We start from the raw sequence: 144,179 nt of genomic DNA, 5'->3' as shown, positions 1-144,179 counted from the left end.
ATGGGAAAGGTAATTTTAGGAATTTTAAATATGGCATGGTTGTTGGTGCAAGACGGGCCAGTCTGAGTATTTCACAATCTGCTCAGTTACTGGGATTTTCACGCACAACCATTTCTAAGGTTTACAAAGAATGGTGTGAAAAGGGAAAAACATCCAGTATGCGGCAGTCCTGTGGGTGAAAATGCCTTGTTGATGCTAGAGGTCAGAGGAGAATGGGCCGACTGATTCAAGCTGATAGAAGAGCAACTTTGACTGAAATAACCACTCGTTACAACCGAGATATGCAGCAAAGCATTTGTGAAGCCACAACATGCACAATTGATGTGGGTCTGGCTTGTCAGGCTAATGGTGAGGAGCAGCCAGTGATGATTTTAGCATGAGAAGTGAACTCACCATACACCTGACTAAGAACTGGCACTTTCCACTGAGAGGCCTAATCCACCATCATGGAGAGTGACATGAAAGCTGGTGTGGGGTTGAATTGACGGATGGGGAGGCTCCTCATTGCAAAAGCCATCCATGTTGAGCCTGATTGCACTGGATGAAAGAACCTGCAGCACTGCACTTCATCAATTGGGCCAACATGTCTCCAAAAGCACAACCAGCCCAGACACCTTTCTTGTAAGCAGACAGTCGATCTCACAACAGATCCCCACCGGTGTGATGCTGCAGGCCTTTAAAAGCAGGAATTAAAGTGAGAAATAGCAGCAGAGAGACTTTATTAGCTGTACCTCAGTGAGACAGTGTGCATTTAATGCTTTGATGACATCATACATCATATTATAGGGTTACGCTAGGGTTGCGATTAAGTCCAAATATACCACAGTGGCCACATTAAATTGTACATAAAGATATTTTAGTTGGCCGAACTGTAGCCAGAGACATTTGGGTAAATGTAGCCCTGAGCTTAAATATAGGCATGGAATGAATTAAGGCACTATCTGTGTTTGCAATACTTTCTACGCTTTAATTCAGTTTGATTAAAGCAGATGGATTTAATGAGCTCAACTTAAATTAATTTATAATATAATTTAATCAGCTGTTGTTTTTCAAATATCTGATTAAAACCGATTTAGCTAGAGCCCTTATTGGTTACATCCTGGAACAAGGATAAAGTGTAACGTCAGAATTGTTATAAATCAGAAAACATGAAATAATAGGACATTACCAATAATATTATACATGAAGGTCATATTAAAACAGCCTTGGAGATTCTTATATATTCTATATATATATATATATATATATATATATATATATATATATATATATATATATATATATATATATATATATATATATATATACTCACCTAAAGGATTATTAGGAACACCATACTAATACTGTGTCTGACCCCCTTTCGACTTCAGAACTGCCTTAATTCTACGTGGCATTGATTCAACAAGGTGCTGAAAGCATTCTTTAGAAATGTTGGCCCATATTGATAGGATAGCATCTTGCAGTTGATGGAGATTTGTGGGATGCACATCCAGAGCATGGAACTCCCGTTCCACCACATCCCAAAGATGCTCTATTGGGTTGAGATCTGGTGACTGTGGGGGACATTTTAGTACATGAACTCATTGTCATGTTCAAGAAACCAATTTGAAATTATTAAAGCTTTATGACATGGTGCATTATTCTGCTGGAAGTAGCTATCAGAGGATGGGTACATGGTGGTCATAAAGGGATGGACATGGTCAGAAAAAAATGCTCAGGTAGGCTGTGGCATTTGAACGATGCCCAATTGGCACTAAGGTGCCTAAAGTGTGCCAAGAAAACATCCCCCACACCATTACACCACCATCACCAGCCTGCACAGTGGTAACAAGGCATGATGGATCCATGCTCTCATTCTGTTTACTCCAAATTCTGACTCTACCATCTGAATGTCTCTACAGAAATCGAGACTCATCAGACCAGGCAACATTTTTCCGGTCGTCAACTGTCCAATTTCGGTGAGCTCAAGCAAATTGTAGCCTCTTTTTCCTATTTGTAGTGGAGATGAGGGGTTCCCGGTGGGGTCTTCTGTTGTTGTAGCTCAGCCGCCTCAAGGTTGTGCGTGTTGTGGCTTCACAAATGCTTTGCTGCATACCTCGGTTATAACGAGTGGTTATTTCAGTCAAAGTTGCTCTTCTATCAGCTTGAATCAGTCAGCCCATTCTCCTCTGACCTCTAGCATCAACAAGGCATTTTCGCCCACAGGACTGCCGCATACTGGATGTTTTTCCCTTTTCACACCATTATTTGTAAACCTTAGAAATGGTTGTGCGCGAAAATCCCAGTAACTGAGCAGATTTTGAAATACTCAGACCAGCCCGTCTGGCACCAACAACCATGCCATGCTCAAAATTGCTTAAATCACCTTTCTTTCCCATTCTGACATTCAGTTTGGACTTCAGGATATTGTCTTGACCACACCCCTAAATGCATTAAAGCAATGTGATTGGTTGATTAGATAATTGCATTAATGATAAATTTAACAGGTGGTCACCAAGTTCTGAGTCTTCCCATGCAAGAGACAAACAGTTCACCAGGTTCTGAGTCTGTCTGGCGAGGATTAGACTATGACAGAGCAACCAAGTTCTGAGTCTCTGGTTTAACCAAAGAGACAACACAAGATCCTAGGATCTGAATCTACAGTTTTTGAGAGAGCAACAGATAAGACAACGTTAGACAGCGACAACGTTCGGAGCCTCCAACCTGTAAGGAAAGAGACATTAACCAATACCTTCAGAGTTTTAGTCCAGCGAGATGACTATAGCACGTCTCCATGCTAGAGAGATCCGCTCATGCCAGAGCGGATTGACCAACTTCTGAGTGTCTGGCCCAGAGAGGCAGAAGACACACAGAGACATTTGCAACAAGGTTAAGCTCAGGAGAGCAAATCTTCACTTCAAGGTTACTTCGTCTGAGTGTTCCAGATTAAGGACCTTTTGGACCTACTTCAGGGCCTTATCTCCGTGTTCCAGATTTTAGGACCTTTGGTGTCCCAGTAGATCAGCATCCCACAGATCTTTTGTGTTCAAGGCTGTTGAAACGGATTCCAGCTCCTTTCCCCACTGCATTGTCTCCCAGCAAAACCAACGGAAGAAGTCATCACCATCAGACTGCTTACTCAACCACGTGGAATGTAAATATCACTTAACCAAACCTCTTTCTAGAGACCTTGGCATTGTTGTATATTACCAGTATATGGTTATCTAATTTACATTAGAGGTAATTATATCTTATGCTAGTTAATAACGAATAATCTTTCATTTATTTGTTTGATACATAATAAGGTTCTTCACCTTAGTTTCAGAGAAACAACAGTTTATCTTTCCATTAGATAATGTAACTCTTCCATAGCCACACTCAACTTATTCATGTGTATTTTATACATCTTATGCACTTTTTTTCCTTTATCATTCATTGTATTCATTTAGTAGTTGTGTTAATTGTTCTGTTTATCTTTTGTTAATAAAATCTATTTTATTACAATTGTGTCTTCTTTGAGCTGATGATACAGAAAAGGCTCTACAAGTTAGAAATCTCACCAATCTTTCATCAGCTGACCAGCTGAAATCAGCTGACCAATTCTCCCCACTTTACATTTATTCTAAATGACTGGGCAGCCTCCTGTTCAGAGTGTTCTAATACTGACTAGTGTCCGAAACTAAGAGGGGGGAAGGTGGTCATCTGATGTACTCATAACCACACCTTAAGGGACGTGTGATCCAAAAATCACAACGTCAGCGATGACGTGAGTACCAATCACTACCTTACTTAGTGTCCTTGGGTGGACAAAAGTAACGTTCACTTTCCATTCCACAAAAGGTTATTTATAGGAAAAAGGTTCTTTAGATTATTAAAATGTTAATTGACTCTAAGAGTAACATGGTTCTTTAAAAAATTGTTCAGTGAAAGGAACCAGAAATGTTTTTTCTATGGCATTGCTGAGGGGGAAAAAACCCCTTTGGTACCATTATTTTTGTGTTAACATTGTTTTTTCCTTTTTACTTCTTGTGAATTACATTGATGGACATAGGATGTTTGTGTTTTTTCCCCTCCTAGAATCTTAATGAAATGTTTTGCATCTCTGATGCCTTTTCAGAAACATCCTTTTGAAATAGCGAGAGAATGTGAATAATTTCACCCTGAAGCTCTTGCTCTGGTTTCACTGAGCTACTTGAGGCAAAATGATCACTCTTGACCGGCTGAAATCTTTGCATTCTTTACAGATTTCTCCCACTTCCTGTGTTTGTATGGGGGAAATGAGATTCCAAACGGCTGTCATTTCTCCTGGAATCAGATGAAAGTGGCCGCATTGCCAGCAAAGGAGCACAGGGCAGTGATCAGCACTCACAATTTTCCTCTTGTCCTCTCTGCTGTTATTGTATGACTCTCTGGAGGGCCTCTCATCTTATCTGTAGCTCCTACCACAGCGCCGGGCAGGGAGGCAGAGCCATCTTCTATAACTCCTCATCTGAGCTGAGTGATGGAGCGCTGGTCGGTGAGGAGGTTAGCACAGATGCTGCAGTAGATCATCTGCTTGGCTTTACAGTTCAGCACTCAGGCCAATACTTTAGCATATATATTTGTGTGTGAGCCAGCATGTTGGTGGGGTGATGTGTCTGCTTTAATGTGCATGTGAATTGTGTCACACGTTTATAGTCCCATTTTAGTAGAACTCACAAGTTCTGAGTATTTAATTTGTTTCTGTTACTCTCAGTCCCTTGCCTTTTGCTTCTCTTGAAATACTCCTCCCCGTGTTCCTGTAATCTTTGCCTGCTGTCTCCTATGAAACGCACCATGGTAACCATGGCAATGCTGCACCTGAGCTGGAAATAGCCACTCCTTGTTGCCGCATGGTGATGTCTGTTAGTTCGTAATATAGGGATGCTGTTCCTTAACCCATTTAATCCTACATTTTTCCCAGAGATTACATGCATTTGTATGGTATTGAAGGATATAAAAGAATGACAATTATGTAAAATAAAGTAGTTGAAAAGCCCATGGAAAAAGGGTTTTATGTCTGTCTTGAATAGTTGAAATAAGTGTTTTGTTGCAACCTTGTCTGGCTCAGTTTCAAAAAGGACCAACTGGCATTCCTATGCAGCAGTATGGCACAAATAATCAAATACAATGATGACAAAATTACATAAATTATAGGAAACTGGAAGGTAAGTATTCTAAACTTAATTGTAAATTGAAACAAAACAAACAAGGACAGACTGAATGATGGATGGATGGATGGATGGATGGATGGATGGATGGATGGATGGATGGATGGATGGATGGATAGATAGATAGATAGATAGATAGATAGATAGATAGATAGATAGATAGATAGATAGATAGATAGATAGATAGATAGATAGATAGATAGATAGATAGATAGATAGATAGATAGATAGATAGAAAAATAAAATTCACCAAACTCTTGTTTTTCTCTTTAGGTGTAGCTATTTCTATCCAGTAGGTCACCTCGAAGTCTGGGATAGATTCCACTGAAATGAATACATAATGATGAGAAAACAACTAAACAACAACTAAGCAACAGCCGACCCCACCCACCAAGATGGCACTGATATCGGGGCAGAATTAGCGGTGAGTGCCAGCCCAGGCTGGAGCTCCAGCAGTGTTTAAATGGCTTCATGGGGACCTGCTGGCCTCCTGACGGGCTTGCAGATGGCTTGAAGTTTTTTTTTTTTTTTCTCTCTCCCTCCTCATGACGAGGCTGAGTCAGAGCACCGATGGCAGCTCACGCAATGGTGGCGTTCTGCCAGCCGAAGAATCTGTGACGGCAGTGCTCAATGACGCTGTGCGAGCAGACACAAATGCACGCACACCCACGCATTAACAAAATGCTTCGTTCGTGCCTCATATTCATACATCACATCTCCTCATTTTCCCTACAAGATTGTCAGAATAGGACTGTAAAAGGCATCCATCTAACTCCGGCTCTATTGGAGTATGTCATTGGTGTGTGTAGGCTTTTGTTTTACTTATTTTTGCCGGTATGTGCAGCTTGCAGGAAGAAAAAAAGGGCCATTACTTGCTAGCAAGAGAAGTCACACTGACAAACACCTGTGGTTGGGTTGATTCTGTGTGCTACTGTGACAAAATGCTAACCTAAATCAATGCAGTCTGCTCATGAATGTCCCAGCCTCTTACACGTCTGAGCAATTTTTAACTGACCCTGTGCCCATAGTGTCTCTTCAGCCAATTGCCTTTTTCTCTACTTTACTTCGGTGGAGCCTCATGGGATGGATGGCAGGTGCCACAGTCCTCTCAGAGCAAAATCACACCTTTAAATCACCAAAAAGTGCTAAATCTTGTCTTAATTGGACCAGGGTATGTTGATTCCAAATTTGCAAAATGAGTTAGGCTACATTTTCTATGCCATGCTTTGTCTTTTAAACAGTGTGATGAAATGTAACTACACTATATTGGCAAACTTTTTGGGACGTCTGGCTTTACATACACATGAACCTTTATCCCATTAATCCATAAGGTTTAATATAAATTAATATAATTCATCCCAAAGGGGATCTATTGGGTTGAGGTCATTGAGGTCAAGACCAGTCAAGTTCCTTCACATCAAATTCGCTCATCCATGTCTTTATGGACCTTGCTTTGTTCACTGGTGCACAGTCATGTTTGGAAAGAAAGAGCCATCCCTGTGGCCACAAAGTTGGGAGCATGAAATTGATCCAAAATGTCTTGGTATAGAATTGAAGAATTAAGAGATCCTTTTACTGGAACTCAGGGGCCAAATCTAACTCCTAAAAAACAACCCCACCGCATAATCCCCCCCCCCCCCCTCCACCAAACTGTACACTTGTCACAGTGCAGACAGGCAAGTATTGTTCTACTGGCAACAGCCAAACCCAGACTTGTCCATTGGATTGCCAGACAGAGAAGTGTGATTTGTCACTCCAGAAAACACGTCTCCACTGCTCCAGTCCAGTGTCACCAGTTAAAACTAACACTTAACTAACTTTCTATTCTATTTTTTCTATTTTCTATAGATAAACTATTTTGTTAGTTATTTTTATTTGAAAAAAGACTAGACTAACTGAGACTTGTTACAGTACTTGCATGCTGTTGCCATGTGTTTGTCTGATTGCTTCTATTGCTCTTTACATTTGTAAGTCACTTTGGATAAATGCGTAGGCTAAATAATTCAATGTAAATGGAACACTTTGCATTGCACTTGATGTGAGGCTTGGATGCAGCTGCTCGGCCATGAAGCTCTCTATGCACTGGCTAATCTGAAGGCCACACTTAGTTTTGAGGTCTGTAGCTATTGACTCTTCAGAAAGTTGGCGACTTCTGTGCACCTGTGCATGTGCTGACCCCGCTCTGTGATTTTACGTAGCCTAAACTACAGGCTATTTTATAGGAATATTAGCAAGTATAGAAAGTAGAATACCAGCCGAGTAATTTATTAAATAAAATGTAACAGTTTTGCTTTCTTGATTCAACCAATTCAGTGAAAAGAACAATACAAATTAGTTATTCATTCTTGATTCGCACATAATGTGCCGATGGATACACGTTTATTGCTGAAATATTGTCAAAACATTATTTACCCTTTTCTCTTCTGATTTGACTGACTCAATGAAAATAACTGATTCGTATATCAGGGGTTCTCAACTCTGGCTGTCGAGACCCCCTTTCCTGCAGAGCAAAGCTCCAACTATGATTACTGCAGTAAAAAGCCCTTGAGTATAAATAGGTCACATTATCAAAAAATATATATATTTTCTCAGATTTGATCTATTTATTAGAAAATAATAATTAATTCCTAATTCAGCCATAGTTTTTTTCTGATTCTAAATCTGATAGAGCTGTAAAAATAGGTTTCTGAAATACTGCTAAATGTGCAGGGGTTTTTTTCTGTCTTTTTTTATTTGATTTATAAATTTGGATGGATGAGCTCATGCTAGCAGAGATAATGCTGCCTTTTCCAGCAAGGCTCCCTCTGTTCTACCTGACATTCCTGGCGTGACTGACTGTACAAACAGGCTGATACCAAAGGGAATGTGTTGTCAGAGAGCATTAATGTGACCTCTAACCTAAGAGGCCGGCGCTGTTGTGCACCAGACTGCAGCTCTGGTCTGTAGCATCCACACCCATCTCACTCTCTGCTCTCCTGCGCTCTGGGCGATGACTCTATCCGTTTATTTGACTTTCCCCTGCAGTTATTTGTGCCGCGTCAGTGCCCTGGCAGCTGGTGTGCAACGTGCCACCTTCACCTCTTATTAGGCACATATTTCACATCTCTTCTTCTTTCACTTGCTCAGGCCCGCTCTCTGTGCACAATTTCAGGTTTTGGCCCTATTCATTTGGATAGCCATTGCAGGCAGTGCACATATATCTTTAATAGGTGTTTTATTTATTTATTTATTGGCAAATATTTGAGAACCCTCTGTTAAGAACACTTATCAGCATTTTGACAGGGATATATAGCATACTATTTCATGATATAGGATGCAAATTTGCTGGATTTGCACTAGAAGTACAATTGTTTTACTTGGTTCTCTGTTTTTTTATGGCACTTTTAGTTAGTACGTCTTTAGTGACATGACAAATATTTTACATTCAAATCTGTCTTTTTAATATAGTTAAGATACTATTGTAGTATTTTATTATTATTTTGAGTTATTTTTATTTTTATATTTTCTGTTTTCATTATAATTTGTTAGTATTTTTTAATATCGATATATACTGTACATTACAATTTTAGTTTTTGTTATTTTATAAACTGAATAAAAATGAGAAATGTTGCTTTGACAACTAGCTGAAAATAGCTTTATTTCAGTTAATGTTCAGATAAATGGTTCTTTCAGCGATTAAGTTTTGTATCAGTAGAAATACCACAATATACAAAATATACAAAAACTGTGCAAAATGAAAATGGTAGTAGATAATAGTAATGTGCAAAACAACAAATTAATACAATTAACTTAAAAATACCCCTCTCTCTTTCTCTGTGCTTTATTTATCCCTTTACTTCACCCCCTGGGTCAGATTAGCTTAGGAGGGTTGGCAAACATGTTCAGTTTATGCATATAAACCCCAAGCCCTCTTTTCAGTTGCAATATAATACACTAAAAACATTTTAAAGCTGATGTTTTATATGCTATATTTGTACTTTTAGGGTTTTGCATTTACTGCTCTGATTTTGAGAAATGAGCAGAATAGATTTAAACATAAAAGTGTTTAATTAACAATGATTCAAGGGGCAGTTAATGTGTAGAATGTGTGGAGTGCCATCATTTTAAGCAAAATAATAATAATTATATAAGACAAAAGACTTTAGGTGGGTTTTATGGCATTGTAAGCCGCTGTGATGGATTGTAGTTAAGCCTCATTCTAGGCCAATTCCACTATTACTTAAAATATGTGTAGCTCCAGGTAAAATAGGGTTATGTTCTTGGTTTAGAGCTAAATATTTACCTTTACAGCACTTATGCTACTTATTTAAATATGCATCGTTCTCTGTTCTCATTATAAATACCATCCAGGAAAAAAATGACAAGAAATGTACAGGGAGAACCGAGTTAAATTCATATATCCTCACCTATCAAAATGCACAGGTAACAGTACTTCTGTTTGGGCAGACTAATGATTATGATTGTAATTTTTATCCACAACATTCATTGCAAGAACAAACCTCATGGACTAACTTGGGATTAAACGCCTTGTCCAAGTTCATGAATCACCCTTTCAATACAAATATGCTATGGGACATTGTTTTTTTCTGTCAAAGTATAAAATCTCTTAGCATTCCCATTCATCTCAATTGCAGTTGTTTGGCTGGTGTAGGGCCTTGCATAGAAAATGATGTAGTTACAGCCAGGGCTCAAAGTGGGAAAAAAATGTTGGTACTCCCTAGGGTTGAAATCTCAGGGACATGTGACAAGTGCATATACCGGCCCATTTGAGCACTGGTTACAGCATCTACCAGGGGTTAACAAGGTCATACCAACCTGCCAAACTTCTGGCTTCTTTTGCTAGACATCAGACATGTTGGAGTGTAATGTTGTCTTGTTGGCTGGAAAGAAGAACCCAACCCTTGTCTCAGCGATGGCCCTTATTGGTCCCAGACAGTCTTTTCACAGCGCAATGAGATCACAATGTTTATTTTGGCTTTCATCTGTTATGAAATGCCCTCTTCTCATTCCAGCTCTGTTTGAGGAGGAGAGCATTGGCCTTGTTTTCTGTGAACTCAGTGAGGACACTCATCCGTGGCTTCTTTCTCTTACTCTCGCTCCCTTGCTTTCTGTTTGTATGATTTTATAATGCTCTATAAATTCAGTCGCAGAGGCCGTATTGAAAGACAAGGTCGACAATAAACCAGCTGGGGTGTGTGTAAATCGGAGCCTGTAGAGCCAATATCGCACAGACACAAGAAATATACTTTCAAAGCTACTCACCTTTTCGCCTCATCTCTGAGGGACGGTTTAAAAAAATATAATGGAAGATCAAGATAACCTCCCCCAGCACATATTCATTTTAATACATTCTGATTTTCTAGATACTGTGGACTTGAATTGACCACTTCAGAGATAATGCTCTTTGAAAAACAATGGGATTCATAACTGCAACTAGAATTTCAATTATTTGGTAATCTTTGTTGAGGCTCTGTAGTAAATGCTTAGAAAATTACCCATATTTTGTGTATTTTGCCGTTTATATGTTGTGATATGTAAGCATATTTTACAATGCATGCAGCACCCGTAGTGCTTTTGTGGTGTTGTGTTTTTCTCTTTGAATGGCAGGGTTGTATGGTGTTGAATTGAAATTTTAAAATATAATTTTAAATTGTCTCTATTCATTTCTAGTGTTTAAACTGAGATGAACAGAATTGAAATTAGTATGGGGACAGGACAGACTGACGGATGGATGGAGATTGTTTGTTTGATGGTTTGATGGTTTGATTGATTGATTGATTGATTGATTGATTGATTGATTGATTGATTGATTGATTGATTGATTGAGTGATTGATCAATTCTGAATTTTGAAATAACCCTAGTGAACAGCCACTTAAAGCCGGGTGCACACAGTGCGATTTTGGCCACGATTTGGCCGTCTGAGACAAATTTAGCAAATCCTAAATGATTCCTCAGATCTCGGCTAAAATCTGACGTCTTTGGTTGTTAATTTGACATGTTCACTGGCAGTCGATTAATGAGCGCTGCGATCAAATTTTATCTCAGACGAAATTCTGGCAGTGTCAGAAGATTTTGCACACAATCCTGCAGTGTGACTTCTCCTTCAACGACAGTCAAATATATTGGTTTTTCAAGACAAACTATGACAAAAACAAGAGCTGGAGATTTCTTTGTAGCCAGCATTTCAGTACCGCGTGTAATGCAGCTCACTGTCACTGAACGCGTCATTCATTGATGATATAAAACTCCGGACGAGTTTTCTTGCGTGCATCCGTCTTTAGCGCGCCTTCACTATCGTGCAGTCTGACATTAATGCCAACTGAGATCTTACAGTGTGACATGGCTTACATCGGGGATCATGTTCGTACAGTCTGACAAGGGACATTCGCAAAGGATTTTGAAAAATCGCACAGTGTCCGCCTTAAGTGTCATCTTCAGTCAGACACATTTTTTTACCAGCCTATTCTCACATAAATGCGTATAAATAGTACGAGTGTGCAATGTCGTGGAATGTATACGCCAAAACTCATTTTGGCGTGTCTATGGCACGCTGTTTTTCGCGTGCATATGATACGCATTTTATGGCGTATTATACATACGAACCCCCCACCCCACCACCCTAAACCTACCCAAACGCGTGTCATATATACGGCCCACTACCCTAAACCTACCCAAGCGCGTGTCATATATACGCCATAAAGAGCGTATCATATGCACGCGAAAAACAGCGTATCATATGCACGCCAAAATGAGTTTTGGCGTATACATTCCACGACATTGCACACTCGTACTATTTATACGCATTTATGTGTGATCGGGTTGTTTTTTTACACATTTCATTTATCATTTAGGCACAACGGTCTCAAAAGGCATTTTGTTTACCTTACCCCTTCGTTGATGGGTAATGAGGTCCAGGTGTTTCTGATGATCCCACTCCGCCGTGTTTGTGCTGTTGCCCAGGGGGATGCTGACATGTGCACATTTGACAAAGTGTGTGTTTCATGCGACAACTGCAATAAACTCAGCCATTCATTCCAATGAACGTAAATCTGTTTGGCTTGCTTTATTAATAGAACCATCAAAGGTTTCTCATTCAACAAAGAGCAGCGGTTTAATCAATTAACACAGGCATCTGTAAATGTCACTGATTTGAGATTTTATACATTTTTAGACCCTTTTAAAGTATCTCTCTGTTGCCCACCAAAGCCCAAATTGGTATCGTACCCGTTGATTGATAGTGGGTTTTCTGAGAAAAGCCTCAAGGGTTTCTACTTTGATCCACCAAGCTGAGGTTCTCATTATGACTCCCTCATGAACTGAATCTTTCTGGTCAATAAAGTGGATAGAAAGGGAGGGACTGAGAAGAAATAATTTTTCACACACTAATTTTAGACATTTTAGTTTTCCTATAATATAGAACCAGTCTGAGATGTATATTTCCGTGGCATTTCAGCAGAAAGCACATGATGTTAGACTGTCACCTGTGTGAGCCGAAAACTAAGACTGGCATCACATAAAATGTGTGAATTTGATGATTATATGGAACAGATGGGGAGTGGCAGAAAAGAAAAGATCAAAAAAGACAAGGAGGTTGAGAAAGAGAGAGTAAGTTCATTTCACAGAAAGAGCTGTTAAATCGCCCTGAAAGTTGGTAGAGCAATTGCCATTTGAGGTGTCTGATCTAGATTGCTCCCCCAACTCACTCTGACCTTCAAGACAGCCAGTCTGAATGAAAGGACTTTGGAGAAGCTTCTAATCTAGCCTTTTTCTCAGCCCATAACCCTTCAAACCCTTTAGTGTATGGATATATTGAACTCGTGTGTGTGTGTGTGTGTGTGTGTGTGTGTGTGTGTGTGTGTGTGTGTGTGTGTGTGTGTGTGTGTGTGTGTGTGTGTGTGTGTGTGTGTGTGTGTGTGTGTTATTCCAAAACTTAGCTTCTCACTGCTTCTCATTTAAAGTTGGTAAAGACAAACAGGAAAAAGCAATGGTCCATAGACTGCACAAATAGACCCCTGGAAAACAGAGGCAACGAGAAAAGTTGGAGGTGTGAGGATGGTAAACATTGGTTTGTTTTTCTGCTCTAATGCTCTACCCTGCTGAGGTGCCTCAGTTATTTTGAACCTCTGGGACATAAACACCCTGTCTCATAAATGCCATGTGCCTCCACTCACTTCGAGGTCTGCAGTCCTAAAAGTGATGTGGAAGCTACTTTGAAACTCTAGCTTCCCAAGTTACAAGCTATTCATATTTTAAATTTGTTACAGTAAAAATAAGATACTTTTTTTTTTTTTTTTAAAGGTGTTACTTACAAGCTAACTTCACTGATCCTAGCCTATGTAACACACCTTTTAATATGTTTTAGCTATTCTCATAACTGGAATTAGGTCAGTATTTATCTTAAACTAGAGAGGATCTCGATCTTAGTGTGTGTGTGTGTGTGTGTGTGTGTGTGTGTGTGTGTGTGTGTTTGTGTGTGTGTGTGTGTGTGTGCATACACTGATCAGGCATAACATTATGACCGGTGAGAGGTGAAGTGAATAACACTACTTATCTCTTCATCATGGCACATGTTAGTGGGTGGGATTTATTAGGCAGCAAGTGAACATTCTGTCCTCAAAGTGGATGTGTTGGAAGCATGAAAAATGGGCAAGCGTAAGGACTTGAGCGAGTTTGACTGGTGTCAAATTGTAATAGCTAGGCCAAGGCTCATTGATGCATGTGTGGAGCAAAGGCTGGCCCATGTGGTCCTATCAAACAGACAAGCTACTGTAGCTCAAATTGCTCAAGAAGTTAATGCTGGTTACATTTGGAAACAGTGCATTGCAGTTTGTTGTATATGGAGCTGCATAGCCACAGACCATTCATGGTGCCCATGTTGACCACTTTCCACCAACAAATTTGCCAATAGTGGGCACTGGACCACGGAGCAATGGAAGAAGAAGGCCTGATCTGATAAATCGCCTTTTTTAACGTTACGTGGATGCGGCGCGTTGCTTATCTGGGAACACATGGCACCAGTATATGGGCAGAAGCCAAGCCAGCAGAGGCAGTGGGATTCTTTGGGCAATGTTCTGCTGGGAAACCTGCAATCCATGTGGATGTTACTTTGACACATACCACCTAGCTAAGCATTGTTGCAGACCATGTGCACCCTTTCATGGAAACAGTATTGCTTGGTGGCTGTGACTCTTTCAACAGGATAATGTACCCGGCCATAAAGCAAAAATGGCTGCTGTTTCCCTTTAGATTCCTCACTCGCTCCATCGTTGCCCTGGTCCACCGAGCCCCTGTCTCCAACTTGACCCCATGAAGCAGCGGTTCCACCTTGGGCTTCCGGGCCGTGGATGTTTCTCTGGTCCATTTGCCTCTTAGCTCTGCCTGGGTCGCGTTCTGCTCCACCTCCATCAGTCAGTCCTCAGGTCCTCCCTGGACATTCAGTCAAAGCGCCCCTCTGGCTGATCCTGGTCCTTGTCTGTTACCTGCTCTGCACCCTTCTCGAAAGCCTCCTTTCTTTATAGTTGGATTGTCAGTTTACTGTCATCGTTATGGATTTTTTTTTTTTAACAAAAAGGATTAAAACATTTTTTGATTATTAATTATTTGCTTCAGTTTGCTTTTTTTGTAAATGAGATTAAAATATTGATATAAATGTATAAAGCAGTGTTGCTACATAGTTAAATGCCTCATAACACTCTGTCCTGGAAGTGAAGTGTGGTTAAATATTCTTTTTCATTTAAAGCTAAAATAAACATTTACCAACCAAAAGTTAAAACCAGCAGTGTGGTGAAAGTGTGATTCTAGTCTATATTCCCAGCTCTCATCAAGACTCTTGTAGCCTTTGAGACCTCATCGAGGTAGCTCACCATCTTTGTGAGCTTCAGGGAGGCTTCCATTGATGTTTCTAAATGTCTGCCTCCAGCTGTCTTAATATCACACAAATGCACACAAGACACAGACACTGATAGGCCCGGCTTGATTAAACATTCTTGAGGTGTTAGCTGGTAATCTGTCACTGAACTTCTAAGGAGCCGTTTAAGTTTGGCCTCCATGTGTCACCCGGTGAGGCATGATAGGCCGTTCCTCACAAACACAATTCGTTCTGCTCTTAATGTGGCCACATAATCTAAAGCACTGTGAAGACCTTTTAGACAGCTTTACTGCCACACTCATTAAATCTAGGTGAAAGCTCTGCTTTCTGCACACAAAATGCGCAAGATGTGCAATAAGATATGGCTCAAAAGCACTTCTATATATGTGCCATATGTATTTATGCATTTATAGTATGTAGTTTGTGTATCCTCAGAGGAATGTTCAAAGAATGTATCTCATAGATCAGGGGACATAAGATCTCAGTTTTCAAATCTTTGCAATAAAGGTGTCTTGATAAATCTGAACCATTTTTGAAATTAAGATACTCTACGGCATGGGTTTTCCAAAAAAGGGAAGGGGACTGTAATATTCACCTAAACTGAATATTTACGAAACTACTTTACAGCGACATGTTGCTGTGGGTTACTGGCTTGGTTCCAGTTGTATGTAACGATTGAATACGGCTGCACATTGTCTAGTAAGAGCTTGTTTGTTCGGTACTCGTTGTGCGTCTCCTTATTTAAGACTGCATGCCCAAGTGACTAACATTGATTTTTTTCCGGAGTACTATCGCCGCACATGAGTTGGGAATTATCTAACTTACCAGATGCATGTTCAAGTTCCAGTTCAGACAGCATGCAGAGCTCATGTTCGCGGGTCCATTGAAGAAAATGGATGAAGACGAAAAGTGCAGTTATTTGCTCCTGTGAATAGGAGAGAAAGGAAGAGATATCTTCAACACCTGGATGCTGATGACAGATGAAGCAAAGGTGTTGCAAACTTACTACGACAAATACCAAGTGTATGTGATTCCCAAAACAAACACAATTTTCGCCAGATACATATCTAATGAGCAAAATCAAGGAGCCAAAGGAAGTTTTGAGCAATTTGTGACTGAACTAAGACTATTAGTGAAAGATTTTGCTTATGCAGACAGCGAGGAAATGGTAAGAGATCGCATCGTGTTTGATATTAACTCTCCGCAAGTGCGGGAGAAGCTGCTGAGTTAATGCTAGACAAGGCCATAGATAGGCTATAGCCAGATCACACAAAGATGCACTAGGTCAGCTCAAAACGTTTGCAAACAGCGCATACAACCCCCGCGATCAGTCAGAACCCAGAAAGAGTCATGGAAGCGAACAGCAAAAGCTGGAATGAAAGCTTTTCATCAGAGCAGCAATGACGTTGAGGAGAACGGCAGAAATTGTGGTTACTATGGCAAACAGGCTCACGGTCCTTCTGAGAAATGCCCCGCTGAAGGTAAGCAATGTGCCAAAAGCAGAAAACGCAATCACTTTGCCAAAGTGTGTCGTTCTACTTTCAAAAGGAATGTGATTTCAAAAAAGCTTTTCATGATGAGGAAGACTCACATGCAGCATTTTCCATGGATGCAGTCCTGCAAAAAGTCATGTGACACAGAACAAGCCTTTGCAGACATGTTGGAAAAATACAAAAATAAAGTTAGTTCCAAGTTGGACACTGGAGCACAGGTAAATATCATTCAACTGCATACATTTCATTGACTAAAAGATCAGCAAGGTCAGACTGACTAAACACAGCCTCACTGGATATGGTGGTCAAATGCTCACAGTAAAAGGCACAGCTGCATTACCGTGCAGGTGCAAAGACAGAGAAGCATTGATGAACTTTTACATTGTCAATATGCCAGCACCGCCTGTGTTAGGTCCAAATGCATGTCTGAACCTGGACTTTAAAGTCCCTGTAAAGTCAAAATAGAGTTAATATTGAGTTAACATTCTCATAAATGTGTTATTAACCAACTAGCCAAATTTGAATCTCCAAAAAAAAATTGCCAAGTAATTAAAAAGCTTATCAAAACCTTGAAAAAATAAGCAGCATTCTCTGCTCTTAAAGCTGGAGGCGTGTCCGCTGTCTGTGCTGAAACCACGCCCACTCATGGGAATGCTGCCATAAGCACACAAGACAACGCTGCCTCACGTACAGTTCATGACAGCACCAGATGTCGGCAGGACAGGAGGATGAAGGCCGGCTTGGGAGATAATCGATTCGACCCCATTCTGTAGCAGATTTTTTTTTTTTCAGTGGATCCCAGTTCTTTCCAATGAAAGTTTGTAAAACTATCCGGTGTAACGGTAAAGTCACTGCAGAGGCAGGTGCTCGTGTGATCCTCAGCTGTCTATCAAGGTAGCTGTTCACAAGATTAAGCTACCTCTTCTTGATATCATTTTTGTTTTTGTTTTGAAAGCTGTTTTGCAATTTGTAGGCTGTAGTAACTTAACTGACAGTAACTCGCAATCAAACTGATGTGAATGTGCTCTAGTTATGATAGTGTTGGTGGAGGGAATGGCTGCGTCCGAAAACAGGCAGTTGACTCGTTGCCTCGCTGCCTTATCAGGCAATGGCTTGTAAGGCAGCATTTTGTGCACAAAAGCACCTCACGAAACTAATTTCGGACAGACTTTTAAGAGAGTGTAACAGTTTAATGATCTAAACCAAAATAGAGTGAGCTTTGGTGGGAACTAAACACATATCTAATTACTCCATTAGTAATTTTTTCGCTAGACAGAGACATCTGAAGTGAAAAATATTGGTAAAAACTGTCACTGAATGGAAAGCACAGGATTGTGGGATATCAAAGGCAGTGAAGGATTCATGTGTGCTGCCTTCAAAAATTGATCAGATGAAGGTATCTCAGGAGACAGGAAGTGAAGCTAACATTAGATTTGTCACATGTCTGTCCTGTCTTGTGTGCACATGTGGGTTTTGTCATGTCTCCGGTCTAATGTCAACCCCGCCCTTCTTGTTATCTGATTATTGGTTTATTTGCCCCACCTGTTCTCCCTCATTATCTGCCTTGTTTGTTCCCTTTATAATCTCCTTGTGTTTGTCAGTCTGTGTTGGATCCTTGTGTAATGTCTGCGTCTTCCGTCCTCCCCGTGATTCTGTTGGTTTGTTTAAGTTTGTATTTATATTATTCTATTATGTGTTTTTCCCCCTCGTGGGTTTTGTTTTGAGTTTGTTTTATTTTATAATAAATTATCATTTTCTGCACTTGAGTCCTTGCACCCTTTTCCCTTGTCTGTGACGTGACAGAAGGATCCAACCTTACAATGAGGACTCAGCAGAGAAGTTCTCCCTCGGTGCCAGTCCCGGGGGTCCCGAGTCCGGGAATCCCGAGTCCAGACATGGCCTGGAGGGCTGTTATGGGAGGCTTTGTGGTGGCAGTCCTGCATGCTTGGGAGAAGCACAGGGTGTCATCCACAACTCCGGTTGTCCCAGTTCCGGTGGATCGTGTTCCGGTGGTCCCTGTGCCAGTGGTCCCTGTGCCGGTGGATCGTGTTCCGGTGGATCGTGTTCCGGTGGTGCCGGTGGATCGTGTTCCGGTGGTCCCAGTGCCGGTGGATCGTGTTCCGGTGGTCCCTGTGCCGGTGGATCATGTTCCGGTGGTCCCTGTGCCGGTGGATCGTGTTCTGGTGGTCCCTGTGCCGGTGGATTGTGCTCCGGTGGTCCCTGTGCCGGTGGATCGTGCTCCGGTGGTCCCTGTGCCGGTGGATCGTGCTCCGGTGGTCCCTGTGCCGGTGGATCGTGTTCCGGTGGTCCCTGTGCCGGTGGATCGTTTTCCGGTGGTCCCTGTGCCGGCGGACTCCGTTCCGGTGGTCCCGAGTCCGGAAACGGCCTGGAGGGCTGTGATGGGATGCTTTGTGGTGGCAGTCCTGCATGCGTGGAAGGAGCACAGGGCTTTATCCGAAGCCCCGAGGGCAGTTCCGGTGGTCCCAGTTCCGGTGGATCGTTTGCCGGTGGTCCCTGTCCTGGTGGATCGTGTTCCGGTGGTCCCTGTGCCGGTGGATCGTGTTCCGGTGGTCCCTGTGCTGGTGGATCGTGTTCCGGTGGTCCCAGTTCCGGCAGATCATGTACCGGTGGTCCCAATGCCAGCAGATCGTATTCCGGTGGTCCCAGTGCTGGTGGATACTGCTGGACTGGAGAAGTTTCCCCAACGCCCTGCCTGCGCCGCTGAGGCGTCCTGCTCTCCGTGCGCCGCTGAGGCGCCCTGCTCTCCGTGCGCCGCTGAGGCGCCCTGCTCTCCGTGCGCCGCTGAGGCGCCCTGCTCTCCGTGCGCCGCTGAGGCGCCCTGCTCTCCGTGCGCCGCTGAGGCGCCCTGCTCTCCGTGCGCCGCTGAGGCGCCCTGCTCTCCGTGCGCCGCTGAGGCGCCCTGCTCTCCGTGCGCCCCTGAGGCGCCCTGCTCTCCGTGCGCCGCTGAGGCGCCCTGCTCTCTGTGCGCCCCTGAGGCGCCCTGCTCTCCGTGCGCCGCTGAGGCGCCCTGCTCTCCGTGCGCCGCTGAGGCGCCCTGCTCTCCGTGCGCCGCTGAGGCGCCCTGCTCTCCGTGCGCCGCTGAGGCGTCCTGCTCTCCGTGCGCCGCTGAGGCGTCCTGCTCTCCGTGCGCCGCTGAGGCGTCCTGCTCTCCGTGCGCCGCTGAGGCGCCCTGCTCTCCGTGCGCCGCTGAGGCGCCCTGCTCTCCGTGCGCCGCTGAGGCGCCCTGCTCTCCGTGCGCCGCTGAGGCGCCCTGCTCTCCGTGCGCCGCTGAGGCGCCCTGCTCTCCGTGCGCCGCTGAGGCGCCCTGCTCTCCGTGCGCCGCTGAGGCGCCCTGCTCTCCGTGCGCCGCTGAGGCGCCCTGCTCTCCGTGCGCCGCTGAGGCGCCCTGCTCTCCGTGCGCCGCTGAGGCGCCCTGCTCTCCGTGCGCCGCTGAGGCGCCCTGCTCTCCGTGCGCCGCTGAGGCGTCCTGCTCTCCGTGCGCCGCTGAGGCGTCCTGCTCTCCGTGCGCCGCTGAGGCGTCCTGCTCTCCGTGCGCCGCTGAGGCGTCCTGCTCTCCGTGCGCCGCTGAGGCGTCCTGCTCTCCGTGCGCCGCTGAGGCGCCCTGCTCTCCGTGCGCCGCTGAGGCGCCCTGCTCTCCGTGCGCCGCTGAGGCGCCCTGCTCTCCGTGCGCCGCTGAGGCGCCCTGCTCTCCGTGCGCCGCTGAGGCGCCCTGCTCTCCGTGCGCCGCTGAGGCGTCCTGCTCTCACCGCGCCACTAAAGTGTGCTGCTCTCACCGCGCCTCCCTGGCGCCCCCTGCACTCACCGCGCCTCTCTGGCGCCCTGCTCTCACCGCGCCTCCCTGGCGCCCTGCTCTACCCGCACTGCCCTGGCTGCCTGAACTCTATGGGCCGCCCCGGCCGCTTGAACTTGGTGGGCCTCCCTGGCCATTCGAACTTTGTGGGCCACCATGGCCTCCTGAACTTTTTGTTTTCCTCGTTCCTCCCTTGTTTACCCCTCCCTTGTCTGTTTCTTCCTGGTCAGTCCCTCCCGTGCCCCCCTGGTCAGTCCCTCCTGTGCCCCCCTGGTCAGTCCCTCCCGTGCCCCCCTGGTCAGTCCCTCCCGTGCCCCCCTGGTCAGTCCCTCCCGTGCCCCCCTGGTCAGTCCCTCCCGTCCCGCCCTGGTCTGTCCCTCCCGTCCCGCCCTGGTCTGTCCCTCCCGTCCCGCCCTGGTCTGTCCCGCCCGTCCCGCCCTGGTCTGTCCCGCCCGTCCCTAGTGGAGCGTCTGGTAGCCGCTCCTTAAGGAGGGGGTAATGTCACATGTCTGTCCTGTCTTGTGTGCACATGTGGGTTTTGTCATGTCTCCGGTCTAATGTCAACCCCGCCCTTCTTGTTATCTGATTATTGGTTTATTTGCCCCACCTGTTCTCCCTCATTATCTGCCTTGTTTGTTCCCTTTATAATCTCCTTGTGTTTGTCAGTCTGTGTTGGATCCTTGTGTAATGTCTGCGTCTTCCGTCCTCCCCGTGATTCTGTTGGTTTGTTTAAGTTTGTATTTATATTATTCTATTATGTGTTTTTCCCCCTCGTGGGTTTTGTTTTGAGTTTGTTTTATTTTATAATAAATTATCATTTTCTGCACTTGAGTCCTTGCACCCTTTTCCCTTGTCTGTGACGTGACAAGATTTGTACGTGGCTTGATGCCTTCCTGCCTTCAAATGTGTCCTCCGAAGGCAGCATTTTTGCAGCCAATATATGCTCAGGGGCTCCAGTACATCATCGAGCCACCGTTTTAGCCATTTTAACGAGGAGTCATAGCCAAGGTAACAGCCGACCGACTGGGTAAATGCACTTGTAATCGTGGAAAAACCAAGAACCGGCAAACTCAGAATATGGTAAGATCTAGCCTGACAAGCCAGACCCACATCAAGATGTTTGGTCTGGAAACTCACCATTGACAGCTCAATCCGAGGAGCGGGATAAACGGTTGTCTTTCAAACTTCCTCTGCACACGATAGGATAGCGCTACAACCAACCAGAGCAACGTGAAGCGGAGCTCATTGATAGATTAAACATTCGCTTTATCCGGTCGGCAAAACTCAGAACACATCATGCCTGCTTAAGAATGACTTCAGTGCCGTTCTTTTCTCAGAGAAAAGCTTAACTCCAAGTCTTACAGAGTCGTGGTCAAAGCTGATTCGACAGACCGCTGTTTGCCAGCTTCTGTGTTTACTAGAAGCACGCAAGCGCAACTCGGCCGTCAAAATGTTAAGCCCCGCCCACCGACTCTATACAGGATGTGATTGGCCTGACCAGAGTTTGGTTTTTACAGCTCAGAAGGGTATCGAGAGTTGCTAGATGATACTTGCGGCAGATTTTTTTTGCATCGATCTGCACTTCGAATTCTGACTGGAAATAGTAAACCATCTGGGTATGGTTGGAATACTCTTTTCAGCATACTACGATTCGGGACATACTAATTCTATTTTCGAATACTATTTAGTATGGATAGTATGCGAAGTGGGACGCAAGGATAGTGTAGTCTGATCACAAGCCACCTGAAACGAGAAGGGTCCAGCTGCGGCTTGGGTGTTCCCGTCATGAACAAGAACGCCTATTGGGCGTTCCTGGTACTCATCGACTAATCACAATGAGTTTCTCAAGGCACACTGGGTATGATGCCATTTCCCCTTCCATATGCGTGATTTTTTCCCCCAAACCAGTTCAGCGGAAATGCCCTGCAACCGATTCTAAACATCATTTTCATTGGCCATGTCAATAACAATAACGATTTCCCATACCAACACGGATCCCTAAACCTACCTATCACAAGAAACATTCTGCATTACATTTAAAAAAAAAAAAACATAATTTAGTATGTTTATAAATCCATTTACATTGTGGACACACACACATACATACACACACACACACATACAATGGTTCGTTTGGGCATAGACATAACGGTAACCCCCAGCACGATAACGCCCATTTGTGGCCGCAGTTGGATGATATTTCTTGAAGCAGTGATGAAAAGCCACTAGCCGCAACTTCAAAAAATGATTCTGCAACTCCGGAAATATGATATCAACAGCACACACTGGCCAGGAAAGGAGATTCCTGTGGCAGACACCCTCACTAGAAATTACATAGAGACGGAGCACAACAATCTCAATGAAGGAATGGATATGCAAGTTCACCTGGTATAAAAAACCTTACCTGTCAGTGACAAAGCTGCAACAGATCTGTGCAGAGACTTGAGTCAGACAGCCCGCTTGTTTATCTCAGACAAGTGATTCCTGATGGATGGCCTGGAGAGAGGAGAAAATGCCCAGCAGACGTCAGCGACTTCTGGAATTTCCAAAACTAACTCTCATTAATCAACGAAATTATTATGTCATACCCATCTCACCCAGAGAAATGCTCACACACATTCATGTTGGTCACATGGGCATTGAGAAGTCAAACTAAAGAGTATGAGATGTGTTATTCTGGCCAGGAATGTGTAAAAAGATAGAACGCTGGTCGAAAGATGCAATACTTGCCTGGAGAGACGTTGTTCAAACACCAAGGAGCCCATGATTCCTCACGAAATACCTACCCGGCCGTGGCAGGTAAAAGCTTTAGACCTCTTACCTAGAACAACAAACAATACATGGTTACAATTGACTACTATAGCTGCTTCTTTGAATTGGACAAACTGAACACCACCATGACTGCCACTGTCATCGGCAAACTCAAAGTCATCTTCACGAGACAAGGCATCCTAGAGAAACTGGTCTCTGACAACAGTCCACAATATCATAGTAAGGAGTTTGAAGACTTTGCATAGACATAGGGTTTCACACACACCACCACTAGCCCCTATTACCAGTGATTTGTACTCGAGACTCGGACTCGGTCTCGAGACCATATTTTAATGGTGTCCATTTGGACTCGGAATTGACTCGTACTCGAACATGTTAGGACTCGGACTTATTTCCGAGTCCACTCGAGTCCCGTTCAAAATATTCATGATTATTGCTCTATGTTAATATTTCTAGTTAATAATTGATGTTTGACACTTCCAATGATGTGTGGTTTTTTTAAGCGCAACTGCACGTGACTCAGGGGCGTAGTTTATGGGGGGGATGTAACCAAATCCCATTCAAATCCCTCAGTTACAACCCCCCTAATATTTCAACATGAAAATCACAGTAGATCAAAAGAAAAATATGTAGAATTAATTTGTTTTGAAACAATTATTTTGTTCCTAATCAAATATGAGTTTGTCATAATAAATAGGACAAAAAATACTCCCCCTCCATTGAACCGATTGGTAACGCCCAACCAATGAGTCGCACTTTCACCAAAACAACACGAGTGGTGTTTGAATGGGAGAGCAAACGTTAGCGCCAAAAATGAAGAGAAGGTCCGTACAGTGGACTATATTTAACTGCTGGTCAGAGAGGGATGCAAAAAATAAATAAAGCATGTACTGAGAATGAGGTATGAGAATATTGTGCAATAGCTAAGTACACACCACATATATTTTAACTAGCTAATCCATTGCAATGTATTTAGCTATAACTATCAGTATAACAAGTTACCAAAGCAGCCGTCTGCTTTGCTATTTTATTTTTCAATAGTGTCTGTAATTGTCAATGACAAAAGTATTCACATTGGTTTTTGTTTTCTTCCTAAATTAATCTGACTTTTGAACGAATTGGATGAATGAACGATTTAAGTGACTCACTCATTAAAACAGTGAATCGCTGCCGCCTACTGGTGGTTTCAATACTCTTTTTATAATCTCTACTAGAATTTTTATGAATAATTATATGCAAACTTCATAACTTATAAGGTGTATAATCTCTTAACATGTTTTTATAACAGATTCGAGGTAAATATACCAGCAGGGTAGAAAAGCCAGCAGAGGGAGAGGAGGAGCAGGTGATCAGGTAAAGAAAATACCTGAAAATACTTTGAATAAGTATTATGATTGCTCAAATTGTCCACTGTTACAGCTCCGCACTGGACAGCTAATTTGCATACAAGAGCATGGCCTTTGGAAACTAGCAGTTTTTGGTCACCTAGCCAATACACAGATGTTACCATGCTTGCACTTCAGATGGTCAGATGTACCGCAGAAACCGGCACAAAAAGATTCAGAATGTGGTGTATTGGCCATCCCCAGACTCCAGCGAGGCCCTACAGAGGTTTCTGGGCTTTACCTATTTTTACTGGCATTTCATTTGTAATTACAGCCAACTGATCGCCCCTCTAACTACCTTGAGCTCGACCAGGGTGACGTTCAGGTGGTCTAGTGCATCTAAAGTTGCATTTTTCAATGTTAAAAAACATTTTGTTTTGGCTCCCATTCTTGTGACCCCTGTTCCCTCTTGTCAGTTTGTGGTGGAAGTTGATGCATCTGAGGTGGGGGATGGCGCAGTTCTTTTCCAGCGCTCTTCCATGGATGGCAAGATGCACCCTTGCATGATTCCCATCGTTTGTCACCCACAGAACGATATTGGTAACAGAAAGCGTCATTGGTTTGTTGGACCGATAACAAGAACCTTGAGTACATTAGATCTGCTAAGCAATTGAACTCTATGCTGGCACATTTTCTGTCATTTATATTTCTCTATTTCGTATGGTCCAGATTCTAAAAACATCAAGCCAGATACCTTGTCTTGCAATTTAGATTGCATTTTAAAACTGTTGTTTTAACCATGGTGGGCCTGTTCTTGAAGACGGCCCATTTTATTCCCTTGCGTAAATTACACTCTCTCAGGGAAACAGCTGTTACTGACATTGATCATGTCTTTCACATTCATGGGCTGCTGATGGATGTGGTCTCTGACAGGGGACCCCAATTAGTGTCCAAATTTTGGAAAGAGTTTTGTTGGTTGCTGGAGCTGAATGTTAGGGTGCTTTCACACCTACCTTGTTTGGTCCGGATTTTCTGACTTTTCAGTTTGGTACGAACCAAAATTACAGGTGTGAAACCTCCCTCGGACCATGGTCCGGACCAAACAGACGAAATTTGGTCCGACGAAAAGAGGTAGTCTCGGTCCGGACCAAACAGAACAAAGGTTCGGTTCGTTTCTTGTGTGAAAGCATTTTCTGTATAGTTCGGACTTTCAGACCATTTACAGGAAGTTCTGGTGTAGGATTAGTGAAAAAACACAGATTAAACTCACAGCACATGCAGTGATGGAGCGCGCAGCATTTTAAACAGAACCGCTTGTGTAGTCATGTCAGCTCGCGTGAACAGCGTGCTCTGCTTGACTATATATATAGTCAAGCAGCACGCTGTTCACGTTTATATATATATATATATATATATATATATATACATATACATATATATATATATATATATATATATATATATATATATATATATATATATATATATATATATATATTTCTAATGTCTGTGAGAAATAGACTGTATGCTGAGTTTCGGTTTATTTATGAGACCGCGTCATGTGCAACGCAAATGATCGCTCCGTCACGGGATGTCTGCTATATTATTTATTTAAGCTTATTTATTAAATTCAGGCAAATGATGAAACATTTATTAAAATTAAGATACAAAATACAAAGCTTTCTACAAAACAAATCTTAATGAAGTGGTCAAAATTATTTCTGACTCGATTTCTTTGACATATATTGCACATCTGTGCATGTTTCATAATCAATATAGCCTAGATGAAATTTAAAAATAACATTATAATATTTAAACATAACTATAAAATAAAATACATTGTTTGGCTAAAAAGCCTAGTCTTCTCCTCCTTTCCTGTCGGCGCCGATCAAATATTTGCAAAACGAGGACGTTCATTTGGTGAATTTGCCTCGAGTATAGTTGGTGCTGCAGATAGTAATCCCATAATATTAACAGTATTGGCTACGATGCGTCTGTTCATTCATTCTTGTCAAAGTTAGCCGCTGAATTGACAACACATTGACGTCAGACGCACGTCCGCTAACAAACCAATCAATGTTAAGATGCAGCCCACATAGATGATGATGACAGGACGCCAGTGCCTCATGTAAAGTTCTTTGGTGCGCTGACATAACTGCAATGTGAAAGCAAACCAAAAAGAACCAAATGTCCAAACACGAACTTTGGTTCGGACCTTGGTGCGGACTTTCAGGTGTGAAAACACCCTTAGTCTTCCTTCTGGTTATCATCCTCAGAGCAACAGTCAAACAGAGAGGGCCAACCAAGATTTGGTATGGGTATTGCAATGTTTGATGTCTCAGAATCCATCCTCCTGGAGTCAGCAGCTGCCATGAGTTGAATATGCGCATTACTCATTACCAGTATTGTCCACGGGCCTTTCTCCGTTTGAAAGTAATTAAGGTTACCAGCCACCTATTTTTCAGAACTTGTAATCATTTACAAGTTACAAGTACTCACTGGATTTCTGCCTTGGATCTCTGCTATTGTCTGCTAATTTTAGTCTTAGTGCTGCAGAGGATCACCATCTGCATCACAACATTACCTTCACTTTTTGTTTAATGTTCTTTCCTAAATAATCTACTGTACTTGCTATTGAATCATTTCACCATAACAGTAACTCTCGAGTAAGTACATGTCAAACATTCATTAGACACAGACTGATATATTTAAAATGTTTATTTCTTTTAATTTTGATGATTTTAACTGAGAAAAGGAAAATCCCAAATTCAGTATCTCAGAAAATTCGAATATTGTGAAAAGGTTCAGTATTGACGACACCTGGTGCCACACTGTAATCAGCTAATTAACTCAAAACATTTGCAAAGGCCTTTAAATTGTCTCTCAGTCTAGTTCTGTAGGCTACACAATCATGGGGAAGACTGCTGACTTGATAGTTCAAAAGGAGGGCAAGAACCAAAAGGTCATTGCAAAAGAGGCTAGCTGTTCACAGAGCTCTGTGTCCAAGTACATTCATAGAGAGGTGAAGGCAGGGAAAAGATGTGGTAGAAAAAAGTGTACAAGCAATAGGGATAACCACACCTTGGAGAGGATTGTGAAACAAAACCCATTCAAAAATGTGGGGGAGATTCACAAAGAGTGGACTGCAGCTGGAGTCAGTGCTTCAAGAACAGTTACGCACAGACGTATGCAAGGCATGGGTTTCAGCTGTCGTATCCCCTGCTTCAAGTCACTCTTGAACAACAGACAGAATCAGACACGTGTTGCCTGGGCCAAAGATAAAAAGGACTGCTGAGTGGCCCAAAGTTATGTTCTCTGATGAAAGTAAAATGTGCAATTCCTCTGGAAATTAGGGTCCAGAGTCTGGAGGAAGAGAGTAGAGGCACACAATTCACGTTGCCTTAGGTCCAGTGTAAATTTTCTACAGTCAGTGATGGTTCGGGGTGCCATGTCATCTGCTGGTGTTGGTCCACTGTGTTTTCTGAGGTCCAAGATCAATGTAGACATATACCAGGAAGTTTTAAACCACTTCCTGCTTCCTGCTGCTGACCAACTTTATGGAGATGCAGATTCCATTTTCCAACAGGACTTTGGAAGCAACCAGTACCTGGTTTAAGGACCATGGTATCACTGTTCTTAATTGGCCAGCAGACTCACCTGACCTTGTGTATTAACAAGGTATATATTGTGAAGAGGAAGATGCAATATGCCAGACCCAACAATGCAGAAGAGCTGAAGGTCACTATCAGAGCAACATGTGCTCTCATAACACCTGAGCACTGCCACAGACTAATCGACTCCATGCCATGCCACATTGTGCCACATAAGTAATAGTCTAATTTTCTGAGATACTGAATTTGGGATTGTCAGTTATAATCATCAAAATTAAAAGAAAAAACATTTGAAATATATCAGTTTGTGTGTAATCAATGACTATAATATACAAGTTTCACTTTTTAAATGGAATTAGTGAAATAAATCAACATTTTGCTGATATTAGTTATTCTAATTATATGACCAGAGCCTGTATATTTCCAAAAGTTTTGGGACGCCTGCCTTTACATGCACATGTAATTGAATGACATCCCATTCTTAATCTGTAGGGTTTAACATGAAGCTGGCCCACCATTTGCAGCTCTTACAGCTTCAGCTCTTCTTGGAAGGGTTTCCACAAGTTTTAGGTATGTGTTCATGGGAATTTTTGACCATTCTTCTAGAAGGGCATTTGTGAGGTCAGGCACTGATGTCGGACAAGAAGGCCTGGCTCGCAGTCTCCACTCTAACTCAAACAAGGTCAGGACTCTGTGTAGGCCAGTCGAATTCCTCCAAACAAAACTCGCTCATCCATGTGTTTATGTACCTTGCTTTGTGCACTGGTGGGTAGTCATGTTAGAAGAGGAAGCTGTTCCCACAAAGTATGAAATAGTTAAAAATGTATTGGTATACTGAAGTATTAAAAATTAATTTCACTGGAAATATGGGGCCAAGTAGCCTGACAAGCCAAACCCACATCAAGATGCTTGGTCTGGAAACTCACCATTAACAGGGCTCAATCCGAGGGGCGGGATAAACAGTTGCTTTCAAACTCCCTCTGCACACTACAACCACCACAGCAACGAAGAAGGCGAAGCAGAGCTTCCTTAATATCACACGCAAATGCGGCAATCTGTAGGCTTATATCACATCAAATAGAGCAGAAAAGAAACTACAAACATGCAAAGTTGTAATTCTGTCAGCTATTAAGGGACGAAATAACCAAAAATGTGATTACAATTGCATCAAAACATGTAGGCTGCATTTGTTATGAGTCTCTGGAATAAAAAAAATATTCTGCCATGTGAGATCACAATATAAAGCACAAGCTAGTGTATGTTTTTATTGCACAAATAAATGTGCATTTGTTCTAGAAGATAATTTTGCTTTAACAATGGATCATATTTAAATGCATAAAATAAAATGTTGACTTCCGTCCTCCATTCACATTCTTGCATATAGCGATTTAATAGAGAACACTTTTTCCCCTTTTTTGTACAGTTTAATTTATGATAGAACTGTTGCAATTATTTATTTTGTCAACTGCTATGGAATGTTAAACATACAGTCTTTACTTTTTTGTTTCCACGGTTTAGAAACAGTCCATACAGGCTAACTCATAATTGTTGAAGTGTTCATTGCATAAAAGCCAATGAAGAATTAATAATTTATTTAATTAATAACTCCCACCTCCGGCAGAGCTTCGACCAGATCCTGAGGGAGTCTGGAGATATTGAGTCCGAATGGACCATGTTCTCCACCTCCATTGTCGACGCGGCCGCTCGGAGCTGTGGCCGTAAGGTCTCCGGTGCCTGTCGAGGCGGTAATCCCCGAACCCGGTGGTGGACACCGGAAGTAAGGAATGCCGTCAAGCTGAAGAAGGAGTCCTATCAGGCCTGGCTGGCTTTTGGGGCTCCTGAGGCAGCTGACAGGTACCGGCAGGCCAAGCGGACGGCAGCCCGGGTAGTTGTGGAGGCAAAAATTCGGGCCTGGGAGGAGTTCGGTGAGGCCATGGAGAAAGACTATCGGTTGGCCTCGAAGAGATTCTGGCAAACCGTTCGACGCCTCAGGAGGGGGAAGCAGTGCCCTACCAACACTGTCTACAGTGGAGATGGACAGCTGCTGACCTCAACAGGGGATATTGTTGAACGGTGGAAGGAATACTTCGAGGATCTCGTCAATCCCACCGACACGTCTTCCTTTGAGGAAGCAGAGGCTGAGGGCTCGGAGGGGGACTCGTTCATCACCCGGGCTGAAGTCATTGAGGTAGTTAATAAGCTCCTCGGTGGCAAGGCGCCGGGGGTGGATGAGATTCGCCCTGAGTACCTTAAGTCTCTGGATGTTGTGGGGCTGTCTTGGCTGACGCGCCTCTGCAGCATCGCGTGGCGGTTGGGAACAGTGCCTATGGACTGGCAGACCGGGGTGGTGGTCCCTCTTTTCAAGAAGGGGGACCGGAGAGTGTGTTCCAACTACAGGGGGATCACACTCCTCAGCCTCCCTGGGAAAGTCTATGCCAGGGTACTGGAGAGGAGAATTCGGCCGATAGTGGAACCTCGGATTCAGGAGGAGCAGTGTGGTTTTCGTCCCGGTCGTGGAACGCTGGACCAGTTCTATATCCTTCACAGGGTGCTGGAGGGTTCATGGGAGTTTGCCCAACCAGTCCACATGTGCTTTGTGGATTTGGAGAAGGCATTCGACTGTGTTCCCCGTGGCACCCTGTGGGGGGTGCTCTGGGAGTATGGGGTCCGGGGCCCCTTGCTTAGGGCAGTACGGTCCCTTTACAACCAGAGCAGGAGCTTGGTTTGCATTGCCGGCAGTAGTAGGTCAAATTTGTTCCCGGTGCATGTTGGTCTCCGGCAGGGCTGCCCTTTGTCACCGGTTCTGTTCATAATTTTTATGGACAGAATTTCTAGACGCAGCCAAGGGCCGGAGAGTGTCTGGTTTGGGGACCACGCGATTTCATCACTGCTCTTTGCAGATGATGTTGTCGTGTTGGCAACCTCAGACCGGGACCTTCAACATGCACTGGGACGGTTTGCAGCTGAGTGTGAAGCGGCTGGGATGAGAGTCAGCACCTCCAAGTCCGAGGCCATGGTTCTCAGTCGGAAAAGGGTAGCTTGCTCACTTCAGGTTGGTGGAGAGTTCTTGCCTCAAGTGGAGGAGTTTAAGTATCTTGGGGTCTTGTTCACGAGTGAGGGAAGAATGGAACGGGAGATTGACAGACGGATCGGTGCATCATCTGCAGTAATGCGGGCGATGTACCGGTCTGTCGTGGTGAAGAAGGAGCTGAGCCGTAAGGCAAAGCTCTCGATTTACCGGTCAATCTACGTTCCTACTCTCACCTATGGTCATCACCGAAAGGACAAGATCCCGGATACAGGCGGCTGAAATGAGCTTTCTCCGCAGGGTGGCTGGGCGCTCCCTTAGAGATAGGGTGAGAAGCTCGGTCACTCGGGGGGAGCACAGAGTAGAGCCGTTGCTCCTTCACATCGAGAGGAGCCAGCTGAGGTGGCTCGGGCATCTATTTCGGATGCCTCCTGGACGCCTTCCCAGGGAGGTGATCCGGGCACGTCCCACCGGGAGGAGGCCCCAGGGAAGACCCAGGACACGCTGGAGGGATTATGTCTCCAGGCTGGCCTGGGAACGCCTCGGGGTACCCCCGGAGGAGCTGGAGGAAGTGGCCAGAGAGAAGGAAGTCTGGGCGTCTCTGCTTAGACTGTTGCCCCCGCGACCCGGCCCCGGATATGCGGAAGATGATGTATATATATATATATATATATATATATATATATATATATATATACATATGTGTGTGTGTGTGTGCTTATACTATACACCGTTCCAGCATAACATTATGACCACCATCCTAATATTATGTTGGTCCCCATTTTGCCACCTTCTTCCTTTTCTCAGTTCTGATGCTCACATGCCCACTGTTGGCACTTTCAGCTGCAGCTATGCATCCCCATACTGTAACAAGTGTCCACTGGAGGCGAGGTTTGGATGAACCCAAGTGCAGTTTCTTTTATTTAATTCAACCTTAACATAACTCAAAATCATAAACATAAAACAAATACTTTGCAAAACCAAACAAAAGACTTGACTTGACATGATATAAACTAACACTCACCAACAGCAGGTTACATTTACATTCGATAACAGGCCGAGACTATGGCAAACATCAGGGCTTTGAACAAGGGACATCAAGGGACATCAAGGGTCATTGAACAATGATCAACCCATTAACCAATGACAACATAACACAGGAACACAAGGCAGGAACACATGAGGGCATGGAATCACATGACAATAGACGACATGATGAAACCTGGAAGTGCATGACAAAACATGACAGTGAACATGAAAACCTTAAAACATGAAACATGAACCCAACACCAAAACACCCTGTGACACATACACTCTGACACCTTTCTATCAGAACCTGCATTAACTTCTTGAACAATTTGAGCTACAGTAGCTAGTCTGTTTGATCGGACCACACAGGAAAGCCTTCGCTCCCCACATGCATCATTAAGCCATGACCCTTGCCGCCAGTTCACCACTCTTCCTTGCGCTACTTTTGATAGATACTGACCACTGCAGACCTGGAACACCCCACAAGATCTGTAGTTTTGGAGATGCTCGGTCCAGTCGCATAGCCATCACAATTTGTCGCTTGTTTCCTGCTTCTAAGACATCAACTTTGAGGACAAAATGTTCACCTGCTGTCTAATATATACACCCATTAACAGATGCCGTGATGAAGCGATAAGCAGTGTTTTGTGTGTGTGTGTGTGTGTGTGTGTGTGTGTGTGTGTGTGTGTGTGTGTGTGTGTGTGTGTGTGTGTGTGTGTGTGTGTGTGTGTGTGTGTGTGTAGACAATATAAAAGCCAATTATTTTATTTAGAAACACATTATAATTTTTTAATCAGAATTTTTTGCTGTGAAAATATTGCAATTAAATCATATTTGAGGATCCTTGACATTAAATAAACTCCTGTTCTAGAAGAGAAACACAACAGGGTGCAATTTTTTTGTTTTGTTTACTTTTTTAGCAATGTGCTCTCCATGGAATTGCATTTTAAAATAAACAACTAAGATATTTAAAAGGTCTCATTGTTGATTTTTCTGTCCTGTGGGCTCACATATCTGAACATTTTCTGAATTGTTTTGCATCTTTTCATGTATCATATCATGCATCTCAGTGTGGATCATGTTAGGTAAAAGTGGCACTATTGGTTGAACATCTCATGGGGCAATTGTATTCAATTAATCGTCTGAAAGGCTGGAGACCTCATGTGTGTCAAATGAATTCGAGACTGCTGGTGTGTCTGCCTCTGTATGGCACTGTCAGAAATCAGTTGCCATGACAGCCAATCGCAAGCCTGCTGTTCCGCAGCTACAGGTTATAGTGACACCATGACAGACTCAGAGATCGGCTGGACCTTTCTTTCCACTGTTTGTGATTGTGTTAAAAGGCCACAATTATTTCCTTTGTAATTAGACAGTTTTATGTGGGCAGAGAGGAGAATGACCGCCTGCTTTTCATATCTCTGCAAAAACATGGCAAATGATGTTGATACAATAATGAAGAGATTTTAGTGTTCCTTTGGCTATTTATTGTAACCCTGGCACCTTAACTAGGTAAAACAGAATTATTTTTTTCTTTCTCACGAGAGGTATAAAAGGTCTTTGTGTCCAAATGCGTTTTGATAAGGCCTGTGGGATTTTTACTTCCCTTCAGTGCAGTGCCTATAAAAGGCTACTGCCAGTGGTCATTTAGACCTTTGATTCCCATCCTTAGGGGTATGTAAACAGTTTTATTACCCCTGTATTTGGTTAGATTTGGGGTTTAATTTGTTATATATTTAACAAATATAATACCGTTATACATAGAACAACAATGGAGTCCATTAGCGCATTTGAATGACAAAGCACGCGATCGTGTCGTTTACTGATGTTTACTCACGTGACGATAGCCAACAGCATAGACATTTGAAGCAGTTTTACTCACTGGCTGCTTCCAAAGCAGGACCGAACCTTTGTCGCTGGGACCGCTCCGTCAAAAACACACTTCTATGGTATGATTTGGTGAAGTCCTGACAGCAGTGACTCTCCACTTTGCGACGCGACTGAAGCGTTGTTGTGAACTCTCTGAAACTTGTGAGAAACCAGAAGGAGTATTTTTGACACAGAAATACTCCATCAAACGTCCGACATTAGTTTTTGAAACTTTGTCTATGTTTAGGATAGGAATCTTAGAAGTCTTTAAAGGGGTACTTCAGCGCTGGGAAGATGAATCTGTATTTAAACTGGGTCATCAATGTAGTAGAAATGTGAAATTATTTTTGAATTTGGTGTCTTCTAGACTGAGAAAAGACAGAAAATGCATTTTTGTCCCATGGGGATGAAAGACTACAATTCCCAGAATGCTTTGCTGCCCTGTGAGGCCATTCCCAAAGCCACCAACTTGATTACAGTGACTGAGTTAGAGAAGACACTACAAATACAAATAAAAACTGAACGTGTCTGTTCAATATAATGAGTGAGTCTCCGCGCAAGTATCACAGCACTGAGCACTAACTGCACAAGTGATGAGAGCTGAGGTAATTGCGATTACACTCGCGGCATACATTCACAACGCGAGTTCAGTCTGGCGCTTTTCAGTTCATGCCTTTACAAGCTTAACTTTCATAGAAATTAATTTGAGAAGTTAAAAGACTTACATTGCACACCATAGCTCCGTTTAAATGAGTGCCTGTAGCTGAGCTGAGCTCTGAGTGTGATCTCCATCCCTCATGCGCGGATTCAAAACATGCGGAAATGGCTCCCTCTGCTGGCTGTAGTCTTTAGCCTTTGGGCAAACATTCCTCCTATGATGCAAAAATCGTCAATTTGCATCATAGGAGGAATTTTTCCAGAAATAAAATGCATAAATCTCTTGTCTCAGGGAGATATGAGGGGGGAAAGCACAATAATTTGAATATTCTCCAGGTTTTCTACTGATACAAAGCCATATGCTAATCGCTGAAGTAACCCTTTAACAATGTAAAAAGCTCAGTATGCATGAAACAGCATTTCACCCCCCCTTTAAAAAATATACATAAAAAAAATTAATTGAAAATTATTTTAAATTGAAATAATATTTCACAACATTACCGTTTCTACTGTATTTTTTATCAAATAAATGCAGCCTTGAGTCTTTTTTCAAAAACAATAAAAAATCTTACCATCCCCAAACTTTTGAATGGTACTGTATAATGTAAATAACACATTTATTTATTATATTTATATTTTGCATTATTTGTTTGTGACTGATTTCTCGTGCCATATATGGCACAGCTGTTTGCATATCTATACAACGAAAAAATCAAACATGCACGATGAGCAAACAATAGGAACATTATGCAATTAATTATGTGTGCTCATTCTAAATTGTCCCCAGCTTTCCTGGGCATCCAGTGTGTCCACTCACATTTGAGTGGTTTTGAAGAGGTCCAGACCAGCTCCTTTGAAGACAAGCGCTGGGACAGCAGGCATGGCTGATGCAGCCCGGAATCACAACTTTCTCTATATTACATGGTAATTCTGAAACAATAAGGAGGCATCGCTCTTTAACATGGTCCAGATGATAGCAGAATCTCCCCTGCTGGGCTGTTCTGTCCTTTGGCTAAATATAATGCAATGATCTGATCAGTACAATAACAATGATGTGCTCTATGATTGCTGCTGCTTTTGCCAGTCTGTGGGATCCATGTTTGTAAGACCACCGTCTATTCTCACTCACCACAATCATTCTTTTGTCTCTTTTCCATAACAAAAGCATTAACATCTGTTAGGCAGGTTGAGCGGGTATGGATGGAGAGATAGGATGTGTGAGCTGTGCATGATGCCTGATGTAGTACATTCTTAAAGTCAGCATAAAACAGAAGCCGCAATAGACTTTTCTTCCTTATTGTAAAATGTAAAACACTTCTCTACACAGCAAATTACTGAGGGATAAAAACCTGGTGTTGGGCATCTAGTGATAAAATCTGGTGTTAATTTACAAATATTATATGCTTTATCACTTGTTTAGTGATAAAGCACAGTGTTTCCTTTGGGTGATAAAGCACAGTGTTTCCTTTGGGTGTTAACAATCAACATCTGCGCATGTGCAGAGCATTTTAAATTTCCCAGCTCATCCTTCGGTCTCTCCATCTTTATGGATTTCCCTGCACACACAAAGCTGTTACAAGGACAAGGTATAGTATAGTATTTTTATTTTATCAACTTGTGATTTATTAATGAGCTTGTATAATGAGTAACGTAGCCGATGTGGTTGACTTAACTCTGTTAGCGTTTTTTTTTTTTTTTTTTTTTTTACCTCAGTTTAAATTTAGCGCGCTTTTGATCCGCCATTCAGTTTAACACTGAATAACCCCCACTAACACACTAAATTCGTTAATGGAGGACGAGTTTTACGTAAGTGACTTAATTTCGTTGTACTAATTTTGTAATAATGTAGCAGCATTAACATTATGTGTCATTTTTTAACTCACTGGACTTGGATAGTTATTTCTTCTCATTTGGCATAACGTTAAGTATCTTTAGGGCTCCAACCTTTATAAGACCGTTTATATCTTTCACCCCGTAACTACGAGTTAATTCTGGTGTTTTGAAATGTCATTCAATAATTGCTCTTAATTTTTTTTTCTTGTGTGACGCCGGGGCTCGATCCCTGGCCGAGCACCCACGGATAGCACGGTCCATCATTGTCGGCGCTGCGCATACAGATCGGCCTGCAACATTTTGCGAGTGAAATGCTCTGTGTGTTCTAGCAATCTTCTCGTGGTACTTTGATAACATACGCCGACCATTCTGTACAGCGCTCCAAAATGTCGAAAACATGTCGTAGGACACGCTTTTCTTCATGAACTGCTTCAGTCAAACTCATTTTGGCGTGCATATGATACGCTGTTTTTTGCGTGCTTATGATACGCAATTTATGGCGTATTATACATACGAACGTTTTAGTCTTATTTTGTATTAGTTGAGCAGACGTGCATTAGTGCCCTTCCATGCGCGATTTTTTCTGTACAACTTAGTTCTAGCCTTTTCTAGTTGTAGCATTGTAAATCTGTAACAGTAGTGCTTATGTTTTGAATATAACGTTTTCTTGCTATGTGTTGGTATAAAAATAACCTGAAGTAAAACACAAAGTGACCTGATTATTTTGAGTCTTTTAGTTTGCTTTCTGCTTTGGAGGATTTTTGTTTCATGGAATATTGTTTATTATTGCAGAAGGAAACCACTTAAGGCCACAATCTATGTATGCCCTTGGCATTTTTACTCTACAAACCTAAACGATCCTGAAAGGAAGACAGGCTATGTAAGTATCTCTGCTTGTTGATTGAAGATGTTTGAAACTTTATATCTTAGATTTTTTTAAAGTGTTTGTTTTAACCAAATTTGTCTCTTTAACAGGAACGATATGTGTTTCGATCATTTTGAGGAGTGCTATCAACGCCAAGATCGTGGGATCGATGAATTGGGAACGCAAGAACTGACAAAATGTAAAAATGCGTACATTGAATACAATGTAAGTCGCTTTGGATAAAATCATCTGCCAAATGTAAATGTATTAATTTATAAAGGAATAGTATTTTTTATCAGAATGAATTACAAACCAGACAGTTTTTTTAACATTAAGGTTGATTTAAGATATACAATGTTGAATTTTTGTATTTTCAATTAAAACATTACTTGAGGAATGTTTCTTTGTTTAATCTTGTTTGAAACGCAGTAGAAATTTATCATGGTAAGATATTGTAGCATTGGAGTATAATAAGAAATTGTTTTATTCAATTGTATGTGTGACAACAATGGCTTTGTAGCGATTCCCGGCGAAAGCAAGAACTGACAAAAATGTTTTTTTTAATTAAAAATGGTATTGAATGCAGTGTAAGTCGCATTGGATAAAAGTGTCTGCCAAATACATAAATGTAATGGAATTGATATATTACAATTTCAATAAATATTCAAATAAATTTGTAGTCACTTGATTTTTTTGGGGAAAAAATAAAATAATATATGTAAATTGTTTTAAATTTCATTCACAGTGCCATTTTAGTATTTAAGTATTTACATTAAATAAACATTAAATACACTGGGTGTGTGAGATTAATCACCATAAAGTGTTAAATGTACACTTATCAGTAATACATTTCTCAACACCTTGAGTGACTAAAAAGAAACACTAACACAGTGTTTGTATTACGAACACTTTCGTCAGTGTTGTTTTAACACTAGCAAAGATGGACCTGTATGTTCACCCGGAAAGTGATAATTTTAACACCCGTGGTGATAAATCTCCCAACATGTTTTTTGCTGTGTAACAAGAAAAAATTTAGGGACTTGATTTTGTCCATGAAGAATGTGGTTTGCTTTTGCTGTAATGTCCCGTGAGTGGCAGTTTGTCCAACAACCTTTACAAAGAAAATAAGAGATGTCACTGTAACACTGTAGTACAGCTATACTGTAACTGGTAATTAAGGGTCAGGGTTAGGAGAATGTTTGTTTGATATAAATGTTTGCAGAACAATCCGTTTTTTATTGTGAATATTTCCAATATATTTCCAATCCAATATTTATGTGGAGACCTTGTTGCAGTTGATGGAAGTGTTGTGGATGAAGGTCTGGACTGTCAGTCCATGGTTAAAGTTCAACCCCTGGAACGGCAGTCCAAATCTCAGAATTTCTTGATTACCCAATTCCCATTGGGCCCTTGACCTCCAGTTACTTTTGGGAACGGAACCTGTTTTTAAATAAACTGAAATTGGATTAAAAAACATCCATTACCAAGGTAAGCACCAAGTTAGGAGGCTTATGTTTGTTGTCTATTTGTGCCTTTTGTTTATCCCTCCACTCAACACTACTTCCCCTTGCTACTTTTCTTTTTGTGTTTTTTTGTGTCTCTGTGGACACTTTGTTTCACCCAGGTACTGCTACCTATAATGGAATGCTGTTTTTCTCTTTAACTCAATGCACCTCCTAAACTGAAAATAACCAGCCGAGACACATTCCCACAAAAACAGCACCAGGTCTTACTAGGACGATGGCTTGATACATCTGCAGTGAACGGCGGCTTAGATTGTAGGAGCATCTGTGGCAGGAGCTGCCTAGCTGTTTTGAACTCTTCTGTTGAACACGGTGTGTAGTCATGGACTAGCTCGAGGAAATTTATACAGATAACAATATTAATCTGCTCAGACAGCTGGGCTGGGGGATATCTAGTGGCATTAGACTAAGGACACGGGGACCTTGGTAGACCTAAATATATATCAGGGCTGGAATGAATTTTATCTTAGATGAGCTCACAGGATCTCTGCCACATACCTTGTTCTCTAATGGCTGTAGTGACAGTCAAATGAGTTCATAGGTTGGGCTGAGGGCAAGAACACCTGACCCTGTCGCAAAATACAAAAAGCAGAACGGTAAATGTGTGTCTGTGGATATCACATGAAAGCATTTACCTGGATCATGGGACACTGTTCCAACAACATTCACTTGCAACAATCAGGGCATGTGTGAACAAGTGAATTTCTAGAAATGTCATTCATGCTAGCATTTTGTAAAGTTAAGAAATTAGGTGTGGAATATTTATCAAGAACCATGAATATAAAATGAAACCATTGAAATAAAACAATTTCTTAGATAATAAATATTAATTATGTTCCAACTCAAGGCTTTTCATACTGTGAGAGAATGTCTGTGGGTGCATGGAAATATATACACAAAATATACTATACTGTTGGTACACAAAATGCATGTCGGTAAGATTTATTAATGTTTTGAAAGAAGTTTCTTATGCTCACCAAGATTGTGTCAGGATAAAACAGACTCAAAGACACATATAAACAATTCAAACAGTCATTTATTGAATAGATGGATAAATATAGCTCAGGTGAGTGCATGCCACAGAAAAAGTTACTGAGTGAATGTTGGTGGATAACTTGCATTTCTTTTCATTGGAGGTAGTGAATGGTGATGGTATGGAACTGGATGAAGTGCACACCTCTTGATGAACAGCCATTGTAAAGGTAATCTATAATCCAGAGGTTTTAGGCATAAAGATGAATGAGGCACAGAGAAATCGTCACATGGAGATAAACAAGGCTTATTAGTGGTAGAGCTGGTAAGGAGTTTCAACATTTAAGGCCAGACCAGGGGTGTTTATATACAAAAAAAACATACAGTGTTTGTACATGAAGGTACCACACGGAACTGATTTTGGACAGACTTCTAAGGCTGCGTAACAGTAGTCAGTGTGCAAGTAAATCTCACTCCTCTGGCCTCAAGAGAGGCTCTAGCGACTCACGCTAGAAGTTTCAGCCTTTAGCCTCCTTCTTGCAGGGTCCAACTCTAATGCCGGCGGACCCGGTTTGAGTCCCGCTTGGAGCGGGAGCTTCCAACTGGAGGGGTTTCACCTACAGCAAAATAGCACAAGCTTTGAGGAAGAAAACTACCGGTAAGCTAATATTTAATTACTAAAAGAGTAATTTCTCACTATAAATGACATCAGAAGTGGAACACATTGGTCAAAAACATACATTTACACACACATATTCCCACACAACTTCACATATACAGGTCCTTCTCAAATAATTTGCATATGTGATATTGCATATTGCTCAAAAGGGGAACCAACAAAATATTAGGAGGGTGATCATAATGTTATGCCTGATAGATAGATAGATAGATAGATAGATAGATAGATAGATAGATAGATAGATAGATAGATAGATAGATAGATAGATAGATAGATAGATAGATAGATAGATAGATAGATAGATAGATAGATAGATAGATAGATAGACATCTGATGCCCCAGAAGGAAACACATTGATAATGATCAGGATGAAGATTTTTTTCTTATTTTATTTAAATATTATTTAGTACTGCCCTTTGGAAACAACAGAAGATATTTAGTTGTTTCCCATAAGACAAATTTAATAAAATTTAGCTTGATCTTCAAGTTTAAATAGTTTTAACCCCCTTAATGCATGGAAACTGAAGAATTTGCAGGAGCTGTACATGTTTATAAAGAATGTTGGGCAGTTTAATTGCTCATGCAGGACAAGCAATAGATTTAATCAGAACAAAAAAACAACTGTGGATCATCCATGTAACGACACACAATGTTAAGAATCTAGAGTACATAAACCTTTGAATGAGGTAATTTTAATAAATGTGTTATTCATAATAATTTTCCATTCTGTTTCCTTAATACAGAGATTATTGTGATCTTTTGAATATATCTACACTCTAAAAAATGCTGGGTTAAAAACAACCCAAGTTGGGTTGAAACTGCACCGACCCAACAATTGGATTGTTTTAACCCAATGGTTGAGTTGTTCTTACCCAGCAATTGGGTTGTCTTAAGCAACATTTAACCCAACCACTGGGTTAAAACAACTCAACCATTGGGTTAAAACAACCCAATTGTTGGGTCGGTGCAGTTTCAACCCAACTTGGGTTGTTTTTAACCCAGCATTTTTTAGAGTGTATATAGACTTTTTTAACAGGAAGAGTATAGCAACCTTTATACAGTTTTAGGATAGTCCCTTGCAAGTCGCTCATCATTTTAGATAATCATTCTATTTTAAATAGTTTTTTGCTAACCTACCAATAGCCACCTTTCAGCAAAATAGTTAGAGTGGGGATTTTTAAACCTTTTCATCCAAAGGACCTTGGATGTTGGTAGGTGAGAGAAAGGCCTTTAAAAGACTCTTTAAAGTATAATGATTATCTCCTAAAATTCAGGACCCACCGTTATAATGGTTGTTACACACATAGAACTAGAAAGAGACTCAAATATAATAGCAGTTCCTCAAGGGATGTGTAAAGGAAAGGTTTTATGGAGCATGGAAATGATGCTTCATAAATAGAACATATATGTAGGTACAGCTGATTTGTGAAATGAAAGTCTTTAAAAGTTGCTTTCACTAGAAGTCCTTTGATCCTACAAATGATATTTAGAATATTGACCAGAGCCTTGTTGATTTGTGCCTGTGAAACACAGAAAAACCAGAGAGCTTGTTGAAAGCCATTTCCACCCAATATAAAATGCTGACTGCTGATGGATGTTCTACCTACATAATCAATTAGGCCTGCATGACGCTCTCCACTATAGCACACTTATGAACCCTTTTCTTTCTTCTCCACCAATTTTGCTATCTGATAAGCCATAATATATGACATGCCGTACACTGACACAACATATAAATTGTATCTATGCGATCACAAATTATAAATTGACTTTCAGCCCTTTTTAATAGTGCATTTTCCGGTGGAGTAATCAAACTCGCATTACATGTAAACATTCTGTCAGTTTGCGCTCTCTCTCCTATTTTAGGCCGGAGGACATGCCTTGTCTTATTGTTTTCTTATGCATGCTCTTGGTCCTGCTGAGGATGTTGGTATTCTAGGAGCAGCCTGTCATTGAACAGTGTCTCAGTGCTGAAGCAGATTGGACAAAGCAGCTGCCCCGGGCTGGAACGAGCGCTGCCGTGAGCGACCTCTCGCTGCGCTTCGTCTGACTTAAGATTGTTCTTTGTGGAGTTTATTCACTTCTCTTAATGTGACATAGCTTTAGACACCCTGAATAAGAAAATTAATCAGTTTTACATGGGATAAGAAACATAAGATATGTGGCCTTATTTAAGCACAAACCGGACCCATGTGCAGATCCCACAGGGCCTTTCTGAATCACTCTTACAGATGTCAGTTGAGGAGGCGCTTAACCATGCCAAGTGCTTGAATATTTCTATAGCTAAATCAAGACACTTAATACAAGTTTGCATCATTGCAGAGCCTGACATTTCTCTTGCTGCACCAAGAGCTAGAGAGCTGCCTACTGCCTACATACTGCCTTCACCTTCCTGTCATGACACCTCATAAGTGATTGATTTAAAGTACTTTACATGCAGAATATCAAACGCGAATACCACAAAAATAGCCATCTTTATGGGAGATGCAGCTTAGTTATTTTTGAATGTAGTTTTTGAAAGTTTCATGGTAGCATGTAGCTAAGCTAAAACCTCCATTAAGCATACAAACATATTCAATATAAAATAGCTTTTTATTACTCCAAACATTAGCTCATTGAAAAAAATATGCCTCCACCTAGACATTTTGTCCGAACAGCATGTCCAAATTCACTAACTCATCTACATTCACTCCTTAAAATGAACTGTATTAGTTGACTAACGTGGGAATAGTGATTGGGGATTGGGGGACTGGGGGGTGATATTGGATTCAGCCAAGACTGTGTCCTGATTCAAAGGCTGCATCCCTCGAAGGAATTAGACTTCAAATGCCATGCCTTCAAAAGCCACAAAGGTCGGACTGAGCATTGTTAAATGGGACTGTCTAACCAAACACTTTTTACTTTTATACGCTAGGAGGCATCTTCTGAATGAGTGCAGAATCTCCTGATCAAAACACAGGGGAAGAAGATACAAAAATGCAAGCAATTGATCATCAACATTAGACATCATAAAAATAAAAACTGCCTGATGTTATTTAATAAAATGTCGACCCAGAACGAGCTACAGGATGCAAGCAGTAGAGGTATTGATGGACTTGATCTACCCCATCTGTGTTTGATCATTGCTCTGAATCTGATCTGGATGTAGTGGTTGGCATTTTTTTAAATGTTGCTTTTTCATGCAAATTTCTCATATTTAAGTGTTGATATAAAGGGGAGGCATGAAGTTAGAATAAAACATTTTTTGTTTGTTGCTAATGCTTGCACAGTCCTGTAGCTCTTCCTGGGGTCAAATTTAATTCACTAACATTAGGCATTAGGTTTTGATTTAAATGAAATTTAATGTTGATGATCATGTTATTTTTCACATGCATATGATTACATACGATCGCTCATTTTACCTCATCTTACTCGCATGTGTTTTGATGAGGAGATTCAGTGCTCATTCAGAAGATGCGTAATAGCGCCCCCTAGCATCTAACAGTGAAAACATGGAAACCCGGAAAATTCAGGTTTTGGCCTGAAAGCATTATCTCACAAATAATGGAAAATTCTGTGTTTGGCGGGGAAAGAGTTAAAGTGCAAAAATAATATACAAGTGCCTGCCATATAATTAGAATACCATCGAAAAGTTGATTTATTTCACTAATTCCATTTAATATTCAAAAAGTTAAACTTGCATATTATATCCTTTCATTACACAGGGACTGATTTGTTTGACAAATGTTTTTTTCTTTTTTTCTTTTAATTTTGATGATTATAACTGACAACTAAGGAAAATCCCAAATTCAGTATCTCAGAAAATTTGAATATCGTGAAAAATTTCGATATTAAAGACACCTGGTGACACACTCTAATCAGGTAATTAACTCAAAACACCTGCAAAGGACTTTAAATGGTCTCTCAGTCTAATTCTGTAGGCTACACAATTGGGGGGAAGACTGCTGACTTGACTTGACACCATTGACACCTTGCACAAAAGGTCATTGCAAAAAAAGCTGGCTGTTTACAGAGCTCTGTGTCCAAGCACATTAATATAGAGGCGAAGGGAGGGGAAAGATGTGGTAGAAAAAAGTGTACAAGCAATAGGGGTTAACCGCACCTTGGAGAGGATTGTGAAACAAATACCATTCACAAAGAGTGGACTGCAGCTGGAGTCAGTGCTTCAAGAACCACTACGCACAGGCGCATGCAAGACATGGGTTTAAGCTGTCACATTCCTTGTGTCAAGCCACTCTTAAACAACAGACAGCATCAAAAACATCTCGCCTGGGCTAAAGACAAAAGGACTGCTGAGCGGTCCCAAGTTTTGTTCTCTGATGAAAGTAAATTTTGCATTTCCTTTGGAAATCAGGGCTCCAGAGACTGGAGGAAAAAAGGAGAGGCACACAATCCATGTTGCTTGAGGTCTAGTGCAAAGTTTCCACAGTCAGTGATGGTTTGGGGTGCCATGTCATCTGCTGGTGTTGGTCCACTGTAATTTCTGAGGTCCAAGGTCAACGCAATCATATACCAGGAAGTTTTAGAGCACATCATGCTTCCTGCTGCTGACCAACTCTATGGAGATGCAGATTTAATTTGCCAACAGGAGTTGCACCTGCACACAGTGTCAAAGCAACCAGTACCTGGTTTAAGGACCATGGTATCCTTGTACTTAACTGGCAAGCAAACTGGCCTGACCTTAACCTGGGATAGTGTGAAGAGGAAGATGCAATATGCTAGACCAAACAATGCAGAAGTATTGTATTGGTCTTAAGTAATATTATAATTTTCTGAGATACTAAATTTGGGATTTGGGGTTATAATCATCAAAATTAAAAGAAATAAACATTTAAAATACATCAGTCTGTGTGTAATGAATATTATATACACTCACCTAAAGGATTATTAGGAACACCATACTAATACTGTTTGACCCCTTTTCACCTTCAAAACTGCCTTAATTCTATGTGGCATTGACTCAACAACTCAATTTTGGCCCATATCGATAGGATAGCATCTTGCAGTTGATGGAGATTTGTGGGATGCACATCCAGAGCACGAAGCTCCCGTTTCACCACATCCCAAAGATGCTCTATTGGGTTGAGATCTGGTGACTGTGGGGACCATTTTCGTACTGTGAACTCATTTTCATGTTCAAGAAACCAATTTGAAATGATTCGAGCTTTGTTACATGGTGCATTATACTGCTGGAAGTAGCTATCAGAGGATGGGTACATGGTGGTCATAAAGGGATGGACATGGTCAGAAACAATGCTCAGGTAGGCTGTGGCATTTAAATGATGCCCAATTGGCACTAAGGGTGTACTCACACTAGGCACGGTTGCCATGAACCGGGCCTGAGTACGATTGTCCCCCCCTCCCCCCTCCCCCTCCCCCCTCCCCCGCTGGCCTGCACTCACATAGGAGGGTGTCAGCATTCGTGCCAGAGCACGCTTACGTCATTATGGTGCGCCGGTTTCGGGTGTCAGCATTCATGTCGGAGCACGCTTACGTCATTATGGTGCGACGGTTTCGGGATAAACAGGAAGAGCAACGCTCTCTGTTTTCTTTGTGGATCATTTTGTGTCGTTTGGTCCACAGCCCTCTCACAGCCTACTGTTAAACAGATGTGTCGCCTTAGTGGCGCGAAAATGTTCACGTAATCGTGCTGCTCGTATTATGAGGTTTGCAAGGTACCAGCTGAAGTGCAGCAAGGACTTTGCAGCTTTGATTATGGACTCCAGCACAGTTAGCGCTCACACTGCATGTGAACCGCGCCCGAGTCCAACTGATCCGTGCTCTGGCCCACCTCTTCCAAGCGGGCCAGGGCCGGCTAATCGAGCCGAGCCCGGGCACGGTTCAGAGCACTCACACTAGTCAAACGAACCGCGCTTTGGTAGTCAAACGCACTCGGGCACGGTTCAAACTGGCTAGTGTGAGTACACCCTAAGAGGCCTAAAGTGTGGTAAGAAAACTTCCCCCACACCATTACACCACCACCACCAGCCTGCACAGTGGCATGATGGATCCATGTTCTCCAGAGAGAGAGAGAGAGAGAGAGAGAGAGAGAGAGAGAGAGAGAGAGACGTTTAAAATTCTTTACTCAATCAACAATTACAATTTACACACTTAACAATACAAACAATTTATCACCAATTTTAGGCATTCACCAAGCAAAATTTAACATCTCACCTTCGCAAACCACCAACAAACCCCTATTTACACACCATTTACACCTAAATTCAGCCATATTTCCTGTAGTTTTAAAATATATATATTTTGACCTGATTCTTGATTCAACAAGAGCTGTAAACATACTTAGGACTTTAACAATTCGTCCTTCTTGAGCAAGTCTGCAAGTCTTCCACATAGCTAACTTCGCTTGCCCAATTATAAAATTAGCAACAGCAGAGCGATCCTTATTTACTTTAGAGTACCTACAGCCATAAATAAAAAGAACTTTATTAAAAACAAAACCTAACCCATTAATGATCCTTCTTAACAGAGCAAAAAGTGGTACCAACCTTGGACATTCAAGAGAGAGAGAGAAGGAAAAGAGAGTCCATGAGATTCTCACATGGGGTCAGAACCAGAGAAGGTGGAGATCATGTATATACCTGTCACACTATGCTTACACAAAAGTGAAGGAGGAATTTTATAGGCTGCAAAACTTGCTTCCTCCAATCCAGCTCTCAAACTGCCTGGGGCTTCCTCTGCTGTTTATTTTCTCAGAGGAATGAATATGAGAGAGAGAGAGAGAGAGAGAGAGAGAGAGAGAGAGAGAGAGAGAGAGAGAGAGAGAGAGAGAGAGAGATCCACTTTTGCATTATTCAGACTAACCACATACTGGAACAGGCAATTCCCCTAACTCTCCTATGATGTGTCAAATTTAAAGTGAAATAAAAGATTTTGCATTCTTTATCTTTTCATTCTTTGAACTGCAAGAGATCTGAGATTCCGCTCTGAGTTGTACTCCTGGCACTGAATTATCTGAGTTAAATAATTCTTGGTTGTTAACCTATTCGGTAACTAACTGAGTTTTCAGTACAAAATACCGTTATACCATATTTAATATTGTATTTCATAGCTTACTACATTTCACCCCTTTCTAAGGAAGAATTTTAAAAATCCTGAAGTTTATTTCAAAATTTTATTTATATTTATTGTGTGTAAATACTGCCCAATTTAATTATTATTAAACAGTTATTACAAATTAAATATTATTATATTATTGTTCTCATTATTGAAAACGATTTTTTAATCAACATATTGTTAACCTTTCCTGCTTTTGACTCCTAACCGTGGTTGGAATATACAGGGGAGATCCGTCTTCTCCAGGGCCGGAAGTTTTCCTCCCGGGGTTAACTCCCTAACTTTTACGTTGTCTAGTGTGATGGTGGCATGTAAGGACCAGGAGACGTCTTGCCGCCTTTTAATATGCTTTATTTCTCGTACTGCACAGAAATACACTCCACATTGGTCTAACTGCACTGGTCACCGTGTTACTGTCGTCTCGCACACACACATCCGCTGCTTCGCGGGGACTCACTCAGGGGGGCGCGCGCTCCTCGGACACGCGCACACGCTCACCGTCATCCACACACACGCACTGAGCTGTCCCAACTAAACACGTAAAGACACATCCCACAACACTACCCCCACCATGGACTGGCAATTAACCCTAATTCCATTCCATTTAGATATACTTATAGAACACACTCTCGATATCTGTAGGCCTAAAATGTGAAGAGATAGCTGTGTTCCAAATAATAAATAGGTAGGTTTTACTAACTCAACAAGTGTCTAAACGGGGCTAAGAGTTCTAAAGCTCATTCAACAGTGTATACAGGAATGACCAGATAAATGACGATAGTAGAAACCCAATAGTCTCTAATAAAACAGAGGAGTACATCCCCTTTTAAATCCTATTCGTCGGTGACCAGTGGTAATACTGTCTGCCTAATCTGGTAGTGATCAGAACATACATTGGATACAATAAAGTGCAAGTCTGACAAAGCATTAAAAACAACCCTTTTTTTTTTAACAACAAACAAAGAAAAATGCTTTTCTGTAGAAACATTTAGAAAACTGGACTAGAGTCCAAAACGTAACTGCGTAGTCTCTACTGCAAATATGAACTGTCATACTCGACTCACTCAGTGACCCAGTCCCCGTACCGGACCGGTCCTCTGCGCTGACGTTGGGGCCGAGGTTGGCGCGGAGACTGGTGGTGTGGTTCTCCCACCGCACCCCCACCATGGTCAAGTATCACATGGGAAGGAGTGGATGGAAGAGACCCAATTATGTGAGAATTAGTAGCAGGTGGAGTGGACGGCCGAGAGTCGCTGGAGCCAGGAGAGTAGAGGCTGTGTAAGCCGAGATCCTCCTGGTCTGCTGGGTGCTCGTCCACAGCGGGTGGCAGGACCTCAGAAGGCGTCCAGCTCTTGGATTGGTCCAGGACCCAGGTGTTATCTAGGGCCTCACGGCTGCGGTAGCTTTTAAGTTGATCATGATGGACAACTTTGACCTTAGCTCTGGGGCTCTTTTGGATCCGATAGACTAGATCGTCTAACTGTCCCATAACAAAGTAAGGTCCTTCGTAGGAGGGAAGGAACTTTTTGACTTTGTTTTTGACATGGCGTGTTCCTTTGACGAGGTACCACACCGTGTCGCCGACTTTGTACTGTGTGTGGCAAGCGTTTTTGTCATATTGTCTTTTTGCACGCTGTACTGACTCACCGAGGGCTTCTCGGGTGATATTGTGAGCCAATTCCAGCCGCTCACGCATTTGTTGCACATACTCGGGGACTGAAGGGGCATGGTCAGAGTCTGGGGGCAAACCAGCCACAAGGTCCACTGGCTCACTTATTTCACGGCCGAACATCATGAAGTTGGGGGTGAAACCAGTAGCGCTGTGCTTGGTCGCTCTGTAGGCCATAACTGCATATGGGATCATCAGGTCCCAATCCCAGTGACAGTGTTCTGCAGTAGAAGCCAGGATCTTTTGGAGTGTGGCGTTGAAACGTTCAACCTGGCCGTCGGACTGCGGTCTGAAGGGTGTAGTGTGGGTTTTGTCAATGCCAAACAAACGGCACATTTCTTTGAATACCGCTGATTCAAAATTACGTCCTTGATCGCTATGCAAAGAGTGAGGCATTCCAAAGCGACACACCCATTCAGTTGCAACAATGTTTGCCACTGTCTCAGCCCTTTCATCCGAGATTGCGAATGCTTCAGTCCATTTCGTGAAGTACTCCTGTATTACGAGTATATAACTGTTTTTACGTTCCGTCTCATTAAGTGGGCCCATGATGTCCAGCGCAACGCGCTCCATGGGAGCTCCAACTCTGACAGTTCCCATGGGCGCTTGGGGAGTCTTGTGGGGTCTGGCTCTGCATGCACAGTTTAGACAAGTCTGGCACCAGAGGGCCACATCTTCCCTCATGTGGTACCAGTAGTATCTGGTTCGAAGTCTGGCCACAGTCCTTTCGATACCAAAATGCCCACCTACTGGCCCTTCATGCATTTGGCGCATAACATCGGGTTGCATTTTGCGTGGAAGAACAATTTGAGGATAGAACTGTGTGTCGTCTAAACAGTAAAAGCGGCGGACCAGTACTCCGTCTCTGAAGTACAGCCTTCTCCATTGACTCCAGTACGTTTTGGTGGCTGGGCTGCATGGAGAGACTGTGACCCATGGGGGCCGCTCATTGCTGACCTCCAACCAAGCTCTGATTGGTGCAATGTCCGTATCAGCAGCTTGAGCCTGGCGCAACTCCTCCATAGTCCATCCAAGAAACAGTCTGGTCTCGTTGGTGTTTGTCACATAGACCATCTCTGCTTGTTTTAAAGTGTCTGTGTTAGTAACATTGGCAGCGCTTACCCCCACCGGACGCAGCAGCAGGGAGCCGGTGTCAGCGTCCAACTCACACTGAATTGCTTGATGACTTGTGGTTCTTTGCTGCGAGTAAGGGTCCTGCAGATTACAAGGACAAGACAGACGACAGGGCCTGCGGGAGAGACTGTCAGCATTTATATGTAAACGACCTGGGCGATGGATGATTTCGAACTCGTACTCCGCCAGCTTCTCAAGCCACCGGGCTAGCTGACCTTCCGGCTCTTTCATTCGCGTGAGCCAGCGCAGACTGCTGTGATCGGTTCGTACCTTGAAAGACCTCCCAAGTAGGTACTGCCGAAAATGTGATGTGAAGTCGACAATGGCTAGCAGCTCCCGCCTCGTAGTGCAATAGTTCTGTTCCGCTTTGCCTAACTTGCGGCTACCATATGCCAACACACGTTCGGTGCCACTCTGCATTTGCGACAGGACAGCGCCGATACCTGTGTCACTGGCATCGGTGTCCAGGATCATTTCACCATGGTCCAGTGGATAGCCCAAGACAGGGGCTGTGGTGAGGCGGTGCTTGAGCGTGTCGAAAGCGGCTTGGTGTTCCACGTGCCACTGGAAGTGTGCATTCTTTTTCGTCAGGTTATGTAACGGTTCGGCAATGGAGGCAAAGTCTTTCACAAACCTGCGGTAGTAGGAGGCGAGGCCAATGAAACGTCTGACCTCTTGGACTGAGGTGGGAGTGGGCCAAGTTCGGACCTTGCTGACTTTATTGGGGTCAGTGGCCACCCCGTGCTCAGACACAATGTGACCTAAATAGACAACTTGACGGCGGAACAGGCAGCATTTGGCTGGTTTCAGTTTAAGATTTGCCTGTTTAAGTCTCTGGAACACTTGGCTTAGTCGCTGCAGCATCTCAGGAACATCCTTAGCTAGCACGATGATGTCGTCCAGATAAACGAGGCAGGTCTCCCACTGCATGCCAGCAAGGACGCGGTCCATAAGCCGTTGGAACGTCGCCGGCGCATTACATAAGCCGAACGGCATAACGTTCCATTCGAATAATCCATTACGGGTGCAAAAGGCAGCTGCACGGCGGGCTCTTGGTGTTAGCTCCACTTGCCAATAACCCGAAGTAAGATCCAGAGTGCTGAACCATTTGGCGTTGGCAAGTGTGTCCAGCGTGTCTTGTATGCGGGGTAGCGGGTACGCGTCTGTGATGGTGTGGCTGTTGAGCGCTCTGTAATCTATACAAAGGCGATAAGTCCCATCCTTTTTACGCACCATAACAATCGGTGAGGCCCAACTGCTGTGGCTGCGCATGGCGAGGCCGTTCTGGAGACTCTCACTGATCTGCTGTTCTGCGCTCCGCTGCTTCTCCCCAGCCATACGACGAGGAGGCTGCTTCACCGGAGGTCCCGGCCGGGTTATGATGTCATGCTGGACGAGACTGGTCCGGCCCAGATCACCAGGTCCCCTGGAAAAGATGCTTTCGTAAGCACACAACAAATTAGATAACTCAAGTTTTTCATTATCATCAAAGTCAGTGGAACTCTGAACATAGAGCTCCTGGAGGTGCTCTGGAACTGCAGGAGGGCTGGCTGGGAATTCGGCCGTCCCGGGGACACATGACGAAGATAGAGCTTCAGCTGGCTGGAGGAGGCCTGCAATAGCTCCTTCTTTAATAGTCACAGCCTTATTGCCAGGGTTAAAGAGGCGTAACGGAATGATGTTGGTGGGCTGGGCATTGACTAGGGCTCTGGCGATAAGTATTTTGTGCTTTTCAACAAAGCCTTTTGTGGGAGTAAGCATCATGTCCCCCTGGGCTTCTCTGCAGAAGAATGCATTGCCCTTCACTAGGTACTCCTGTCCCGCTTCAACTACAACAGTTCTGGCTACTCTGACAGCGTGTGATTTCGGAACAGTCTCTGGGTGAAAATAGGGCACTTCCTCTCCAAACAGAATTATGCGGTGCTTACCGAAATCAAGGCGGGCCTCAGCTTGGGTGAGGAAAGGATGGCCAAGCAGCACCTCATTGCCATCTATGTCTGCTACAAGAAAGTTCACTTCCACTTGACGGTTGTTAATACTGACCGGTATCTTGACCTCACCAAGCACTGGCACGTCCCCTGGGCCCACCCCAAGTAAAGTTTCTACGACGGATGACTGAAGCGGTGGTCTCACATCCGGGTGGATGGCGTTGTATTGGTGGAGGGGCAGCACGCTCCTCCGCGCTCCACTGTCTAAGACTGCACAGACCTCCAGCTCAGATATGCGCAAGTGAATGTTCATTTCCCGATTCTGTCCTTTAAGGTGGAACACAGTGGTCAGTGGGCTTTCCTTGGCTGCGCTTGAACGGAAACCCTTTGTATTTCTTTGAGGAGACGGGCACTGGCTATGTTTATGACCCCAACCACTACAGTTATAACACCGAATGTCACCTTTCTTAAAGTTCTTGTGCTGCTTTAGTGGTTTTTCCGACGTGTTTGGGCCAAAGTGACTGGGTGCTGGGCTAACTACAGGAGTAGCGGTAATCACAGTCTCATCGCTATCTCTTTCTCTGACAACAGCGGCCCGGGGCCTGCGTTCATTTAAGTTGCGGGCCACTGGCTGCATGATGCTGGTGACATAGGAAGCAGCTCTCTTAGTGGTGTCATGGCGGTGGGCGATCTCATAAGCTTTAGCTAGTGTGGCTGGACGTTTTTCTAACAATCTCTGAACTAGCTCTGCATCACCCAGGCCATTTGTGAAAACTTCAACAGCTATAGCGTCTTGTTCAGCCTCTGACCAATCACCGTAAGCTATAGCTACTTTTCCGTAAATGTCATCTCTGAACACATGAAGCGCCTCACCAGCTTTACGCACTCTCTGTCTCAGCTCTACTGCTACAGCCGCCGCATGATCTGAAGAAGGGCCATACGCAGTTTCAAGTTCCTCCAGCAGGCGGCAGTAGTCCCATCTAGATGAACGAGGGTTTCGGTGAACGATGGCGCCTGCAGCCCCGGTGAGGCAGAATTTCAGCTGAATGGCCATTGTCTTAACGGACCAGTAATTCGCCTCCGCGCAGCTCTCAAACCTGTGCAGGAACTCTCTCCATGGCGTGCTGCCGTCGTACTGGCCAGGACGTAGAGTGGGGACTCTCTCTTTGGGGTTATATTCCTCATCACTGTCCGACAGAGGAGGCGGACGGGGCGCGAAGTGTCTCCTACGTGTTAAGGAACAGGGCTGGTGCAATGGGGCATGTCCATGTTTTACAGTCATGTCTGGGTTAGTCAAAGAATAGGACATGGGCAGCGTGCAAACTTCAGCTTTGGATATAGCTGGTGTGCTCTGTACAAAATTCCCCATGTGAGCATCGGCAAAGGGATTTGTGACTTCATTGTGTCCCTTTAATGGCATGTCTGAAGCGGAGTATGCAAAAATGTGAACATCGGGCCTTCCCGCGAAGCCGTGGCTTTGATTGTTGCCTCTGCTGAAAGGATTGGTGGGCGGAAAACAGGCGGGGCTGCCGAACGGCGCGAGCAGATCTTCGCCATTAGCCAGGGTGTTAGTGCAACTTTCATCACACAGGAATGGGTTATAATGTTCGCATTCTCTCTCAGCCTTACGTTCATAAGCTTTCCCAGTATCTTGACTGTTGCCATCAATTTTGGTTAGCGACATGAACGGGTTTGAGTAGTTAGTTTCCCGTCCGTAAACATCGGAGGGATAGCGAGCGGCCGCCATGTTGTGTAGCTTAGCACCGCCGCTATTACAGTTGCATTACAGTTAACGTTACTCAGCTTTACTATATCGTCCTTTTATTTTCCATGCCCACCAGTTTTTAAACAACGTGAACTGTCCTGCCGGGGTCGCCAGTGTTAACCTTTCCTGCTTTTGACTCCTAACCGTGGTTGGAATATACAGGGGAGATCCGTCTTCTCCAGGGCCGGAAGTTTTCCTCCCGGGGTTAACTCCCTAACTTTTACGTTGTCTAGTGTGATGGTGGCATGTAAGGACCAGGAGACGTCTTGCCGCCTTTTAATATGCTTTATTTCTCGTACTGCACAGAAATACACTCCACATTGGTCTAACTGCACTGGTCACCGTGTTACTGTCGTCTCGCACACACACATCCGCTGCTTCGCGGGGACTCACTCAGGGGGGCGCGCGCTCCTCGGACACGCGCACACGCTCACCGTCATCCACACACACGCACTGAGCTGTCCCAACTAAACACGTAAAGACACATCCCACAACAATATATTAAAGCAATTACTACCTTATGTATTCTTTACCATTTGAATAATATGTATTGTTTGCATTGTGACAAAATTCCTCACAAATGGTACATTTTAAATTCCTTTTTTTCTTTTTATATTTTTTAATCAAATTTTTCTCAGCAGTGTCAATGACATCTTCCTGGCAGGTTTTGTGAAATTTGTTGCTTTACAGAACACATTGAGAGTAACCCACACAACAACTATCATTATGTCCCTCCTGTGAACTTCAAATGCTCCCCGAGTGACAAAGGTGAGCCATTGGAGACATTGATCTCCCTTCCACAATCCCCTCTGTCGAGCATGTCCTGTAATCAGGGCCGCCTAAATCCTGCACATGCAGCAATTGACTAGTCTCGAAATGGACCCAACACACAGTCTTGACTGGCATTTACTGAGACCATCGATCTGTGTAGCCCAAATACTCACGCTTAGACAGGAAATGTAATGACCTCTGCCTGGGGAGAATTAGATGGCCAAGTGCAGTGAAGAGCAACAGAGCCGTGATGACGACGGAGGGGAAAACAAAAGCAAACTCTTATCAGTATGTGAAGCATCGTCTTCCTGTCAGAGGTGTAATCCCACAGATGAATGTGTGCGGGGACGTCCAACCGTGATTAAACTTTGTGCAACAAGCCATAACATCGCCACATAATACTCACTCTCCGTCCCGCTATCTATCCCTGGCTGCTTTGCTTAACTGGCTCAATAAATTAGCTTATGTTTGAGCCTAAGAAGCTGCTCCATATGAAACATGTTCCATATGAAATCATCTTTCTCTCTCTCTCTCTCTCTTTCCCGCACAGTTTGAGGTGTGAATACTAATCAGCGAAAGCAGCTGACGCTTGTTTAATTGGTCTAACCTGCTTTGCTGAACTGTGCCGGTCCTATGAGAATATCTTGGCTGGTGCGGTAGGTTTTTGTCCCTATCCTATTCTGTTCCATGCTACTATTTTTATTGCTCTAACAAGGTTCCAGGCAGGGCGTGCATGATGGCTGCAGGTGCATTGTGGGAAATGGATGGCCTCGTCAAGACTTGAGGCCCCTGTGGAGCATAAGGGGTGCTGCCCCAAGGTGCCGTGGCAGCTGTGGAAGGTCAAAGAAGCGTGAGGAGGCACAGGTGGCACACAATAGAAGGAGACTGAGCGACATTGAGATAGACTGAGATAGACACATCTGACAGACCTGACCTTCACTGCCATAAACTCAGTATGCAACTTAAATTTTTTTCTCAATCGCTTTGGCTCAATTCTTGAATACATGAGTTTTCTCATCAAAATTCAGGGTGTCTACAGGCCAATTTGCATGCCTACTATGTTTTTTGTGCAATTTGATGTGAAATGTACTACTCTACCAATGTTGCAACCAGTGTAACGTCCCTCCTCATTGCGTCGCCTGTCAATGGCATCAGTGCGGAAGTACTTGTTGTTGTTTCAGCAAGCCACTCTTTTGTTATTTCACATAGTTGTCATGGACCACAATTATTCATTATCATTGGCAGCAGGTTATGTCGCCAAAGATAACTCCAAGACATGTAAACGTACTGATGAATCAAACGCCCCAAGAAGATTTTCAGACACGATAAGAAATAAAACGACGACCAAAATCAGTGTGGCATTTCCTAACATTGTTTAACTGGTGGCAGTTTTATTAAATGCAGTATGTGTTATCCATAAAGTAGCCTTAAGTGAGCCTTTTTGCAGATGCTATGGGTACATTAAAATGTACAAGTTAGCATAATTGGTTTGAACACGTAAAACTGCACTGCATTACCCCACCGTTTAATACAACATATTGAGTGCCATGTATGAATAGTGAATTTGCATTGTTACTTGCTGCTAATTCGCTTAGAATGAAGAAAAAAAAAAGAAAAAAAATTATATAAATCACATATATAATATATATATCACATATGGACTACAGCTTTTATTCCCTTTCTGTACATGGACAGTATAGTGTGCATACACTTCCATGAAGGAAGAGAAAATATCTTAAACTGTGCCCTGAAGATGAACGGAGGTCTTACGGGTGTGGAATGATATTAGGGTGAGTCATTAATGACATAAATTTCATTTTTTGGGTGAACTAACCCTTTAAGTGATTGAGAAAAACTCGAATGCAACTCTTTTCCCGGTGCCAAAAGAATCACTAGCTCATCATAACCCACAATGTCAGAATGAACGCAAACAAAAACAGAATGAATTCCGAGTCGTAAGAGGAAACGTGAGCAAGAGAGGAAACAATTTGTCAGGGAAAATTAACAATGATAAATTATTCAGCAGATCGATCAATGGGGATAAAAAAAGAGCCATGTCTGTAAGCACAGGATCCGTATCAGCAGCCTGGATACTGATGGATGCAAGCGCTGTGACAGATGAGAGCCCGGCGGTGTCTGAGGTCAAGGTCAGTGGCGGGGCCCTGATGGGAAGCGCTCTATGACTTCAATCTCCCACTTTCAATGAGCGACGCCATAAATCACAGCCTGCATGAGAGGAAAGTGTGGAGTCCCCCCCCCCCCCCCCCAAGCCTCTTAATTTCCTCTCGAATCCACATAATACAGCAATTTAACTCCAGTCTGAGTAAAATGTCGTGCCTGCGAATGCTTCAGTGTTTCATGGTTGACTGATGAGTGTGTCACTGTTGTGTTCCATTTGGACTATGCAAAGGGTTAGAGGATCAACCTGAAGATGCGTCATTCGCCACGGCTCGGCCTGATGTGGCTCAGCAGAGGATCTGATGTATGGAATTACGACTGTGAATGAGTCAGCCAAGTCTAAACCATAGTGGGAGTATTCAAAGATGTCATACTGAAAATGAAATGACGAAGAGACAGAACAAGAAAACAGTGAGAAAGAAAAACTAGTGAGTGCCCATGCATTATCTAGCCACTCTTTAATCTTGAGTCTTTTTTAAAATGAAATGATTTTGCATGCGTAACTACGTGTCCTTTTCAGGGAGGGATCCACTGATCCATGTATTTATTCACAGCTGCGCTCTTATCGGCATGACCGATTCCATTGCTCTCCACGGTCTTAAGAGAGCGAATGAAGTGGAGGTCTGAGGATGTGCACTCACTGTCTACGGACTGCATCCCTCAAAATACAGAGAATTCAGGAGATGCTTTGGTGAGTGCTGGTGAAACTGAAACAGATGTGCTTTACGACCCAGCCGATCAGCTTGTCAATAGAAGGAGGATTTGTTTGTCACCATTGACAGAAAGGCAGACAAAGAAAAAATAGGCAGGATTCCTACTCTGTAAAAAAAATCTTAGATCAAATAAATGTGCAAAAATAAATATTATTTTTAAATATTTATAAGTCAAAAATGCACAGCAGATTAGTTGAATTAATGATTTTTTTTTAATTAAAATAGTTCTACTGTACACTGATTTATTTAAAATCCCAATATGATTAATTAAAATGGTTTGAATTTTGCCTGGTTTTATTTACTGTTTTTTAATCTTGATTTTACATTTAGTATCTTAATAGTATTTTTAGTTTTTAGTATATTTCGTATTTTAATCTTAGTAGTTTGTTATTCTACTGAAGATGATCAAGTAAATGTTACTCTTGTCATGTTTCATGCTAGTCTTGATGTCTGCGTGGTGTCATTTCAGAGTATTTCAGTTTTGTGTCTTGTGAAAAATTTTAATGTGATGTGGTCAGTTGTTTAAGATCACAAACATACTTTATAACAGTTTATGTAAATCAATTTTCTTTTAAAATGATCCTTAAAAAATATTCTTTAATTAGTAGAATTTAAGTCATGGCAACCTGAAATTTCAAATACATTCAGGATATTTACTTAAATATATTTGTATTTACTTAAATCAAAAAGGTAATAAATAAAAGGTTTTTTTTTGCATGTGTGGTCGTGTGCCTCATTTTTGTGAACCCTGGAGCGGAGAAGATTGGTGTTTCATGTAAGTCTTAAGGCCTGTGTGAATGTCATTTTAATGCATGTTTTATATGATGAATATTTATGTGTTGTCAATACTGTTAGACAACACACATTTTCCTTGCCATGATTTGCATTTCTCGTAGAAACATGCAAATAATTAGACAAATATGCATGCTTTTAAATAAATTAATATTTTTATGTAGCAAGGATGCATTAAACTGATGAAAAGTGACAATAAATACGTTCATTGTTACAAAAGATTTCTGTTTCCAATAAATGCTGTGCTTCTAAACTGTTCATTCATCAAATAAAAACGTAATGAGTCCACAAATATATTAAGCATCACAAATGTTTTCAACATTGATGATAATAAAAAATGTTTCGCCACATTAGAATGATTTTTGAAGGATCATGTGACACTGGTTCAGTGTATTTAAATTGTAATAATACAGTATTTTACAATATTACTTTTTCGACTAGTTTTGATCAAATAAGTGCACCCTTGAGGAGCATAACGGCCTTTTTTCAAAAAATATCTTACTGAACCCAAACCTTTGAAAGGTAATGCACTTAATCTAAATAGGTAAATGCTACAATGATGGCCAAAAGCCATGTCAAACTAATGATTTTTAATGAAAAAAGCCATGCAAACTGATTCATTAACCCTGGTTTGGAGACCGTGAGAAGTTCTTGCAGAGGAGACATATGGAGAGAAGGTCTGCCCAAGGGCACAAGTTCCCTGGCTTCTTACCCCAATTCCCCTTCTGCTATATCTAACGACCCACAGCAGCATATACTGACAGTGAATGTCTCCATGCGTAGCCCCATATAACTGCACACCTCAGCATCTGCTGCCCGAAGGACTTTCTGTCAGTTCCACGGCCATTTTGCGAAGGGAATGAAGTGTGACTGTGCCCTGTGCTTTCTTTCAAATTCATCAAAGCTTTGTGATCTCCATCTCAATGAGAGAGCTGTGAATTATAGAGAAGCCACATCAGGGTAGCTGATTCAACTTTAATGATGTCAAGAATGCTGTGAATAAACAGCAGTGCTCACGTGGCACTGAGATGTCTAAGCAGGATCGCATTCTCATATCATGCTCTTTTTTCTCTGTCTCCTGAACTTCTAAAGGAAAGGAAGAGGGACGCTAAGGGTATTCCCATGGAAACTGAATCTCTTTGTCGAGCGAGCCTGTGCCGTGCTATGAGGAATGAAAGATGGCCTCAGTCTTGATTAAAAAACTGTAGGTGATGCTTCACCTGGTTCCATTGTATTGGGAAGTCATTTTGATGGCTCTCCAGGGTTATCTCTCTTTTTCTAAATCTGACAGGTTAACACTATCAATTAGCAGCAATTGATCGGGTGAACAATAATAAAGGCTGGTTGAAAGATGATGTAGCCATTCGCCTTCACCCTCAGGACAGCTACACACACTAACGACTAGCCAAAAAGGGGAACCACACAGTTTTGAATCTGATTTTTCACATGGACATGTAGTTTGGGTATATTTTTATCTCAATTTACATTTTAAGAAGTCTCGCAAAAGATTTATTCTTGAGCAAGCAAGGTTTTTCTGGTCCTTTGAAAAAACTTCACACGGGTTATTCCACAAATAAGCCCTTATGCTATTTTAAGCATTTTTCTTGACACGTCTACAAAAATCCAGTATTATTTTCTTTAATAATATTGTATTTCTTCTTTCTTCATGAGGATGTCTGTCCCCAGTCATGTCTTTCTTACTCCATGCTGTATTAACAATTTCACTTTTTATTTGAAACAAAAATGCAAATGAAAACAAGCATTTTTATTTCCTCTTTTTATTTAATTTTTTGTTTATATCATATATGATCTTTGTAGAAATATCAGCATTAAATTGTCTTTCTTTTTTAAATTGTCTTTCTTTTACTTCAATTATATCTTATTTGGTGACAATGTAAGGACGAGGTATTGAAAAACAAAAGATACTTAAACAGGAAAGAAAAAATATACAAATATGCCATACAAACAGTTTAAAAAGCCTTATGGTATTGTGCAAATATAGGGTCTTGTTTTGTCCGGTATTTACAGTTTTTTCTGTGATTGAGCTGGGTGACAAGAAAAAGAAAAATATATATATACTGTAGGTAGTAGTAATTAATTACATGTAATCTGGACTATGTGGTCAGATTCCAAATTTTAAAGGGGTGATGAATTGAGAAATCAACTTTCCCTTTCCCTTCCTCTTTTGATATATAAAAGGTCATGGTAATATAAGAATATCCTGCAAGTTTTTAGAGCTAAAAACATCCTTGTTAGTCAAAGAAAAGCTTTTATGGACACCAGGTCCAGAAAACAACCTTTCCCAACATCTGTTGCGAAACACTGCCTCTACAGAATTATAAGCATGCAATTCAGTAGCCTCGCCCACCGATGCATGGAGCTGTTCAGATCTCCCTATCTAGCTGCAATAAACATGCCGAAGAAGATAGCAAGATATTGCGCTATTCCTGGTTGTGGAAGAACACAGTCGGTGCATAAGCTTCCTTCGGATTCTAATATGTGTGGTTGAATTTAATTTTTATTGAAGTTCCAGCTTCGCTTAATTTCACTGAAGAATCGTTTGTAAACAGACATTTGAGATTAAAACACAATGATGTTCATTCTATATTGGATCCGACAGGAATGGTGCAACACACTTATGTGAGTAAAATGTGTTTTTATATGTAATAGTATTGCATTCTTATAGATCGTTTTAATTATGTGTAAGTGTCTAACAAAACATATCTTTACCACGCTGGACTCAACATCCCGGGGCTATGTGTTTTTCAGATGGGCTAAACGTAAGCCAGTCAGCAGGCTGATTAATCTCAATGATTGTATATATATATATATATATATATATATATATATATATATATATATATATATATATATATATATATATATATATATATATATATATATATATACAATCATTGTTTTTTTCATGTGTGTGTGTGTGTGTGTGTGTGTGTGTGTGTGTGTGTGTGTGTGTGTGTGTGTGTGTGTGTGTGTGTGTGTGTGTGTGTGTGTGTGTGTGTGTGTGTGTGTGTGTGTGTGTGTGTGTAGGCTGTGGAGTAAATGTACAAATTCTCTTTCTAATAGCCACCTTTTGAAGAATCATCATGACCTTGCCTTGAGCACATGGCTGGTAATGAACTGTAAATCTGTCAACCCTCCTCCCCTCACGCCTGTTGCTTTTTTAAAGGCCCATTTATATCTCAAAATCTATTAAAATGTTTAGATTAACTAACACAACAATTTAGTAATTGTTTGTCTGATGAACCGTTCATTGAAACTGATAAGAACTACCCTTTTAAAATGGAAAAGGCGCCCATTACATGGAATGACCCCCGTGTAGTTTACATGTGTCACCGCGAGGGGGCGGAGACCATTTCATCCGCCGCTCTCTCTCTCTCTCCTCCAGCGGAGCCCTTGCCAACCGCCCCCTCTCTCCCTCTCCACGCTCCTTTCGCGACGCTGAGCCACAAAGCGGACTGTCGGCGCACGGCAGTGGCACCTCGCCGCTTCAGGGTGAAGATGTTCGGCAGTCTGTGTGCCCGAAAGATGGCTCGCCGATCGCGGTCAGCGTTAATAGCCGCGCTGACAGTGCTGCTGGTCCAAACGCTTATTGTGTGGAACTTCAGCAGTCTGGACACGGGAGAAGACCAAAAAGGCAACGGCAGAGAGAAGAGGGACCGAATCGGTATCAACAAAGCCTATAGCGAGTACCCGAAGAGCGGCTTCCAGAGAAGGCATCACCAGCCGCCGCTTGGGAAAGCGTCTATTCGACAGAAACAGCAGCCGGTAAGGCGGAATTTCCCCGTTTATCGACTACCATTCATTCCTCACGGTCCGCCTTCGTAACGGGCCCGTTCTCTTTCGTGAATGATCCCCAGACCTAACGTTTCGGGGTGTTTGTGTTTACACGAACGGTGGCAGGGTGATTTGTTAGTGATGTGCTGAAATGTAGCTCTTTGTTATCATGACTAACGTTACACCGCGGCTGAGAATGTGACAGTGGCGCGGCGCGTAAGATGCAGTTTTGTTGGTTACTTTAGCATCTCTGGTGACGGATCGCTGTCCGTTAAAACTCCCATTAAGTTGTTGCTATTGTAATCGTGTACGTCGGAGGAATAGGCAGTTCAGCTCTCATGCGTAGCTTTCAGATAATCTTTATGCCATATTCTTGATGATGTGTGCTTTGGGTGATCTCGGCATGACCTTTATGTAGAGTGAAATGATGTATGATATTTAATCGGCTATGGATAAAGTGCAAATGCGTCGATTTGATTAAGAAATGCCCTCTATTTCTTATCGATCAGTTTTCCAGCAGAACTGTAGGCTAGATAAATATTTTGTCAAATTGAAATTGGTTTAATGTGATAACTTAATGATTATTTAAATCAAAATCTGGATTACTCTGACTGAAAACCTGACTGGTCATTCTTATGGTATTTAAAGTGTATTTAAAAAAAAAATAAATCTTGCATTGAACCCCATGAGTTTTAAATCCACATTTATGTGTCTAAGGGATTTTGTTTTGTTTTTGTTTACACATTTGATTTAAATACTGTTTTTTAAATCTCTTCTTTAAATGTAATGTATGCTACCTATTATATATGATTGAGTTCAATTATAAAATTCTTTGTCAAGCTAATTTTCCAAACAGTGACAAAAAGCACCAAATACTGTTGTCCTCACTGGCAGCAGTTTACAATAGACACATTTTACTATTGTTTTTGTGGATTCATAACATCCTCCATTCATTTTGTGCCTTGAAATGCTGGCTGATCTATCTGGACATAATGCTCCTGCTCTGAGTCTTTGCCTGCAGCTTGACAGACCCTCCATGCCTTGCGTTGAGGACAATGACCCGGCTACATTAGGTAACATCACTGAAAGTAGGGTCAGATCAGTTAAAATAGCTCTTTAAGGGGCTGTTTTCTCTTTTTTTTTCTGTGTATCAGTATGTAACAAACAAAAAATTACTTTGTATTTGCTATATAAATTTTGCACACCACTTGAGAGAAGAACTTGAATTTATGTATCTATCTCTATGACTTTGTCTTAACTTAGTTGGCTACATACCTCGAAAGCATTTTTGGGAATTGATGTTAAGTTATGCTAAATGAATTATGCACATAGGAATCAATGCGCACAGCCCAGGTGTATAAAACATTAAAGTACTTAAAATTCATTCACACAAAGAATCCATTAAAAGTCCCATCTTAGTAAAAGCGCTACACTCCCTCATAAGTCTGCATCATTGTTTACATTTAATTGATACTAATTATCATGCATCTCATTAACATAAATCTCTCAAACATAGGTTTGTCTAATCTAATTAGAAACCTTTCTGTCATCAATAGCTGTGTTTGAACAGCTTTTTCCTCATTGTTGAAATATCATCCTAATTGTTTCCATGTAAATCTGGATATTGTAAAAATGTGAAGGCTTGAACAGATTTTCACTGCTGGCTAATCACCATTTTTCTACCATGTGGTATGGTACTTTTTAATTTCAGAGGTGTTAATTTAGCTTTCTAATCCAGGTGTGATGTAAACTACAACGAGCCTGGAGCGACGTTCCATCTCATTTAGTCTTTCGCTAATATCCCCATAGACTTGTTGCTTTATCTGTGTCTAATGTGATAATTCTATTCTTCTGTGGTCGTATTTAATCCTGCAGTCTAAAGTGCACGTTATAATCCCTCCAGCACTAATCGACGGCACCTTTGGATGCCGAATTCTCAGCAGGACTTGCTTCTCAGACAGTTTTGCCTTCAAGTTGTCGCAGTTTGGCAAGAGTGTTAATGTCCAGTAAATGTGTGCGTGTCAGCAGAGGGGCTCGTTGCCATCCTGCCTCGGCGGTGTGAAGTGTGTCCGTCTTTCGGTGTCATCTGCACTGCAATGCTCCCTGTAGAGCCACCCTCCTCCTTGGATCAGACTGCGCTGCAGGAATACCACTCGATTCCTTAGAACAAAAAAACTAATAGAGTGTGGCATGACCCCGGCGCCTGTCACCTTTTCGTCCATGCTCTTGTGTACACGCTCCTCTCTTCCATATCTGTTCTGCTCTTGGATTTGTTTGTGCCCTCGGTGGGCTGTTTATTCTGGCAAACAGGATTGGCAGAGGATTAAAGTGGGAGCCTGTAGCCGTGCAATTGTTTCAGCTGTTTATCTCGATCCTCGTCCTGAGACGGCATGGAATCAGCGAGGTGGGAAGTCTGGAGCGAGTGTTAGAAACCTGAGAGTGTTTCAGAAGATATATCCGATCCCCCTGAAGGCTCTCAAACCTGCTGAGCCCCACAGACAAGGAATAGATACCTATCAGTCTGCATTTGTCCGAAATTAATCTTCATCTAGAAGTCACACCACTATTGGATTTCCTCATGTCATGGCTAATTTGTTGTTTAGAGTAATTTCAGGTCATTTGTCTTTTGTCGCTTTGCCGGTGCAGATGAACAGAGTGTAGTGCGTTCGTGTCTGTATAAAAAGCGGCACAAGTGTTTGGTGCCTGGGCGTTTCAGTAGTGCTACACTCTACCTGGCCTATTCCCTTTCTGCACTGGAATTTATTCCGACTGCTCTTTAATACCATAGTCACACAACTCTGCCGGTACAAATTGTCTGCACTTCAGCCTTTTTGATTAAAGAGATGTGAGAGACAGGCGACCTCTCACCTCGTGTGTGCCACTGTGCTGCCTTCTTAAATATGGCATTAACCCAAAACCACACACAATCTGCACCAACTGAAAACGCTGCTGAACTGTATAAAATAGTTTTTTTGCATGTTCATATTTTGACTTATTTGACTCTGATTAAAATATTTGACTGTTTAAATCTGTTCTGCCCAATTTCCACAGACTTCGTCTGCTCCTACATTGACATCACAGACCGTTTGCATGTTATTTGGGTATTCTGCACTGGATTTCTTGTATGGTTTGTGGGCTGTGTATTCCTTCCTGTAACTGAAACTGGAAGTTCCATTACTTGTGGAAATGGGGATGTTGACCGTGCAAAATGGGAAGTGGATTAAACCTCAGATAAATGTGGGATTTTCTGTAAATGGCAAGATTGGCTAGAATTATTGGAGTCCATTTAAGTTGCAACTTTTTGGGGATACTTTATTCATGTGAATAAATGCTTTTGTACTACTAACTAAGCAAGGAATTTCCAAGCCCAGATGGAACACCAGATGCAGCTAGATTAAACTGAATTTAACTATAAATGGATAAACTGCAATATTTTCATATCTAGTCACATTATGACTAATATTGTGTTGGTCCCCTTTTGCTGTCAAAACAGCCCTGACCTGTCAAGGCATGGACTCCACTAGACCCCTCAAGGTATGCTGTGGTATCCGGCACCAAGATGTTAGCGGCAGATCCTATAATATGAATAATATGACAACAAACTTATTATTCTTTTCTTTTTTTTTACTAAACATTCACTTGGGCCAGCACGTTCCTGCCCTGGTTTTGACCATTCCCTCCTCTTATTGCTATAATAACTATACCAGTGTGAACATCCTTACAGAGATCACATTATCAATCATGTTATCATTCACTTAGGCTTTCACTTCTGAACAGGTTGGATGACCAAAAATCTTATTTCATGATATGAGTAATTTAATATTTTTAAAAAAATGTAATTTTATAATTTTAACAGATTTTAATTATATCTTTGATTTTAAAAATAAGCAAAAATGCAAATTACAAACAATATGATGAAAACAGTGCTTTATTTAATTATTATTATTTTATTTATAAATATAAAACTGCTTACTTAGTCTTCACTCTATAATTTAACTACACACTGATTCTTGGTTTTCTATTTTTCATTGTTGTTTGATTAATCACACAGAATATAAGGTCTGGCTTAAGACCTGCATGGATCTAATTACCTCATCTGGATATGTTCACTAAAGACATATCCGACTGTGTTTACCTGAATACTTGCTAGACCGTGCATTTTTACATATGTTTGACCATTCAAACCCAAACAATAATCTGCGAAAGAACTGAATCGCATGTTGTCTGAAAGGCGTGCAAGCGCTTTTTAGGTCAGAGTCCGGCAGCCTGAGCACATCTCGTGCCACGCTTTTTCTTCTCATGCGCGCATAATTCTGTTGCGTTCTATGTCATGCGCATATATATTTAACTCTTCTTCCACTGTTCAATGTTCAGTGAACGGTGGAAGCAGAGCTCTGCACACACGTCTTGACACCTCACATCCACATAAATTAAGAAATACAGCTCATATTAGCGCTGTCCTCCTCAAAGTACCGGTACTTATAAAATTCCATATCGTACCATTTGTAATAGCAAGGTGTAACAATACTTTTCTAGTACCGGTATATCGTGCAACACTATTCCCAGCAGAACATTGCCCAAAGCATCACACTGACAAAGTGCATTCTGGTGCCATGTGTTCCCTAGGTAAGCCACGCACCTGGCCATTGACATGATGTAATAGAAAACATGATTTATCAGACCAGACCTCCTTCTTCCATTGCTCATTGGTCCAGTTCTGACGCTCACGTGCCCACTGTTGCCTCTTTCGGTGGTGGACAGGGGTCAGCATGGGCACCCTGACAAGTAATAATAATCCAGGCGTGATTTTCTTGGCTTTCAGCCCCATACGCAACAAACTGATGCAGTGTGTATTCTGACACCTTTCTATCAGAACCAACATTCACTTCTTTAGGATTGCCATGAATATAGCCATTGGTGCTGATATGGCATTAAATAATTAATTAATTAATTAATTAGTTAATTAACTTCTTGAGCAGTTTGAGCTACAGTAGCTTGTCTGTTTAATCGGACCACACAAGCCATCTTTCGCTCCCCACGTGCATCAATGAGCCTTGGCCGCCCATGACCCTGACGCTGGTTAATCACTGCTTCTTCTTTGGACCACTTTTGATAGATACTGACCACTGCAGACCTCGAACACCCCAAATGAGCTACAGTTTTGGAGATGTTCTGACCCAGTTGTCTAGCCATTACAATTTGGCCCTTGCCAAATTCGCTCAAGTCCTTACGCTTGCCCATTTTTCCTGCTTCTAACACAACTTTGAGGACAAAATGTTTACTTGCTGCCTAATATATCCCACCCACTAACAGGTGCCGTGATGAAGAGATAAGCAGTGTTACTTTACCTTTGAAAATGTTATGCCTTTTTTATAATTTTTATATAAAAGTATTCAATGTTTTATGTATATAGTCTATTTTCCTTTCGCTATGAAAACATCACCCTCACTAATTGAAACATTTCTGCTGGAGGAAAACATGCCAGTGAAGGTCTGTGATGCTGGCCATTAAGTTAATTCCACATGTGTTTGGCGTGTGTTGGGGTCTGTGTTAATACAGCAATAAAGGGCACTTCCTTCATTTGCTTTAACATGCTCTCATTAGCCAGATGCCGCTGCGCACCAGGTGAGCAGAACGCCACATTTGTCTTGTTACTGCATGTTCTGATTCTCCTCAGGTCAGCCAGTCCCACATGCTCAAACAGCGCTCGGGTCCTGCCGCCGCAGGACTTTCCTGATGCGAGGGGAGTCTGGTTTGATGGTGATCAATCTCATGTGTCATGCTCTGCTTGTGTACTGAATGTGAATGTGCTCGTTATCTGCCAACCGTTCGCCACCTGAATTAGTGGAGGGATCCCAGAGGGAGGGACTCTGGGGGACAAGAGTGACATAAGTGTCCACATAAACACGCACACACCTGTGTGGCTCTTTGTCACTCACTGTAGCATGTGGAAGGAGCTTTCCTACAGCAGGGCTCCAGAGAGTACACCCATAGACTAGGCAGACAAAGCTTTGGAGTAATAACCTAATCCTCATAGTCCTCACTTGCACTCTCATATCACAAAGCCAAGCTTGTGGATGTGCATTCTGACATTTAAAATTTCCCAATGACACAATGTCCGGATGTTCTTTAATAAAAAAAAGTTTCTGAGGGGACAAATCTTTCAGTAAAAAGTGTGTTTTTTTGTGTGCATTTTATAGTGTTTCTTCTGTCCCTTACAAGCTTGGTCAGACCTTCTAATGGGCTCCGGACCCTTGGTTGAGCACCACTGCATTAAAGGACATTTAACATATACTTGTTAACTAGCTACTTTGTGAGTTAAACTTTAATTGTTAATTATAGTTATTTCTATTATTATTGTTGTTATTATTATTAAAATATTATTTGAAAATTGGATATAAGATGATTTCAAATGCTCATGCCCAAATCAGGGGAATTTGGGGAAATTAAAACAAAAATTATGGATTAAAAATAGTCAATGACAGAAATTTTACAACTCTGTCCATCAGAAAGACAGATAATGATCTTCACTGCCCATCATGTTGCTACAAAAAATAAACACTAACACTTTTTACCCCACTTGTCCGGCTACATTCCCAGTCACGCACTTAATTTTCTTAGCAGAAACTCTGTTGTGGATACATTGTCTTTCTCTCTCAGTCTTTTCCTGTTATTGAGTTGTTCCATCCTCTCCTCACCGTGCAGTGCTGACTCACACTCCGTCAGTATGCCTGAGTGCTTACAAGCCATCTCTCTCTCTCTCTCTCTCTCTCTCTCTCTCTCTCTCTCTCTCTCTCTCTCTCTCTCTCTCTCTCTCTCTCTCTCTCTCTCTCTCTCTCTCTCTCTCTCTCTCTCTCTCTCTCTCTCTCTCTCTCTCTCTCTCTCTCTCTCTCTCTCTCTCTCTCTCTCTCTCTCTCTCTCAATTTGAGGCTGGTCGTTGTTTTGCTTGATCATCAGAAGTTGCCCCAGGGTGCTCATTTGCCCCAGCTTCAGTTGGACAGCTGCCCTGTTAGCATTTCCTCCTTTCCATTAGCTCTTAAACAGTGAGGGGAGTATATCTCAGACCTTGTAAAGATTGTTGAGCCAGGTTGTTTCTGCATTGCTTTCAAAGGCGGCAAAGTCAAATTTGTTTTCATGAGGTTACCTTCATTCCAGAAGTGCAGGGGAAAAAAACAGAGCACTTTCTTCTCTCTCTGACTGTTACGTAATGAACCGAGCCAACACCTATTGATTTGTTTCTCTGTGTTAAGCTGATGGTTATCAGAAACAATTCCATGATGTGCTCTCTTAATGAGCGGGCTCGGTCCCATTGCCTCGCCAATGACTTCATCTACTAAAAAGAAAGCAGGCGCTCTGGCCGATTTTATAGTTTATACTGAGCACCGTGATAAAGACTTTTCCTTTCTTGGCTCAGCCACCATCGTGAAAATGCTTTCAAGTGTCTGAATATCTATTGTGTTAGAATATTTTGCTAGCAGTGCTTTATGTTCTTTGTAAACATGTCCATAAACAGTGATCTAATTGTTATGTAGGCTTGACAGCACAATAGTGGCTCGTCACAGATATAGGAAAAACAGCAAATTGGCGGACCGTAATTCTACCATTAACATAACTGTGGTCGGTCGCTATTCATACTTGGCTACGCTACAGGCCCTTAATTCCATCTCACCCCTGTCATTGTTGCCGCCTATTTGTTATCACGCATTGTGTGAAAATGGAAGGGGGCAGGGCCTAATGATGCTTGTGAGTAGTGTCATTTGTGTGAGGTCTTTATTGAGATGTGCGAACATGTTTGGATGCATTGTATGCAGAATATTAGAATTCTTTCTGAAGGTAATCATTTTCATGTCATGGCCAATATTAAAATTCTGTACCTATATTTGTCTCTAAATTAATTAATCAAAAATAAATAACTGAACTAAAATCAATAATTCTATGCTGAATTTTGGAATCAAAACATTATAATGTACAGTTTGAAATATGGGTATTCATTTTGAGATGTGCTAAAGATTACCTTTAAATGTTAAAGGATGGTCACACTGCACTTTTCATTCCATTGACTTCCATGCATACACATACGAGAGACACAAACCGCAAGCAAAAGTTATGCATTTCGCTGAGTTACAAAGTTCAAGTTTGGTGAACTGGGACCTGTGAATTTTTGTCATGTGAAGAGGTGCGACCAATGGAAGATTGATATTCCCCAGTGCAACCTTTTAGCTGAATTCAAAAATCCTGTGCACCTATACAAATCCCTGTACACACATGAACACTGCTTAAGTGCTTAAATACACCGTTATACAAAAAAACAGTAAGCACACTTATGCTGTACAGTGTGTGTTAGAGTTTTTGTGTTAACTTAACGATTTGAGAAGCCTGTGGTGCAGTCGTCGTCGAGGCGAGCGGTTGACGAAGATGCAGATGAAGAGAGGTGCTGTGTGTTCATGTGAATATGTTCCCTGTGAGCAGTGGAAAGCGTTGGTCAGGGTATGTAACTGTGAGTGTAGAGGTGGGTCAATCTGACTGTAAGCGTGTGTTGGTCACATGAATGAGGCTTGTGTTGCAGCTCAGTCAGTGTCGGCCGAAAGAAAATAAACTCTGGCATTTACTGGCTGCTTAACTGCCTCCATCCAGACAGGTAGTCCCCCCTGCATCTGTCTATGTGCTTTATTGGCATAATTATTAATGGACTCTGCTCTCGATCACTTTTACATTTAGTCTCAGTGCCCACCATAACTGGTGCATGCATTTATTTTGCTTTATCAATTTATTATTCTTGATTATTCATAATTTACTATATTCTAACAGTTCACGGTTTTATGTAATAATAATCATTTGTTACATTTATAGTACTTTTCTGGGTACTCAAGGCACTTTACAAATAGAAGGGGGAATCTTCTCATACACACCAATGTGCAGCATCCACCTGAAGGATGCAACGGCTGCCATATTGTAGCAGAACACCGACTACACACCAGCTGATTGGTGGAGAAGTATATGGTACGGGTGTAACGATTCCCTCATGTCAGGATTCAATACATATCACGATACTGAACTCACGATATGATATTTCTGTGATACTCAAAGACACGTGGTGAAAGGTTAGCAAAAAATTTACTATTGATACATTTTTTTATTATTTGGTATTTTGTATATATTGGGGAGTGGAAATTAATAGGCAGTTGGTGCTGGTAACACAATGCACAGGGCAATGGTGACGCCAGAATTTTTTTTTCATGATTCTGAAACTGAAAATACAGAATTATTTTAGAAGACTATGCTTGCTCTCTGTCATTGACTAGTGACCAGACATAAGACCTTTGGCATTATCAGGACTAGAGCCTGACTGATTTAAAGTTTCATGGCCCACTGAATATCTTGTTAAATGAATATCTGAACATGTAACGTATTGAAAGAAAGAACAGACCCTTTGATTTGTTTTTGCTTCATTCTTTTTATATCAACACTTGAATGTAATTTTAATGAAAAAAGCAACATTTTGAGAAAATCGTGACTAAATTGCATACAGATGGGATTCCGAATTATTATAAAAACACAGATGAAGGCAGTTTTGATTTAGATGCTGTCTAATGTTGATTGTCACATTATATGCATATGAATCTTCTCAGAGGTCAAGCGTTTCTGCATCTTCGCCTGTGTTTTTATCAGGAGATTCTGTACTCGTTTAGGAGATGCTTAATAGCGTCCCCCTAGCGTATAACAGTGAAAAATGTTGTCAATGGTAGGGAAGCGCTTTCTAATGAAAGAAATCAACAGTCATGCCACAATACCACAAGGTCGAACTGCTCGATTTGAGACGGGGGAAAACATATAAGGAGATTTAAAAAAAACAAAAAAAACACCTGATTTCTACACTTGACAACACTTGAAAACTACTGATTACTATCAGTAGTTGTCAGCTTGTAAAAGTGCATGTACCTTTATATGACCGCTTTAAAGAGAGTAGCCTGCCTGTATTGTGTATACAATACACAATACTCTCTTTTTTAAAGAGAGTAGCCTGCCTGTATATTGTGTATACACAATTTATTGTTACACCCCTAGTATATGGTGATGATTAGTAGGCCATGATGGACAGAGCCCAATGGGCAAATTTGGCCAGAATGCTGGAGATTGTTACAGCTCTACTCTTGTTTTGTTTTTTCTTCTTCTGAAGGACATTCTGGGATTTTTAATGACCACAGAGAGTAAGGACCTCAGTTTTACGTCTCATCTGAAAGGTTGTGCTTGTTACAGTATAGTGTCCCATCCAGACCACAGGATGAGCACCCTGTGCTGGCCTCTCTAACACCTCTTCCAGCAGTTCCCTAGTTTTCCCAGGAGGTCTCCCATCCAGGTACTGACCAGGCTCAGCCCTGCTTAGCTTCAGCTTCAGTGGGGAAACAGTCTTGAGCCACAGGATGATATGGCTGCTGTAATACATTTTTATGTTATTTTTACCGTTTGCAGTTTGTGTTAATCACTTGTTTGTGCTTCTAAAGCATTTTGAATTAGTTTGAAAGGTGCTATAAAGTATCTTTGATTAATTGATTTTATTGTAAACCATTTCCTCCATTTTACATTTATAATTATGTAACACTCACTTTAAAGTTAATTTAATAACATCTCAAACTGAATTGATATGCCTAAAATCAATTATTGATTGATTTTATTATACAAAATATTATAGAATTTTTAATATATGGCCATTTATCAGTATCAGCTGAAGAGTGTGAGTGTGAGTGTGAGTGTGAGTGTGAGTGTGTGTGTGTGTGTGTGTGTGTGTGTGTGTGTGTGAGCCTGTTTATGTGGTTTATGAGGACACAAATTTGTATAACTACATGGGTATTACACTGGTATTACACTATAAATGTGGATTATGAGGACATATCAAATGTCCTCATAATTCAAACGGCCTTAAAAACATACTAAATGATGTTTTTTTTTGAGAAAGTAAAAATGCAGAATGTTTCCTGTGATGGGTAGGTTTAGGGGCAGGGGCAGTGTAAAGGGATAGAAAATACGGTTTGTACGGTATAAAAACCATTACGCCTATGGGGAGTCCCTGTAAACCACATAGACCAACATATGTGTGTGTGTGTGTAAGTTTCCTAATCTGAGGAATTACTCTCAATCAATCAGTCTCTCTAGGCTCAGCCCCATTTTCTGCATGAATTCTTTACAGTCATTCGTCACCTCTACACCTCTTAGTAAACTTTGTTCAATGCATGCGAGTGCTGCCATAAGTGCGCATATGACCAGTCGTTTTCTCCGTCATCACTCGCGTGAAGACGCGCTGTGAGACTCGTGCGCGCTGAGAGAATATCTGACGCTGTGCATCATCCGAGAGCGCGCAAATATTGAGTTCTCTTTCTAGTCTTGCGCTTAAACGGACAAACTCACACAAGAAGTGTCATCATGTCCATCTTGATGAGTATCCTAGCAGACATAGTCTGAATATGCCTTAAGTGAACTGTATAGTATGCACAGTCGAGAAAGACGAGCATATCCCTGCATCAGGTCTTAAAGGCGCAGTAGCCTTTACTGCTGCCTGAGTGATGTCCTAATATTTAGTTTGACATTAAACAATGCTCTTGATTGAATAGCTTTTGTAAGTTTAATAAGGATTAATCTTTCATTTAAACAGTTAAATATGCAGTTATTTTACATTTAATTACTTTATTCAATTTCTGTATCTTTCTGCAGGCCAGTAGGCATGTGCATTATTATTTAATGAACACATGAGTGAAGTCGAGTTAAACATTTTAGTTTGAATTTTATTTTTCGGTTTTCGGCTTTGGTTTCTTCTTTATTGGTTTCGGCCAAGAATTTTGATTTCGGTGCATCCTTACTGACAATGTTCTGCTCGGTATGTCGTTAACATGCTTCAAAGATGCCAGAACGAATGTTGTTTCATTGTTGGGACTAAAAACCATAAAACTGGAAGCCATAAAAGACCAGGAATTATCCAAATGCCACATCCAGGTGAAAAAAGACTGCACAGAGCCCTATTTATTTAATGAAATGTCTATCAGTTCATGTTTTGTGTGTGTATAAGAGAGAAAGAGAAAATGTCAGTATTTCATTGCTACAATTGTCTATTCATTGAGACTTGAGATTAAATAAACTGCTTAAGTATTGTAGAGCCTGTAGTATTAATTTTCACGTGCAGTTACACATTACCAGTTAAAAACAAAAAGTGTCTGGTAAAAACATTGGTAGACTTTGAAAAAAGTTAATTTCCATCCCTGGCGCACGCCGTCTACGGGTGACGTCACGTATTTTTCGAAATGCGCGGTTAGGTGATGTGTCGCCCCAAACGTTGCGAAACAGATATGCTATATAAAGGATACAAAATTGGCCTACAATAGAGATTTTAAGTCTACATTCGACTACAACTGTTTATTAAAGGTTTGTTGCCGATTAGAACTTGAAGTGCGATGAGGTCTTAAAATATTTTGAGAAGGTCTTTAAAAAGTCTTAAAAAGGTATTGAAATTATCTTCAGGATTCCTGCATATACCCTGGTACATCAGGTCTCTGAGTCTGTTATGTGTCTCTCTCTCTCTCTCTCTCTCTCTCTCTCTCTCTCTCTCTCTCTCTCTCTCTCTCTCTCTCTCTCTCTCTCTCTCTCTCTCTCTCTCTCTCTCTCTCTCTCTCTCTCTCTCTCTCTCTCTCTCTCTCTCTCTCTCTCTCTCTCTCTCTCCTGTCTGTTCTTTGAGTTGGTCTCACACTCTGTTTCTCTCTGCCGTGTATATTGTGTACTCTGCATTCCTGCGCTGAACGTGGGCCAAACCAGCTTGTCCGTTGTATCTGTCGGCATCAAGCAGCCACCATAATCCACCCAGCATCAGATAATCAGGCTACTCTACAACAACCTCATTACACACGGTCTAATATCAGCCATGGATTTAAGCAGATGCAAAAACAAATACTTCAAATCCATAATCCCTAAGGGAAATACAAAAATCCCAGTGGTAAGCATCTTAAACAAAAAAAATTTGTTTGTTTATTTGTCTTATGCAGATAGCGAGAGGCATCCAAGGAAAAAAGGTCTGGTGTTGTTTTATGCTCAAGTGTGAAATTCAGAGAATTTAAATCACGATGTGAATGTTCAAGGCCCTGTTTGCAGACGTCTTCTATTTTTTCAAGACCTCTCATATCTCATTTTTGTTTTGTAGACGCCATAGACGCCTAAGCTAATGATCCTTTTGTCATTTCTGTATTCAATGGAGAATCATTTGTGGACGTCTGTGAATGTCAGCGATGAATTTATTGTGGTAAACGAGGAGAATATTGTCTGAAGATTATATATAATCACAAATAGCTTTGTCTACTTTTTTCAAGCCACAAATGGCATTTCACCTATTCCATTATACAATATGCGTCCCGCAACAGAGACCTAATTAAAGTGCGCTGGAAGGGCATAATTCTAGGCAATGCCTGCTGGGGCTTGTGAATCATGTCGGCTACATGTGACCAAAGCGCAGGCTCTTTCACAGCCCCTATCACGTGACTCTTCTGCTCTCTTTTTTAGCTACAAGCAAGAGAATGCGCGTATATCACACACTGGTGTGAATTCCCACTGAGCCTCTGAATGCTAATAAACTCCCTCTGCCACCCACGGTTAGATCCCCCTGGCCCCGACTCATCCTGGCAGAACAGAGGGTCCTGTTCGCGCTCTTTTAGATGTACCCCCTGTGAATCTCTCTAAACAGCTGGTCTGTGCATCTCTGATCATTGTTTGTGCAACCAGCGGGTGTAAACGCAAAGTTTGCAATTGATTTCTGACAGGGAAATAGATCCCCCCCCCAAGCCCACTGTGCGACTGGAAGATGCAGTCGCAGGCTAACCGGGGAAGCATTTTGAGCATCCAGGCTTAGGTTGCATCTCAATCAGTTCCCTAGTTCGCGAACTTGTGAAATCAGTTTATCGTGTACACTGTACACGAATTCGGACACCAGTAAGGGCAGAAGAGGACGACGGCTCACTACACATTGGGACACTGATGACTTTTTCTGGCGACGGGACAACGTCCTCATTGTACAAGACCATTACTGGTAATTATGAACAACAGCAGAGCTGATATCTTTCTGACATTACTTGTAATGTTATTTAAAGCTGCAGTCCATAACTTTTTGCACTCTAGTGGTTAATAAACAGAACTGCATGCACCTTGCGGAAGAACGTTGCAGCCAGATCTATGTTTATGTCAATGCCGAGTCACACAGGAACTCTGCTCCTCCGTAGCGGTTCCTACCAGTCTGGCCTGAAATAGTCCTAATATAAACACTTATTACAAGTGTACCATAATTATTATGGGTAAGAAAAAAACACGCAAAATGGATTCATGTTGTACATTCTCATTATATAATTTGTGTAAATTTTGAAGAAAAAAAATTACAGACAGCAGCTGCAAAGGGCACCTATTATGCAAAATTCACTTTTACATGGTGTTTGGATTTTGGTAATCGATTAGTTGGCTGATAATTTTTTTAATTAATTGGATAACTTTTTTATTTATTTATTTTATTGACAAAATACTATTCCGTATCCTTCAAACAAACATGTGCTATGAAAACATGCATAGTGAAACTGAATATATCTACTTTTGCATAAATTAACATGGTTTTACAATGAACAAAAACATAATAATAAAAAATAAATTACAGGATTATTAATCCATAGTTTAACTATATGGAATTTGTGTGGTTATACAAGTGATAATCTATATGGCAAAAAACATGGTTTTACTATAATAAAACCATGGTTAATATTTTTAAGGCATGGGAGGCAGTGCCTCCTCAAAAAAACTGGATGAGAAAATAATCAATGTTACAAAAATAAAACAAAGAAAATGACAAAATTTGATGATTACTATTGTAAAAGTCACTCATTTTTATAAAGTAATACTGTCCAAAACTGTCCCCATTGACTTAAAGCAGAAACCCTGCATGTGCTGAATTTTGTGCTGGGTAATAGAAATGAATGGGGGAAAGTCACGTGAGAGCAGGCAATCCTCCATCGCACTATGAATAAATATGATGGGATGATTGGTCCTAGATATGATTGGTTCATGCGATAAATCCCGCCTCTTGTTTTTGTTCATGGATCAGCCTGAATTAAGATAATGATGATGTTAATGGAAAGACAAAAAAAAGTAAGTAAACAACACAGTCATTTAGATTTCATTGCTTTATGTCACGTCAAAATTAAACTTGAAATGACCTGAAAAAGTGAAGATTGGGGTTTTTAGTGAGCAAACAGCTTGGGGAAATTAAAGGTACATCATCGTGACTGTACAGTGTACACTGTAAAAAAAGTCAGTAAAAATAGGGCAAAATGTACTGTATAATGATGAAGGAATTTTCCTTATTGGTTTTTTACAGGTGTTTTACCTGTATTTTGTGTTTTAAGAGGCAACAGTAATTTAAAATTACTGGATAATGTACTGGCAGGAAATTGTTGTTGTTTTTTGTGTACGTAGCCTGTATAAGCTTGACTATGATTGCTGCAAATACGTTTTAATATAAATGTTAGCTAGAATGTGTAAATGATGTCTGTTTATCCTGAAGTATAATACAATAATGCTGTCTATTTGTAAAAACGTCATTATCAGCCATTATGTGTAGAGAGTTGGCTCACGTGATTTAAGTTTCACGCTTTAGTGCTTTAGTATTTCCGTTAAGGGATCATGGTGAGTATCGATGCTCCCTTGGTATTTTATGTGTAAAAAAAATAAAATAAAAATCCCATAATCCAGCATCTACTCAAATCCCTTGTGTAATCCTCAGCAATCCCAATGGGTTTGAGAATGCTTTCTGTTGCTAGTATCTTTATTAACTGATTGTTTGCCTGAACCACTGATACCGCTCGCTTTTTTTTTTTTTTTTTTTTTCAGACCGTCTGATGCATATTGCATACAAACCTAGAAAGCACTTTCTTAGTCTGGCAAGCTCTAATCTGATTGTATACAATTGTTTATAAAACTGTTAGTTCCAGTCCTTGATTCTTATTGTGCTTGCTGTGTTTAAAATAATGTTTTGGGTTTTTTTGGACCAATTTAGACAAAATAATATTTGAATATAACTTGTCCTTTCTAAGTGGGCGGTTCTCAATGGGTTCTTAGTGGGCGAGAAATGTAGAACCAAGCCTGCAGTCTCCCTCTCAGATACTGAAGCTTTCGCGCCTCGATCGCCCCCCGGTGACCGGTCCCAGTATAGCCGCCCCTCTGTGTTTTCTAATGGACGCGAGGCAAACTAAACAATAAAATTACACTTCAAAGATTTTTTTTTGTCATTGAAGGCAGTTATCATACGATGTTTATTTCACACCAACATAATTAATTGTTCTGCATCTGCGAGAGTGTGGGCGGGCTTTTGATATCGCCGCTGTACTTCCTGCTCTCTACTGCGCAGACTCGGCCCCAAGATGTCATCGCTGTGCAGGCCGCCTGAAAGCTTCAAATCTGGCAAGCGGAAACGGATGATGTCGAGTCGTCCATATTTTTTTACGGTCTATATGTAGAACAGACCTTTTGCCATTTAGTCAATGGTCTAGCAGTGTGTAGTATACCATGTGGTTGGTATCCTGGTAAGGTAGCCACCTCTTGGGAGACATTTTTTTTTTTTTTTATTTGAGTGATTCAGTGGACAGGTGAATCATCTGATTTATGAATCACCCGACCACACAATCTGTGCTTTTCCGCTGTAAGCTGTAGAGAGAGAATCACTTAATGTCAAGTATCTGGTGTACAGGGACGGACCAGTCACTGAAGCACAGCTCTCAGTTTGACTTTTTCACTTTGGGGTGCCCTTTTAGAAACTCAAAAGAAGATAAATGGGGTATCCATTTAAGGCCAAATTCACAATCTGAAAAAGTTGAATAGCAGAATGAAAAGAATACTAATGAAGAGGGGGACTGACTTTGCTTGTGCCCTCTTTTTCTCCATAGTTAAGAGTGGATGGATGGTGCCTTTAAAACTGAGAGGTGTCAGTTATTAGTCAATTACAGTTTTTAGTTTGAGCATTTAGTTACATTCTTAGCTAGTTTTAGTGTTGTTCACCAATGCAAACGTGTTGCTAGAGTGTTTAGAGTGCTTGCCAGGGCATGTTCTGAGCTGTTTCTTTGTGGGGGCTTGCTAGCCAAAAAAAGTCTATATTGCAATATAGCTCAGGGCTGCATTTCCCGAAACCTTCTTAACTCTACGTCATTCTTAAGTTATACCTTAAGGTATCCCTTAACGTTAATATGTGTTTCCCGAAAAGAACTTAGTTAAGAATACCTTCTTTAAGTCATACTTTCGTAAGGTTGGTCTGGACCACTCTTAGCTATACCTTATCACTATTAAAAGTTAATTCCACTAGTGGCCACCACTGTGAAAAAAGCTTCTTTATATGTCAGTCTATCCGAATATAATTCCGAAGTTGTAATATACACCCAGTGTTCAATTAGGCTAGTTGAATAGTTTTTTTTTTTTTTTATTTTTTTTTTTTTTTTTATGCGAGGATTAAAATTGTTATACGAAATTTCATAAATTTCTTTGTCATAAAATTTCATTACAAACACTAATGGTTGTTAGCTTTTTAATGATATTATCCAAAGGTACATCAGCTGGCAAACCATTAGACAGGAAAGGCTTAGGAGCCTATTTAAAGGGAATGATTGTGGAGGGGAGTTTAGTCAAACTTTGGCAGCGAGGCAGCGAATATAATTGTGCTAAATCAAAGACGGCGCTGTCCGCGGAGCCATTTAGTGTATGTGCAGTATTTCATATGTGAAAACTTTAGTCCCTGGCTACCATGTCAGAAGCTGCTATTAAAAATAAATTTCGCCTACCACGACAGCAAATTCAGCAGCTTTTAGATCTTGTTGGATCAACTTTGTCGAGACAAACTGGACGGAGCTCAGCTACTAAAATCAGCTGCTGGCGGCTCTTCTCTTTCTTTATTTTTTCTCCGCCATATAGGCCTAGTAGCAGCTGATTATATGTTTTGCGTGTTGCGTTTTTATTGAGTAGGCCATCTAATAATATAAATTAGTTATTTACACAATAATGTGATGCAGCTGCTGCATGGTCAATCATCCCTGGTTGTGGATTAAATCAAGACACTATGGAAAATATATTGTAATAATTTAAATGACGCGTGATGCTCATGGTGCGGTTGAGCATGAGATTCCTGGTTCGTGCACTCATTTCAGAATTATGTAAAATTTAGGTGCAATTTTGTATGATAAATGAAAGTTCAACTATTTCTGAAGTGTTTCTTTTATAAAGAACATAATTTTTTCGCATAACACAGTGAAACAGCCCCTGCATAGAGTAAATAATCGATTCTTGAGCCATCGATAGAAGCCAATTCAGCACCGCCGCCACGAACAGCACCCGCTTACGTCGCACTTAAGAAGGTATACCTTAAGCAACCTCCTAAGGTATAGTTCGGGGAACACACCTAGAAATGGTATACCTTCAGTTAAGTTATACCTTTAGAGTCTTCGTAGCGCGCTAAGAGACAACGTTATCGGGAAATGCAGCCCAAGTCTCTCCATCAGTGTAAGTCTATAGGACGTTTGTTTCATCATCCATTAAATAAAAATAATTTGTCTAATTGCAATTTTACTTTGGATCATTAGCGCAAACACAGATTTAAATGTTTTCATTTAGAAATGTTTGAATCAATATCGAGAATGTTAATCTTTTACCGATTAAGTGTGTAGCTCTGTTGGAGAGTATAGTATCGTTCTGTACATCATTGTAGATATTCTAAGCTGTAAAAGCAATATAGATGAATCTTCATACCTCCCAGCCCTAGAAATAAAGTACCACTTATGAAACATCATGCACCTGCTGAAACGCATGTACACTACATGACTATGAGCATTTTGAGTGAGTGCACGAGCCTCCCAGATAATCTTGAGCTCGCTGAAAAGATCCAATTGAGACACCCCTGAGTAATGGTGACTGAAAGGCTGCCAAAGCACTGGCTCTAACAGTCAAGCTTTGCTTCTGAAATCCACCCTTGAGCCAATAGGAGGGGGCAAATAAATGATCGTAATTATCCCGAGAACTATTATTTGCATAGCTTTGCGTTCTTTTTCTCTGACATTAGTTTTCAGTCACTTTGCCATTTAAGTTTCTATTTAGGTGGATTTAGTGTAAGTGTTGGTTACAGCCGCCATGACATTAAGGCAGCGCTGCTCATAAAAGACGTCACCAAGTGTGTAAGTCTTGCTGCTAATCTACCTCAGCCCGCTGTTATAGCTCTTCAACACCAAGGCGACGTGGAAGGATTGTGCCACTGTGCCCGCAGCCTGCTGCCTGACTGTGTCAGAAAGGTCTGCGGCGCATTTTAGGGCAGTTTAAGGAGGTATTAAAGCACTTCCCCTTCAGACCAGCATAGTTAGTGTAAATAAAGTCTATGGCTGCCTCAAAGTTTCCTAATCATTCTTTTCCCCCTGGTCTCTCTCTCTCTCTCTCTCTCTCTCTCTCTCTCTCTCTCTCTCTCTCTCTCTCTCTCTCTCTCTCTCTCTCTCTCTCTCTCTCTCTCTCTCTCTCTCTCTCTCTCTCTCTCTCTCTCTCTCTCTCTCTCTCTCTCTCTCTCTCTCTCTCTCTCTCTAATTCCGTCTCTGCCTATATTGCTCATCCTTTCTTTTTCTCTCTCTCACTTTGTAATGGGAAGGATTTAGTTGTCTGATGAATAGCACTGCACAGGCTAACTGATCCCATAGGGTCTGAAGGGATGCTTATTCTGGCCAAGAGAAAAGGCCACAGCCCTAGAGATCATCTGATGATGGCGGTCACACACTCCTTCAGCTGCACCACTTCAAGTCTCTACCGCCTATTGCAGACCAGTTTTGCCCAAGAGAGTGAGTCTCCTTCTCTATTATTATTCTCCCTGTCCTGTCTTTTGATGTACTGGTCGACCGGCCATAAATCTGAACCTGACGGTTTTTGCTCAAAACACATGGCAGCAATAATCTTCCAAAATGTAATTTATGTGGAAATATAAAGAAGTGTGTAAACAGGACATTAGCACAGACCAAATATGGGGACACACTGAAGATGGACACAAAGAAGAACATTTAGTTCCCTCTAATTTCAAATGGGTACAGATATTTTTTGTTTTAGGCCACTTTGCCTGTTATAGAGGGAAAAACCCTCATGAAAAACCTCATTGGCCATAAAAAAGCATAATTTGTTGCATCTTTTATTGTATTTATATATATATATATATATATATATATATATATATATATATATATATATATATATATATATATATATATATATATATATATATGTATATTACAGTTGTTTTCAGTTTAGTTAGACAATAAACTAAATATAGTTTTTATTTTCTCTCAGATTGACAAAATACATTTTATACGTGTGTGTGTGTGTGTGTGTGTGTGTGTGTGTGTGTGTGTGTGTGTGTGTGTGTGTGTGTGTGTGTGTGTGTGTGTGTGTGTGTGTGTGTGTTGTACGTTTCTTCCTTCTAGGGATTTTAACAATAGATGTGGATGTGATTACATACACATGCCCTTTTTCCCACCCCTGTTCATTTACCCATTAGAAACGGCATGATGGTACTGAACAATTACTATATTTATATGCCATCCAAGATGTTTCAGTCATACCATGGTGTTGCCATGGTACATGTCCACCTTGCTGCTTTTTAGTAGTTTCTTTTTAGTGACAAATCCCTCTTGCCAGCAGGAAAGTGCATTGTGGGATTGCATCTGTAGTCACAGTGTCAGACTCATCCATAAACCTCAGTGTTCTTTTTTTTTTTCTCCCACAAACACAGTGATGTACAATGCAACCACATTCAGCACATAGCCCTGACCACAGCCACATACTCTAAAGGAAATCAATACTTCATAACAGCTCCCAGGCAGGCAGGGAATCTTGCATCTGTGTCTACAAGTTGTAGGGAGAGACAGAGAACTTCAGGTGTAACAGGATCAATGGTAGGAACCAACACACACACGCACACACACGCGCACACACACATACTGATAACTTGCATGATAGTTTGCTGACGTGACACTGGCCTGTGTTAGGGTGGAAGTAGACTGGCAGCATGTGGAAGAGCTGTCAGAAGAGCTCAGCAAAAGCCAGATATGAGGGCCAAGGGGTTAGGCTCAGCCTCAATCTGAGAATTCATTTTCTGCACGAATTCTTTACAGTCATTCGTCACCTCCACATTCATCTCTCTCTCTCTCTCTCTCTCTCTCTCTCTCTCTCTCTCTCTCTCTCTCTCTCTCTCTCTCTCTCTCTCTCTCTCTCTCATGTCTCATGTCTCTCTCTCATGTCTCTCTCTCTCGTCATGTGAAAAGTTGTTCAGTTGTTCTAATCTCTTCCTTCAAATTTTGAGGCCTTTCCCTCCTTTTATGAGATTCTTTTCAAGTTTTAATAGGCACATGAGTCTTTGAAGTGGGGTTTTCAACTCATGTCCCATCATTGTTTCAAATTAAGGGCTTAAAGATAGCGCAGTTCCCTACATCTCAGCGTTTTTGCACAGCCTCTCCTCTCATTTTACTGCACAGTCAAATTGAAGAGCTCTGTGTAAACAGTTCTTAAATAAAAGTGTCTGAAGAGTGTAGTGGTGGAACTAGGGATGCAAACATTAATATTCTGCCGATTCATAATTTTCATGTTATTGGCGATATAAAAAGGGTAAATTACTCCAGTTAAATCACTCTAAAATACACTCTGAAAACTACAAAAGGTGTTTGTTTTTTTTGACAGGATGTTCGGATGCCAGGTGGGGATACAAGCATGTGCATATGCATATAACCATGCATGGTTAAACCAGTCTCAGGCTGAAGGTGTTAGAGATTAGGGTTAGCTGTACTTTGGCAAGTGGTGGTCAGGTTCATATACTGGAGCCTGCATGCAGCTACCTTCTACTATTATACACCTCTGGCTGGGCAGGATATTTTGGTCTATGTAAAGAGTAGGAATGGTCCAAATACCATTTTTTTTTTGTGCTTCAAAGCTTCGTAAGTTATATTTAACGAATATTCGAATTTTTCTCTCTAATAAAGGCAGGCAAAATATTTTAATATTTTGGTCCAGCCCTAGTAAAGAGTAAGACAACTTGGTTACCAGGTTGGGCTTGTGTGCGTAAATTACAGGGTATACATTTGTATTGTTCAATTAGATCCCTTTTTGTTTTTAAAAGTTGTGTTGTGTCGACTTCAAGTGAATGACACCCATTTGCAAAGAATACATGTTTAGATATGATTAAGATTTCTATTTTTTTAATTTCTTAAATCTTAAGATTTAAGATTTTCTATTTTTGGAAGAAATTCATCATTTTATTCAGCAATGACGCATTAAATTGATCAAGCAATAACAATGTCGACAGTAACGATGTTACAAAAGATTTATTTCGAAAAAGGATGTTCTTTTCCACTTTCTATTCATTGAGAATCCGGAAATTATTATGGGTTCCACAATATATTAAGCAATGTTTCCAACAGTGATAATAATAAAAATAATAAAAAATAACATTTGAGCAGTAACTCATCATATCAGATTGATTTTTGAAGTATTGTATTTTTGAGTATTTTTGACACTGAAGGCTGGAGTAATTTTTCTTTGCCATCACACACACACACACACACACACACACACATATATATATATTAGAATAGAAAATTGTTATTTAAAACTAAAATCATATTTCACAATGTTACAGTTGTATTGTATCTTTGATCAGACATATGTAGTCTTGGTGAGCACAAGAGACTTATTTAACATTTGTTTTAAATCTGGTAGGTCGCAGGAACATAGTCTTACTTACAAGGACAGAATGCCAAGAGGTAGTTGGCGGCTTGAGGGAATACTGAGAATTAAACTGCTGAGACCTGAAAGAGATAAATTAAGCAAATGCCAAACTGAGCTTGGATTAAATGCAGAGCTGGGACGTCAGATGTGGATAATGTTATTTGGTTTCCAATCTGAGGGGTACACTAATGCATGGACAACAGCCATGGGTTAATATCAAAGTTGGATATGAGCTGATGGATGGATGTAAATGAGATCTGTTAATGGAGATTAAGAGAAGGTGATCAGTACTTATTCAGTAATAAACAGGGTGCTTTTGCAGATTTATTGAGCTCTGATCTATAGAGCTTTCTAACAAAACAAAAAGCATTTGTTTCAAACAAACAAACAGACCTCAGAACTCTCAATCGGATTGAAAGGTGTGTGAAGAAATGTGTGAATATTCAAACAGCGTGCTTTGATTTGCAGCAGAGCAGAGAAAACAGCAAAAGTATTGAGTCATGAACAGAAGGAAAGTGTTTTTCGTGCATCTGCTGGCATTGCAGGGTTCTAATGTCCGTAAAAGGGCACCCCGATGCTTAACAGGACAGTTGCATCACTATTCTCACCATTGATTTTCTTGTATTGACATCTGCTCTGCGTCACACTCGGATAAATGATGCATCGTGTGTGCTGCCAATGTTTGTCTAAATTGGTTCCCTCCTTACATCTAGTGTATAATTGACATTAAATATTTTTAGATATAGGCCTACAGTGACTTGTAGCAGAACAGCAGAGAATTTTGGATGTACCTTCTGTTCCCTTTTGCATGACTGCAAATGTTCTAATTATAATATTGCTTTTAGTTTGGTTATTTTTACTGCTTGTTTGCTTGTTTTGTATCAATTTACAGTTTTATAAAGTAGCTCTTAATGGGGGATAATTAGGAAATGGTTTGTTTGAATGATTTGTATAGAAACATACTTTTTATTCAATCAACACAAAGGCTGCAATTGTTGTGTAATTAGATTTTAAAAGGTACTCTAGTTTCCCACATGCTGGTTTTCTACTGATTAGTAACTAATAAAGAAAAGGGCCACATTGATATGTATTTTACTCATTTGCTAACTATGTACATTTAATGCAGTTTGATCATTGTTTTCAGACAAAAGTGCCCTTTTTCTTTGTGGATCTGCATGCTAATGCATTACCAAAAGTCAAATTGAGACCTGCTGAGATGTGCCGTTGGCCAGAGCCTTTGAAATCGGGATGGCAAGGATGGAATGGTATGCCAAATAACGGTCCGGTGCTTCCCAGGTTTTCTATTACAGATGGTGTATTGATACTCCGTATGCTTGTGCATGACTGGACCGTACTGGCAGAGAAGCCATCCGTCAAGTCCCATGTGTGTATAACCTGATCACGCCAAACTCTACATCTGCAGAGTTTAGGGTTGTTAGCATGGACCGGCATTTGCTGTAAAAGCAAAGCAGGAGAAGACTGACCCGAGACGAGTTCTGTCGGTCCACTTTTGGAAGTCCGTTTGATGTTCTTCTAATTATTTCACATGGGCCACAGTGAGCAGCCTGTATGTTTTAGCTCTCTGTTGGTTGATGCCTCCCAAATAACAGGCCTGGAAAACCGCCTTTTGCACTGAACTTGCTGCTGTCATTATGTCCAAATCTGGGTTGTTCCATCTCTATACCTTACTATTAGCAATCAGAGAAGAGATTAGCCAAAAATACACCCCGTTTAAGTGTGCTGTTGGTGGTGCATGCGGCTCAGAGAACCGAAGGAACCGAGCCAGGGTGGGGCTGTTCTCAGTCCTGGTTCGTAGAAAGGTATTTCTGAGCATGGTGGGTTTTAGCCTGTTTACACAAGCAGTGGCGCTTCCTACAGACCTGCTTTTTAGACGTACACCCAGCGGTCCTGTCGCCCACACAAAGCTGTAGTTCTCCCACGCTTTCTGGCTGAAAGGGGTGGTTATGTAAAGGCACTGGGGCCCGAGTCCCAGACCACTTCTTATGCGAGGAGGCCACATGTTGAGCAATCTGTCTCACAAGCAGCACCTTGAGCATTCATTACGAAATCCTTAGCCGAGAGTGGTCGCATCCATTGTGGATTCTGTCTAATTGCTGCACTGCCTCATTTGTATGCCTCTTTAAACACTCTGCCTACAAGGCTTTACCCCCCTCATTAACAAAGGTTTCCTGTCGGCGGAAAGGTGGTAGTTTGTTTGTTTTGATGTAACAGGTTTAACTAAAGAACATGCATGGAATGTGATGTTGTTCTCTGAAACAGATCAGAGGCCCAATTCACGAAAATCTTTTTAAGAAAGATTTCCTTAAAGAATTTCTCAGGAACATTCTTACATTTTTTTTATATGCAAGTAACTTTATTCTTAAAAAAAGAAAAAAAGGAATAGGAATATTAATAGGAATATTATTATTAAAAAGGTACTTCAGTGCTGGGAAGATGCATCTGTAATTAAACTGGGTCAATAATGTAGTAGAAATGTGAAATTATTTTTGAATTTGGTGCTTTCTAGACTGAAAATACTGAAAATGTATTTTTGTCTCGTGAGGATGAAAGACTACAATTCCCAGAATGCTTTGCTGCCCAACGAGGCCACTCCCAAAGCCACCACTACTGGATTACTGTGACTGAATCACTTTCCCACCGCGACCGCGTTCATTTCATAAAATCAGTTCAGTTAGAGAACAGACACTACAATTAAAAACTGAACATGTCTGTTCAATAATGCGATTTAGCCGCTGAGGGAGTGTCACAGCACAAACGCTACAGGAGTCAGATTACATTCACCGTGATGAATGAGCCGAATGAGCTCTCGTGATGAGAGCTGAGGTAAACGTGTCCGCGCTCGCGGCAGTCATTCACAGCGCGTGTTATGTCTGGTGTGTTTTCAGTTCATGCCTTTGGAAGCGTAACTTTCATAATTTCATAATTAATTTGAGAAGTTGAAACACTCACTTTGCGCTGCACCCGATACGTTTATATGAATGCTTTCAACTGCCCGAGCCGAGTGCTGTGAGTGAGATCCAATCCCCCATGCGGGGATTGAATACAGCGATTGGATTTTGCCTGGTAACTCAGTCTGGAAACCCGTACATTCATTTCTACTGCTTCTGCTACACTTTTGCGGGAACCAATCACAGACTGGCTTATCCAACTGGCACTATTAGCAGGTTTAAAACAATGACATGGGAATGATGGGTCGTTGCCCGTTGATCACGCCTCTTATGGTCTGATTGGTTGAAGGATTATCCAATTGCATACAGAGTTATTCCAGTAATGCTTGTTTATCATGCCTCTTGCAGTAGAAAATACAGAGCAGACTCCCCAGACCAATGTTCAATTTTTAAATTGAGCTTGGTCTGGTGATATCCAGACAAACACTATTGCAGTTGCAATATTCATGCTCCGGATGAATATTGTTGTTGTTACAGGGCTTGTATTCTGGCATAGGTTTGCGCATGTTGCGCAAAATTTAACTGACTTTACTGATTGCGCCGATTATTGCGCTTAAACAATCAAATATGCTCGAAATAATCTCAAAATGCTAAAATATTCACAATTTCACATAAACACAGTTTTAAGTGAACATAAACAGTTGAGAAAGTATAATGGATCAGTGTATCAGGTCTTAAAGCTTCAGCAGCCAAATTATGAGATAGTATTAAAAACATATTTAATGGCAGTTTTTCCCCTTGGTATAGATCATTGTGGCCAGTCAAAATGCTGAGTGGCGGCTAGTAACTTTTGAAAACCACTAGCCATAGTGGCTGGTGAGCAAAAAAGATCATGTTAGACAAACTTTGTTGGCTTGACATAGACTTGATTGAAAAATGATTATTGGCCAGATAGATGGATTTTTTATTTTCACCCTTATCTTATTCTAAACCTATATAACTTTCTTTCTTTCAAAACATATTTTGAAATATGTCTTAGTGTTGTTATTATTGTTGAAAAATGTTCAGGTTTGCAATGACGCGAGGGTGAGTAAAATATTTTTGAGGGAACCATCCTAACTTCCTGTGAGAGATCCCAGTTCTATTCAGTTCAAATGGAGCCATTTCTTCACTTTTGAATTTTGCCCAACCCTGATACAGAAGAACAGAATGTGCAAGACTGATGAGTTGTTGGGCTGGCAACTGGAAACCTTCTTAAAATGGCCAGCTTTCACTAGTTGAGCTGTGTGACTCCGTATCCCTCAGAATTAGGGAAGCATTTTCTTAGACAGTGCCAGAAATCCCTACCATAATGGATTACTGTTGACCACTTGATACAAAAGCTGTGGCCGTAAACCTTAAAGCAGCAGGCTAAGCCTGGCTTAATGTTTGCTCATTTGCACTGGTGAGGGCTATAGGCCCTGCACTTCAGAGGGAAGAGGATGATGCCAATCAGGCCTCATGCCAACAGGTGCTCAGCAAGCTTGGGGCTGCGTTCAATAGGAAAAACGCCACGAAGCGCCTCAAGAAGAGGCTTATGGGGAATCTCAGCACTCTTCACAGAGAATCCAAAACTGATGATTCTGAGCTTAGTCCAGCATAGCTTACCAGCTTAGTGCACAAATCACAGACCAGATAGGGGTTTCAAATGTAAATCTTCATGCTCGAAGAACTGTTGTTAATGCTTAAACAATTAGAGATTGTGTTCTTGTATTGGTTTTGTTAATCTATTAATGGTGAAGTCTGTAAGTATGTATCAGAGATAAAAGTCGATAAAACACTTTTTTTTAAATGATTCTGGTTTTATTCTTTGTAAACATAAACGAGCCTTTTCTTTTGCTTTTTATCATAATAAACCCCCAAATAAGGTTAATTTTGATCAATTAGTGGAGTAAATACATGCATAGTAAGAAGTAGGTTGGAGTGCTATTCTATGATTTTTCATTATAGTTGGATAGATTTGTGCTACATCTGCGTACAAACGATCAGTCGTGTTGTGGCAGGCCTTGATCAAGCACTGATGATGGCCTCTATCGTTTCGTTCTGGAAAAGAAAGCTGTGTGCTTTCAAGTTCAGAAGCTTCATAAACGTTGAAGTTGCCATGCACAGGAGTCGTCGTTTGAAGTCCCGTGATCATGTTTCATAGCTAGTTATCAAAGACCGTTTGAGATGGTTATTGTTCCCATCCATCACGAATGTTTGTCAGGATTCTAAACTGGTAGTGTTTTTTGGGTGTGCATAGTAGAAAGTAACTAAGTGATTCTAAATAACAGACTTTATATTTGTGGAAATGCGATTTGAAGTGGTTATAACTGTCATCTCAATATGACTAACAAAACTGTTCCTGATCATGTTGAAATCATTTGATTGTGCACATTTTTCCAAATAAAAAAACAATGCTTTGTTGTCCTTTAATCCACCTGTAATAACTTGCTTTTCCTTTGAACTATGAGTAATTGGATAATGTTAACCAATAGAGAAATAATATAGATGTGCACTTTATTGTGCACTTTAACTCTCATTTGGTCTGGCTTCATTCCAGTAGTAATGGCCACTGTTCACGATTCAAACAACTGCAATGAATTGTTCTTCTTGAAACTTTGTTTGCAATGGACATCTTGAAACTGAAAAATGTCATATTGTGGAAGTGAAATGATGCAAACATAATGATTTTTTCCCCCCACTTGCTCATGTTTCTTTAAGTCTTACTAACCATGAACCACATAGGTTCTCTTTGTCTTGTGAGCATTTCCCACCATTTCTTTTTTTTTTCTTCGTCTCCAATTGCCTCCAGATCTTCTCTAATGTAGTATTCTTGTTCTGGCTTTGCGGCAACTGTTTGACTCATGCTGGCCTTGTAGAAGAAGGTGTTGCAGCACTGACAGTCCGCTGAGTGTCTCATGCAGACCTGCTCTTTTTTCGCCAGGGGGGCTGAGCTTGGCTTATTTGTCATCTCTAGTGGAAGCGATTTTCGCTATTTTTCCCAGTAGCCCACTCAGAGCTGCAAGCAAGAATGGCTATGGGACCAGCCCCTTCATTAGACTGAATCACACTGGACAAGAACACTGCTCAGAGCAAAACCGTGTGTGAGAGAGAACGCAGAGCAATGTCTACTGTACTGGTTATGGTTTCGTAAGTGTGGTTTGTGTTCATGTGTGTTAGACGGCATGTTTGGCTTGAAAAACAATGAAAGACTTCCTCTGTGGTTCTTGTTATACATCAAGTGTCTGTGTCTGCCTCATCGTTAGGAACAACTGTTCTGTTTGCAGAGGTGATGAAAGCCCATAGGCAATTTTCACACTATCTGCCTAATATCTGAATCAATTTTAATTCAGTCCGATTTAGCTTGGCCACCATCTCAGGTGATGGCAGCAAGATATAAACACCCTGAGAGCCTGGTAGAAATTTTGGATGATGCTATTGAGTCTTGACCAAAATCTTGTGCTTTTAGAATAGCATTCTACTCTTTAAAGTTTCTGTAGTGAATAGTTTGAATACTGTGCACAATATGCATATTTTCTGAATACATTATTACATAGTAAAAAGTCCCGGCTGAAAAATCCTCCCTCACTTCTCCCCCTCCCTCTCTCATTTCTGTCAATAGGAGGGAGGGGGAGATGTGAGGGAGCTGGGACTTTTTACAGTGCAGAGTCGAAGTACTCTCAGAAGTGCTATTCCGCCATACATTATAGTTCTCCTTTTTAATCCACTTAGAAAAGCGCCACGTTTTATTTTATGTCACCATATCGTTCAACTATTTGTGTAACCATATTTAAATAGGGAAAACGTGGAGGTGTTTGGTCACTTCTAACTTGATCTCTGTTTGGTACCATAGTGAATGAACTGAGCTTAGTGGGCTAAGCTAAATGCTATCAGATCGTCACCGCGCGTCAGAGAGATTAAGTGCACACACTCAGACAAGAGAGATATACATCAACTCGTCTAAGTTAAGGGAATAACATAGTTTAATATGAAAAAGCAGTGAAGTATTCCTTTAAATGACATTCTGGTGTTCTTCCAACCAAAGTAAACATTTCTGTAAGTGACATTTTAAACAATTGTTTTTAAGGCTTATACAACTTTACGACAAAGGGTTTCTCAAAACATCATTAAAAGGGTTTCTCAAGACATCTCAAGACATCATTCAAAGTTTCTCTTAACAAGCCATTCTTGTATAGTTAAAAAAAAATGCATGCATAGTATTGTAATTATACTTTTTTTATTCCTCCTCCTTGAATTCAAATTGCAATTCTGCATCCTATTTGCTAATGAAATGAATTAAAAACTTGTGGAAGTTAAAGGAACATGCAAACTTTTTGGGACTTTGGCTTATTAAGTGTATCCCTCAGAGTTAGATAAGTCCATTTATATCATTCTCATCTCCGTGCATCCCATAACTCAGTCTGACACAAACTCCCGCTAGCCTAGCATAGCACAAAGACTGGAGCTATATGGCTTCAGCTAGTCTACTGCTCAATAAGTGACAAAATAATGCCAGCATTTTCCTATTTACATGTTGCGATGTGTATAGTCACAGCGTGTACAAATAACAAGGTTAGATGAGACACAACCATCTTATAAACATATACATACTGTGGACTAAGGGTGTAAGCAAATATAGATACACGTGAATATCGCAATATTATGTTTGGCGATATTGTATCGATTCTCAAAAACACTGTATCGATATTTATATATTTATTTATTTACAATCAAGATTCATGGCTTTGTGTTCGGTTTTAACCACAGAATGTATAACACATAACCGCTAGATGGCAGTGTTATCTCAGAAGGTAAAACTGACGCGAGCTGGAGAAGCGCAAGGTAAAAGTGCGTGCATTGCTAGTGTCAAGACAATAGGATTATTCCGCTCCTGCAGTATACAGAGCTGAAGTGTGGACTCATTTTGGCTTCAGCTAAAAAGAAGCCACTAAGGAAATCGACAAGAATCATTTTGTTTGCAAAATAGGCCAAGTTATAATCTAATACTCGGGAAACACATTGAAACAGAGAGCTCGCTTACCATCCTGACGTCACCCGCGCTGCTGAGAAGCGTTTCGATAGAATGTACTGCACGTTTTCCTCTCAGTAACAAAATAAACAAACACCAAAACTGACAGCGGTGGCAGCAGAATGAAAGATCATAGCGATGTGGATATGGATGCACCAGCTCTGCAGTTCAGTACTTGAAATAGCACTTTATACAATAGACTGCTTTATAGAAAATAGCTTAACTATATTAAATATAAAACAAACAGTCATTTACTCATGAAATGGACTGCACTTTCTGTTGTTAAATAGCCACTGCTATACTGTGAACCTTTAAAACATATACACATAAAGAATCCTGCAGTCACTTTACACTTTACTTTACTCAGATTGCACAAAATAGTGATTAGTGATATAAATTATACTCTATTAATTAAATAAAATACTTTGTCTCGTGTTTTAGGCATATGGTTGTGTTCTTTATTCTTTTAAATTATAAAAAAAAAAAAAATATCGCAATATATTGCCTCTCTTACAATATCGCGATACAGTAGTGACCACCCTATTCATGTAACAGTGCCATACACGTTATTAGATCTAGCTAACGGCTCTGTTACAGTAGGCTAACTTACATAACGGAACACTTACCGCAGCCGCAGGTGATCTGCTTTGTCCTGTCTGTATTATCGATGGGATGGCCGTATCCTTCGCACACATTTCATGGTCCATGTGGCCAATTCCATTTTTTTCGAAATAGTTGTCCTTTGTGAAATGTTCAGAGCAAACCCGATGGCGCTTGATGATGGGTACAGGTGTGTTTGGGTCTATATCCAGAAAAAGTAGCCATCGATTCATCAGGTCAGCGTTTTGGGTTGGAATTCTATGGAATATCATTGTATTACCTGGTCTCCTCTGTTTATTGTCGCAGGCCTTCACAATACAGCGAACACCCATGATTGTAAACTATCTAGCAATTACTTAAACTCTGAGCGAACTCTCTGCATCTCACCGCGGGGCTTCTCAGGTGCTTCGGGCAAATCACTCCGCACTCCGCAGAAGTGGAGCAGTGCTACGCCTTCTGAGAATATAGTCCACAGTATGTATGTTTATAAGATGGCTGTCTCATGTAACCTTGTTATTTGTACACGCTGTGACTATACACATAGCAACGTAATTAGGAAAATGTTGGCGTTATTTTGTCACTTATTGAGCAGTAGGCTAGCTGAAGCCATATAGCTCCAGTCTTTGTGCTATGCTAGGCTAGCGGGAGTTTGTGTCAGACTGAGTTATGGGATGCACGGAGATGAGAATGATATATATGGACTTATCTAACTCTGGGGGACACACTTAATAAGCCAAAGTCCCAAAAAGTTGGAGTGTTCCTTTAATTGGCGCTCTACCCTCATAAGCCCCTTTCACACTGCGATTCCGGCAAATACACAGATAATGCAACCCGGCATTTGTTCCCAGGCCGCTAGATTTGGTCCATTCACACTGCCAGCGAAATGCCATAATATGTGCGCTTTCACACACAATGCTTAATGGTCCCGGGTCGAGTTGACACGTGACATCCTGATGTGACGTATAATGGCGAGCGATCTCAGCTTCAGCGCGGATAGTAAGGAGCTCCGTGGTCTCGACTTGTGTCCAGTTTGCGCACATTTCTGCTTGTTTAATTTTAGTTTCTTTTGTATATGAACACTCTCTGCGTTTAAAACACAGACTAGCTCTTCTGGCACTGCAGGGTTGTATTATTGAAAAAACAAGCTCTAGGAGTCGCACGATAACTACGTACACGTTGCGGCATTAGTTTCGGCTTTTGTTCACACAGCGCTCGTCCCGGGTCGAATACCGCAATTTTACTAGGTCCCCGACCCGGGTCGAATTCGGTAATCAATCCCGGGACGTGGTTGCTTTCACACAGAAGGCGACCCGGCAATGTTCCGGGAATATTACGGGTCCGACGTGCAGTGTGAAAGGGGCTATAATGACCTGTATCTCATGTACCTCAACTTGACCCTCCATTTCCCTGTGATGTTAATCCCTTTTTCTCTTTTTGACTCTCGATTTGATAATGCTGCCAACAACAGCTAACTCTTACTAGTCTTAGGTATATAATGTGCAGTATGCAGTACCCCAAACAAACATATCCCTGGTGTTATTTTGTACTTGTCCACAGTTTGACCTTTCCGACAGGTTAACTGTGGCTGTTTTTATTAAGATTCAGACACACTCTGTGAATGAGGATTTGATGTGGATCGCTGCCATCGGTTCAGTTTGATTGAGTAGCTTGTAGACATTCACGGTGATTGATGGAGCTTCTCTCTGTGGTGTAGGAAAGGTCAGAGTTGGGTTTCAGTGCCCGTCCCGCATACTATAACTAGCTTGCAATCTCACCTTCTGTGTCTAGCCTGCACATGTGACACCCCCTCCCCCCTTCCTCATCCTGCTGGAGCTTTCTGTGACTCATCCTGCACTGACCCTGCGCAGCCACCCAGGCAGAGAGGTCAGGTAGAGGGCAGCCTCTCGGAAGGTGACCCCTGCAGCCCTGGGGCACAGGGTGAGGCAAACTTTGCTGACCTTTTGCTGGGAGAAGCAAACTGTGAGGTGTTACATATGGTTATAAATGACACGAGAAGTGACTTTTGTATTGACGACTTGCATTTCCCTTTACAAATCAGCCAAGCAAGTGTATAGGTGAGGTGAGATGTTATGTTTGGTCAGAGGCTTTAAGATTATTCATGGAAAGTGATGCTTTAGTTCCTGGCCCATTTTCTTGAGTCATAGTGACGGTTTCATTGCATGAATGCACTTTTCATGTCTACATCCTTATGTGCACCAGCTCACACATCCATTCCCCATGCATTTTTTCCCTTCTGTAAAGCCAGGGCTTGGATCCTGCAGCCTTAAGCTGAGTCATGTAATGTTTCCTGATGTCCTTTTGCGTCAGCTTTACAGAGGACTGAAGAATCTATGACTCTCCTAATAGTTGACTAACAATGTTTCCATTCAATCAGTCCCATTGCTGTTAGTCCAACAAGCATCTGCTGAGATGCAAATCACCCGTATGTATCCATCTCCTACACTTAGGTGCTAGTGCTGCTATCATGATTTATAGGAGAAATGGAGGACCATTATCAAAATTGTATTGAATTTGAGTGCATCTTTAGTTTGTCAAGTCAACTTTATTTATATAGCGCTTAATAAAATACAGATTGTTTAAAAGCAGCTTTACAGTGGTAAAAATTATGCATTTCTGTTGTTCAGCTGAAGTCAGTGCAGTGTTGTATGGATGTCAAAGCATCAATAATAGTGTTCATACTTGAGATTAGAGGTGGTTCTCAATCTTTTTGACTCCAGGGCACCTCATCATCCACAAAAATATATAAAGGGCCCATGCCTTTTCCAGTTTTTCGTGATTTACTGTATAAGAATTAAGAGAGGGATTTTTCCAAATATTTTGCTCTCAATTTCTACCTGATAAAATATTTTAGAGCTTGGCATACCACGGAAAATATAGTTATAATTCATAACAAAAGTGCCCATGGAGTTATATTATTAGATTTACAAAATGTAGGTTTTGTGGTGGTTGAGAACTACTGGGTTAGATTTTTGTCAAAATCTTTTATAGTATTAAATTCATTAAACATAGTATTTAAACATAATTTATTGTTTAATGAATATATCAATTGCTTAAGTTCTTAAATAAAAAGAGAAAAAAGTAAAAACAAATGACAGGTTTAATGGCCTTTTAAAGTCATTCATTGTATTCACTGCTTTGAAACTATCTGTATTGTATAAAGCACTATAGTAATAAAAGCAACTTGAGATGAATTCAAACATGTCAGGTCACGGATCTAGCCAGCAAGTGTGCTTGGCTGGACTTTGGGTGTAAATGTCATTGAGATTGTCATGGAAAGATTGCAACAATGCAAAAGAGGTTACTATTTCCTATTAATGTTTCTTATATCATTAATTTGTTTTTTAAGATTCTTTAAGAAATGATGTTCCTGACAGGGTTCGTGTGATTCACCCCACAGGAGAGATAGAGTCAGCCTGGATCAAAGGAATTTTTCGTAAATAGCATTTTATTATTCCCACAGTATCCATGTATTATCTGTTGGACTGTGAGGTCGGAGGACAATCAGGACAGATTAAGGGAGTGTTGTTTGGTTTTAAGTTTCATGTGTGCACTCTCCCTCAAACCTTATTCATTCATTTAAAACCATTAAGGTGTACAGTTACATATAACTATAGTTGTCAAATAGTCTCTGATGTGAGGCATTGAGAGAACAGGAAAAGCAGCATTCCAGTCTTGGATCGTTCCTCACTGCTATGCCATTGATTGCAGGAATCTTTTCTCATATATTTCATTTCATGTATACCCACAGTTACACCAGAAACAGTGAAGCTGCATACACTAGAAGTGCTAATCTGTGGAAGAGTTACAGTAGACTGTACTTTCTGGTTTTCTTCTATTTTTTTAAATTGCACGTCAGATGATATAGCAGAATATCTGCCGTTTGACACATTTCTACGGTATATATCGCCTTACCGCCCAGTTTTAGTGTTTGTGTGTGTGTGGGGCCGTGATGTTCTTCGCCATCAGAGAGGCAGAAGAAGAGCCAGATAAAAGTGTGTTTGATAAACGAGTGTGTGACTCCCACCTTTCTTCTGATGGATGATGCAAGAGAGCGGGGAGCCTCCTCCCCTTGAGAGAGAATACAGAAGGTCTGCGACTGCCAAGGTGCTCAGCGGTGCAGAGCAGGGCTCCCAGAGCACCTTGGGAAATGACAGATTTTTGCAAGCGATCGATAGTCTTCTCTCCAGCAGCCTAACTTACCTCCTGTGGTTGCTCAGGCTATTAATCCGGGGCACTGTAATTTCCTCCTGAAAGCTCCTGAAAGAGGAGGAGGAGCAGACCGGAGTGGAGTGGAGTCTGCTCTAAACGGCAGCCTTTAGGGGGCCAAAGTGCGGGTGACAAAACGGATTCATCTTCCAAAGTTTTCCCTCACAAATAACACACTCTGTTGTGCTCACCAATAAGCTTTAATGAATGCTCTGTAGACAAATTGCACCATAACAGTAAGGAAATGAGTCTTACTTCCTGTTCTCATCTCCTACTCTTTGATTTTTTTGTTTGTCTCCATTTCCTCCTATTAATGTCTGTCTTGCTCTCTACTGTTACGTATCCTTTAAGACCGGCGCAGTAATCAGTGGACTAAATGAATCCAGGGGAAAAGTAAGAGCAGTCGACAGGGCGTAGGAGCGGTTTGAGAAGTCGGGGGACGTGATGCGTGGAGAAGTTAGCGAGAATGTGTTCGAAGTGGTTGTTGTCACAAGTTATATAAAGCAATGATATCCAAGCATTCAATATAATGTATTGGCTGTTATGTAGTCCCACATTTGAGTTAAAAGAACCAATTAAGTGTTTGATCAATTTAATGCAGGCTTGCAGAATAAAAATAGAAAAAACTTTTTTTAGTGGTAGTAATGTATTATGTTTTTTATAGCCGTTGTTGTGTAAAAAGTTTAATATGAATTAATAATCAACATCTTTATTCTCAATATAAGACTCGCGCTGAAATGAGTAAATGGATTGCTGATGTGATTACCAAAATATATAAAGAGATAAAGTGGAAAAAAAGTACATTTATTTGTAGAATCACCCTGTAGATAGTCATCCTGTCATGTCAGAGATCATATCCTCTCCTAAAGCTTTCACAGCTACAGAGACGTCTCCTGCAATCAGATCAAGGCTCAGGGCATGTTGCAACCTACTTCCTGTTGCACACACCGTTGCCAGTGGAATATTTCATCAACAGTGACACTTGCATAAAAACTGCAAAATATCAGAAATGTCCCGTACGAGGTCATGCTCCTTGTGAATTGCTGTGTGGTTAAAGGCAGATATAATGTTACTTGCTCTTCTGAATATTTGTACTGTTGTTCAATAACATTACTTGTATATGTGTACACATGAATGTATTCGCTGGCTTTTACAGCATGCAAGGAAATAAATGCTTTCTGAAATGTACAATTGTGAGTAGTGCTGTGGGTGGTTGCCAGGTCATTGGTATGCGATTGCTTAGGTGTTCTGAGAGGCTGTTAACATGTTGATAAGCAGTTACTAGGGTGTTCTGTGTGGTTGATAGGTGATGATTGCTTAGTGACCCAATTAAAAAGAGCCCGTCTCTAGGTTTATTCTGTGTGTCTGTTTTAATGTTAAACAATTGGATTTTTTACTTGCCACTAATATTGTTCCACCAAAAAACAAAACAAATCATGAAAAAGTTGTATGTCTGATGACTTAGAAAAGTAAATCTGTTAGTTTTATCTGGCGTGACATTGATGTTGTGTTGGTAGCAGTAACTGATTTCCGCTTTTTTTTTTTTTTCGTCTTTCAGGAAGGCTACTACTCGCACCGGCCCAAGGAGAAAGTCCGCGTGGACAGCAACAACGAGAACTCCGTTCCCAAAGACTTTGAGAACATAGACAACAGTAATTTCGGGGCACGTTCGCAGACACAGAGACATGCGCCCAGCAAACACAAACAAGGTCTTCTGGAGAAGGCGCATGCGCAGCAAAGCCTCAGCAAGAACTCTAATGAGGTCATTCAGTATGCACATAACAAAGGGGGCTACAATCAGACACGCTCTGAAATTCACCGGAGAGCCAATCCCACCCTTCGTCCACAGCAAACCCAGCAACATCGGCACCACCTCCAACAGGCCAAGAGATCGGCTCCACCCACTGCAGACATCAAATACGACCAGCCTCCCAAATGCGAGATCAGCGGCAAAGAGGCAATTTCCGCCCTTTCTCGCGCCAAGACCAAGGAGTGCCGGCAGCAGATAGTGGAGATCTACTGCCGCCACAAAGAACACCAGCTCATGCCTGAGAAGGTCACCCGTTATTGCCCCGTAGAGGGTGAGTAGACTCTCTTTACACTTCATACTCCATGTTATAGATCTCATAAAAATCAAGATTATACTCTTGTGGCTTTTAGTCCTTGTTTATTAGCTTTGAAGCTTTGACTTGTAGTCAGCATGAAAATTCACCCTATTTGTAAATGCAAGTTATTGGCTTTATTGTGAACGACTCATCCATACAACATGCATTTCATTTTTAACTTCTCTCTGGTGACGCATGCCAGACTTTTCTTTCCCTCCACAATCGACTGCAAGCTCACATTCATTTAAAGGTCCTGTTCTTCGCGATTCCATCTTTCAAACTTTAGTTAGTGTGTAATGTTGCTGTTAGAGCATAAATAATACCTGTAAAATTATAAAGCTCAAAGTTCAATGCCAAGCGAGATGTTTTATTTAACAGAAGTTCCCTTTTAAAGCCTACAGCGAACGGCTGGTTTGGACTACAGCAGGAAGTGCAGGGATGTAATGACGTCACTAGAACCGTTTGCTGACTAACCCTCCGTCCACAAGAACACGCAAAATAGGGGGCATGGTCTTGTTGCTCTCTCACGTGGAGAAGAGCGCACATTCAGCGCTTACATCTCCCCGTTATGGTAAGAGGCGGGACCTTTCCGGGCAAAGTGCGCTAAGCTACTGTCCAATCACAACACGGGAAGCACTGGCCCAATCAGAACGCGTCACGTATTTCTGAAGGAGGGACTTCTAGAACAAGGAAATCATCAGGCCGTTTTTAGGACAGAGGAAACAGCGCTGTACAGTGAAAAATACTGTTTTTTTACACGCGAAACATGAACTCATGTTATATTGCACACTGTAAACATAATAAAAGCTTCGAAAACACGCGAAGAATGGGACCTTTTAAGTCAACACCCACATCTCAAAACCAGTCAACAACCGTTATATGCAAGTTCCCGCCCTACTTTTTTTTATATTTATAAATATAAAGTCTGTTACACTCTGTAGATCTGTCTCTACTTCCATTTCATAGCGACTTTCAAATATACACATTTAAAAGTCATTATTTTCCAAGGAAATTTACCAAAATATTGATTACTCATTCTACACAACATAGTTTTTGTCCAATCAGATGTTTTCTGGAAAGAGAATGTCCCACCCCCTCTGCAACTGCAAATGGATGAGCCATTTGATATTTCCAGGCCAAATTTCCTGTTTAAAAAGAAAAGTACTTCACCTCAGGACAGAAAACTGTGCTTGTTGCGTCTTTAACTCAATGGCATGACATTTTCTTTTGGGATAAGGACTAATTATAAGCATCAACCTACACTGGCATGAAGCAAAACATTAGCTGGGCTTTATGGGAATTTAAGATAAATAATGCTCAAAATAATGATGGTTTTCCCAAATTAATTGCCATCCTGTCTTTGGAGGTTTATAGAAGTAGTGTATTAAGAGTCACAGGGCTGGTAACAGACATTTACAGCACTTGTAATTACAATCAGAGACAGGCTGGAAATGAGATTCTGGATTTCCGCGCGAGGTTAGACGGATGTAATTGCTGCACGGTGCCTTTTTTCCCCTCTCCATCTCCCATAGCTGACTACAGAAAACATATTCATGCAATTATGCAGTGCTCAGTCGTCTGCACACAAATCAGGGCTATGGATGCGTTCAAATAGAACAGTGACAGATCTTCTCAGGGCTCAGAGCCTCTGCCTGGAGAAACTTCTGGAAACCAGAATGGGTTTTGACAGATATGACAGGGAAATCACCACAAAGACATGAGTCTGGGACATGCAGAGATTTTAAGGGGCTGGGGCGGGGCAGGAGCACTTCTATTTCCAGCAAGTACAGTAGACCGACCAAGCCACATTGATGGTGTTGAATGTATTTATAAATGGTAATTGCATAATGTGGTAACAGATGATGACTTTGATGGCAAACAAGTGATTGGATTGCCTCAGATTTGGCAATTAGCACAGAAGCAACATAAGTTTGAAGCAAACGGCAGGTTTTTAATGAACATTGTTGGAGGAATGAGTTTCAAATGTGGTCCGGGCTGTCGGTCATGAGGGCCCACAAGGAATCTGCACAGTTTTAACATTTTCTCTGTTGACTGTTGAGAGAAATCTGCAGAAAAGATGTATTAAACTGACAGTGCTACGAAAGTTTCTAATCTCAGTGTCCCTTTTTGGCTGCCTTTTACTAATTTCAAAAATCTGACAACTGTGGTATTATGAAATTAGTTTATGGTAGTGAGATTTAGTCTATTAGTAGAAAACAATATTATCCAGGCAATTCTACTAGAGTAAAAATGAGCAATGTTTCTTACCAAAAGTTGTGCTCTTTTAACTGAAAGGCGCACATCCATTCTATTCTGTTCTATTTTTTTACTTAAGTGGCCCGTCTATTCCTAAACAGTTTGTACTCTATATTCGTTCTGCTCCACTCTACTCTGAGATTTATATCCTTAGCTTGTTATTTTTCCCCTCTAAATACACTACCATTGAAATGTTTTTGAGTCTGTAAAAAAATTACATAAATGAATACATTTATTCAGCAAGAGTGCATTAGATTTATCAAATAAATTAGTTAAAGACATTTGTATTATTACAAAAGATTTCTATTTCAAACAAATGCTGTTTATTTTAAACTTTCTTTCTATTCATCAAATAATTATGAAAATAAAGTATTACTGTTTCCACAAATACATTAGGCAGCACTGTTTTTAACATTGATGATAATAATAAATTATTCGTGAGCAGCAAATTAGCATATTCAAATTATTTCTGAAGGACACTTAAAGACTGGAGTAATGATGCTGAAAGTCAGCATTCAGCTTTGTCATCACAGAAAGAAATTATATTTTAACTATATTAAAATAGAATACTAGTTATATAAATTAATTTTAAATTGTAGTATATTTTACAATATTACTGCTTCTACTGTATTTTAATCTGATAAAAAGCAGGCTTGAGAGACTTCTTTCAAAACCAGTAAAAACATATTTCCATACCCAAACTTTTGTTATTGGTAAGTGAGTCTCTCTTTCAATTTTACAACAAAGTATATTAACACTGTTTAACTTGCAGCAAATTCTTGCATTGTGTGTCATGCTTGTGATGGAGTGGTATCGGAAAGATCTTGGAGCGAGAGGCAACACAGATGCTCCAGCTTTGAAAATGCTCACTGCTTCAGGCGAAATCACACAACTCCACTTCTATTCCTAGATGTTCACATACGCTAATATAAGGGCCAGTGTTTCACTGAGAACATATAGGAAACTTAATGAAACACAGGGACAGATAATGGACAGGCCAGTCCACACCCATAAAGACAGAGGACACAGAGGAGTTAAGATGGTGTAATTGCCTTTAATAAAGGACAATCATGCCTTTCCAGCCTCCACCCATCCAGGGTCAGCCAGGTCCTCCCTGAGGGCCAGGAGTGGTGCCTTCTCCTGCTCCCATTCAGGCTCTATCACAGGGTCTAGGAGGCCGGTGCAGTTTGGGACCGTAACGACAGGCTAAGCTTTTAGATTATAGTCATTACCCCCTCATGGCCCATGTCTTCTGTCAGCATGGCCTTATGCCAAAATGTAGTGCCTTCAGTGTAATTTCATATGAGCTTTTAAAATTAACCTCGTGGCCTGTAATGAGTAATTCAGCATGCCCTTCTTAGAAGTGGCAGGCTATACCATGACATGGAGAGAGAAGTCCGCCATGTATTTATTCTGTGTGCATTTTTAGAAAGCCACAAACGACCAAGGCTCAGCCCTTGTGGTCAGTGCCAAGCTATTTGTGAGCGCTGAATGTATGTCTGAAGGAAGGCGGGTATGGTGTCTTATATCAGCTATTGTAGAGATGGTATCAGTGAAACACTTATAGGCCAATAGGTGATCATGTGGTGGGTTGCTGCGGTTCTGGATTCCGGCGTTATTGCAGTGTCTCGGATGAATTGAGGTCCCCTCAACTTGGTTTAAGTGTTACAGAGGCTCATCGGTTTCATCTGGGACCATTGAGGGATACTAACAATGACTGCATCACACAGTCCGTTTTTGAGAGTGACGCCTATTTATTTACAGGAGTGTCTCCTGAATTGTCCTGTTCTTATAATAAACAAAGCCCTTTTTCTATCCTTCCCACAATATTCATGAATAACAACTGTAATCATATCTGCAAAAGTAAATGTCAAAGATGATGACTTCTAGGGGTCCGTTTTTCAGACGTCGCTAAATCAGTTAGCTGGATTCTATTTGGCAAGATCTTGGATTGTTGGGCTTATTTCATTTTCAGGATTAGATAGCATCTTTTTAAGTGCCATTGATACTTAAAATGTCCTAGCAACTGCTACTTTATTACAAGAGTTCCTTACCAAACAAGGGACAATAATAATTTGGTAACAGATATTATAGGAGTGGCTTGATGCCATGCAGGAGATGCAGATTACTTGATCCTTGACCCTTAAGAAACTTTAATTAATGCTGTCACGTAGCAAATCTTCTTCAATGCAATATTGAAATAAAAATGTAAAGGCTGTACAAATACTAGAAATCGTGAAAATAAATAATTGGAAATCATGTTTTGTTTTTTGTTTGCCAATCGCTGTATTACTGATCATGGTTTCGAGTATCGATGCATCTGCCCTCTTCAGGGAACATGACAATGCGCAGTAATCTCAGAAATGTAATACAGATATTTTAATCAAATCCAGAAATTAGTTTGAAGAACCAAATTAACCATAGATCAGTTATCACGATTAGAAGATCTGGCATCTGTCAAATCATCTTAAATGTATTAAGCGACGTATGAAGAATGGACCCCTGAATGCGTTGTCAACTAAAATTAGTGGGGGGGTTTTTTGGTCATCAATTCACTAAAATGAAAGCACCATTTAAAATTTTGCTGTAGCATTTAAAAAACAAAACAGCATGCATTTTGCAGAAGACCATTTAAATGCTTCCTTAAGTACTTCCTTAAATAAATTCCAGCACAGCGCTACAACAACCATAATAAAAACCACCTTCACAATAGATCATGCTTTACAATGAGCTCTGTTAGAGAGATATGGTGTTTTTTATTTTCAATAAAATAGCTTACTCACCTGCTGAGTAATAAAAATGCCATCTTTGCAACGCTTTTACAACTATTCAAATCCCTCAGTTCTCGCAATCTGAGAGAAACCAAGCAAATGTTGATTCTTGTTTTATTATGAGCTCCATCACTTTCTCTTTTTGCCAGCAGACTGACCTCTGTTCAGTTTTTTTCTTAAAATGGATGATTCCCTTGAATTTTTTAGATTTAGCTCCTCCATGACAACCTTTCTTGCTCTTTGTGACAACTAAACCTACGCTACTCCTGCACCAAACACGCGTGCATCAAAGTAGCCAGAGCAACTTTTCTCTGTTCACTGATATGATGAGACGTGTGGACGAGTGACGTGCACACGGTTTCCTGTGAAAAGCATCTTGCTCTGTCTAAAACATAAATGCTTTTAACCGGTTTAACATAGTGAATTAGGGTAAGACAAAAAACACATTTTGGAAGAAACGTTGAAGTATTAAATCTGTTATTTTGAACAAAAAAATGTTATATAGTGTACCTTTAAAAGACCACGGCAAGGATCATGGCTGATCAAAATACAGATTTTTTTTTTAAATCTATTAGTATTTAAAATAACCAATTCCCATTTAAAAAATGTATTTATTCCTGTGATAATACTACATTTTCAGCATCATTACTTAAGTCAGATGGTCTTTCAGAAATTATTCTGATATAATGATTTGCTGCTCTAGAAACATTTATTATCCATATCAATGTTAAAAGCAGTTGTGCTGCGTAATTGAAATTGCTTATACATTTTATCAGGATTCTTTGAAACAAAGTTTAAAACAACAAATTATTATAATTTTTTGTAACATTATAAATGTCTTTGCTGTCACATTTGATCAATGTAATGTATCCTTGATGAATAAAAGTATTAATTTCTTTAAGGAATAGTAGTGTGCTTCAATAAAATGATTAAATTACAGACATATCCTCATAAAAGTGAAAATAACCCTGAAAATCAACTACAGGATGCAATTACTCAAAATAATTTGACAACTGACAGCCTAATAATGTTTTATGTTTAGACGTTGAGTCCATTTTGTCTGATGTGTGTCTGTGTTGTGTGTGTTTGCTTGCACAGGAAAAGTGAATGTGAATGTGCAATGGGAGGAGGACTCGATGGAGACTGTGCCCGCTGTACCAGTGCGGATAGCCTTCATGTTGGTGGTCCATGGGCGGGCCTCTCGCCAGGTGCAGCGTCTCTTCAAGGCCATATACCACACGTCCCATTTCTACTACATTCATGTGGACCAGGTATGACTTTAACATCATCTAATTTTTTCTATATTTGTATAATGGTGAGATTTCATTATCTGAAAAAAATGTAACAGTTGTGGAATTGTAAATCTGTTAACATGAAAAAAAAAATATATATATACCTATATATATACCTACAAAAAGTATATATAAAGTATAAATAAAATATTTGAACATATTCATTAACACATCTGTTGTTGGGTGTACAGTCCACCATCTCTGAGAGCAATGGTAGGGGGTGGGGGAAAGAGGAGGATGCTGGGTAAACAGTGGGCTCCAAACCAGTTCATTCATTCAGTAAGCTGTTTCAAAAGCCTGATGGAGGATTATTAAAGAACCATACTTCAGTGTCGTTCACACCATTTACTCTCTCAGCTTGGCAAGTTATAGAGTGTGATCATGAAAGGCTGTTTGTTCACACACACACATAATGCTGCAACCCCCCTCCCTTAATTACACACATACAAAAATACACCTAAGCTACTTGAATTTATGTCAGGAATGCATAGGGTGAGTATGCTGTCTTGTAATTTTGAAAGAGCTGGATAAAGAGCTGCTTTTCAATCAGTCCATCATCGTGAAGACAAGCTTTATGACTCCATAAAACAAGTAGAGGAAAAGAGAGTAATTAAAGGTGGGGTGGTGTAACACAGAAAATACAAAAACTGATATGTATACCAAGAACAACGTAGTGTCACTGTCAAAAACACTGTTGTACAAAATATATATATATATATTTTTTTAAGTCTTTTTTGTAGTAAAATATTTAATCTCCCCTAAAACAAGATATGTGTACTTTAGAAGTAAAACTGTGTTAGATAAATATTTATCCGATCCCGATACCTGAATTTGGATATCGGCCGATACTGATACTATTCCGATTCCAGAGCTGTGTTTGCTTTAATATTATTGTTATCATTATTGTTGATTTTATATGTTTCTGAAATAAACTCCTCTCAAAAGGCAAGTATGATATGTTTGCCTGTATTCACAGGAACACACTGTGAACATACATGTATTAGGGATTATTCATCCCTAATACATCATGTATTAGACAGGGCTTCACATTAAGCATGTTCATGTGCTTGTCCTTCGGACAAGTAAATCATTCATTCACTTGTCCGAGTAAAAAATTTGCTTGTCCGGAAAAAAGTTCGATATATTTTTAAATTTTGTCTGTGTGTGTTGTAACTGTAATTTATTCTGAAGCAGTATTCTCACCAGTGTTCAATCAGCTTTGACATATTTAAATCTGCATATTTTTGAATTTTTCTTTTTTCATTGAATCATTTCAAATTTGTGATATTTTTACCTTTTATAAAGGGCATTTCCCCCTAATCTTATTAAATATAGGCTATGCTTCAGGTTAAATTTTATATTTTTAAATTTGATCAATACATTAAATTAAATTAAGATGCTATAAGGGCTGTTAACAATGAAATTAAGTAATTCACACACTTAAAACATTTTAACAAGTTTTATATTTAAAATCAACAAACAACAAAAATCAAGCAGTTCTAAGCACTTTTTAAGCGAGATTCTGTGGGATTTCCTTCCTTATAAATCACCATTATCAATGGCAACGCATAATGCATGAATCTCTATTATATCTCTAATATATAATCTCTAATATTATCTCTGTAAATATATTCTCAAGCAATATTCTCATCAGTGTCTTATCAGCTATGACTGCGCTGTCGGGCCCATTGTGTCAGCAAACGAACTACCCTCAAAAATCCAACGGGTGTGCATCACACCTGACACCTAGATAAACACCTGACAGTCAGTTTTATTATCATGTCATTCTCTTCAAATGCTATTGAAGTTAGAAACAGGTAATCTTATACCGATGTTTATGTAACTTTAAAGACGGTCCCTAAATTTGCGAACGTCAAGCCAACTTTATGCCACTCATATCAGATAGTTCTAATGATAGGTTAAAATCGCTAATCTGAGCGCCTTTGATTATTCATAAATTCAATAGAAACACTTGTGATTGGTTATAATGTGCAACGCGATTGTAACAGATGGATTTTGAGAAGACCATAACAAGTGGCTAGTGTTACACGCCACAAATACCACCGCAGATGGCGATTGTTAATGTTAAGCCCTGATTATAATCTCTTACATGTAGCCTAAGTTACCCTAGTCTTGTCTGAACTTATCTGCTTTTTTAAATGTTTGATTGCATTCAGTGTGTATGACATGAGGGAGCTTCCACTTCTCTGAAATTAAGGTTTTGCATCGTCTTGCTCTTGCGTGTTTGGCTAGCCACAATGCTGCTCAATGCTATCCTGCTATCTGGCTGCAAACTGCGGAATGCATTTCCTGAGCGGGGCGTGTCTCATAACTCTGTGTCTCATTGAGCTGCGCCTCCGTTCAGGAAACCCACTCCATAGTTTGCAGCCAGCTAGCAGACTACAGGCAGGAATGACTTTTGGAGTCATTTCAGCAGACAACGTTAAAGGGTTAGTTCACCCAAAAATGAAATTGATGTCATTAATGACTCAACCTTATGTTGTTCCACACCCGTAAGACCTCTGTTCATCTTCGGAACACAGTTTAAGATATTTTATATTTAGTCCGACAGCATATTTAAGTGTATGCACACTTTACTGTCCATGTCCAGAAAGGGAATTAAAACATCATCAAAGCAGTCCATATGTGACATCAGTTGGTTAATTAGAATCTCTTGAAGCATCGAAAATACATTTTAGTCTAAAAATAACAAAAACTACGACTTTATTCAGCTTTGTCTTCTCTTCCGCGTTTGTTTTCAATCCTCAAATAAAGATTCAAACAGCCATGAATCAGTGAATCGATCATGAATCAATTCGCTGGAAATTGCGAAATTGCAACTTTCAAGTCTCAGACAGGTAGTGAAGACATTGTTAAAATAATTGATATAACTCCAGTTGTTCAATTAACACTTTCAAGGCCCAGGAAGGTAATAAAGACATGGTTAAAATAGTCCATGTGACTCCAGTGGTTCAATCTTAATGTTATGAAGCAAACGAGAATACTTTTTGTGCTCAAAAACAAACAAAAATAGTGACTTTATTCAACAGTCTTTCCTCTTCCATGCCAGTCTCGATTCACGCAAGCACCACAATGCACGCATGTGATCATGGGATCGTGCTTGGACAATAATGAGCTTCCGTTTTTCCGTAAAATCTGGAAGTGTTGTAGTCTGTGAATAGCCCAATAAAGTGAATAGTGTAAGAGTGACAGGGAAGAGATTGCTGAATAAAATCGTAATTTTTGTTTGTTTTTGCGCACAAAAAGTATTCTCGTTTGCTTCATAACATTAAGATTGAACCACTGGAGTCACATGGACTATTTTAACCATGTCTTTATTACCTTCCTGGGCCTTGAAAGTGTTAATTAAATATCTGTCTATGGAGGGACCAGAGAATTTTGACTGATTTTTTATTTTTGGATTAACTAACTCTTTAATATCTGTGCATCCCTGCTACATTTTCTTAATGTATGCTTAACTTTTTATCAATGAGGTAAAAAAGTACATTTAATTAAATGTAATTATTTTTAAACAATATTTAATATCTTGTGCAAAGTAAATTGATCTTTTTTTAGGATGTTTTCATATTTTTATGGGTAAACAGGACAAATATATTAAGAAATTGTGTAGGTGTGTACACGGTACTTGAAACTCTGTGCCACCTGACTGTTTGAATGAAAAGACTTCATCCACTTAATTCAATCCGTTTTTCCCTACAAGGTCAGACTTTGTTTATCTCATGATAACTCTAGTCACGTTTGACTGACTGATCTCAGATAAAGTTCTCGGGCTCCAAATTAACCAGAGCCTATCTCTTTCTTTCACCCCTGCAGCGATCTAACTACCTGCACAGGCAGATGGTGGCTCTGGCTCACCAGTATCCCAACGTCCGGGTCACATCGTGGCGCATGTCTACAATATGGGGCGGTGCCAGCCTGCTCACCATGTATCTGAAGAGCATGAAGGACCTGCTGGCCATGCAAGATTGGTCCTGGGATTTCTTCATCAACCTGAGCGCTGCTGATTACCCAATCAGGTGAGTAATCATTATCTCTCATTACTCTACTTTTAACTGATTATTCTGTTGATATAATTTGCATTGCCTTGTTTGTCATTGTTTTTCTCTCTGGAACAATACAAGTTTATTGGTTGCCACAGAGAACAACTGAGTTAACACCTGAGTAGCGTGTAGCTGTGGGCTGTTAGGAGATTAGTTCCAAGCAATGTCACAATTTAGTTTAGCAGGGGATTATGGGTAATTGAGATCACCATTGGCTGTTTGATCTGGTGTCAACAAGCTTGATGGTTCATATAACTGTTGAGGGATTACATTTAAGCATCTTGTCTTTTGAAGATTGGATTTTTTCTTCAGAATAAGCTCAATTTAATAATGACGGAGCCACAACACCAAAGCAAACAAGGAACTTAGTCTACCCTATATTTTTCACATTTGAAGAAAAATCAAATAAAAGACTCCTGCATTTCAGCATCTCATCACATTACCTGTAACTCAATGTGGCATTTTTTGTCCGTAAGCCAAACTGTGTCTGAAGATTTGAATTATCGCCATGATAAATGCCATTAGTGTGCATAACTCTTCAGTCCATAATGAGAGCAGGATGAGAGGTTGAGTAACCCAGCTACTCCCCCGGCTACAATCAATACTACAGCCATGTCATTTTCTGCAGCCCTCAGAAATCAGGGTGTTGGAGATCGATACGGCCGTGTGATGAATTCTGGCCTGTCCCGCACAGCCGTTCAAGGTTAATCCTGCCTCTCTATCACTCTTTCACATGCCACACCTCCAGACCGGAGAGGGAAGTTAGCTGTAAGCCAAAGCCCCTTTAAAGCAGAACATCAAAGAAAAATAAAATGATTCTTTTCATCTCTAGTGCTGAGACGGGTTCAGGTGTCAGGGTGTGTGTGTGTGTGAAGGGGGGGCAGTGATGTAGTTGCTATCATTTGTATTATACTGTGCAGAAACGCCATTTCTCTAAAACAAAAGTTAAGAAGAGTTGTAAGAAAGTATCTTTATTTAGGTTAAGAAGTATACTTTTACTTTTAATGAAGGGTTGTTACCACAAAGCTTTGTTCTGTTTCTTTCTATCTGTGGAGTTAAAGTGTATAGATTGCAGCAGTAGGGTGAATATAAAATCAATGTTGCAATATGGTTTAATGTGATTTGTTAAATTTCGAAACAAAACTAAAATCCAAAATCGTTCACCCCTAAAATGATGATTCGCACTAAAAAATGTCTTCGGGAGTAAAAAATATTTTAAACATTTTTATTTAGCAGTCTCCAAGCAAAAAAAAAAAATCACCTTACTAATTCTAGAATGATAAATCTTTTCCAAATATAGGTTTTCACGTAATGTTGTGAACATTCCATATTTCTTCAAATTTCTACAACATTACAGACTTAAATTTGAAGCAAGAAAGTATTTGAAAATCAAACAAAATGGTGAAGATGAGAGGAACTATAATCCCATTGAGCCTTGCAAATGAAATAATATAAATAAAAAGCATGGTGAAAAATAAAACTACTGATTTAAAGATGTTTATTGCATATAGAGAAACAATATATTTTGTTTATTGCAAAGTATGAAAATCCATTTTTCATATTGGACATTATAATGCCATTTTTTTAGATTTTAGTTTTTAGTGATTACATTGATAGATTTTTTAAATGTAGTGTTTAAATTTTTTAGTGTATTAGATAAGTAGTATTAGATAAAATTAACAATTTTAATATCTCTGCATTCCTGATAAATTTTAAGATTTATGCTTAACTTTTTACCAATGGGGTAAGAAAAGTACATTTGAATTCAATTTCATTATTTGAAAACAAGTTCTATTATCTTAAGCAATTTTCCTTCTCAAGTAAATTGATTTATTTTAAGAACGTTTAGTCATTTGTATATAACTGTATTTTATGTTTATTGGAAATATTTAAGTAATTTAAGAGCATAGGGAAACTGACTTTACATAACTTGCTGTCTTTCATGGGATTGGGCAGGTTCTAAATTACATTACGTGTGTGATTTTAGGGCTGTGCGATTTAATTGAAATCAAGGCAGGAAAAGGGCCTAAAAAAGGAAAGAGGATTTATCAGATCCAGGTAATTTGCAAGACCTCTCAAACTTTCACAGCAGCAAAACAGAGCACACAGAACGCATTTTTGTGGTTAAAAACATTAGGGGCTGGTCTAGAGAGGGTTTTTTTTTTTTTTTTTTAAGTTGAACTTCCTTTACTATGAGCACCAAGTATACAAAAATCGATAATACAGGCATTTGCAAACCGCACAACCTACGAAACGAGTTCAAAAAGGCATAAAGAAACAATATTGATGAAAAAAATCATGATAGGTAATTAATAAAAACAATAATTAAAACCTTTAAAAACGGCAAAATCGCACTAGGGTTGTCCATAAAAAGTCCATATCGCACAACCCTAGTGCGATTTTGCTGTTTTTAAAGGTTTTAATTATTGTTAAAAATCTATTCCCCCTTGGAGAAAATGAATGGGATTTTTACTTCTGTAACCGAACTCTTGCATTCTATTGCTGTAGGTTAAAGATCTCCTCTGATTGGACAAGAGTGAGCACTGACTGACAGATCAAGAGGGCGTAGCCTGTTTGTACTCCATTAGAACTCACCTCAATTTGGCCAGAGAGGCATGAAGAGTTATCATCCTGACATTCAATGTTTTTTTTTTTCCATTCAGGCACCAAAAGCTTTAAAAGAGAAAGCAAGTGTGAGACAGGAAGTGAGGTGAGAGATAGACAGAGGGAGACAGAGACAAAGCCACAGACAATGTTCGAATGCATGCCTGACTTCCAGTCTAGAGCCTCAGTTTTTGCTGACACTGCAGACTTCACTCGGCTTCATAGCCGCTGCTCCCATTACCGACTAATTGCGTATGACAACGTGTGTTAGAGGTCCTGAGGGGACATCTTCGGTGTTGGCCTTCCTAAAGACCTATGCACAACCCTTTTGCTGAGCACTTTGTCCGCATGTCGTGACTTCTGTGCCGAGGGACATGCAGTACCTGTGTCTGGTGATTTAGCTGCTTATTTTCCCCTCTAATTCCCTCCTGATGTCCATCCTTCTGCATGGATGCCTGTGAAAAGGGCTGACAAAAAGCACTCTCCTCTATAGGCGAGGCTGGACGCCAGAGGCGGAGGGCTCTGTTACACAGTGGCTTTGTTGGAAGCGCCAGGCTCTTTTCTTCCATTTATCCGCACCATCTTGCTCTTTTTCTCCGGCCCTGTTTTTAAGTCAGCGCAGCTGTATTTATAGTCTTTTCATGAAGAGAGAAAAGGAGAAAACAATGAGTCTGGATTGTGTTGTTCTCCTCTTCCTGTGTAATCACATGGGCTCCATGATGCCCTCTTCTGGAACGGAGCATCTCTGCAGACTTTTCGGAATGAATAACTAGCTTACTAAATGCTATGCTATGCTTTATTTTTATTTATTTTTTAAAACAAGTTAAACAGTTGGCATTATTCCATTTTAGAATGCTTTGAAGAGTAGGATTCTTAATCTTGAACAAAAGTTGATTTTTAATCCAGTTTTATTTAAGGAAACTGTATGCAAGAAATATATTTCAATGAATCATAAAATGGCCCTGATTTGTCACAGTTGACATAAAGAAATCATGTTAATTTCAAATACTTCTACCACTGACAACAGTAGTCCGGCCATATTGTCATTTAAAAGTTGTTGTTGCAGCCCTCAACTGATGTTGATGTTGTCATGTTGTGTTTTGGCCCGAAGCTCCACCTATCGACCAATCACGAAGTCAGTAGTGTTTGGGCACCCGGGTTGCCAGATGTGCTCTAGTTACCACAGCTGCAGATCTACAAACGTTCTTGCTGATCCTGCAGCCTATCTGGAAACCTCGAGTCAGGGGGAGGGGGAGAGGGAATACACCGCTCTACAGTCATTTGAAAGTGATTGCAGTACCAGTTTTGGCCACAATCTTAGAATGATTAACATTTTTCAGTCCAACTAAATAATAGGTTAAGAAAAGGCAACACTAAAAAAACAAATGTGGTTGATATTACTTCTGATCATTCATCCTATAAAAATAACATAACAAGCAACACATTGCCATGCAGCAAAAAATATTACACACACACATTCTTCTTTTTTCTATTTGGATAAAAGAAATTCAGTATTTATTTAAATAAATACAAATATTTCACATCCTGCCCAATACAAGCAATGTTAATCACATTACATTCTAACAACAACATTGCAGTCTAAAAACTAATGCTTTTTAAAGCAGAAGTTAAATTCACTAAAAAAATGTAATAAAAACAAAAGTGTAGACAAATTATATTAGACTATTTGATTACCTCACTACAGTAGTCACTTTAAGAAATGTGTTAAAATCTATTAAGAAGTCATTATGTAGGGTTTTTTTGCGCACAAAAGCTATTCTTGTCGCTTCATAAAATGATTGTAGAGAGGAAATGACATTGGTGTCAATAGCTTTCTGAGCCAACAAAAATATCTTCATTTGTGTTCCGAAGATGAACGGAGGTCTTACGGTGTCGAACGGCATTAGGGTAAGCAATTAATGAGAGAATTTTCATTTCTGGATGAACAAACCCTTTAAATTCTTTCCTCTTATGAATTTTGCACCTGAAAGGGAAACTCCTACAAATGCATATGCAATCACCCCCAAAATTAACTCTCCATGCCTTTTCAGCGCTAGTATAACACTGTGTCTTTAGTAAATCCTAACATTAGGGTGTTTTTTTTTTTTTTTACGGGAAAAGAGGGTTTGCGCTTGCACAAGCTGTTAGTAAATCTGGCCCTTAATGTCCAACAACAAATATTTCAGTAAAATGTATATTTTAGTCAGAATTCTTGCGCTCCTCCTATTCTATTGCTCTCCATCTGTTTGCCGCTCATGCACTGTATAGTTTAGCAGACACTCGCTTGCATAAAGGCTCGTTCACTCCTGACTGCAAAATGGATTTTTTTTTCCTTTTTTTTTGGCTTTCTAGCATTTACAAAATAATATACTTGTCAAATGGAAGTGCTGCACTGAGGAAAACACCACATCTCAAACACATTAAACAGCGCAAGTATTTGTCAGAGCATTTGACAGGGTAAGCCATGTTAAACTTTACAAGTTAACCATATCTCTTATTTTGAAACCCTTAATATAAAGCTAGGGACCCCCAGCACTGCACATTTTGTATGTCTCCCTCATCTAACACACCTGATTCAACTCATAAGCTCATTATAGGAGACTGTAAGACCTTAAGTGGGTGTGTCAGATATAGGGAGACATACAAAATGTGCATGACTGGGGGGTCCTCCAGGACAGGTTTAAAAACCCATGAAATAAAGCATGTCTCATGTTCAGGACAAATTGGATTATGCACTTTCTCTGCAGTAGCTCACTCTGTGTCGTCCTCTATTTTTCCAATGCACTAATAATATTAAAATACCACATATCTGAATAAACAGTATTGCCTCATCAATATACTTCCCAGCTGTAGTATGCTATTTCAAACATAGCTTTCAATCCCAATTTGCATGTCCCTGGCAATGTTTAGAACGGAATGCTAGTTTACTGCTTACGCCGTACTACACTAAATAAACCGTGTACAGGCTACTACCTGTATCAAAAAACGGTATGCTTTATGCAATAATCTATTAAACTTTACAATGCTGCTGATCATTGTTGCCACATGACCTCACAATGCTGCATGTTTAATTCAGTATTTAGTATTCAGTTATTGAAAATGAATTCAATTTTAAATACAAGCATTAATGTGGATTATACTCATTTAAAAGTATAAGTTGGGTGCATTGTATTATAAGAGTATTCCTCGTGGTTTACTCTGGTTGCACACTATGCAATTTTAAAAGGTTATTGGGTATTCCATGCCTACAGAAAATGGCCATACCAAGAAGAGACCTCAAAAATGAAGCGTAAATATCCTCTCTGTCTCTCTTTCTCCTGCCCTCTCCCAGTTGGACTGATGCTCATTATTATTGCACCGTTTTGACGGCACTGCAGTCAAATTTCAAATCTCACCGGTAGCTGGGTTACAGAATACAGCCCTCTAATAACCTGCGGTCTGAGTTTAGCCAGCGCAGAGTAACTGGCAGCTGGACATGCAATGAACACGAGCAGGGTTTCATTTCAAATGCCACACTGAGTTTCCCATGCTGATCTTTTTCAAGCAGATAATCAACAGGAAAGACACTGCAGGTCAGAGTGCATCTGTGCGTGTGTTCGTCTTTTTAACACAGCAGTTTAACATCTAATGTGGTCTTTTAACCAATGATTGCTGGTAAAGCTTTTAAAATGAGACGTGTGAGATCAAATCCTGTGATTGACGTGTGCAGCTGTAGGCATGTTGATGACATCATGCAAGTGATGATAGGATGACAGAGTGTTTACTATGGAGCTTAAATTCACATGCAAACATCAACAAATTCACCTCAGCTATCTATTACTGTTTGGTTGTGAATAAACTTTTGTTGCCTTTTTTTGGACATGAAATACAACACTATATACTTTACATATTTTCACAGTTAATTCGGATCAATCCACTTCAAGTAAATTTGTGTATATTTAAAACCTGAGGACTGCTATTTTGTAAGCTTTACATAAAGTGAATTCTAAGGTTAATAGGAATTAAAAAATAAAATGTATATTATTTGGCACCTTTAACATTAAAGCCTCCCATTGACTTCCATTGTTAGAATGCTCGCAATTACTATTTAATAGAAATTTCTATACAGTGATTAGTCTTTTTTCTTGTATTTACTTGCATGCTGATATAGGATTGTTGATTTTTGTTTACAGCCAATGCTAGTAACCAAAAAGTTGCTGGTTTGATCCCTAAAAATCTAAGCCATGAGCCACTGACTCTTTAAGCAAGGCATTTTTCAAATTCCACTGACCGCAGTATTGTAGCAATTAAATAAAGATTTTATTACTCTTTTTATCTTCAGTGTGAAGTCATTTCCCCTTCACCAGAAGCCTGCAGTGAAAAAACAAACATGAGTAAGCAGTGTATATGGAGAAAAAATGACTACAAACGTTCAGGCAATGCATTGCGACATGCGGTGGAACAGGGCAGCTGGCATTTGGGGCTGAATCTGGCTCTGTATACGAGCTTGGACTCGCCCAGAATCCCTTCTGCTCCGCACTCATTTACACTGTGGCTCATTAGCCTGATTAGCAAATTCTCTCTCCCAAATTACTTTCTCTCTTTCACTGTTTTTACTGTTTCCCCTTCCAATACTATTTTGATCTCTTCTCAGAACCAATGATCAGCTGGTGGCCTTCCTGTCCAAATACAGAGATATGAATTTCATCAAATCTCACGGAAGAGATAACGCTCGGTGAGTGCTGACGGTTTACAGTGCCGGAATCAGTCACACAGAAGGGTGCCTTTTTTATAACCAATAATAATACTTTGTAATTTGCATTGTTGATAATCGGCAACAGATTCATCAGAAAACAAGGTTTGGACCGGCTTTTCTTCGAGTGTGACACCCATATGTGGCGGCTTGGAGACAGGAAAATTCCAGAAGGCATATCCGTGGATGGAGGCTCTGACTGGTTTCTTCTCAACCGGATGTTCGTTGAGTACGTCATCAACTCTCAAGACGACCTCGTGACCAACATGAAGCGTTTCTACGCATACACTCTACTACCTGCGGAGGTGAGACTGCAAAATACGGTCAAAATTATGTTAAGTAAAAATATTGTTTTTCAAAAAACAATGCACATTCACAAAATTTGTTTGAAATATTTATATTTGGATATTATTTAATAGATTACTTTTTCTCAGTTTTTTCTTGTTTTAATCATAAATCTAAAAAAAATGTATGAAATAGGTTTAAGTTTAAAACAAGAGAAAAATGGGGTAAAATTCTGTTATATGTTCATGATATAATATTATATGGTCTCTGAAAAAAGGTATTTGCTTGTATATTAAATGTATTTTTTAAGGCTGATATTTTTTTAAACAAGACTAATAATTATCAAGAAAATGTCTTTGCATTGCACAATTTTACAAAGATTCTGCTACATTAATTCACTAGATTGGCATTCCATTAATTTTTCTCACTTATTCAGAGTTTGAAGTTTATGATGATAAACTGAGCAAATTTCCAAAAAGCGAGAATGAATTTGCATAGTTTTATTTGCTCATTTGCATTGTGTATTTGCCCATTTGAAATGACTGTGTCAATGTGTTAGTTTTAATGAAGGGCTTTTTGCTGTGGCACAGCGAAATTGGATTCTTCACACTGTCTAGGTCTAGTTATTCACCACTGAGATATTGGATATTGTGGTTTGAGAAGGCAATTGGCCCTTTTTTTACTGATGTAGACATTTAACACACTAGACCTTCCTGACAGGGCTACTCTGTTAGACATCCATCTTTATTTTATCAGATGTCATTATTCTGTTTCAACCTCTTAGTCATCTGTTTTCTTCTCTTTCTCTTCACCTCCTACCGTCCCTTCCTATTTATCATCCTTCTCCCCGATTTTCGTTCTGTCTTCGCAGTCCTTCTTCCACACGGTTCTGGAGAACAGTCCGCACTGCGAGAGCATGGTGGACAACAACCTACGCATCACTAACTGGAATCGAAAGCTGGGCTGCAAGTGTCAATACAAGCACATCGTGGACTGGTGCGGCTGCTCGCCGAACGACTTCAAGCCCTCCGACCTGCCCCGTTTCCAGGTGAGCGTCTTCTACCCTTCCCGCGACACTCTCAGTCCTCTCGTTGTCCGACTGTATCAGTGCAGCCGACACTAACAGGAACAGTTCAATGAACCTGATCATTAGTTAAACTCTTTTAAAGCCTTTTCCATGGCAGCGCTGACCTCACGCCTGAAGGAGACCTGCGCCGCGTCCTGTTTAGTCTGAATAAGCACAATAGGCCTTTAATTTACCTTAAACAAACACCTAATAGTGTGAGACAAGCTCTCCAGTCAGTACTGATTTCAATCGTGATTAGAAATCCAATGAGACTCAACTAAAGGAAAGCCTTGCTAACTCGTGCCTACACGGGGGATCTGTAATTAACTCTGCCCTGCAGAAAAGGACGATGAGGGATCAATTGCAAGGCGGTCTCATCAAAAGGATTCTGGTAGTGAGTCTAGTATAGTGAAATGAGGCTGTGGAGCTTGACCACAGCAGCCAATTCCCTTCTCTCCCCCCTACCTTTGGTCTGGAAGTCTCTCATTAGCCTCCAGTACAGAGTCAATCCTAACATAGTCATACCCGACCCCAGTGACTCACTCTCTCTACTGTAAATGAAGCTACAGGCCAAGCTGAAATGAGTTTTAAACTTGTCATTCCCAGCCTGGTGATTTTCCCATAGCTGGCTGTGCTTTATTTTTTTCCATTCTGCTGCAATAGAACTGCAACTTTGCATTTTCTCCCCTTTTTGGTTTTCTCTCTCTTGCTCTATTTACCTCAGTGTTGGTTTGCTTTCGGTATGGTTTCGCATTAAACGATGCAGCGGTCTGTTCGGCAGGCCGTTCCTCATAAACTCCCTACTGTGCACTCCTGTGCCAAACCATGACATCATCACTATGTGCCACATCAGGCAGCTTTTGCCACTTTTACCCTTTTTTTTCTCCACAACTGCCCAGCTGATGAAGCCACTTTTTTGGGGAGAACGGCAACATTTATAATGGCGAATCTTGATGTTCATCTGTTCTAATTTAAGTAACATTTTATTTTAACATAATTTTGGCCTTCTTTTATTTATAAATAGTGTTTCCACTTCTGAATGAGGGCTGAAACCCCACAACCATCATCGCTGTATTTCAAGCATTGCTAAATGTTTGCAGCCACAACTCCTCTATATAATAGTCTTTCACAGAGTGTGCGGTTAACTCATTCAGGCCTGTGCTGGGGGAAGGGCATGTGAGTGTTTAGCGGGTCATTATCACCGAAGGCATACCCATAGTGAGTGTTGAGTAATTATCCTGTGACAATACCTCCTTTCTCACAGACAGCTCTGAAGAAAATGGACAATGGGAGAAGAAGGGAGGCTTGAAATTTGTCATGGCAGTTCAGTTTTTATCCGAGCATTTCTCACCCCTCACCCTATAAAGGTTCAAACCATATAAAAGAGCTTCCTGGACTTGCTCACTTATTTAAAAAAAATACAAAAAACCTTTTCACTTTCTCTTTTCTCACCCATTTTTGCCTTCTATAACTATAAAACGAACAAATCACTGAATTCTCTTTAAAGGGACAGTTTACCCAAAGATGAAAATTTGTCCAAAAAAAGTCAACGTTTGTGGAGCACAGAAGGAAATATTTTAAAGCATTGTAGTGGTTGCTGTTTTTCATTTAATTATTTTAGGGCCGAATCGATTAAAAATATAATTGAATTAATTAGAGGCTTTGTAATTAATTAATCAAAATTAATCGCATTTTAATTGCATATAAATATTTGACCTGAGAACAGTGAGAAGTAATTTTTCACATGTATTTTTAGTATACCATTGAATAATGACTGAATACATAAGCTCAATTAACAAAATATTGTTTAATTAGTTCAGTCCAGCAGACCAGTGCAATGTTTGCCATTAAGTGTAGCAAAAGCATATTTGTGATATTTGAGGCTCGATGTGCTGCGGTGATACGCAAATTCCTTGTTGTATAGCTTGCTCACAACCATGCTCTTGTCGACGCTTATATCCTTTCGTTTTTTAAAAACAAAATTTCCCATCCGCGGGGCCAAGCAAAGCGGTCTCATCAGCTTCTTCGTTCATGTTCACTATGGTTTGTTGTTGTCGTGACTCGTGAGCGCTAATTGGTTGATTTCCAGTATAATTTGTCTGTCGAAACTCATTCACTGAAAAACGTTCCGCGTTGCAAAAATAAGTATGTTTAAAATTATTTATTTTTTTGCGTAATTAATCTTAATTAACACGTTAAAGTCCCGTAATTAATTAATCTTAATTAACACGTTAAATTCCCGGCCCTAAATTATTTATTTACAAAAAAAAAAGATATATTATTTGATCCCGTTAAAAAAAGCGACCTGAATTAATTGTTTGTGCATCATTCGAATCATTTGAATCATCTCTCTTTGATTCTGAATTAGAGGGTGACACAGGATAACTCTCGTCCCACGATACATTTATGCATTTTCACGCGTCCTTTTTGGTTTCTTCAGACTGCCCTAAATTGTCAGTGAGCACAACTGAGGTATCATTTTCCAACAGTAGTCGTTACAGCGTAGCCCTTATGTCTGACTGAATTTTCATTATGGTTTTAAATAGTGCATTGGGAAGCCTCCTTTCTCTTATATTATTGGTGGTTGGCATTGGCCACCAACTGTTATGGGTGTGGAGCACGTCATTCACTTAACCAGCCACACCAAAGCAAACAGGTGAGCATAGAGGCAGGGCTACTAAAATTGAGTTCAAAATTAAAACATATAGTTTATTTATATAAACAGTATATTTGTATAGATTGTATCATAATGTTATTACAATTCCCGGTCCCGCCCACTCCCGGTAAAAACCAAAAAATCAGTTCCCGTCCTAATCACGGGATTTAATAGTGATTTAATTTCCCATCCCGCAGGATTTCCGTGACCCGCAGGATTCCCGGAAAAATGTCAGCCTCTAGTCTGAATGATTCGTTCATGACTCGTACTGATCCGATACTTGAGAATTTTTCCATTTGTATTGCATGGAATAAAGAAAGTCATACAAGTTTGAAACACATGGAAATGAGTAAATGATGACAGAAGCTTACATTTTTGGGAATTTTCATTCCTTTCAAGGTTTGTGTTTCCATTTTTCCATTTTCTAAGACTGTCTCTTGAAAGATGTCTGACAGCGGTCTGCTGTCACCTGAAAGCTATTTCAAGCATGGAGATTTTTGATATCTTTGGTTCTCCTCAGATGTTGTCCCTTTTTCTTATCTGTCTTATGTTACACATGTTAGTCTGCGGGGAGCCAAGTTGGATGTGAATAATAAGCAACACCACCGTTTCATACCAGACATGCTACTTTGATTTTTATTTTTTGCTGTCAATTATCTCTGGAGAATTTCTGTCTCTGGTTTCTTTTAGCTTTTTCCCCCTTCTAGCACATCATACTGGATGGTGTGCCACGCTTTTCGGTTTTCAGTCTCTTTGCTCTGTCACTATCTCTCTTGCTCTTCCTGTTTCTACAGTCTCAGCAGGCTGTCTTGTCTATCAGCGTCTCTTTGTCTTTACACTCACACTCTCTTTCTTTCTCTCTCTGTCTTTGTCTCCATCAGCAAACCACCAGGCCCACATTCTTTGCAAGGAAGTTTGAAGCCAGTGTAAATCAAGAGATAGTGAACCAGCTGGACGTCTTCCTGTTCGGGAGAATGCCGCAGGGCACGCCAGGTCTCAAGGCCTACTGGGAGAATGTTTTTGATGAAGAGGATGGTATTCACAGCCTGTCCGACGCACATCTCACTTACTATCATGCCTTCGCCCGACTGGGTCTGGCACGAACTGCCAACTCGTTACAGGGTGACCCCAATGACAACAGCTGCAGGTCAGTACCCAGTACATTTGTTTCTTGTTTAAATTGGAGCACAAAATTAGTTGCCTATATTTTTAGTATTTTCTGTAAATAACAACTGAGCTATAATCTAAATGTATCGTTAAGGAGATTTAACCACATTAAAGTCGGTTTGGTCTGTAGAATAATTTTTTTAATGAGCTGCTTTGAAACCATCTGTATTGTAAAAAGTGCTATATAAATGAACGTGACTTGACTTGAAGCTCGGAAGTTTGGGGTTGCCATTGACTTTTGTTGTATGGCAAAGAGCATTTTCATAAATCCGTGGGTTTGCTTCTGGACCCACATTTTACTTTGGAGATTATGAGATGACCCAACACATTCAAAATTGATTATCAAACAGTGTTGAGTTTTGATGATTCTGTGCTCCACAACCAATAATTCATTGTTCAAATTATAGTCGACATAAACCGTTTATCCGGTTTATTATATGCAAGTAAACCTTTTTTATTGCGGTTTGGGCTGTAATTTGTTTTACCTTTAGTAGGTTTATTTGTGGTTTTCAAGGGTTTCAAGAGAGCACATCATTTGGCTGGCTTCTAAAAAGTGAGAGATTAATGGATTTGATTTGATGAACAGCCTTTGATCTGTGAAAAATATGTGAAATAAGAAGAATTGTTTTAAAAGTAGTCTTTTTTTCTTTTCTTTTTTTTTATACTGCAAATCTTTGGAGGATTCAAAATTCCATTTGCACAACCTACATTTTATATATATTTAAATATATTTCAGTTTCAACAAAATTACAGCTCAATGTGTTTTAGTACATTTTGATTATGAATTTAGCGTTTATTATATTTTAACAATAAATGTATTAGCTGATATTTTTTGGTTTTATATATTAAGGTTTTACTGTAGCCTGATGTGGTCACACTCAATTCTAGTCAGAATGTGAGTCTGAAACTGCTCCATTGGGCTGTGATTATGGGGCGTGTTTCAACCAAACCAGGAAAAACCTCAATTGGATAGACCTTCAACCAATCAGAGCAGCGAAGCGATGCATTATGTTAGTTGTCAAATGTCAACAGAGCTCAACTGCACTGTTGCCAAGTCCGCATTTTTTCGATCTTTGTCAGTGTAGTAAAAAAATATAATTTAAGGATACACAATTACTTACCAACACAATCATCATTTCAGAGAGAAATTGGAAAGGTGAATGCATATAAAAACAAGCTTTCCATTTAGGATTTGAACAAATTTAACCAACCGCCCTTGATGACATGGATGATTACATTACTGTTTATCATCTGTCCATCGTTGTCTAAAGCCCGTCCTGACAATTTTATTGGTCCGAACAGTTTCTGTTCGGGCATAATTACTCCTTTATGGATCGAGTCCAGACCGAACTGCCCGAGCTCAAATGTTGTGGGCGGGGCTGAGTTCGGCTGGCATCAAGGCTAGTTTTACTGCAATAAAACCCATTAATATTTATCCATTAGAGCCTTCATTAAAAAAAATCTGATTGAGAGTTTAGTTCAGATTTAAATCGAGTAATGATTTTCAACATTCTGTCTGCGACACCAGATCAGCTTTTCTTGGTTGCATCCCACCAATCTCTGCTCTAAATAACTTAGACTTAAAACTTAAATAATATATGAAAAACTTAGTTGATGTTGTTTATGATGGAAGAATTGAATCAGTTTCAAGTTAATTGTTCCTAACATTTGTGTGGGTTTTTCATAGTAATTATGTTTTATTTGAAACCGTATGTGTATAGGCATTCGGGATATTCTGAAAGCTAAATAAGCGTACACTCATTTGTGCTGTCTGCCGAGGGAAGTGCAGATTTGTTTGATCTCACTTGCAGCAGATCTGAAGTTCCTCAGCTGTCCAAACATCTGTCATTACTGAGATAGAGAAGAGAGAGAGGGACGGAAAGAGCCGAGAGAGGATAAGGGACCGAGTTTGTCAGTCTGGCTGCTGTGTTTGTGTTTATCAGTGCAGTAATGCCTGGCGTCGCTGCTGTTTCTGTGTGAGGGGAGCGCTGGTGCATTCTGACAAGCGAGCCACAGTGTTTGGACCCTGCAGAGGGACTCATCATGCACAAGGAGGAGGTTGTTGCTGGCTGGTGGGGGTTGGGTGGTGGCGCTCAGGGTCTGCGAATGAGGGAGAGCTGTGACATCAGTGGTGAGAGGCTGAGGTGGGCCGCTTGAATAGCTGCTCTGTTAGTCCCTGCGTGCTTCCCACCTCCTGCGGTGACAGAGGACGGAGGAGGGGGGAGGGCGGCCGCACCGGTGTAAATATTTGCCGTTCTGCTTGTCAGGCAAGCGATGCTGGGATGGAGCACCTCCAGCCTGTGCTGGAATACTGATGAGAGCACGGCGACGGAGCTCAGGGTGGAGATCGCCACAAGAGCAGCCATCCGCTCCACATGAACGCCTGCGTCTCTATCAGCTCCTGCTGCTCCTCCTTCTGTCTGTCTGCCTCAGTGTCTCTCAGCCTGGCTCAGCACTCACCTCTCTGCCACCCCACGTCTAGAGAAAATAAACTTCGCTCAGAATACAAAATGATTGGTTTTGTTGCTATTAAGTTTTTTCAGGGTTTTTTTTTTATTTGCAGTGTAGGGCATACGGTGTTAGAAGAAGAAGCCCAGAGAAGACAAGTAATTGGTCTTAAAAAAAAGTCCCGTATTGATTTCTACAGTGCAAAATGTTTAATAGCTTATTACAAAATGACATACACTATAGTACAAAAGTTTGGGGTCAATAAAAATATTTTCTTTTCACTTGTGTTCACCAAGGCATTTATTTGATCAAAAATACAGTTAAAACTATCATTTTATTAAATATTATTACAATTTAAAATAACTGTTTTCTTTTGTAATTTAATTTAATGCCAAAATCATCAGTATTAAAACAATAAAAGAGCTGAAATATTTCAGTTGGTGTGCAATGAATCTAAAATATATGAAAGTTTAATTTTTATCATTACATTATGGAAAATAATAAACTTTTATAACATATGCTAATTATTTGAGAAGGACCTTTATGTGGGAATATTGAAAGTAAAACATTCTCTATGTTAAGCCACCAAAAACAAATACATTAGGGACAAACATATATTTTCAAATAAATATAATGCAAAATAGTTGTATTTATGTCATAGCCAGTAAGAAATATTATTGAAAAAATCCCTAATGAAGGTGCCTTGGCAGGTGTGGCAAAAAGTACATTTTTGACCCAATTTAAGGATTGTTTTTTTTTTTTTTTTTTTTTTTTTTATTATGGTTGATTTCAGAATTACATCTTTTTTGCCTTTAGGTATTATGCCATGGGACATCCTGTGTCTGTCCACATCTACTTCCTGTCTGATGAGTTCCAGGGATACTTGGTCAGGCATCACGCCACCAACCTGGCAACCAGTAAACTAGAAACCCTGGAGACCTGGGTCATGCCCAAACAGTTCTTCAAGTTCACCAATCCACCCAATACCTTCAACCGACTGCAGTTTGCAGAGGTTAGTAAACTCCATCTTACACAACACATACACACTGGAGATTAAGCATTTTTTTATACTGTAATAGTTAAAGGTTGATGGGTAGCATGTTTATGTGTCCTCTGTTGGTCATTTTTATTTATGAACTAACTGCCGTCATGCAGTTTTTATTGAAAAAAAGTTTTAAGACAATGCTTATTTCGTTCTGGCTCACTGCAGTAAAAATGTCCTGGCAGCCTATAGGTGCTGAATTGCCCCACACTACCCTCAGAATTTATGCATTGCTAAGAAAATTGACCTCCGAATATTATTGGCAATCTTACACTGCTGCACATTGTGCTTGACATACTCCGTTAAACAACCAATAATTCAGACGTTCTTCATTGATTTAGCTGTCAGACAGCGCCATACCTGTCATCTTGCCCTTTGGTGTAATCAGTGATTTGTCTGCCACGAGTGTGGGGATAAAATAATGACTTCATGCTGAACTGCCCTCAGTTTATCTGTTGGAAGCCAAGGTACATGTTTGGTTTCAGACACTAGAGTTAGATGCATATAGATGACATGAAACAGGATTTGAAGATCTATAACTAGTTAATATGATTTATATTATATATCGGATTAATAAAGTATTTATCTATCTATCTATCTATCTATCTATCTATCTATCTATCTATCTATCTATCTATCTATCTATCTATCTATCTATCTATCTATCTATCTATCTATCTATCTATATATATATATATATATATATATAAACAGTTTAAATACAAAAAAAATATCTTGCTTATGTTGATGAAACTGGCTGAAATTATTTAAATAAAAGGTGTCCATTCAATCTACTTTATGTTTAATTAAAGGGTTAGTTCACCCAAACATGAAAGTTCTGTCATTACAATGTTTTCCGCAGGATCTTAAAAAGTCTAAAATTTCAAAATCAAAATTTTAGGCCTTAAAGCTACACTGTGTAACTTTTTTTTGTTTATTCTTAGCCAAAACACTTAGTTATTTCAAAAATATATGTGCTCATTAATGTATATTTACTTCTTTCAAGTAATAAAGTATTCTCGTAAGTTTATAATATGCCGTTGAAAATACATACGGGTGAGAGGTTCGAATGCCGGTCGCCATGTTGCCCCTCCATCTTGAAAGTACATTAGCCGAAGAGGGACATACCCGTAAATTCAAGCTTTGCCTTTCGCGTTTTAACACTCGATGGCACTCATGGATGAGGTCGAACTGGAAGCCATGTTAATCTTGGACTAAATCGGCCACAGTAGGAACTACGGAATTTTCGTTAAAACGAAATCGTAATTGAGAGGAACAGAAACTAATATTCACTGGATGGTCATATACCTTTTCACCACTAGATGGGGGAAAATATCACACAGTGTAGCTTTAAAACTTTGCTGAAGTATTGAGTTCTAGGTCTTAAATGATTTTAGACAGGTCTTAATTTTGTGTGTGCGTTTGTTTGTTTTTAATTCCCGGGGTGTTATAGTTCTTTCTTTCGCTAGTCCAAATATAATTTGCTGTATTACGACTACAAATGAGACCAACATGCATCATATATCACTGCCAATCTCTTTCTGACATAAAACGGACTTTATTCTTCCGCTAATACTTGTCTAGTTCTGCGATTGTGAGAACGAAGGCAAATCTTTTTACCTGCCGTCTCGCATAAGTGCCAAGGACCAAGCTAACTGATTATGCAAAGTGGATGAATGACCAAATAAAATGCATGATAGCTCTAAAAAAAAGAGTTAATAAAAGCACTGTAAACCATGAACTCAAGTGGGCACTGACACACAGACCGATGTCAGATATACCGAATGTGTTGTGTTTAGACTTATTGCCCTTGAACGATCAAATACACCACCATTAAATTAGATTTTTATTTTTTGCTGTCAATTATCTCTGGAGAATTTCTGTCTCTGATTTCTTTTAGCTTTTACCGCCTTCCCCCTTCAAATTGAATTTGTCATTTTGATCCCCCAAAAAAACCTGGGCAGATTGTGCTATGGGGAAGTTCAAGTTTACTTTGTTCAATTTTAATAAAATAATTTTCTTTGCAAGTCATTTTGCGAATCTGCATTTTCTTTGTACGTTTTTTATTGTCTGATATAGGTCTTATATTTAATTCATGATGGTCTGAAAGTCTTAAATTTGACTCTGTTAAACCTGCAGAAACCCTGCATTATTTACTCGCCCTCATGTCGTTCCAAACCTTTATTCATATTCAGAACACAAATGAAGATATTTTTGATGAAACCCGAGAACTCTCTGACCCCTCCATAGACAGCAATTTAATTAACACTTTCAAGGTCCAGAAAGGTAGAAAAGACATTGTTAAAATAGTCCATGTGACTAATGGTTCAACCTTCATTTTATGAAGTAACAACATTCAACAATCTCTTCTCATCTGTGTCAGTCTCCAACGCTGTTAAGTTTGATCCACTGTAGTTACATGGACTATGTCATTGATGTCTTTAATACATTTCTGAGCCTTGAAAGTGTTCATTAAACGGCTGTCTATGGAGGGGTCAGAGAGCTCTCGGGTTTTATAAAAAATATCTTCATTTGTGAAAAACAAAGGTCTTACAGGTTTGGAACGACATGAGGGCGAGTAATTAATGACAGAATTTTAATTTGGGTGAAATAACCCTTTAAGTTGTTTAATAATAATATTGTGAATAATAATAAATACTATTTGTTTTGTGAAGAAATTTCTCAGATTTCTTTTGAAGACAGGAGTAATGGCTATTAAACTCAGCTTTGCCATTGAAGTAATTAATTTCATTTTAAATTGTTTTAGAATTACCAAATGTTTTAAGTTGTAATATTATGTTACAATATTATTGTTATGACTGTTGCACCCGTAATGTGCATAAGCTATTTCATTACAAAAACAATAAAATAGTATATATCACGTATACATGTAAAGCCCCTTCCATGTATAGCACTTTGCAGAGTGGCTTGAAAAGTGTTATATAAAATGTAACATTATTATTATTATTATTATTATACACATTTATGGCTGGTGATATTCTAAAATCATCTGTGTAGTAGTGTTGTAGTACTCGAGATCGGTCTTGGTCTCGAGACCGGTCTCGAGACCACTTTTTAAAGGTCTTGGTCTCGTCTCGGTATCGACCGCATTTTTACTCGGTCTCGTCTCGGTCTCGGGCGAAGATGACTCGGGATTTTGTCTCAAGACCGGTCAAGACCACAGCTGAAGGCATATAAAGAGCAGAGAACTCCACCCTGCGCGCACTCTCTCTGTCTTCAAAATAAGCACATATGCTCTCTCTGATACTTCACATATTAAGCTAAATCAAAAGTTCAGAAAACCGAATCCATGTTGAACGTTGCGCATTCGGACAACTGTTTTGAAGTACCGCTCGGTGTGAATTGCGCTCAAAAAACGTTTGACCAGCTAAACAGCTGACATAAATCATACATTAAATAAACAGGAAACAATTTCTATCCAGTTATGAAGTGTTTTCTGTGTGACAAACCTTCCGCGATGTTCTGACAGCCGTGATTCACACACAACGGGTCTGCTAATGTCCGATTCACGACCAAATGACTCATTTGAACCGAATCATTTTAACGACGGTAATAAGAACTGATCTGTTCAACAATGAACTGAACGAATCAGTTTAATCATTTACTCAGAACACCTCAGAAATGAGAACACAAGTGTGCTTACCCAATTTAGCAAGAGTGGAGAGTAAAATTTATTAGTTTTAACTATCCACAGTATTTCAGCTTGTGTATGTTGAATGTGTAGTAAAATAAATAGTCTAAAATCATTTAGTTTAGACTGGAGTGAGGTGAAAACAGAACAAAGTTGTTTGTTAGCTAGCTGATCATTTTATTAAATTGTATATGGCAGAAAATGTGGCTATTTGTTAACTGTTAATGCTATTTCTAATATTGATATGATTATATACCAAAACAATTCAACCTGTTGGAACAAAAGAAACATCAAGATAAGAAATCATACATAATATGAGATATAAACATAAGATAATAAAAAATGATTGTTTCGTTGCATTGTGAGATATTTGTTAAATCAAACTGTAGTTAATCAAAAAATGAGAGTACAGGGTTTCTTTTCCTTGTTGTTGCACAATAAAGCTGCACAATAACATTTTCAATTTGTAAATGAAAAATATGTACATATGTAAAATAATTAGCTTAAGCAGCATACTAATGCATATCTGTATGATACATATTCCACCTCCTGTTATTCACATTCATTTAAGACATAATGGACTGTGTCTGAGATTAATACCTCATCCAGATTAGCATTCTTATGGAACTTTGAGTTTTAAAATGGGCACGAGCGCTTTTCACAAAACAAAACACAAAACTGTTTGGTGTTTGTGTCCACCATAGACTGTAAACAATATGGACACGTCTTCAGTGCCTCCCATTGACGAAAAGTTAAGTGTTATTTGCTTATAGAAGAAAAAGATTAATTCCCACAAAGCTGCAATGCCTTTTGATTATTTGATCAAAATTTCTCTCATGGTACACTTACACACCCACACATACGAGAGAAGTGCCAATCAAAGTGTGGGGACATTCATTGGTCTCGGTCTTGACTCGGTCTCGGCCTGTCTTGGTCTTGGTCTTGACTCGGTCTCGGCCCTTCAAAGTCTTGGTCTTGTCTTGGTCTCGGCCCTTCAAAGTCTTGGTCTTGTCTTGGTCTCGGTTTAGGTGGTCTTGACTACAACACTACTGTGTAGCAAAAAGTTAATGCTGGAGTCTGCCTGGACATCACTTCCTAAAAGCATTAAAGTACCCATCATCCATCCTTAGGGGGGACACCCATAGACAAGACAGCAGAGCTGTAAAGTGCTTAAACCAAGTCCAGCTGGGTCTCAGGCGTCTTCCCAACAGAATGATCAAATTGATTTGCCGTGTTTTACTGAGGTGCGGGCGTAACCGGGGAGGGATATGGGACTGGTCAACCGTAAAGAGACTCCTGCTGTCGGTCACGTCCTCGGTAGGAAATTATGTCGTTTCTGAGAGTGGCTGGAGGGTGCTAGCATTTGATGGCTCCAAGCCACCACCACCCCCAATCCCACAAGTCAAATTATTTCACAGTGGGAGAAACATTACACTGTGCACTGCTGATCGTTTGATGCAATTATGCTCATCTCAGCTGGTACCGGCGGTCCCAATTGGTGCCATCTGTTTACTTACGATGCGATCTTGTGCAATTCATTTGGCTTTATATCCGTCTGTGTGCCTCTCTTAGCGAGCCACGGGTATGCACAGTGCTCAGGTATCCCGTTACTCTGGCTTCTTAGGGAACTGAATTTCAAGGATACAGAAAGTTTGTTCAGCTTCCATATAAATGAAGGCCTGTGCAGTGTCTGAAGGGTGTGAGCTGACACATTTCTGCATCAAGATCCAAACTCTGTCTCCGAGCCCCAGGACTCTGTTCTCATTCTCTCTTTCTTGCCTTCTTTCTCATTCTCTTACTCGTTTGTCTTCTCTAGTGTTTCTGCCTCTTTAACTTTGCTCTAAATCGGTGATTCCCAACCAGGGGGTATATGGAACCCAGGGGATAGTTTGCAAGGGATCCTTGAAACAATTTTGATGAAAACTATGAAAACGTGTTAAAACGGTTTTAAACCATAAAATATTATGAGAAATATAATTGAACAATATAATAAATAATATACAGTAATAAACCAATTGTAATAGGGCTTGCACCGACTTGTCGACTAATCGACTTTAATGCTCTGCCATGACGCTTTAAGCTTGACGTCGACTATTTGCTGGCCTATGGAGGGCGCAACAGGATAAGCAATTTCCTGACAACAGGGTTAAAAATGACAAATAAATGCATACTCCGAGAATGTTTAATTTTACCATCTGGATGCTCAAAATTGATCGGGAGAATGCACGCTTATTGTACACGTAAGTTAATCATCGTGCTAAACTGATGCATGCTGCATTGCAACGTACATACATAGCCGATCACACATCACACAGAGATCACATTGTATTATAATTGTAATATATTTACAGTGGGGCAAAAAAAGTATTTAGTCAGCCACCAATTTTGCAAGTTCTCCCACTTAAAAAGATGAGAGAAGCCTCTAATTGTCATCATAGGTACACTTTAACTATGAGAGGGGAAAAAATACAAAAAATCACATGTTTGATTTTTAAATAATTTATTTGCTAATTGTGGTGGAAAATAAGTATTTGGTCACAAGAAATATTTCTGGCTCTCACAGACCTGTAACTTCTTCTTTAAGAGGATCCTCTGTCCTCCATTCGTTACCTGTAATTAATGGCACCTGTTTGAACTCGTTATCAATATAAAAGACACCTGTCCACAATCTCAAACAGTCAAACTCCAAACACCACTATGGCCAGGATCAAAGAGCACTCATAAGCCCCTTTCACACTACGATTCCAGCAAATACACGGATAACGCGACCCGGCATTTGTTCCCGGGCCGCTAGATTTGAAATACCGTAATATGTGCGCTTTCACACACAACGCTTAACGGTCCCGGGTCGAGTTGACACGTGACATCCGGATGTGACGTATAACGGCGAGCGATCTCAGCTTCAGCGTGGATAGGAAGGAGCTCCGTGGTCTCGACTTGTGTCCAGTTTGCACACATTTCTGCTTGTTTACTTTTAGTTTCTTTTGTATAGGAACACTGTCTGTGTTTAAAACACCGACTAGCTCTTCTGGCACTGCAGGGTTGTATTATTGAAAAAACAAGCTCTAGGAGTCGCACGATAACTACGTACACGTTGCGGCATTAATTTCGGCTTTTGTTCACTCAGCGCTCGTCCCGGGTCGAATCCCGCAATATTACTAGGTCCCCGACCCGGGTCGAATTCGGTAATCAATCCCGGGACGTGGTTGCTTTCACACAGAAGGCGACCCGGCAATGTTCCGGGAATATTGCAGGTCCGACGTGCAGTGTGAAAGGGGCTAAAGGAGACCAGAAACAAAATTGTAGACCTGCACCAGGCTGGGAAGACTGAATCTCCGATAGGTAAACAGCTTGGTGTGAAGAAATCAACTGTGGGAGCAATTATTAGAAAATGGAAGACATGCAAGACCACTGATAATCTCCCTCGATCTGGGGCTCCAGGCAAGACCGGGGGGACCTAGTGAATGACCTGCAGAGAGCTGGGACCAAAGTAACAAAGGCTACGATCAGTAACACTCTACGCCGCTAGGGACTCAAATCCTGCAGTGCCAGACGTGTCCGCCTGCTTAAGCCAGTACATGTCTGGGCCCGTCTGAAGTTTGCTAGAGAGCATTTGAATGATCCAGAAGAGGATTGGGAGAATGTCATATGGTCAGATGAAACAAAACTAGAACTTTTTGGTAAAAACATGGGGGTTTAAATATCATGCTTTGGGGCTGTTTTTCTGCAAAGGGACCAGGACGATGTAGAGGAAAAAATTAATTGGACCGTGTATCGTTAGATTTTGAGTAAAAACTTCCTTCTATCATCAAGGGCATTGAAGATTAAACGTGGCTAGGTCTTTCGACATTACAATGATCCCAAACTAAATACTTTTTTGCCCCACTGTATATAATATAAAAATATTTTTCCACTTAAAGATGATTTTTCAATTCCTTATTAAAGAAAGAAAACTCTTTATTTAAATGTATACTTTTATTTAGCAAACAGCCGAACACAAAAAATGGATCATAAGTGACATTTTAAGACATTTATAATGTTACAAAAAATTCTGTTTCAAATAAATACTGTTCTTTGAGCATCAAATCATTGGATTAGAATGATTTCTGAAGGATCATGTGACACTGAAGACTGGAGTAATGATGCTGCAAAGTCTTGCCATTGGAGGAATAAATGACACTTTAATATATTTAGTCATTTTAAATCATAATATTTCACACTATTATGGTTTTTACTGTATTTCTGTATTTCTGTTAATGCAGCCTTGGTGAGCATAAGACATTTTCTATTTTAAAAAAAAAACGGTAAAACGGTTTATTTGTTATTTAAAAGTGACTTGAGTGATTTAAAAGTGTTAAATTATATCCAGAGTGAATGAGAGCATATATCTGGTTTGTCCTTAAAGGAGTACTTGAGCCTAACTGATGGGACTGTTAGGGTATATTAGTCAACTTTTCTGGACTTTCTTATCAGTTTAACTGTCATATATCTGTTCTTTGACTTTTCTCTCATACATCAGATTGGAACAGACTGGGATGCTAAGGAAAGGATATTTCGGAACTTTGGGAATCTGATGGGACCCATGGACGAGCCTGTGGGAATGCAGAAATGGGGGAAAGGGTCAAATGTGACTGTGACTGTGGTGTGGATTGACCCCACCAATGTCATTGCTGCCACCTATGATATCCTGATTGATGCCAGTGCTGAATTCACACACTACAGACCTCCGCTGAACCTGCCCCTGCGACCGGGCATGTGGACCGTACGTGTTCTGCATCACTGGAGCCCCGTGGCAGAGACACGCTTTCTCATCACTCCCCTAACACACCACAAACACCTGCCTATACGCCAAGGTGAGAGTTACAATGTACTAAAGTCGACTTGATTCATGAATTAATCTTTTTTTGAACTGGTTCTTTTTTGATAATTCAACAGAACTGATTCACAAAGTGTAAGAACTTTTTTGGCCTCACTTTTATATTTGGTGGCCTTAAAGGGTTACTTCAGCGATTTAGGCTTTGTATCAGTTGAAATCCAGTAGTATATTATCACGTCAAACTTTTCAACACTTGTTATTTTTAACTAAATCAATGTTATTTTTAACTTAACCTAAAACTATAAAATTATTTTCATTCATTGAAATAAAGCGGAAATAAAATGTATAGATGTATATATTTTAGTGTGTGTGTGTGTGTGTGTGTGTGTGTGTGTGTGTGTGTGTGTGTGTGTGTGTGTGTGTGTGTGTGTGTGTGTGTGTGTGTGTGTGTGTGTGTGTGTGTGTGTATTGGATGAAAAAAAGTTAACCAAATATTTCCATGGAAACTAACATAGATAAAATTAAGTTTAAATTGAATTGAACTTAAATAAACTTTTTTTAAAGTTTAAAAGCTAATTATAGTAGCCTGACAAGCCAGACCCACATCAAGATGTTTGGTCTGGAAACTCACCATTGACGGCTCAATCCAAGGGGCGGATAAACGGTTGTCTTTCAAACTCCCTCTGCACGCGATAGGATAGCACTACAACCAACCAGAGCAACGTGAAGCGGGGCTAGTTAACAGATTAAACTTTCGCCGTATCTGGTCGGCAAAACTCAGAACACATCTTCCCTTTTTAAGAATGACTTCAGTGCCGTTCTTTGTTCGTTTCTCCGAGAAAAGCTTAACTCCAAGTCTTCCAGAGTCGCGGTCAAAGCTGATTCGAAAGACCGCTGTTCGCCAGCTTCTGTGTTTACTAGAAGCATGCAAACGCAACTCGGCCATCATTATGTTAAGCCCCGCCCACCAACTCTATACATGATGTGATTGGCCTGACCAGAGTTAGGTTTTTACAGCTCAGAAGTGTATTGATAGTTGCAAGACGACACTCGCGGCAGATTAAATTTGCTGCCACTAGGGTGCGTCTAGATTTCTAGGCTATAAATATAGATATTTTGAGAGAAAAAAATTATAAAAATGGCAAAAGCACATCATAAAATTATTTAAACTAAAACTCCATTTACCGTCTTTGCCAAACAAAATATAATTACGATATTTATTTTCTGCTCTACATGCAAATTCAGTGGAGCTCAGGTCAGTGAAATCAACAGATATGCACTGGATTTTGTTTATCATCTGCAAATTTCAAGATAAAAGATGGCAGTAGGAGAGAGAGTGGCATTAGCACATTTACTCACTTTGTTTCATTTGCAGCAGTTTGCACATCGGTTTGTGAAGAGATACTCAGCTGCTTGAGTGCGGCAGGCTATATCTGTGACAATGTGTACATACAGTATTTGGCTTAAGTAATCAGATGCATTTACACTTGTCCAGTTTCATCTGGACGGTTTCTCAAACCACCTTTATGTAAATTAGTCTCGAAAGCATTTTTCTGAGGGCTTTTACACCTGAGGTTTTCACAATCGGATAGCAGTCCAATCAGAGAAAATCCATAAGCTTAAAAGCTTAAAAGTTGTGCAAGTATAAATCGGTTCCACAACGAACAATGTTGTTTTTTTCCTGACAACACCATAGCTGAGAAAAAATTGAGAAACTACCTATCTTAGCTTAGTGTATCACTTGAGAAAATGCAGTTCAAAATGCTCTACGTTTGAAGCTTTGATTTATGTTCTCGCAAGCTTGCATGTTCAACTCTCTTTCCTCCAAATGTAATGACTAATTCTCTGGTGTTTTGCATGCTCTTTCTGAAGACTATAGTCTGACACTATGGTACACTGTATATTAAACTGCCTCAACCTTTCAGGTCATCCCACCCCCTGCTTTCAAAGACACTTTCTGCCTTCACGTCTAGCTATGTGCCTGGGCCGCTTGGTTGCCTATAAATAGTCACAGCTCACAGTCACGAATGAGTAATACACCACGGCGGGTCACCTTTCATTGGAATAAACTCAAAGAGATTACTGTGCAGGGGCCACGATGGTATCTCTAGCCCATTAGGGGACATTTTGAAAAAAGCGTGGTGTGCGGTCATAGGCGGATCTGTCCTCAAAACGCTCCTAATGAGGGAGAGGTTGTGATTGCGGCTCGTCGTGCGTGCGTCGTGGGAATGGGCGGGTGATAAATGCACATGATTTACCAGACTGTCGTATGATTAATGTCTACGGCAGGCACCGAGTCTTTTCGCTCGCAGTGCCTCTGCACCCTCAGCTAATAAAAGTTTATGGAGTGTGTTTATGCGGCCTAGGTCGGTCGGCATGCTGTAAGCAACGACGCTCGCCTGTCCACGCACTTCCTGGCGAGTGTGAAATGGAATGTTACGGAGGGGAGGAGAGGGATTGGGCAGGGAGAGGTGGGCGAACCTGGCTAGAGGTGTCAGGAAGAGACAGGGTGATCTGTGAAGGGCGGCTGCAGAGAGAAGTGTGAGGAGCCTGAGGAATTTGCAGCTTTAGCTCCAGGGCCAATGTGTCCTTCCTCACAGCTAAATGAGCTGTCAGATGTAGCCGATATAATGCAGGCGAGTGGTCGAGTTTATATGTGTATTTAATATTCGTATTTAGACGTATTTAATATTCAAATAAAAATAAAAAAAGTAAAATCCCAGCTATACATTTTTATGTCACCCCTTAAAAAGAGATATGAATATATTAAAACTGAAATGACTCTTTTATACTAAGCCATAGATGTTAAGCTAAAACATAAAGCACCATGTGTCTGAAGAGACCTTGTATTGAGTCATTGTCTTTTTGCATGTTTCTTAGAAATATTCTGCAACATTCTAAATGTCTTTAGTGTCACTTTTTGATCAGTGGAATGCGTCTTGGTGGAACATTTAAAAGAACAACTAATAAAAACTAAAATGAAAACTGAAAATATACAAATAAAAGCTAACTCAAAATATTATAAAAAAATATAAATACTAAATAAAATAGCATTGGTTTTATTGAGTAATTAGTAGATTGTTACCCACATAAAAACCTCATCCGCACAACAGAAAATGCCTAGCACAAAACTTAAAGCTAATGTAGATAACAACCATCAGCTTTAAAGCTCATTTCTTGTTCAATTTATTCCTGACAACTCTTAGCTGAAGAAAATGTTCTTGAGTCATCACCCCCACTCCCCAAAAAAATGTAATCAGGAAGACTGGACTTTATTTTTCATACATAAAAAATAATCATAATCCCAGTTTTGCTTCTCTTGCATTAAGTGCTTGTGCGACTCGTGGAAACCTTTTTTATTTCTCTCTTACAGAGGATGCTTTAAAAACACACAACGGACCGGCAAAAAACAGCTATATGGAGCAGAGTTTCCACGGCTTGAACCCCATCCTCAACATCCCGGTCCACCTGGGTCAGGTAGAGGCAGCCGAGCACAACGCAGAGCTTACTGGGCCCGAGCTGGAGCACTGGGTGGACAGTCTGCTGGGCGACGTGTGGTCCGCTGTGGACGTGTGCTCAACAGGCCCCAGTGGCTGTCCAGTCATGCAGACTTGCAGGGAAACGGTATGGAGCTCTCTTAGCCCGGACCCAAAGTCCCAGATGGGCTCGCCCAAAACCAACGGCCGAATCAGGTAGCAGCATTCACTGCCCTGAAGATTCGCCTTCTTTCATTTCTTAGGTCATTTTGTTTTTATTATTTATTTTCTAGCGTCGCTCGTGTGAATACGAGCAGAACGGACCTCTCAAACACAAGACACGGGCCACGAAAGTGTGCGCTGGGAAGTTTTTAAAGATTATTTTAAAAATGTGCGCCCTCTGGCTATCTCAAACTCTTGAGTGCTCTAGTGATGTGAGTGCTGTCAGGCTTCTCTGTATTTAATTTATTTTAATTACTGTGATTGAATCTTTGTCAACTGGACACAGCAGGTGATGCCTGTGTGTAGGTGTCAACGCTGAATGCTGGGATTGGGATATTAAGCACAGAAAGGACCTTAATACTGGTTGTAAGACCAAAAGGGATGTTTGTATAGTAAGCCTCTATATTTTAAATCAAACACACTTGCACCTACCGTGAATGATGGAATGTGGGTTTTTCAACCTATACCTTATTAAAGCCAGTGCTTCAGATCATACATAATTGTGTTCAGCACAACATTGCTGGTTTCTTTTAGTTTTCAGAAAAATATGTCCCTTTTTATAAGCTTTTCACTTGGATACAAATACAATGAGACAGTCATTTAAAGCCTTCAAACTCCCCTAATAAAGTCTCCTATTTAGTTTTAATAGGTTATTGGTTGAAAAACATCTGTTTTGAATAAAAAATGTAGTTTTTGTCAAGTAGAGGTGATCCAGTGGCACGCAAAATCCCAAACTCCACAGAATCCTATTGCCTTTGGAGGCAAAGAGGTAGCAGTTTGTAATGCCTGTTCAAAAGTGTATCATATTATCCTCTTCTGTATAATCACAATGGCCTTTTTTGGTTATACAATTAGCCCAAAGTGGTAGCTACAAATATGAAATGTTAAAAATAATTGGTTACAACAGAGTGGTTAGTTAGCATTGTACTAAGCTGGCAGGCTAAATGGCCTAAAAATTCTAACCTGCTACCAGGCTAATCAGTCAGAAGTGTGCTAGAAGATTTATAGGCCAGAGATATGCAGAGCTGGCATGTTTTGAAGTTGAGCATTTACAGCTTTGGTTATATGATGCTACGCGATATCCACTGCCATTCAAAAGTTTGAGGTTGATTCAGGGTAATATTTTTGAAAAAAGTCTCTCTTGCTCGCCACAGCTGCCACACTGAAATATTGTTAAATATTATTACAAATTATAAAAGAACAATTGAATCGTTAAAAATACTATGTGAATATATACTGTTTGAATATATTTTAAAGTGTAAATAATTCCTGTGAGGGCAAAGCTGAATTTTCAGCATCATTACTCCAGTTTTCAGTGTCACATGATCCTTCAGAAATCATTCTAATATGAGGATTTGCTGCTCAAGAAACATTTCTTACTAGCTAATATTCATTTTAAAAACATTTGTGCTGCTTAATATTTTTGTGGAAACCTTTCGTGATTCTTTAATGAATAGAAAGATCAAGAACAGCATTTATTCGAAATGGAAATCTTGACGAACATTGTCTTTACTGTCACTTTGAATCATTTGAATTATTTTATTTTTTAAATCATGACCCAAACTTATTAATGGTAGTGCAATTTAAAAGATATTAGTTTCTGTTTAGCCCACAGAACGTGCGTTATAATAAAGCATTTGTGTTTCTGTCTCTATACTAATATTTCTAATCAGGCATCAAATAGAGCATCAGTCAGTTGAATCACTTTGGGATAGGTTTCTGTGGAGTGAAAGACACTTGCATGACACTGGGTCACAAATCTTGAAGTGAGAGTGTAGAGTAGCTTTTGACTGTCTGAAGTGTCGTTCTGTCTGTATGCTGTTTCCCCTTCAGACTCTTGAAACTTGAAATGAAAGGTGCCAGCTGTGCTGGCACACCACGAAAAAAAATATGTAATTTCTTCGCCTTTTTGTTGTTTTATCCTTTTTTTTCTTTTCCCATGAACAAAGGTACTGGGTAGCTGAGGGTTCTAAGTTGGCTATTTATTCATGTTTATATAAATGAAATAGATATTTTTTAGTCAATGACTAATGTCTATATGCTGTTTTTGCAGCTCATTCAATACCTTTTGTAAACAAGCTGCCTTTATTTACAAAGGCTATCATCCCAACCATATTACAACTAAAAACAGAAGATGCGGTACTAGTACGGGCGTTGGTAAAGAACTTTCTGCCCCTCCACCTGAGGTCCATCTGTTCATTTCATAAACTTTGAGCAGGAAACTAACTGGATGAATGATCTTAAATGACCTCAAGAACTGAGATTCCAGTCATGCTGCTTCTCCTTTTCTTTATTCTAGTCTTTTTATATGAGCCAGTGTTTGGTATTTTGCCATAAATTGCTCAAACGAACAAAACCGGACATTGGCTGGACTGGTTGGTATAGCACCCATGCAATTTCAACATGGCTTCTACAGTTCCTGGGCTCTGTAGCCTGGAGGATGCCTCAGCCGCTTTCTTCTGCGGATGTCACATTTTCCACATTGGGCCGTCCGGAATACTCAAAACCATAATAATGATAGGGTGGAACTCTCAGATCTGAGATGTATTTTTAGTGAGGAAGATTGCAAGCTTGCTGGACTCTACAGTTTGCATTGGACCAACATTTTCTCCGTTCTTACAAACCTTTTATGTTTCTACTTTGCAAATGTACAACTCCATATTTAAACTGGGCTAGTGCGGCTTGTTGCACTCTCTCATTTGAGGCGCGTGTCTCCTCTGGGACTCTGTGACCCTGGCCTAGCCATCACTTTGTATGCAATCTGATTGTTATCTGGTCCTCAGAGAGGTGGTGTCCCACCCAGGCTTCGCAAATAGTGAAATGTCATTGCTGTCATGTGATCCAAAGGAGGATGCGACCTTAAATTTTCAAAAAAGCACTCTTGTCATTCATATGTTCCCAGCGGGGTGCAGAAATTGGAATGCATTGTTATTTAAATTTTTTAATAGAGCGTCTAATGCTTGTCTAAGTGGTGTTACATCCGTACTGTACATGTGAAAGTGCAAATTATTTGATATTCTTAAAAGATAAATTAAATGAAATGATCTACTATTCACATACATCTCATTGACTTCTGACTTAGGATCTTGGTTTGTTGATAAGTGAGGATTCAGCCACGGGATAGTTAAATATTATTGTTAAGAACCATTTTACTTTTAAAGGTGAAGTGTTTAATTTTATTTTAATGTAAAAATACTTCCCACTATCCCAGTTTAGTGTGAAAATCCTTCCCAATGAGTGCAAGCAATGGCTTTTCGAGAACTGCTCAGGGATGGTTCCCAAAAGCACTGTAAGCCCCTGTTGATCGTAGAGCCATTGCCACCGACGGTCTCTACGTGCAACTTAGCTCACGATACTTTTGAGAATCTCAGCCCTGTTTGTTTGAGCTGTCCAACATGTCTGCTTCTGGTTCAAGCAGTGGCGTAAGTTTGGGGCGGGCTGCTTGTTTCAGAACAATGAGAGATGGGGCATGGCCTAAGGCCCTGTCCACACGAAGCCAGCGCTTTCCCAATCCGATCTTTTTTTCCCCTCGTTTCAAGAAATATCTGCGTCCACACGAGATTAGAAAAACGGACTAAAAACGATGTAGTTTGCATGCCAGGCCAGTGTGTGGCGCTGTAATTCTGCCACAGAAATACACTAAAAACGGAGAAGAAGAGTTGTGGCTAGCTGGGGTATAGCAGTGGTCGGAGGTGAGGCAAAATCTGACAATAAAATAACAATAAATACATTAACAGATGTGTTTTATTAATGCCTACACCTACCCGAACCCAAAACATACCCTTACAGGTATGCAGATACGTTAATTAAATGACACAATATTGATGTGCGCATGCCCAGTGCCCGTAGTTGTATCCCTTAACTCTTTCACCGTGCTGGACGTAGTGTGATGACATCACCGCTTCAGAAAATATACGGATTCGCTGTACACACGAAAACGGAAGATGATCGTTTTCAGATTTATCCGCTTTGGGACCTGGTTTCGAAAAATATCGGATGCATGCTTCTAAAACGCCGGTTCCGTGTGGACGAAGCGCTGATACGGTACAAAATTTATACTTATACAGCTAAACGCGTCTCGGTGTGGACGGGGCCTAAGACAATAGGTTGTGTTCGACTTCAGCTGCGTCTGGACTTAACTGGCAAATGAGCGAGTTGAAAACGGGAGACGTGACTTTGTCCACGTCCTTTATGTCGATTAGATGCAATATTTGCCAAATACACAGACACAGAAATGCTTTTCTTTCAATGTACTGGGTAATACAGCGCCTGTATGTACGGTCAACATATACAGTTGAAACACTAATAAAGTGGGGTCTATTTAGTGTTATAAAAACAGATTTGTGAGAGTAAGTGCAAATAAAAGGCTGAATTCAGCCAATTCTCGAATCGTTTTATGCAGCATCGCATGAAGTCAAACACTCCTAATAATGCTTCCGGCTCTGTTTGTTTCTAAACAATTATTACACACTTCACCTTTAAAGGCCACATATTTCAATCCTATCAGGAGTTACTCACTCCCATGTCATTCTGTGGAACAGAAAATGTACATTTTGAAAATATTTTTTCTCCATGCAATTAAAGCTAATGGGGTTAGATACTACATTGGACCCCATTGACTTTCATTGTAAATAATGACAGACGTTTCACTTTCATCCCATTAAGATCACTGTAACGGATGGTTCTAACCTCATAAATACAGCAACATACCTCTTTCTTTCACATTACTTACAATTTGAAATGTCTATTCTAACATTCATATTAAAATATTTATTACTTCATCATTCAGACATCTCTTCTGTACTATAGCTATTTTGGTAGGAATGACAATGTAAAGTATTTTATATTGGACTGACGTTCATAAAGTATTGTAAATAACTTTGTTTTTAAGAAGAAGTGTCAGAGTGGGTCAGATGTTGGTGTGTTGAGTGGCACTGTAGACCATCAAAACTTTCATGTGAAGGAGTTTGTGAAGGGCTGTACTAGTCTGAGTGTGTGGTTCGGCTCTTAATGAACATTTTTGCCTTTCAGAGAATCTCAGGCCAGATTGCCGTTCTCTGTGCTGGAATGTTTTGTTGAGCAACTGTTGCACAATTTATTTAAACTCTTAAGTCAGAGGGGACCTCTGTGCCTTAACTGTTGTTCCCAACCTTTGTGTCTGTAAGCATTGAACATGTCTCTGTATCTTTTATTTCTCCACAAAACCAAAAAAAAAATCTGCTGTTGTAAATGCCTTCTGTATCAATGTTCTTTCGGTTTTGCTGTTCTTTTCTTCATACTGAATTTTTGAATAAAAAAAACTCCTCTGTCATCTCGTGTCTCCTCATCAGATATGATGCCTGAATATCACCCAGCAGGAGAATCATCTCTGTTAGGTTCCTACTTCTAAAGACAGTCACATTAGCAGAAGATAAAGCAGCTGACATGCGGAGCGCTGCTCTTTAAGGCCGTTACAAGACTCTGGGTGGAGATGAGAATCTGGTGCTGCCAGAGGGCTCTTTGCTCTCTCTCGCTGTCCTTAAAGATATGTGTGGTCCCCTGAGGCTGATTTCAGGACTCCCTGTATCCCTCTATCCAGGATCAAAGAGCCACTTTTAGCCCATCGATCTTGTGCTAGTTCCACCGACT

At 40.4% G+C, this 144,179-nt stretch overlaps 1 protein-coding gene across 2 annotated transcripts; it reads left to right on the top strand.

The window, feature by feature from the left end:
* The first annotated feature begins 61,959 nt into the window (after positions 1 to 61,959).
* xylt1 (xylosyltransferase I) lies at positions 61,960 to 143,862 on the top strand. Of its 2 annotated transcripts, XR_010897605.1 has the most exons (12): positions 61,960 to 62,311; positions 99,459 to 99,981; positions 106,131 to 106,303; positions 110,159 to 110,361; positions 117,623 to 117,703; positions 117,810 to 118,026; positions 118,878 to 119,054; positions 122,610 to 122,875; positions 126,160 to 126,355; positions 134,557 to 134,890; positions 138,227 to 142,693; positions 142,754 to 143,862. XR_010897605.1 is itself a non-coding variant. In XM_067414532.1 (11 exons), the coding sequence occupies exons 1-11, from the start codon at positions 62,045 to 62,047 to the stop codon at positions 138,547 to 138,549; spliced, it is 2,760 nt and encodes a 919-aa protein (XP_067270633.1). In that variant the 5' UTR covers positions 61,960 to 62,044; the 3' UTR covers positions 138,550 to 143,862. The 2 variants fall into 2 exon arrangements, 1 of the variants encoding a protein (XP_067270633.1); XM_067414532.1 differs by having other exon boundaries at positions 138,227 to 143,862.
* Positions 143,863 to 144,179: the final 317 nt, after the last annotated feature.

Source organism: Pseudorasbora parva, chromosome 2 (genome assembly GCF_024679245.1).
Source record: "Pseudorasbora parva isolate DD20220531a chromosome 2, ASM2467924v1, whole genome shotgun sequence".
Classification (NCBI taxonomy): Eukaryota; Metazoa; Chordata; class Actinopteri; order Cypriniformes; family Gobionidae; genus Pseudorasbora; species Pseudorasbora parva.
This window is presented reverse-complemented; position numbering and strand designations above follow the sequence as displayed.

Excerpts from the sequence above, each read along its gene's own strand:
- xylt1 (XM_067414532.1), top strand. The coding sequence starts at position 62,045 with ATGTTCGGCAGTCTGTGTGCCCGAAAGATGGCTCGCCGATCGCGGTCA. Across the intron at positions 119,055-122,609 it reads CCGACCTGCCCCGTTTCCAG|CAAACCACCAGGCCCACATT; the intron begins GTGAGCGTCTTC and ends TGTCTCCATCAG. Across the intron at positions 126,356-134,556 it reads ACCGACTGCAGTTTGCAGAG|ATTGGAACAGACTGGGATGC; the intron begins GTTAGTAAACTC and ends CTCATACATCAG.